At 37.6% G+C, this 144,179-nt stretch overlaps 1 protein-coding gene across 3 annotated transcripts; it reads right to left on the reverse strand.

Moving 5' to 3' along the window:
* Positions 1-371: 371 nt before the first annotated feature.
* Positions 372-96,675, reverse strand: MED13 (mediator complex subunit 13). 3 transcript variants are annotated; one of them, XM_059047664.2, is made up of 30 exons: positions 96,461-96,675; positions 94,411-94,645; positions 85,952-86,120; positions 70,258-70,403; positions 69,208-69,405; positions 67,561-67,755; positions 66,821-66,983; positions 66,516-66,626; positions 56,627-57,310; positions 45,723-45,936; positions 44,640-44,721; positions 42,160-42,281; positions 39,900-39,990; positions 39,553-39,767; positions 39,083-39,279; positions 37,448-38,364; positions 30,617-30,778; positions 26,519-26,742; positions 24,744-24,933; positions 23,378-23,840; positions 21,822-22,041; positions 20,974-21,165; positions 20,195-20,418; positions 18,020-18,162; positions 11,524-11,682; positions 11,221-11,406; positions 9,392-9,540; positions 7,491-7,664; positions 4,752-4,852; positions 372-4,398 (listed from the first exon to the last, which is right to left on the reverse strand). In XM_059047664.2, exons 1-30 carry the CDS (start codon positions 96,524-96,526, stop codon positions 4,266-4,268), a joined length of 6,525 nt encoding a protein of 2,174 aa, XP_058903647.1. In that variant the 5' UTR covers positions 96,527-96,675; the 3' UTR covers positions 372-4,265. The 3 variants fall into 3 exon arrangements, with proteins under 3 accessions (XP_058903647.1, XP_066876649.1, XP_066876650.1); XM_067020548.1 differs by having other exon boundaries at positions 66,821-67,004; XM_067020549.1 differs by lacking the exons at positions 69,208-69,405; positions 70,258-70,403; positions 85,952-86,120; positions 94,411-94,645; positions 96,461-96,675 and adding an exon at positions 67,969-68,023 and having other exon boundaries at positions 66,821-67,004.
* Positions 96,676-144,179: the final 47,504 nt, after the last annotated feature.

Raw genomic sequence — 144,179 nt, forward strand, 5'->3', positions numbered from 1 at the left:
CCCCCAAGACGTGCGGCACAGCCAAAAAAAACCCCCCACTTTTCTTATGTTTCAAAAACATCTGTGTGATTTTAAAAAATAGGACAGAACTAAGCTTTAAATATGTGAAGGTAACTTGTTTAGACTAGAAAACTGGTATCAAACCGACCAGCCTAAAAGGAATTAATACGTAGGTACATATACAATTTTCCTGTATATTATACACCGAGGTATGATTAAAATCTTTAAAAAAATAAAATACTTCAGATGAAGAAGTTGAAACTCCATTAGTCAGTTTTTAGGTTGTCCCTTTTCATTTATAAGTGACATAAAAATACTACTTTTTACACAAATTTAAGACAAATATTTTCAACAGAATGAGACACCACAATGAAGGCTTCATGAATAATTTATTCCATTTGAAGTTTTTTTTTGTTTTTGTTTTTTTTAAAAAGTATAAACCTTTTCATTTCCTCAATCACAATTTGTACAACTCAGTGTTATGGCATTCGGCAGCAATAGTGTTTGTTCCTTCTTTTTTTTGTTGCGTTAAAGAAAAAAAAAAGCAATTGGACCATATTAAATCTCACTGCTAAACAATAACTTTAAAACGCCCCTTCATAAAGTGACCAAGCTATTTTGAGAGAGTTGATGCGGACATGTCCAGTAATGACATTACAATTTGTAGTTTAAACTCAGTAACTTTAAGGTCCACAAATCCAGTTTACTTTGAAAACTAAAGCTATTTTAAAACTTCATGAATACATCAACCTGAGGAGTATTTTAGGTCCCAAATCCAGTTTTTAAATTAATACTCCACAAAAAAGAAAACATATATATAAAAATTTAAACACAGTTCTGGGCCCATTAAAACACCAAGAAAAATCGAAAGGTTAAGATTTCTAGCAGATTTTTTTTGAGGGGTGGGGGGAAACAAAAATAAAATGTATGTCAAAAACATTTTTCCTTAATTTAGACAAACTAAACTCTGAAGAGGAAACCCAGACCAAAACATCACTCATGCAACATTAAATGTATTAATAGACTGATATGCGATGCCATAGTGGATGAATAGCAAATTATATGATGCAACAGCATTTAAAAACTTCCTTTTAATGTATTCAATTTGAACATTTTAAATAATGCAACATAGTACTTTGATATTACAGTATTAACATAGTGCTTGATTAAAGATCTGCAAATCTTTGTAGTAACACATTAAGTTAAAAAATTACCTCAGAAGGTAAATATGAAGACGAAAGGAGAATATTTTAATACAGTAATCTGTGCCATACTGACAATTGAGTACGAATACAGCTGAGGATAGTTGACTAAGTAGTAAGAGCTTAATTTTAGTGGTTTAAGAAAAGTTAGAAAGATTTAAAAATTACAGCTACTTTAAAATTTAAGGATTACATATAAGTACACTTGGTGGCCTTCTGGCCAAACAATAAGGTGTACAGAAATTTATTCATACAGTGTTAATTCACAGTCCTGATAACTGAATGGCTTGCATAAGAAAGGTATGGCTAGATGTTTCTCACTGGCTGGAAGCAGACATTATATAACTAATCTTTTAAAATGCCAAAATATTCAACTCCCACCCTGCTTTGTAATAACTGCACAAAAAACAGACATTAGCACTGTAACAAAGAAGTCAAGGTGTTGGTGATCAACTGATATAAAGTATATTACTTTGCTTACCTATTTAAACAAAACTACCCATACTTGTCTGTGACAGTACATTAGTAGTCAGATCCATCATCCTGCATGAAAGGCTTAATTTATTTTTTTTTCCTGAAACAAATCTCCTGACCTTTTCTAATGGCTATTTAATAACTTTCTATTTGAGTGTGAATTTATATATGAAGGGCAGAAAAAAAAATCTTATCAGTAAATCCTGTATATTTGGGAACTATTCCCTGATTCCCAGATAAAAAGGAATTGTATAACGGGTTCCTTCCTTATGGCTCCATATAAAAGAAACTATCAGGGAATAATTTTTTAAAAATCAGTTTTCAAACTGAGGTGTGGTTACTATAGGTTAGTGATTTAAACAATTGAGAATACAGCTTTTATTTGTAAGAGTCACTATTGAGTTAATAAAATATATAAAAAAGGATACTGTTTTAATAGAAATTCCAAATAAGCATCTTTCCCCTCAAATCTCAGACAAGTGTTTTTTAAAGTACAGAACAAAACATGCCGACATAATCTGTAGTGTGTTAGCATAATTTAAGAACAAATGCAGAGATGTGATCTTTATATTTTAACTTCAAAATATGCTGACCATTGGGATTGCATTATAATTTTGAAGAAATGATCAAAAACCTGTCACCAATTGTTTTTTTCTATAGGAAAAACAAGACTTGCTAATGTTTCAATATACACAATTTGAAGAAATTATATTGTTCATAAGAAAGTGATATTTAAGCTAAGCATATAGTATTTACAAAACAAGTTTCAGTTAAAAAAACAAACAAACAAAAGCCAACCAAAAAACAACAAAACATACCAAATTACAGTTTTGTAAATACAATCAATTTTGTCCTTGTAGAGAATTAGTGAACATACAAATTCAAAATTTAGCTAGACTGCTTCCAAGAAAGACAGGTAGACTTGGCGACTGTGAATTCAAGTCAGCGACACAGGTAGGAGGCTAACTTGGACTCTCTTGTGAGCAGCACTGCAGAAAGGATTTTTTAAGGGGATAAAGCCTGCATAGAAGCAGTTATCTTGGCATGTGCAAACAAGAAGAGGGAAAGCTGTATTGAAGGAAGGGGTGAATTAAAGTCCCTAAAATTCAAGTCCCTTCTTTAGGGAGGTGAGAACCTCCTTGGCATATGCCCTGCCTTAATCTGAGCTGTGTTACAGAAAAGTACAGACTCTGGTGTTTGGGACTGCCATCTCCTAACCAAGAAAATTAAATAAATAAAAAGGCAAAAGGAAACAGGTTTAAGTTTAGAAAATGGTTCTTTAACTAGTGGAATAGTCTGAATACCAGAATTCACTGAGGATCTATTTACACCACAGTTTGATTGCACTCACACATCCATACATATGCATACTCTCACACACATTCCCAATCTTTAATTAAAAAAAAAAAAAAGTCAATCAAGAGTGACTGCTCTTAAAATAATTTGTAAAATGCCTAGAGCTGGGCTAAATTTCAACTTTATAGCAGATCCTGAAGATAATTTTCATAAGTAATAATATTCCCATGCCTAGATGTGCCACTGTTAAAACAACAACAAAAAATGTAAGCATGTAACATTAAACACCAAAATTAGTTTAAGCATTCAGTAGCAAATGTTTTTCTTGTAAAACTAAGTTTCTTTCACTGGAAATGGCCTGAAATATTAGTCATAGCCCTAAACCATAGTACAAAATATAACTGAAGAATTCTCATTTTATTCTAAGTTAAACCACCTAACAATATCACTTGTATATTGCCATCATGTTATTCTTGTAAAGGTGTGACTGATATATAAAATGTTATAAGACCCGGTACCTTTTCAATTTATAAACACAGTGAACTTCATTACTGTACATGTACTCTGCAACTACAGCTTAGCTGTAAATCCTCCACACACAATGGTATGGACATTATTCCCCCTCTATCCCCATTAAACTGTACATCAAGACAATACAAATTTACTGTCCCACCCACCCCCTTACAAAAAAATAATACTCTAAAAGCAACCCTACTGCAACTTTTTAATTAAGACGATTACATATATTTTAGACCAATTGCTTTAAAGCAAGAAGGCAGTATAAACCTTCTAGGAAAATTTTTATAAAAGAGGTTAAGAAATATAAGACAATTTATACATTTAAAAACTTACAATAAATAAGAGATGCAGGCAATTTGAATACTAGATACTATAATCCAATACAAGAACATCTTGATGTTCTGAAGCCATATGTTGAAATTCATTGCTCCTCATGTTTCCTTCTCCATGCTTTTAATATTCATTTAACATGACTGGGTACTATGGCTCATTACTTTTCACAAATACTGTGACTGGAAAAAAAAGGTTAATTTTGCTACGAAAATGTTATAATACGCTTTGCATGATCAGTCATCATCCTAAAGAGTTCAGTATAGTCAATGAAAAATAACAGGGTTATCGCCCATACCCCCAAGTCAAAACAATATTTGTTTAAGTAATAAGAATTAGACCCCATCACAAATGACTTTCACTGAGAAGATAATTGTAACTTAATCTTGCAGCGAAATATCTTTTTCCCTTGTTCTTTTCTTGCACAGTTCCATCAAATGAAGATCACAGCATATTCATGATAAAGTTATATAACTGATTCAGCACCACAAAATGAATTGGGAGACATGAGCGTCTGTCCTGGATTGCAGGGTCACAGGTTAGCCAGGAGAGTGCATTGTACTGTTCCAAAACAAACCTGAAAAGCAAGTAAACTATATAAGTCACGTATTTACTTGAGCTTTAAATTCTGGAAGCAATTTCCAATGATGGCACCTAAGATTCAGTCAATTTAAAGAAAAAAAGTGGAAGGTATGAAATAGAGAGTCTTGGGGAGACTAAGAAAAACTGATTTTCATTAAAATTGTTCTCAAAAGTAGATTACATGTGTTAGAAAGAAAAGCACTCACTCTGAATGATATATAATTCATCTAGCAATCCAAGGGTGCACAACTATAAACTACCACCAAAAATGAGAAAAATACATAGGGATCAACATTGTATTCTTGCAAAGTTGTTATGGAGAACTCTTAATGGTAAAAAGAGCTGTACCTGAGGACATCTGAAGTCTGATTTGAGTCAAGTGGGTGGGAGTGTTTACTGTGAAGCAGCTCGTCAGATTGCACTGAAGGCACGTGGAGGTGCAAAGAGGCCTAAAAAATAACAGGTGATCAGTCAGCCAAATGGAAAAAATCTGTCGGTTTTACCTTATTCTCGCAAGGTCTCTTCCTGATGAAATACATTTTAGATCTATGTAATGAATGGGAGCCACTATAAACACGTTTGATCTTCTTCTTTAATTCATTATGTAAGTAATTTTTAAGTGCATACTTAAAACTTTTTCAGCTTTATTATTTTTGAGACCACGTAATAATCCTGAAAAAAGGATCTCTAATTATTTGCTAAGTGTAACCTGCCTAGATGTGTAAAGTAAATGTTTAAGAAAGCACAAAATTGATAAACCTGAGTACAGTCTCTAGGTTACATAGACTATGCAAATTAACCTAGGTCTAGCACTGAAAAAAGTAATAGAAGTAAGCATTTGCAAATATTTTACTTATAAAGTGATAAATCTTAAGCAGAGCTACCTCTGGTGGAATTGTGAACACCGATGCATTCTTTTGCCCACTCAATTTCATAATGGAGGCTTAATAACAACTGGCACACCCATTTAGGTATGGCAATGAAGAGTGAAAGAAAGGAATGTGGTACTCTTTTCACATTTCAGTTCCTCGACCAGGGATCAAACCCGAGCCCCCTGCAGTGGAAGTGCACAGTCCTAACCACTGGACCACCAGGGAAGTCCCTGTAGAAACTCTTGACAGGTCTCATTCTGTATACTACTGTAAAAGGTGCTATTTTATATTTAGGTGTTCTCTCCTCTACAACTGTAATATATGTATAAAATCTTGTTGTATATTCAGAAATATAACCAAAAATATGTTTCAACTGCCCATAAACTCAATTTGAGTTATAAGCAAAAGTCTCTCATGTGGCAGATCACTACAAATAAATGAATGTAATTAGTACCAGTGCTCTAATTTCAATGATAAAAAGATTTTTTAATCACCTAAGTAAGTAACAACATATTTTTTTCCCAAGCCAAGAGAAACATACCAGATGGTTTTATTTGCCTATGGTATAGAAATAAAATGGGATGTATGAAAACAAAAGGTGAACAAAATTATGGTAAGTTATGCCTTACCTGATAATTCAGACCAGAAGTCCTAATCTTGTTACACTGTATCTGAGGGTGAATGCCCACTTTACACTATCCTCTCTGCAAATATTGAGTAGAAAAGAATCTGGATAGTCCCTTGGACTTTTTGTGAAGTGGTGTTTCTTAAAAATATGTTCTGTGAAACACTATTAATAGGTGTTACACAACCCGTTTCCTGTGTATTAAAGTAAGTTTGGGAAATGGTAGGTAAACAATATTATTTGCTGCTGTTTTTCAGAGCTTTTAATGTGTATTCTAACAACAAAAGGGGGGTGGGGGCAAAAAGCACATGTAGCACTTCCAAAAGGACCAAAGAACACTTTGTTTTGTAGAAACTCCATGGATTACTATGATGCACAAATCCTCCCTTGGGAATATGTTCTTGTAATGAGATCTGTATAGACCATTGCACAACGAATAGACCGGAAGGGGAAGAAAAGTCATATGCTAAAACTATTACCTTGGCCAACACTCTCTAATTATATTACCTCACTAATACTCAATTCAGATCAATAGCTCTTGTATTCTTCATGAATGTGCCACAGCAATTCATTGCTTAATCACACGTCACTGACTCAATGGTATGTGAGCCAAGGGAATCAAGATTTAATAGCAACAGGCTTAAAAGACAGCAACAAGCCTATTGGTTTAAGTACCCACTAAAATATAACCTTAAAAAAGTAAAGCATACTATTCAATTTTTACCCTACAAATAAAAATCAGTTGGCAAGTAGTTAAGTTAGCATGATTTATGGACTAAATCAGTCAACTTCCGGTGGGCTTATATAAGTGAAATCAGATCTAAATTTGTTATTTTGGAATAGTAGTAGTAGCAGCAGGAACAAACTCTAGATAGGGCTTTCACGTCTCGTTTTACCATTTTATGATTTATCTCTACCTTGTTATATAACTTGCTAATGAATTTGTTTCGATAAAATAAGTCACAGTGGGTCTGAGAATATCATTACTTGAAAACCACTCAATAGTTTTAACAGCAATTTACACAAAAAAGCTAGAAAGCTTTTTTTAAGGAGGTAGTAAATGGATCTAAATATCAAATATTTTTACAAAGATTATGAAACGTTTAATTCCCAAAATAATGAGGCATAATAGGAGTGCAGAGTGACATAATTCAAAGAATAACACTATATAATCATGAAAAGATCCAGGTTTTCATGTTGAGTCTACTACCAATTTATGACTTTGGACAACTGAGTTTTCCTGAACCTTTAATATGCTCACCGAGAAAATGAAGAAGTTAGATTAAGGGTAATATAAGGTTTCTCCCAGCTCTAAACGTCTATACGTGCAGCTGAAAATAACTAAGAGTAAGGGTTCCAGAAATTTGATTTAAAGTTATTTAAAGGTTTAAACTTAATATGAATTTAAGAATTAGTTGCTTCATAATTAGATTCATAATTCTCTCTTGTCTAGAAAGTCGTATATGGCAATGCATTTAAGACCTCAGACAAAAGCTATAAAAGTTCAAAAAGCCACTTCTATGCTTCTTAGGACTTAAGCCGTCAATTAGCATTGCTTAGGAATTGTCCCAAAAAAAAAAAAAGCAATACCTTAAGAAAAAGGGGACACTGATATTGTGCTTGAGGACATGCTGACCAGAACCAGTCAGGTAACGGACCCGCTTTGGCAGTTGATACAAAGTAACCAAGGGCCAATGGTTGCTGAAGAATATTAGTTACTTCATCATGAGATTCTGTTGAAAGTAGCCGATCAGTACCCTGACCCTTAAAAAGACAAAATTAAAACTGTGTTAGTTCATTTGATACAGCTAGCACTAGCTATAAATACAGAATGGCCTATGGCAATCAGTCTCATTATTTTATTACTTCAATTTAAAAAATACTGAAGGATATTTTAGAAAGTCAATTGCTATGTATCATAATTCGCATTAAATAATGAGTTTTAAGAGTTGCATGAGGAAATGAATATACCAACTATTTAACAAGTTTGTAATATTATGTCAAGCCCGTGTTCAGTGTGTGTGTATATAAACCTTTGCATTTGACTGAAAAATACAAAATATTCAATGAACTTTCTAACTTATTTCCTAATACGCCCTCAACTAATTCCTGACCATCACACCCCAATCCAAAAAGTGGATTAAATTTCGCTTTGTTTATCTAGCACTATCTATAAAATGCAGTTAACAGAGTTTTGGAAAGAAATATGGCAACATGAAGAGACAACTATTAAGTGATGTTCATATCCTTTAGATTAGTCAATGCATTGTTTGGTATATATTTTAAGGAAACATAAAAAGAAGAAAAATGATATACACGGAAATTCTCATTGCAATTATTACCTAAAACAGAAAAAAATAAAAGACTTAAATGTCCAACGTTTGGGGAATGATATAACAAATTATGGTAAAGCAACAATGTAACATTAAAAAGCTGCTAAGGGAACTCCCTGGTGGTCCAGTGGTTAGGACTCCATGCTTCCACTGCAGGTGTACACGCGTTCGATCCCTGGTCGGGGAACTAAGATCCTGCAAGCCGAGCGGCCAAAAATAAAAAATATAAAAAGCTGCTTATACGTTTTGAAAGCTGCAACATGTGAAAGGAAGGTGATTTTCTAAAAGCAAAAATGGTTTCTGGGAATTCCCTGGAGTTGCAGTGATTAGGACCCCGCACTTTCACTGACGAGGGCACGGGTTCAATCCTGGTCTGGGAACTAAGATCTTGCAAGCTGCACAGAGCAGCCAAAAAAAAGGTAAAATTGATTTTAGTAAAGAGGTATGATTATTGGTGCTTTTCCATATATATATATATATATTTTTTTTTTTTTTTTTTTCCCATAATCTCATTTCTTTCCAGTTAAAAAAGAAAAAGGAGGAAAGGATGCAAGGTAAGGTTGGACACAAAGATGCTTTTTTATTTTAAACTTATGTACATTACAATAATCAAATAACCACTATATATAATTTCATTCAAATATGATGTTATTCAAATGAAGTCCAATTAGTTTTGAGTTCAAATAGAAGGACAAGACAGCCTGCTTCCATAGCTGCTAAAAATAGGGGTGGGGGGCACGCGAGGGTCAGTGTTTTTTCTGTTATTAGAAAATAATTTTCTTATAAAGAAAATTATTTCCTTTATGTTCCTTGTCACAGCCTGATACGAATGGCAGCTCTTAGAGTAATATACTGATTCTCAGGTAATATAATCCTATATCCTGCTATGGTGAAGTAGCAGGAAAACTATTAATATAAAAGAAGGATTAATGCCAAGTAGTCTAGAAAATACAAAGTCCGAGAAAGCAGAACCTTAGAGACTCTCTTAATAACGTACAACTCAACATACTGATGTCTCCAAGATACAAGTACATGAATGTACTGCTGTAATGTTCTTGCTAATTTTCAAGGAAAAAAAGTGTTCTATTTCACTGATATAATCCGTTACTAAGTTAATGAATGACATTTAGATAAACCGAACTTTTATAACAAGGTTACCTTGCCAGCATCACCTCCATGGGGGTAATGAGATCCTGGAGAATGAACAGGAGATCCCGTTGGAGATGCAGGAAGGATATTAATGATATCAGGGTCAAGATCATCTCCTGTGTCTAACAAATCAAAGATACCCATTCCATCTGCTCCATCTATACAGGAGGAAGAAAAAAATTAAACACTCCATTTTTCATATCCTATGGTCATTTACAGGAGAGAGTTAATGGATTTTAACCAAAATGAGTTAATTTAATCAACATCTACCAAATGTCTACTATGTGCCAACTATTGTACTGGGAGCCAAATAATCAACTATGCATAAATAAGCATGTGGTAGTCTGAATAATGGCCCCCCCAAAGATGTCCAAATCCTAATCCCAGGAATCTCTGAATATGTTACCATAAAGAACTTTGCAGATGTGATCAAGCTAAAATCTTGAGATGGGGAGATTATTCTGGATTACCCAGGTGGGTCCAATGTAATCACAGGGGTCCTAATAAGAGAGAGGCAGTACCATTAAGAGTCAGTGAAGATGTGACTACACTAAACTGCTGGCATTGAAGATGGAAAAAGGGGCCATGAGAAAGAGATGTAGGTGGTCTCTAGAAGCTCGCAAAGGCAAGCAAACAGATTCTCCCTTACAGCCTCTAGAAAGAACCAACCCTGTAGACACCTTGATTTTATAGCCCAGTAAGACTGAGCTTGGACTTCTGACTTCCAGAACTGTACGATAGTAAACGTGTGTTGTTTTAAGCCACTAACCATGTGGTAATTTGTTACAAATAGCAATAGAAAACAAATACAAATGCCGGGAATGAAAACATATTTAAAGTGAGACTATTCACAACTAATTCCTTAATTCTTTACTATTAAAATATTTAAGTTTCTGTATAACACACTAAAAGAGAAGAATAATAAATACCCATACTTGTGATTTTAGAGATATGCCATTTTCTAAGGTAACCACTCAGAGCAACAATGGAATATCACTTATTTCCTCTTCTACTAAAATGCAATCAATAGGTTCATCCAGAAAACTTACAAATTACTATATTATTCTGGCAAATCAAAATACAAAAGAATATAAAATGACCTGCAAAGTTCATGTACAGGTAACTCAACAGCACATACATAAACCTGTACAAATACTTTATGATCCATGTTGGCTTTTAAAATAAGTAAACATTTATGGGATAATTCATAGCACTAGTTCTGCTATCAATAAGGTAGAAGAACGGTTGTATTAGTTTCCTGCTGCACTTCAACAAATTACCACAAACTCATCGACGTGAAACAACATACATTATTCTCTTACAGTTCTGGGGGCGACAAGTCCAAAATCAGTTTTATTGGGTTGAAATCAAAGTGTTAGTCATTAGGCCAAAATGAAGGTACTGGCAGGGCTATGTTCTCCCTTGAGGCTTCAGGGGAAAATCCGTTTCCTTGTCTTTTCCAGCATCTGGATCCGTCTTCAAGGTAAGCAGCATAGTCATTTCTCTCTGACTTTGCTTTCCTCTGTTTCCACCACATGTCCTTCTCCTCTTTTGTGTACAGTCAAATTTCTATCTCCCTCTTATAAGGATCTATAAGATTGCATTTTGGGCCCACCTGCATAAACCAGGATAATCTCTCCATCTTAGGATCCATAATTTAATCAAATCTGCAAGTCTTTTTTCTGGGTAGGGGAGAGGGCATATAAGGTTAACATTCACAGGTTTCAGGAACATTCACAGGACACAGATGTTTTGGGAGGTATTATCCAGCCTATAATCAGCCACAATCATCCAGATTTACTTTATATTTGCAAACCTGTACAGAACAATCCACCTACCATTGTTGGGATTGAAAGCTAAGTCCAAATTTTCAGTGGTATAAGTAGCTGAAGCTACTTGCACAGAAGCAGAAGTAGGAAACACAAGTATATGAGTACATGATGTATCCTGTGGGGTATTAAGCTGAGACGTCTGCATGTTTAGAGTGGTGCTTCTTCCAAATACAGAACCAGTTGACACAGAATCTGGAAAGAAAATGACAGGTAGTTTTTCTTTTAATAAATGAAAAATCGATTTTACAAAATACTTAGAAACTTAAGTGCATAAAGAATTAAATCTGATATAAACTAAAAATAGCTAACCTGGCATAATAACAAAAGAGCCTTGGGGTTCCATTGCTACCAAGCAAGCACTGAGAATGCTGGGAGAGTCTGCAGCAGATATACCACACATTCTACACATGTCTTTCAGCCTTTTACTTAGAGACTGCAAGTTTCGACGACTCAGCAAACAGCTCCAATCTGTGGGCATCAACAGTAAAAAAAATAATAATATCCAAAGTAACAGCATTGTTAACACTGTATAGAACAAAAAGTTAAAACATAATGGTTTTAAAATTAATGTATTTCTCAAGAGTCATCATTAAGTCAAGAAACTCTTATTGCTGACTTTACTCAACATCCTTTATGTCAACTGTAATGTACATCAATATCAATTAGGGGGCTTCCCTGGTGGCGCAGTGGTTGAGAGTCTTCCTGCCGATGCAGGGGACGCGGGTTCGTGCCCCGGTCCGGGAAGATCCCACATGCCGCTGAGTGGCTAGGCCCATGAGCCATGGCGCTGAGCCTGCGCGTCCAGAGCCTGGGCTCCGCAACGGGAGAGGCCACAACAATGACAGGCCTGCGTACCGCAAAAAAATTTAAAAAAATATATCAATTAGGACCTACTGAACACAGGATGAGTTGCACACTAAGCAGAAAGGGGAAAAAAATGGAAGATGACAAGAACAGTAGTAATAACACTGATATAAAGTTCCAATATGTCTTTTTAAAATCTGAGTTAATCTATCTGTGGACTGGAAATATGTGGTTCCTCTTTAAATAAACAAAACAAAAAACGAGATTTTTATAACCTTTGCATTTTATTCAGTACCTATTCCTAGATATGGTCAGAATAGCATATGAATTAACATAAAACAGAAATTTACCATTCTCCTGCAAAGTATTGCTTACAAACAGCAGAAGCAAGAAGAACTACAATCCTGCAGCCTGTGGATCAAAAACCACATTCACAGAAAGACAGACAACATGAAAAGGCAGAGGGCTATGTACCAGATGAAGGACAAGATAAAACCCCAGAAAAACAACTAAATGAAGTGGAGATAGGCAACCTTCCAGAAAAAGAATTCAGAATAATGATAGTGAAGATGATCTAGGACCTCGGAAAAAGAACGGAGGCAAAGATTGAGAAGATGCAAGAAATCTTTAACAAAGACCTAGAAGACTTAAAGAACAAACAAACAGAGAAGAACAATAAAAAAATTGAAATGAAAACTGCACTAGAAGGAATCAATAGCAGAGTAACAGAGGCAGAAGAATGGATAAGTGACCTGGAAGACAGAATGGTGGAATTCACTGCTGTGGAACAGAATAAAGAAAAAAAGAATGAAAAAAATGAACACAGCCTAAGAGACCTCTGGGACAGCATTAAACACACCAACATTCGCATTATAAGGGTCCCAGAAGGAGAAGAGAGAAAGGACCCGAAAAAATATCTAAGACATTATAGTCGAAAACTTCCCTAACATGGGAAAGGAAATAGCCACCCAAGTCCAGGAAGCACAGCAAGCCCCATACAGGATAAACCCAAGGAGAAACAAGCCAAGACACATAGTAATCAAACTGGCAAAAATTAAAGGCAAAGAAAAATTACTGAAAGCAGCAAGGGAAAAATGACAAATAACATACCAGGAAACTCCCATAAGGTTAACAGCTGATTTCTCAGCAGAAACTCTACAAGCCAGAAGGGAGTGGCATGATATACTGAAAGTGATGAAAGGGAAGAACCTATAACCAAGATTACTCTACCTGGCAAGGATCTTATTCAGATTCGATGGAGCAATCAAAAACTTTACAGGCAAGCGAAAGCTAAGATAATTTAGCACCACCAAACCAGCTCTACAAGAAATGCTAAAGGAACTTAAGTTGGAAACACAAGAGAAGAAAAGGACCTACAAAAACAAACCCAGAACAATTAAGAAAATGGTCATAGGAACATACATATCGATAATCACCTTAAATGTGAATGGATTAAATGCTCCAACCAAAAGACACAGGTTTTATGAATGGATACAAAAACAAGACCCATATATATGCTGTCTACAAGAGACCCACTTCAAACCTAGGGACACATACAGACTAAAAGTGAGGGGATGGAAAAAGATATTCCATGCAAATGGAAATCAAAAGAAAGCTGCAGTAGCAATACTCATATCTGATAAACAGACTTGAAAATAAAGAATGTTACAAGAGACAAGGAAGGACACTACATAATGATCAAGGGATCAATCCAAGAAGAAGATATAACAATTATAAATATATATGAACCCAACATAGGAACACCTTGATACACAAGGCAACTGCTAACAGCTATAAAAGAGAAAATCAACAGTAACACAATAACAGTGGGGGACTTTAACACCTCACTTACACCAACGGACAGATCATCCAAAATGAAAATAAATAAGGAAACAGAAGCTTTTAATGACACAATAGACCAGATAGACTTGATATTTATAGGACATTCCATGCAAAAACAGCAGATTACACTTTCTCCTCAAGGGCGCATGGAACTTTCTCCAGGATAGACCACATCTTGGGTCACAAATCAAGCCTCAGTAAATTTAAGAAAATTGAAATCATACCAAGCATCTTTTCTGACCACAACGCTATGAGATTAGAAATCAATTACAGGGGAAAAAAAGCATAAAAACCATAAAGACATGGAGGCTAAACAATACGTTACTAAACAACCAAGAGATCACTGAAGAAATCAAAAAGGAACTCAAACAATACCTAGAGAAAAATGACAATGAAAACATGACAATCCAAAACCTATGGGATGCAGCAAAAGCAGTTCTAAGAGGGAAGTTTATAGCTATACAATCCTACCTCAAGAAACAAGAAAAATCTCAAATAAACAATCTAACCCTACACCTAAAGGAACTAGAGAAAGAAGAACAAACAAAACCCAAAGTTAGGGACTTCTCTTGTAGCACAGTGGTTAAGAATCTGCCTGCCAATTCAGGGGACATAGGTTCAAGCCCTGGTCCGGGAAGATCCCACATGCCATGGAGCAACTAAGCCCGTGTGCCACAACTACTGAGCCCGTGAGCCACAACTACTGAAGCCTGTGTGTCTAGAGACCATGCTACATAACATGAGAAACCACTGCAATGAGAAGCCCTCGCACCACCACAAAGAGTAGCCCCTGCTCACTGCCAACTAGAGAAAGCCCGTGCACAGCAATGAAGACCCAATGTAGCCATAAATAAATAAATTTATTTTTTTAAAAAAAAGTTAGCAGAAGGAAAGAAATCATAAAGATCAGAGCAGAAATAAATGAAATAGAAACAAAGAAAACAATAGCAAAGATCAATAAAACTAAAAGCTGGTTCTTTGAAAAGATAAACAAAATTGATAAACCATCAGCCAGACTCATTAAGAAAAAGAGGGAAAGGACTCAAATCAATAAAATTAGAAATGAAAAAGAAGTTACAACAGACACCACAGAAATACAAAGCATCCTAAGAGACTACTACAAGCAACTCTATGCCAATAAAATGGAAAACCTGGAAGAAATGGACAAATTCTTAGAAAGGTATAACCTTCCAAGACTGAACCAGGAAGAAATAGAAAATATGAACACAACAATCACAAGTAATGAAATTGAAACTGTGATTAAAAATCATCCAACAAACAGGGCTTCCCTGGTGGCACAGTGGTTGAGAGTCCGCCTGCCAATGCAGGGGATACGGGTTCGTGCCTCGGTCTGGGAAGACACCACATGCTGCGGAGCGGCTGGGCCCGTGAGCCATGGCCGCTGGGCCTGCGCGTCTGGAGCCTGTGCTCCACAACGGGAGAGGCCACAACAGTGAGAGGCCCGTGTACCATAAAAAAAAAAAAAAAAAAAAAGTTAAAAATCTTCCAACAAAGTCCAGGACCAGATGGCTTCACAGGTGAATTCTATCAAACATTTAGAGAAGTGAGAACACCCATCCTTCTCAAACTCTTCCAAAAAACTGCAGAGGAAGGAACACCCCCAAACTCATTCTATGAGGCGACCATCACCCTGATACCAAAAGCAGACAAATACTATAAAAAAAAAAAATTACAGACCAATATTACTGATGAATATAGATGCAAAAATCCTCAACAAAATACTAGCAAACAGAATCCAACAACACATGAAAAGGATCATACACCATGATCAAGTGGGATTTATCTCAGGGATGCAAGGATTCTTCAATATACGCAAATCAATCAATGTGACACACCATATTAACAAACTGAAGAATAAAAACCATATGATCATCTCAATAGATGCAGAAGAAGCTTATGACAAAATTCAACACCCATTTATGATAAAAACTCTCCAGAAAGTGGGCATAGAGGGAACCCACCTCAACATAATAAAGGTCATATACGACAAACCCACAGCAAACATCATTCTCAATGGTGAAAAACTGAAAGCACTTCCTATAAGATCAGGAACAAGACAAGGACTGTCCACTCTCACCACTATTATTCAACAGTTTTGGAAGTCCTAGCCACAGCAATCAGAGAAGAAAAAGAAATAAAAGGAATACAAATTGGAAAAGAAGAAGTACAACTGTCATTGTTGGCAGATGACATATTATACATAGGGAATCCTAAAACTGCCAGCAGAAAACTACTAGAGCTAATCAATGAATTTGGTAAACTTGCAGGATACAAAATTAATGCACAGAAATCTCTTGCATTCCTATACACTAATGATTAAAAATCTGAAAGAGAAATTAAGAAAACACTCCCATTTACCATTGCAACAAAAAGAATAAAATACCTAGGAATAAACCTACCTAGGGAGACAAAAGACCTATATGCAGAAAACTATAAGACACTGATGAAAGAAATTAAAGATGATACCAAGAGATGGAGAGATATACCATGTTCTTGGATTAGAAGAATCAATATTGTGAAAATGACTATACTACCCAAAGCAATCTACAGATTCAATGCAATCCCTATCAAATTACCAATGGCATTTTTTACAGAACTAGAACAAAAAATCTTAAAATTTGTACGGAGACACAAAAGACCCCGAATAGCCAAAGCAGTCTTGAGGGAAAAAAATGGAGCAGGAGGAATCAAACTCCCTGACTTCAGACTATACTACAAAGCTACAGTAATCAAGACAATATGGTACTGATACAAAAACAGAAACACAGATCAATGGAACAAGACAGAAAGCCCAGAGATAGTCACGCACCTTTGGTCAACTAATCTATGACAAAGGAGGCAAAGATATACCATGGAGAAAAGACAGTCTCTTCAATAAGTGGTGCTGGGAAAACTCGACAGCTACATGTAAAAGAATGAAATTAGAACACTCCCTAACACCATACACAAAAATGGATTCGAGACCTAAATGTAAGACTGGACACTATAAAACTCTTAGAGGAAAACATAGGAAGAACACTCTTTGACATAAATCACAGCAACATCTTTTTTGATCCACCTCCTCGAGTAATGGAAATAAAACAAAAATAAACAAATGGGACCTAATGAAACTTCAAAGCTTTTGCATAGCAAAGGAAACCATAAACAAGACGAAAAGACAACCCTCAGAATGGGAGAAAATATTTGCGAACATATCAATGGACAAAGGATTAACCTCCAAAATATATAAACAGCTCATGCAGCTCAATATTAAAAAAACAAACAACCCAATCCAAAAATGGGCAGAAGACCTAAACAGACATTTCTCCAAAGAAGACATACAGATGGCCAAGAAGCACATGAAAAGCTGCTCAACATCACTATTAGAGAAATACAAATCAAAACTACAATGAGGTATCACCTCACACCAGTTAGAATGGGCATCATCAGAAAATCTACAAACAACAAATGAGAGGAGAGGGTGTGGAGAAAAGGGAACCCTCTTGCACTGTTGGTGGGAATGTAAACTGATACAGCCACTATGGAGAACACTGTGGAGGTTCCTTAAAAACCTAAAAATAGAATTACCATATGATCCAGCAATCCCACTACTGGGCATATACCCAGAGAAAATCATAATTCAAAAAGACACATACACGCCAATGTTCACTGCAGCACTATTTACAATAGCCAGGTCATGGAAGCAACCTAAATGCCCATTGACAGATGAATGGATAAAGAAGATGTGGTACACATATACAATGGAATATTACTCAGCCATAAAAAGGAACGAAATTGGGTCATTTGTTGAGACATGGATGGATCTAGACTGTCATACAGAGTGAAGTAAGTCAGAAAGAGAAAAACAAATGTCATATATTAACGCATGTATGTGGAACCTAGAAAAATGGTACAGATGAACCAGTCTGCAGGGCAGAAGTTGAGACACAGATGTAGAGAACAAATGTATGGACACCAAGGGGAGTAAGCCACGGGGGTGGGGTGGGGTGGTGGTAGTGTGATGAATTGGGCAATTGGAATTAACATGTATACATTGATGTGTATAAAATTGATGACTAATAAGAACCTGCTGTATAAAAAAATAAAATTCAAAAAAACACAGAAATTTAAGTATTAAATAATAAAAACACAGTTTTACCTTTTAATTCTCCATGACCAATCCTTCCTAGACGGCCAATTACAACTCTCCATGGCAATGAACTCATTTGTACAAGTCCTAAGCACCACTCCCAAAGTTTCTGTAGACCAAATCTTCTAGCAGATCCTTTTTTCCGACGTGCCCTATTGTATGGAATAGAATCATAAATATTTCTTAAATTCCTATGATGACATTTCAAAAGAGCTCAAATTTGTGAAAAACTGGTCCCTTCATTTTAATGCTTGATATTTTTTACACAAGTCCTAAGCAAGAATATATATAAAATCACCGGTTTGGCATGATAGTTTGTATTTTGTTTAATACATGTTAAAATACATACTCAAAATTAAAAATTGTCCAAGAACCACCAAAATTCACCAGAAACACTGCTCTATATCAGAGATTGGCACACTTTTTCTTTAAAGGGACAACATTTTAACCTTTGCAGGCCATCAAGATTCTTCTGTAAGAATTCAACCTGCTGCAGCACTAAAGCAGCCATGGACAATAATTAAACAAATGAGTGTGGCCAGATTTGGCCTATGGCCTGGAGTTTGCCAACCCTTGCTTCATACTTTATTTGTTTTTAAATAAATAAATTTATTTATTTATTTATTTATTTTTATTTTTGGCTGTGTTGGGTCTTCGTTGCTGCGCATGAGCTTTCTTTAGTTGCGGCGAGCAGGGGCTACTCTTCATTGCAGCACGCGGGCTTCTCACTGTGGTGGCTTCTCTTGTTACGGAGCACAGGCTCTAGGCACACGGGCCCAGTAGTTGTGGTTCGCAGGCTCAGTAGCTGTGGCGCACGGGCTTAGTTGCTCCGCCGCATGTGGAATCTTCCCAGACCAGGGCTCGAACCCATGTCCCCTGCATTGGCAGGTGGATTCTTAACCATTGCACCACCAGGGAAGTCCCCTGCTTCATACTTTAAATTGAAGAATATCGAACAAAACCCCCCCACACTTCCCAGAACAAACAATGCTGTGTTTTCTGCATGCACGTCCTTTATTAGGCAAGTACATAACATTAAGTGCTCTGTGGCTGAGCAACAGTAGCTACCATTTATTGAGTACTTACTATGTACCAAGCAGTATGTCCAATCAATTTACATGTAATACCTCATTTCATCCTAACAACCCTATAAGGCAGATAAAATTATCCTCCTAATTTTACAGAGAAGCTACAGCTCAGTTGGATAAGGTAATTTTGTCAAGATCACACAGCCAATAAGTGGCAGGACTGGCATTTGAACCCAGATCTCTATGACTCTAGAGTTGGACCTCTTAACTATCATCTCACTTCTACTTTCAGTAAAATGGCAATACACTATTTTTTTATTGGGAAGGTGGTATTATTCTTTCTCTATTCTCTTTCTCATCCTTCACAGATCAATGTTTCTATATTGTTTCTTCAGCGCCACTATAACCAAATAATCACTAAGTTTTTTTGCACATAACCAATTTCTAAACTTAAAAGAACAGGACATTTAGATAATAAAGAAGAAAAAAAACAGAACGAAATCTGAAAATTAGTTACTTCATGGATTTTTCAGGTTCTCTTAGGCAGTGTTCACTAGCCTTGAAATGTTATCAGAAGGATCTATTAAGTGATAATTCAATATGAGGCTCATCTTCTGTGACCTATTAGTTACAGTCTTCATGAATAACTGGTCATGATACCTAACTACTATCAAGAAGAATTCTAAAAAGAAGGCCACCATTTTCAGAAGACACTCCAACATTTAAATAGGAAAAGTTTTAGTAAAGAAAGTTAACTCAGTTTATTAGGAACTATATCTTAGATGGTATATGAGAAAAGTCAATGTTCTAGGATGCCTTACTGGATTTTAATTGGCAGATGGCTTTCTAGTTCCATGTTTCAAAATTTGTTAGGCTAAAATCATTACCTCAAGGTTTATTACACAGAATATAGGGGCTTTAACCTCTTTTGTCTATGTAACCGAGATAATCAAAATTATTTTTGAGTCCGTTAAATTATACAATATAAGTATTCACTACAAAAGAAATGAAAAGCACCCACAATCCCAAGACTTAATATTTTAATACATATACCTTCGAAACCATTTTCTATTCATTAAAAATGAAACATAATTGTGTGTGTATGAATTTTTTTTCAAGGGATGATACAATGATACATTTAAGGAAATAAAAGTACCTATTTGGGACATCGATGTTAATGATACAAGTTTCTAAAAGTTCTCCATATAGATCTGTGCAAGATGCAAGAATCCATCTTTGATCATGTGATAAACAGTAGCCCACGAAAAGAACATTGTATTTCTGTCCAGCTTCTCCAAATGTTTCTCCTAGCTCTGTCTGTTTATCCTTCACTGGAGCCAGAATAAAAGGAGGTGTATAAAGTCGAATACACTCTGGTCTCTGTAAAGTAAAAAATTAAGTTACTACGGTACTATACAATCACAGAAAAATCTTTTATTGAAAATAAAGATAGGGACTTCTCTGGTGGCGCAGTGATTAAGAATCCGCCTGCCAATGCAGGGGACATGGGTTTGAGCCCTGGTCCAGGAAGATTCCCACATGCCACAGAGCAACTAAGCCCGTGAGCCACAACTACTGAGCCTGTGCTCTAGAGCCCGTGAGCCACAACTACTGAGCCTGCATGCCACAACTACTGAAGCCCATGGGCCTAGAGCCTGTGCCCTGCAACAAGAGGAGCCACCGCAATGAGAAGCCCACACATTGCAACGAAGAGTAGCCCCCACTCGCCGCAACTAGGGAAAGCCCATGAGCAGCAACGAAGACCCAACGCAGCCAAAAATAAATAAATTTAAAAAAGAAAAAAGAATGATATAGTATATCTACCCATTATCAGATAACTGGAAAATGAGAGCTAATCAGAGACCTGCACTTAGTTTTGCATAAAATCATAAAATGTAGTCATTCAATAACTTTGGTAATGGAAAACATACTTACATCAGGACTTTTAAGAGCTGTTTCCATGGCTAAACCTGGACCAAAACCAGTCAATGTTTTCACATTGGTTGATGTTGGAAGTGGTCTCCGACACTGGGTAAAGGCCGAAAAAGCCAGGGATTTTAAATGCTGGGTATAGATTTGTCTATCTTCATGCTTCACAGGTTGCAACAGGTACTGACAGGGAACAATCTAAGAATTACAGGCAAATATTACAAATGTTAAAACTCTCCACAAGAGAATAAAAAGAACAGTGAGTCTAAAACTCTAAACATTTTATTAGAAAATTTAAACAAAACCTAATTAAAATGATAATCTAAAGAATGATATTTTCTTATTATATAGATTTTTAAAGAATACTCAATTTTATTAATGAGCTTTGTAAAAATCTTTGAACATTTCTCATAGCAGTTATACTGATCAATACTGCCATTGACTGCCATAGTCCTGTTGTAGTCTATAAAGAATAATTCAAATTCTCTGCATACAACTTAATACGGTTAATTTCTCTCTACTAGTTTGTAACCTCTTATTTAGAACTCTAGTTTATATAAGTTCATTCTTTTCCTATTTAAGCTTATGAATTTAAAAATTAGTTTATACAAGTAACACGGGGAGATATTTAACATACTTAATGTGGTCTTTTTATTCTCTATTCTTACTGTTGTATGATTGCAAGTTTATCTTTTATAAACTAAGATTTCTATTATAATATCATTTATAGTAAAGTCAATATAATAGAACCTGGCTTTTAGAAAATCAATGTGGATACAGAATAGTAACTTTGAAACTTCTATCAACATCAACCGTTTTAAATAAATTTAACTTGTAACATTTATCATTCTCACCTGTACAGAAACAGTGCTCTTAACATGAGGAGGAAGAGTCTGGACCATTTCCAGAAAACATCGAAGTAACCCCAAAGTCCATACATTAGAAGAATTAGTGCTCTCATCTTTGTTTTCATATGTAAAAGGATCAATTATATAAACAACAATTGCCGGTGGATAAGTGATTGCATGTGAATCACCATCTGTGGGGATGCCCACTTTGTCCCGATCCATTGTGCTAAAATTTGAAGTAGAAATAAGACAGTTAGGGAAAAAGTTCTACTGTACCTTCTCGGAATAGCATCAAAGCAGGTTCTTAATACCCTTTCCCCCTTTTTTGGGGGGGTGTGTGTGTGGTGTTGAGAGCCTCTCTAAAAATGAGGGACATCTTTCTCTCCAAAGAGAACCATAAAAAGTTCACAATTTGATGGTGTACAAAGACCCTTGGCATTAAGAGGTCTTGCATTAAAAAGAAGAAACAGAATTCTTAAAACCACAGAGCATCAGAAACGTCAGAGAGCTTAGTGCTTAAGTGATAAACCTGAGACAAAGGGACTTCCCTGGCGGTCCAGTGGTTAAGACTCCCCTCTTCCAATGCAAGGGGTGTGGGTTCCATCCCTGGTTGGGGAACTAAGATCCCACATGCCATGCATGCAGCATGGCCAAAAATAAAAAATAAAAAATAAACTGAGACAAAGATAAGTTAAATGAGCTGCCCAAGATCACAAGGCTGGCTAGAAGCAGAGCTAGACCAAAAAGAAACCAATTCTCCAGACTTAGTCAATGTTCTGTTACATTTTTAGAATATACATATTCATTTCATACTTCATAACTTCAATGGTGATTAAGCTTCATTCTTTGATGGTGATATGATTTTTTAAAACTACAAATCTATTTAGATGTTCAACATGGAAGATCTAGCTGGGTAATTGAGAGTTTGCTTTTAATCACATATAAGTATAACTTTGGGCAAAACTGCATCCGGGTAGCTGAAAGATATAACCAAGCTTAGGCCAACTTAACCTATAAATTGAAAGGGAATACCTTCTTCATAAAAGTAATAAAGACAGCTGTCACCATCACTGTTGTCATTATATATAACTTAAGTGGAAGCATTTTGTAAAGAGCATAATATACATTATACCCTATTGCTCCCACTCTACAGATAAGAAAACATGCTCAAAAACGTTAGGTAACTTCCCTAAAGTGACATAGCCAGTAAACGACAGATTCAAATCCTGATACAACTCTTATGCCTCTGAACAGGGTCATTCAATAGTGACTCCTAAATCACTGGAGTGATTTGCATAGGCAAATCTACTTGACAGTTACGTCACAGAACAGACTCAAACATCACAGGACAGTTAGACTAAATAGTTTTTAAGGTCTTCATTCCCACCCTGAGATTCTATGATAAAGACTTTATGAAGAGTCTTCATTATAATTTTATAGGTAAAATATTCGACATTATAAAAACTAAAATTTCAAGGATAAGACCAAAGGCTCTTTATGTTATTTGGACGAGAATAAGCACATATTTATATTTCTGCAAAGGTTAGTGTATTTAAATATACCTTTCGGACACATCAGGATGTGGCTGAGTGGGAATCGAAGACGACTCTCCAGAAATCCCAGCTGTTTGTAGAGCTGATGGCGGTTGCCCTCCTAGCTGGCCATTCTGAACTGTACTCGCTTGCGTAGACATGGATCCCGCAACACTACTGTTCATATTGCCAAAGGGTGGAAATGAAGGTAGTTTATTTGATGACATTCCACTATTCAAGTTGGAGGAGGATGAAGATGAAGCTGAGGTTGTGGTCAAAGTTGAGTTAGCTGTGGCAACTGAAGAAGACATGGCAACACCTGAAGTCATTGTCACAGTGCTGCTCGCTGTAGATACTAGGGTGGCAGATGGAGTATTAGCATTTCCAGTACTTGTCATCTGAGGTGGAGTAATCAAAGGCTGACTTGTAGGGGCAACTAAATTTGGCTGGGAAAGTAGAGAGCTGTCCAATGGCTGGGAAGCAAGGTAAGGACCTAAAGACAATAAAAACAGGATATTTAATTCTTTATTTCACTGATTGGTTCTTTGTTTAATCTACTTTGTGAATAATAATTTCTAGTTTATACTCTTTTGGTGATTACCCTCCCCTTAATTTGCCGGCTAACAGTGTAGCAAACACTAGCTTTCTATTTCCACTACAAAGTGAAAAAAAATTTTAAATGGAATTGAAAAATAAACCAGTTTATACAAAATAAAGAAATGGTTTCCATGAAATATAATAAAATTCTATCTTGTAGGCATAATTAATTAAATAAAAATAACAGTATCTAGCAAATTTTCATTAAACCATTCAACAAGTTCCTAGGTCACAAGTTGAATAGTGACTATACTGGGAGCTAATTAATATAAAATGGAGGAATGTTATGGGGTTCAAATTATAGGAATGTCTAATGAGATTCAATGTTTTGGTTCTGTGTCTCTTTGGATTAAGTCTAAAGTAAGTCCATTGATATTTAATTCAAGGGTGTTAAAAGCAAGTCTTCAGTAGCTGTCATTTTCTTAATTCCAAAAAAGAAGTGTCTCTCTGTGTTGCAGAAGGAACTACATGTTGTTTCACCTCTAAACCATTAACAAATCAAAAATCTTAATTTTAATAAACAAATAAAAACACAAATCTTCCTACTTGATGGGATCCCTATTATAGTGATCAACAAACTTTTTCTGTAAAGGATCAGATAGTAAATATTTTTGCCTTTCCAAGTTACACAGTCTCTGTCACAATGACTCAGCTCTGATCTTGTAGCATAAAAGAAGCCATAGACATCTGTAAATAAATGAGCATGGCTGTGCTGCATTAAAATATTATTTACAAAAAGCTGGTGGACTGGGTCATACTTTGCTAAAATGACCTTATACAATAAATACAAATTCAATACCTAGGTCATATCTGCAGACTTGTGCATAAAGCTTGAGTTTAGAAAATGCTTCATTGTTACCATCAGCTGCCTGAGAAAACCATTCTGCTACCAACTTTTCTGATAGTTTCTTTGATGCAGTAGATCCAACTCTCATGATCCCATCGGTCAATAGTCGAGAAATGGGTCTATGTTGACCCAATCGACAAGACTACAAATACAGATACAGAAATCAGAATTATTGAGTTTGCTATAGCTTTTTAGTTCATATCATAAAATAAAGGATTTAAGCTATTTAAAAATAAGCTTTATCATTTATAATTAACATTTGCAATAATAACATCAAGGTGAAATGGTGCCACAGGTCTTTTTACTTTTCTACATTAGAAATCCATTGAAATTCTATCAAAATTAAAATATCTCCAATGAAATAAAACACCTAGATAATAATAGCACTAGAACCACGCAGTTTGAATAATGAAAACTTGCAGAATACACAAATAACTGAGCATGAATATGCAGTCATTTTAAGTTGTACATCCATCCCAATTCATGTATATAAATGCATTATCCAGCTCTCCCTCCAATGCTGCAGGCCACTAATGTTTGTTACAGGAAGCCCAATCTCAAACAGGTTTGCACCACTGGATTAAGGAAGTTTAGACAAAGGATTTCTTTACTGTAAGACTTTCAAAGGCTTTAATAATCTAACATGTATAGTGAATCTCTAAAAGGTAAATAGATACACAATGTCTCCCCAAACCTATCTAACTATGGAACTCTTTTCTGGGAAGATTTTGCAGGACTAGTGTTCTAAATAACACTCTTTGGAAATATTTAATTTTACAAAACACACTACAGATACCTTGCAATTAAAGTTAAGTAGAACATTAATGAGGAGCTAAACCAGCACAAACTAACGATTCGGATTGTAAAAGAAACTAAAGTTTAAAGACTAGATTTCCAAGCATTCGTGGGAAAAGGGAGATACCACTGGCTCTTCGTATCCTTGGGTTCTGCATCCATAGATTCAACCAACCATGGATCAAAAATATTCAAAAAAAAAAAAAAAAAAAACAACCCAGAAAGTTCCAAAAAGCAAAACTTGAATTTGCCATGTCTGCAACAATTTACATAGCATTAGGTATGTAATACTATGTAAATATCATCTATAAGTAATCTAGAGATGATTTAAAGTATAAGGGAGGATGTGTATATATTATATACAAACACTATGCCATTTTATGTAAGATTGAGCATCCATAAGTTTTGGTGTCTGCATTCAGGAACGACTATAAAATGAAGTTAAGACTTTATGTTCCAGGGTACTTAAAATTTATAATCATTGTACTCAGTGATGGATACAACATGAGAATTATAACTTAAAAAGACCAGCCAAGAATTTCAGAAATAAAATGGAACTTAGAGAGGCCTATCATAGCTTTATTTTACAAATGAGGAAAGTAAGGCCTAGTGTCTAAACCTGAGGTCCTAGAGAATCAAGACTAGAATTTTTATAAATGTAATTTTTTTCCTGGCCATTTACAATGCTACCCTTTGTTTCAGAAGAAGATTATCTTAAATGGGACATACATGCTCTCAACGGTTTTCCCCCAGTATGGCAATTTTCACGGTGACCCATGGCGCACACATCTAGCAAAGGGTCTGTCTGTCTCAAAGCTGTAAAGAATGTAACTGGCTTGTATGAGAACTAAGCATCTAGACTGACATTGTTATTATTCTTTACCAATCAACTGAAATATCCAGTATAACGGCACCTCTTCTTAAGCACCTACCTCATATATTGCAGTAAGATCTCTAAAAAAGCTTTTGGCTCCATTTAACAAGGCTTCATTTTCTGGACATAGTACAACATAGGCTATATCTCTTTGAGATCCATAGGGTTCCAGCATAAGTCTCTCCCAATAAGGGAGAGCAAATGGAGAAAGCACCAGAAAATCAAAATCATAACCCAACAAAAACGTGGGGATTGGCAGTGGTTCTGGGGATTCATCAGTTCCTAAATAAGAAAAGACATATTTTAATTAAAGATGTAAAAGAAAAACATTTATTTTTATATATTATTTTTAGAATATTTTAAAATTTTATTTTTGGCTGTGTCAGGTCTTAGTTGCGACACGCAGGTTCTTTCGTTGCAGCACGCGGGCTCAGTAGTTGTGGTGCGCAGGCTTAGCTGCCCCTCCACATGTGGGATCTTAGTTCCCGAACCAGGGATCAAACCCGTGTCCTCTGCATTGGAAGGCAGATTCTTTACCACTGGACCACCAGGGAAGTCCCAAGAGGAACATTTAAATGTCAAGAGTTAAAAAAAAAAAAAAAAAAAAAAAAGTAAAAAAGGGGCTTCCCTGGTGGCGCAGTGGTTGAGAGTCCGCCTGCCGATGCAGGGGACACACGGGTTCGTGCCCCGGTCCGGGAAGATCCCACATGCCGCGAGCGGCTGGGCCCGTGAGCCATGGCCGCTGAGCCTGCGCGTCCGGAGCCTGTGCTCTGCGACAGGAGAGGCCACAACAGTGAGAGGCCCGCGTACCGCAAAAAAAAAATAAATAAATAATAAATAAATAAATAAATAAATGTCAAGAGTTAGTGTAGTCATTATTATTAGTAAAAATATTTAATTAAAGACAAAAATACCTAAAAGCCAGTGACTGAGACTTTCACAGTTAAGAATTTGCTAAATGACCTTTTATAAAATATGTGACTTACACCTTCACTTAAATGTAAAAAAATTAATTAGAACAAAAAATTTATTAGTACAAAAGAAGATATGGGAGGGTTTTTAAAAAAATTATATTAGTTTCAGGTGTACAACATAGTGACTTGATATTTTTATACATTATGAAATAATGACCGCAATAAGACCAGTTTCCATCCGTCACCGTAAAAAGTTGTTATAACATTACTGACTACATTCCCCATGTGTACATTACATCCCCATGATTTATTTATTTTATAGTTGGAAGTCTGTACCTCTTAATCACCTTCACCTATATCGTCATTTTATTTTGATTAAACTCAGACTGGGGAAAGCCTTTTTAAGCATAATGTAAAACCTGTCCATTTAAAAACTGATTAATCTGACAACATAAATTTTAAATTTTGGCATGAAAAAACACTATAAACAAAGCCAAACAATTAACAATAAATTGGAAAAAAGATTTGCAATGTGTATAACAAAAGGTTAATTTCCTTACCATAGAAAGGGGACCTATAAATCCATAAGGAATTGATCAACATCCTAACAGAAAAACAGGTAAAGGATATGAACAAAGTCCACAGAAACAGAAATACCTCTTATACATAAAAAGATGCTCAATCTCATTAAGAGCAAGGAATTTAAAATAATTAATAGCAAACAATTATAACATTTACTATGTGCTAGGTAATGTTCAAAGATCTTTACATGTATTCACTCATTTAATCCCCACAAAAACCATGAAGCAGATACTAATATCAACCTTACTTTAGAGATGAGAAAGTATGAATAGAGACGTTAAACATGTCCAGTATCACATAAGAAGTGGCAGAGGTGGGATTTAGAATCTAGGAAATCTACCCTCAATGTCTGTACTAGTCTACCTCTCAAACTATAATGAAACAAACCAGTTTCTCCCATCTACTCAGCACCCTACTGGCAAGGCTTTGGGGAAATAAGCATTTTATTAGTGGGAGTTTAAACCACTATCAGAGAGAGTAATTATATATATATATTTAAATATACACATGATTTAAGCCAGGGATTGTGTGCATTCTAGAATAGTTGTAATGATAATGATGCAAACATTGTATAAGTCCATAAACAGTAGACTGGTAAAATAACATATGTAAAGAACAATGGAATATATGCAGCCATTTAAAAAAAAAGCTCAAATGTACTGAACAGTAAGGTGTAGAACTCTGTGTGTGTCTACTATTTTGGCTTCAAAAGGAACATAAAAATACAATAAATACTGGAGAGGGTGTGGAGAAGAGAGAACCCTCCTACACGATTGGTGAGAATGTAAATTGGTACAACCACTATGGAGAACAAGATGGAGGTTCCTTAAACAGAACTACCATATGATCCAGCAATCCCACTCCTGGGAATATATCTGGAGAAAACCATAATCTGGAAGGATACATGCACCCCAATGTTCATTGCAGCACTATTTACAATAGTCAAGACATGGAAGCAACCTAAATGTCCATCGACAAAGGAATGGATAAAAAAGATGCAGCATGTATTGTACAATGGAATATTACTCAGCCATTAAAAAAAGAATGAAATAATGCCATTTGAAGCAACATGGATGGACCTAGAGATTATCACACTAAGTCAGAGAAAGACAAATATATGATATCGCTCATATGTGGAATCCAATTTAAAAAAAAACATGCAAATGAACTTATTCACAAAACAGAAACAGACTTACAGATATAGAAAACAAACTTACGGTTACCAAAGGGGAAATGTGGCGGGGAGGGATAAATCAGGAGCTTGGGATGAACATACACATACACTACTAATATATAAGATAGACAGCCAACAAGGACCTACTGTATAGCACAGGAAACCTACTCAATATTCTGTAATGATCTATATGAGAAAAGAAACTAAAAAGGAATGAATATATGTATAACTGAATCACTTTGCTGTAAACCTGAAACTAACACAACATTGTAAATCAACTATATACTCCAATACTGAAATATTTTTTTAAAGTAGAAAAAAAATATATAAAAATACTATAATTAAACTGCATTTTTCACTTGAATATCATTTTTAAAATGAAATTTAAATTATTTAGCCATTAATAAAAGGAGGAAAAGGAAAATATGAGCAAATCATCTACTACTTCTGTACACAATGCATTCTAAAACCATGCAAAGAAAGTCAAGGACTTCAGTATAAAAACTATTATTCCAAGTATATTTTAAAAGTTCCAATTACATCCCACCTTTCAGAGACACTCTTTTTTGTTTTTTTCGGTTTTTTAAAATTTTATTTATTTTTGGCTGTGTTGGGTCTTCGTTGCTGAGCGTGGGCTTTCTCTAGTTGTGGCGAGTGGGGGCTACTTCTCGTTGCAGTGCGCGGGCTTCTCATTGCAGTGGCTTCTCTTGTTGCGTAGCACAGGCTCTACTAGGTGCGTGGGCTTCAGCAGTTGTGGCTCGTGGACTTTAGAGCAAAAGCTCAGTAGTTGTGGCGCATGGGCTTAGTTGCTCTGCAGCATGTGGGATCTTCCCAGACCAGGGATCAAACCCGTGGCCCCTGCATTGGCAGGTGGATTCTTAACCACTGCACCACCAGGGAAGTCCCCAATCTTTTTTGTCTTTTTTCCCCAGAGATAATCTTCAACAGATAGTTTAAGCATTTTGAATGTTCCTTCCATTACAGTTGACCATAAATCTACTGTTTACCAGTAGATTCTACTACTCTCAGTAGTACTGAGAGTACTCATTTGATACTCTTGTCACAACTGGCAAATTTCTGTCTTTGTTCTCTCTTTTTTTTTTTAAATGAAGACTTGAGGACTTTTATCACTAGTATTACCCTCTCTTTTTTACCCCATTTTTCATTCAATTTTGTAAAATAGTTAACTTACAAGAAAAGTAGTGTTTCAGTCTTTATTTGGCAGTATGATTCTTTCTTCACATAAAATCTTACTGGTCAGTAAAATACGTAAAAACAAGCTGTTTTTTCTGAAGTGGGATTGGAGAACCCAGTTAAGTGAATGTTGAAAACGTTCAAAGTAAGGAAGGCTAAGAGTGACCACACTGGCGTTAAGTCAAGCACATGCCACCAAAATATTTAAAGATAAATGTGCTTATTAAAGTTGGGCAAAGAAACTGAGAAATGATATAAAATAAGTCAATACACATTATTATAAATTACTTACCATAAGAGCCTCGGCCAGCCATTTTATGAAATTGTTGCCAAGTGAGAGGACCTTGAACCCCCCAAGGCCTTACTGTTCTTTTTTTCTGAATAGCATCCTGAAGAACTGGCTGAAGAGATAGAAGCATTCGAAGTATATCTTGTGAGCACTGCATACTCACATCTACAACCATTTAAAAAAAAGAAGAATAAGAATTGCTATTGTCAACACAAAAATTTTTATGATAACAAGAAATACATCTAGGGAAGTTTAGCTCTTCATCACCGAGATTAAGCATCTGCTTGTGTAGAGACCATAGGAAATTCTATCTAAAATGATCTGTAGAAATGGTTTTTCTAGGTATTTAAAACCAATAAGAGACAATAAAAAAGTTACTGTAACTCATCTTCATAAAAAGTCATTCATTAGCTCATTGATCAATTTATAAATTAATCAAATAAATTTCTTCCTTTTTGCATTTATTTTGATTTTTATCTATTTATTTATTTAGACTGTGCAGCTCAGCACACAGGATCTTAGTTCCCCTACCAGGGATCAAACCCGTGCCCCCTGCAGTGGAAGCGCAGAGTCTTAACCACTGGACTGCCAGGGAAGTTCCTATCTTGGTTGTTTTTGGTGCTTATAGGTATCTTACTAGAAAGAACTTTGCCTCACACAGAAATGAGTTATAAATTATGGACCTTAATTACCACCACTTTGGTAAAATGACCAGATGGACAAGACTGGTTACAATGATTAAAGCTTAACTTGTGAAAAATAGTAGACTGTAACAACTCTGAAATATACAACTTGTACAGTAACAGATAAACTTATTCACACTGCTAAAAAGTGTTGTAATATCCGAAGGTATTTTATAAACCTAGACGTAACAGATTTACAGATTATCAAATTATTATGACCTACATTTCTGACCAACTATCAGGATGGATATGGAGGGTGTTGCTTTTAAATGTCAAATGGCTTTTTAAAAAATCATTACTGATTTAAGTAATCTGTCCTTCCATTATGGTTCAGCTGTATCATTAAACCTGTTTGAGCACTCTGTTATGTTAAATCATTCAACTTTAATTCATTATTATTAATGCCTTATTTATTTCTTGTTTTAATTCCCTGTATCTAAATAGTGTACAGAATCAGAAGTAATTTAATTTCAGATATACTGCTTAATAACTATTATGTTTAAATAAACTATTATATACATAATAGAATACTAGTCATTAAAAGTGATAACAGAGCTATTTCAAATGGACTAATGACTAATACACTAATAAATAGAAAAACAGGTTTTAAAACTATCTATGGAAGATAATTTTATACAAACAGAACTATGTGTATTCATATGTGACTACATAAAATCTAGAAAAAGGTGTCATTGGCTAAGGTTCTTATCATAATCAAACGGGGAACTTTTAAAAAACATATACACAGAGCTTACCCTGAGAAATTCTGATCTGAGTGAAGCTCAGGAAACTACAGTTCGATTTTAATTCAGAGAGATTCCCATAGATACTCCCTCATTCTTAAAAAATATATATTTAATGAAGACCTACTATGGGTCAGGAATTATGCTAGCTGCTGGGAATACTGTGTAAATAAATTCTTATTCATGTCTTCAGGGATCTTACAATCTTGTGGAGGAGAATGCATGAAAAATAATATAATTGTATATTATGACAAGTGCCAGGTCTCTATGCTGAGATCTGGTGGAAAGCAATGGTTTTTAGAATATATAATGATTTTTAAGAGTGATCATGAAGGACAGATATATAGATCAGTAGAAGTAAACATCCAGAAATAAAACTTCACATTTATGGTCAACTGATTTTTGACAAAGGTGCCAAGACAATTTAATGGGAAAAGATAACCTTTTCAACAAATGGTTCTTGGACAATTGGATAGCCACATGCAAAGGAATGAATTTGGAACCCCTTCCTTATGTTATATACAAAAGTTAATTCAGAATGGATTATAGAGCTAAATATAAGTGCTAAAACTATAAAACTCTTAGAAAAAAACATAGAAGTAAATCTTCATGACTTAGGATTAGGTAAAGTCTTTTTAGATATGAAACCAAAAGTACAAACAACAAAATAGAATAATACACTGAACTTCATCAAAATTAAAAACTTTTCTGCTTCAAATGATACCATCAAGAAAGTGAAATGACAACCCAGAGAACAGGAGAAAATATGTGCAAATCATAATCTGATAAGGAACTTGTATCCAGAAGATATAAAGAACACTTACAACTCAATAATGAAAAAATAAAAAAACCTAATTTTAAAATGGGCAAAGTAACTGAAAAGATATTTCTCCAAAGAAGAAAGAGAAATGGGCAATAAGCACATGAAAAGATGCTCAACTTCATTAGTCATTAGGGAAATGCAAATCAAAACCACAATGAGATAATACTTCACAACCCAATAATAAGATGTTTATAATAATAATAAAACACACAAGGACAAGTGTTAATTAGGATATGGAAAAAGTGGAACCCTCACACACTGCTGATGGGAATGTAAAATGGTGCAGCTGCTTTAGAAAATAGTCTTGCAGTTCCTCAAAAGGTAAAACAGAGTTACCAAGTCCACCCAAGAGTAATAAAAACGTATGTTTACACAAAAACTGGTACACATATGTTCACAATACCATTATTCATATCAGCCAAAGAGTGGAAACAATCCAAATGTCCATGAACAGATGAATGGGTAAATAAAATGTGGGATGCTCATAAATGGAATATTATTTGGCAATAAAAATGAGCAAAGTACTAACACACGCTACAACATGGATAAATCTTGAAAACATTATTCTAAGAAAAAGAAGTCAGTCACAAAAGACCATATCGGATATGACTTTATTTACCTGAAATGTATGAAAGAGGCAAATCTATAGAGACAGAAAGTAGACTGGTGGTTGCCTAGTGCTGGGAGGGAGTGGTTGGAGGAAACTGGGGAGTGATTGCTAATAAACATGGGATTCCTTTTGTGGTTGATGAAAATGTTCTAAAATTGATTGTGGTGATGGCTACACAACTCTGTGAATACTAAAAACCATTCAGCTGTACACTTTAAATGAATTGTATGGTACGTCAATAAAGTTGCTTAAAAATGAGTGATCATGGAGTGGTGTAATGATGGGGATAGGCAAAAATTGCGGGCAATTTTTACTTCTACTTTTCTGTATTGTTTAGATTCTTAACTTTCTTTTCAGCAAGTATGTATTTTTTATAATTGGAACAAAGCTTTTTCTATCTTGAGAAAAATAAACATTACCACTAAATTATACAAACTACAGTTTGTAGACTTTTGATTCCTTCAAACAAATATTTCAACACCTTGGACATCTATATGCCAGGAACTGTTCTAGGTACTTGGACATATCAACAAACAAACAAAATAGACAAAAACCCTTTCTCTTAAACAGAACTTGCATAGGCTGAACTTAATGGAGTGAGAGATAATTAATCAATAAATTATACAGTATATTAGAAGGTAATAAGCAAACATTACGGGGGGAAAAAAAAAAGGAGCAGGATGGAGATGACTTCTGACAAAATTTAAAAAGACAAGAGAGTTACCCATGTAAATACTTGGAAGAACAGTGTCCCAGGCAGAGGAAACAATCAGGGCAAAGGCCCTAATACAGGAGCTTGCTACTACTTTATAAAGCTGTTATAATTTAATGAGAAAGTATTCCAATACTGCCCATTTAGGTTTTGCAGCATTATTTGTTTTAATGTTGAAATTTTAAATTGAAATATAAAGATATTTCTTTTTTGTTTGTTTTGAATTATTTTCTCAATATAAATTCTTAGGATGAAATTCATCTTTATGGTGGCATAGTAATCTGTTTACATCAATTTTTACTGTTATAGAAAAAATGTACACAAGGTTAACAACTCAATATTTTCTATTACTTGGCAAATAAGTTGGATTTTTTTTTTTGAGGTATAATTGAAATAACATTATATTAGTTTCAGGTGTACGAAGTGATGATTTGTTATTTGCATATACTGTAAAATGATCACCACAGTAAGTCCAGTTAACATCCATCATCATACACAGTTACAAAATTTTTTTTTTTTGTGACAACTTTCAAGATGAGCTGGATCTTAAAAACAAATAATAATAATAAAAATAAACAGAATATCACTAATGCTACTGCTGCTGCTATTACTACTACTGTTATTACTGGTAATATTTGAGTACTTTGTGCCAGGCACTGGTCTGTTTCATATGTGTTAGCTCATTTGATCCTCTAACACTGAGGTAAATACTATTATTGACACTATCTCAAGAAATTGAGACAGCGGTTAAATAACTTGCCCAAGGTCATAGTATATAGTGATGGAGCCATGTTTCAAACCCAAGTAGTCAGTTCCACAGCCTACGTTCTTAACTACTATCTATGGCTGAAAACAATCCTGCCCTTTTTTTGAAAATCTATGACATTTATTTATACCTTTTTCTTTAAAAATTTGATCCTTGAGTATAGTGAGTTTGATGAATCAGCAAACTATTATCATGAACAAAATGTAACCACTGGTCCATGCATAGCCTTATCTTATTCACAAATTTTCTTAATAATATTATGAACACCTACTATCTCACTGCCCAAGAAGTAGAATATTACCCAGTCTTATTAAGTGCTTCTCCCTATCCCATCCCTCAGTTTTTAAGAATTAACCACCATCCTGAATTTTATGTGCATCTAGAAAATACATTTAGTTTTGTCTGTTTTAGAACTTTATGAAAAAATATCTCACTATGTACAATCTTCTGGGACTTGTTCCCTCTCCCTCCCCTCAAAACTTTTACCAAGATTCATCTGTTACAGGAGTTTTACTCATTTTCAGAGCTTATGTTAACATTCTATCTGTACTATCATAATTATTATCCATTCTCCTGTCAACGGGCATTTAGAGTATTTTTACTTCAACCCTGCATTACAGTTTTAGTTCTCCAAGTAGTCTATCAGCAATTTAAATATAGGATATCTTCATATCTCCCAGAATACCAAGCACATTGTTTTGCACATGTATCCAAAAATGGCTGGATTAGCAAATGACATAAGGAACCAAATCAAAGTTATTAAATGGCACATATCACCTAAGAACAAAAATCCTTAACAAAAACCACATTTTGAAGAAAGGTTACCTCTCTGCATAATTACCAAAAGTTAGAAAAAAGTTATTGAGTGGTATACTGAGACATCTTTTTAGAAATACGTTTCCCAGTGGCTATGCCTGAAAAAAAAAACTAAATGATGACTTTAATAATGGCAGCTTATATAAATTCAGTACTTACTACGTGCCAAGGATTGTGTTAAGCAGCTCATATGTATTAACTCATTAGATCTTTATAACTACACACAAGTATTTGACATTGATGACATTTCTCTCCTTCTTCAAACATTTCCTATACTTAGCTACCAGCACAACACACTCTCTTGGTTTTCTTCCTACCTCCTTTGTTTCCTATCCTGGATCCTCCTCTTCTCCCCCATCTCTAAATGTCAGTTCCATCCTTGGACTTCTCTATCTACAGTCACTCTCTAAGTTTTTTCATCCATCTCCATAGCTTAAAATACTGATAACTCACACACAACATTTTTTAATCTCTAGCCCCAACTACTCCTCCGAATTTAAAACTCGTGTCTCCAAATAAGTACCTGATCTTCTCCCCCAGTTGTTCCCCTCCTCTATAATTAGCACCATCATTCATCCATTCGCTCAAGGTATCCTTGATGCCTCATCTTTCCTTATATCAGCGAATCCTGTAGGTTCTACTTCCCAAATATGCCTAGAACCTACTACTCACATCTCTATTGCTTCCAATCTTGTCTAAGGTACTGTCATCTTTCACCTGAACTACTGTAACCGCCTCCTAACTGATCTATCTGCTTCTACTCTCACCTTCACCACCCACAACAGCTAGAGTGATCTTTAAAAAAAAAAAAAAAAAAACAGTAAAAGGATCATGTTACTTCTCTGCTCAAAACTGTCCTACAGCTTCCCGTAACTCTTAGAATAAACTATAAAGGCCTTACTTACATGGTACGTAAGACCCTACATGATTTTGGTGCTCGGCCATCTCTTAGCCTTCCAACTCCTACCAGTCTCCCCATCACTCAATTCATTCCAGCAACAGTGCCTCCTTACTGTTTCTCAAACATATTAGGCACACTACTCCCTCACAGTTTGCACTACCTGAAAACACTCTTCTCTCAGTTAGCCACACAGCTCACATTCCCCCACTCTAGGTCTTTGCTCAAATGCTGTCCCTCAGTAATTTCTCTAAACATACATCTAAAGTAGCATATTCTTGTCTTTTTCCACTCCTTTACCCTGCTTTTCCTTCAAAGCACTTGTTGCTATCTGATATCATAAAATTACTTATTTTTTTATTTTGTTATTTTGAGAATTACAGGCTCATAAAGGGCAGGGAATATGTTTGTTTTAATACTGTACTTTGTAGAAGAACAGTGCCTGGCACATACTAGTTGCTCAATAAACAATGAGTGATAGAATGTTGAATAAAGCAGACAACTAGTAATTTTCTGCTAATTAACATGTGCAAAGTACCTTTTATAGTCCTACACAAGTACATAATTACAGACCTCTAATAACCATACTTTTGTTGGTGAAAATAGACTAAACTGCTAGGAAATTCTCCCTTTAAAAATATCATTCTGAAAGGAGTTTTAAGTCCAAATTTAAGTGTCTCTATCAGCTACATAGGAAACTGCCTTTAATACCTTTTCCTAAGAAAGAAAAGTCATACAACTAAAGGAAAATAAAGTGAAAAATTATTCCATTAGCATTCTTACCATTTCTTTTGGACCAGGGGTGTAAGCATGAACTTTTCACAAGTGCTTCATCAACTTTTCCTCCTGACATGTTATCCATGAACTGACGCCCATGCTCTAATGCAAGGTAGCAGTCATTGCAACAGTCCCGCTCTTCAACACGTACCCAGTTGTTAGTTACACCAATTTTGGGAAAAGGATCTTGGTCTGCAGCTCCAAAAGGTGAAAATAAATTAGTGCACTGATCTTGTAGCAATAATATCAACTCATCAGGCAATTTTTCAGATTCCTTTAGTCCTCCATTAACATGTTCAGCAGAAGTAGCCCTGAGAGCTTCAAAACGTTTTTCTGCTTCTTTGCCACATTCTGTGTTGCGTCCTATGATATCTAGTTCATCTTCAAGAAATAATCCTGAATTGTTTCCAAATTTTCTGTTCATGACAGCACTGAAGCCACAGGTACATCTATACTGTGCTTCCTGCGTTGGATCTGGAATGTAAACTCCAACATCGGCACCCTTGATATTCATGTTGCAGACACAGATACAGCAACTATCAAAGTTACAGTCTTTAAACAAATTCATAACTGATTCTGAAAGAATGAGGTTTACATAAAGACTGTGTGCTTCAGGGATGGAAGGAACAGTTGCAGGTTCAACAGAATTAAGGGGTCTGCACGTGGATGGGGTGGAAGCTGGTGAATATAAGTCTGAATTTTCATATTTGACTGAACCTTGAGCACTAGCTGGTCCACCAGCTCCACGAGGAGTCCTTGGAGTCCTTGGAGTCCTTGGAGTTGGAAACCTAGGGGTAGATGGAGAAGGAAGAATTCCTGCTCCACTGTTACTAGGAGGTGCACTGCTAGGAGGCATCCCAAAAGAAGCATGAGTTTGAGGTGTATAAGCAGGGCCATATTCTTGATCCATAGTACTTCCATCACTAGTGTCACCAGGGCAAAAGAAAATCGAAAACACGCATAAAAGAACATATTAGTAATGTGAAATACAACTAAAAATGTCCCAAATGTTTTTCAATAACACCAAAAATTATGAAAATACGATCAGTGCAAAAATTATAAGTACAATTAAAATGTATTTTTGGTTACTACATCCACTCTAGGTGACTGCTGTGGGGTGAGACCCAACTAGTTCCATTATAAATAAAATTTGTATACACTCTTCCACACCTAGACATCCACAGTAACTATCTATATATTTCTTTTACTACAAATACCCATATTTCATTGATTCTAAGATGCCACTGTTTAAAAAAAAAAAAACCAATTTTTGAAATATTTATGTGTAAAAAAAGAACAATAGCAATTCTAAGATATTACGAATTATACGACAGCCCAATTTCAGAGATACTTAAATATAAAAAGTGTGTGAAATATGGCAAATGTACAAATGAGTGATGAGAATTTCAGACCAAAATAAAAGGTGCTTCCAAAGACAAAGTTTATTGGTCTTAAGTGTTCCAATACTTTAACCATACTGAACAGACACCATTATAAGCTATTAGTCAGAAAATGATTTTTAGAATTTTCAAAAACCAGTATCTTTTTTCCAGGTACCAACATACTAGGAGCTTCTATGAAAAAAATTAAAGCTATATAAGCATTCACATACTATACCAATACTATATATTTAAATCATACCCCTCTTTGATGAATGGCATTGTAGGCCCTGAAGGAAGCAATTCCAATTTTCCAACAGTCCAACTCTGACGGTAAATACATTCTTCTGGCAATTTGATAGTAGGCAGACACTGGCTTGGTAGAGTTTTTAGAGGTGCAAACATGGAACATCCCACTAGAACTTGACAATTTTCAGGCTTATAGACATAAGAAAAATCCTACAATATAAAGACCATGACTTTTAGCATCTTATTTTCCAAGGGAAAAAAACACAACAAACTGACTTTAGCCCTTCTCCTGTCTTTAAATAATACAATGTAAATGTAATTCTACTCTTTTCTTAAATGCATTCTTAATAGTGTCACCATAATTCAAATTTGTTAATAACAAAATCAGAATCACTAAGAAAGGAATTTTGAATCTAGCAATAAACTAATTCTATACAAAAATATAGGAAGTGAATTATTTTTCTAGAAAAATAAAATACTTACTTTAATTTCAGAAGGTTTTGGGCTACAGAATCCTTCATCAACCTCAATTTTGAACTGTGCTCCTATACTAGAACTATTTCCTTCTAGAACAGTTCCTCCAGGTGTTGTATCCATACTACCATATTCTTTATTATTCATATTCATTGGGGAAAATCCCATAATATGTTGTTCCAATGATGGTGGTGTAGGATACATTTTATGAAGATCTGCAGTGCCTATATTTAATAAAACACACATTTTAACATAAGACTAAAAAGAAGTTACTCTGTGCTTAAAACAAAGCGGTGGGGAACTTTGTTGAGATTAAGTTTGCAGATTTATCTGGAACACAGATTTGGGAAGCTTACTTATGCAAGATAATGGGTCCAGATTTCCTGTCTTTGATTCCTTGCAGCTGGATTTATCATCTGATCCATTCGCCGATTTTTTAGATCCAGGCTATTAAAAAACACACACACACACACATATTTCTCTGAAATTTAAATCCAATGTGATCAAGATAGTAATCATTCAGATGTAACTTGAAAGTAGAGCCCATTTGTGCTAGAGCCAAATATATACAAGATACAATTTAAAGATACAAAATAATTTAAAGACATAAAACACATTTTAGGTAATCAATAACCCAGATTAGTTTTTCTACAGACTTGATAATGCTCCAAATAACAGAGGAAAAAGTTCCTTCAAGAAAATGAACAATACTTTCAAAATACACAGAACAACCTATTACTTAAAACCTATTAAAAAAAAAACGGTAAGAAAACCTATTATAAGGTTTTGTAATTAACATCAGAATTGCCTCTTAGTAAAAGATACTCATAAAGCATTTGCCCCTTTAAATAAAAGACATTAAAGGTTCCTATATAATCAATCACCCCTCCAAATTCTTGTTTACACTTTTACCTTGTTTAATAATCTTCTTACCCTGCAAAAATGCTACAACAGGTAAAACTAAGCAAAACTTCATAAAGATCTCATACGACAAAGCAATAGGATCCCTAACTAAAGGTTAAGTTTTAATACATTGAACAAAACAAGTTTCAGAATCTCTAATCTGTCACCGCTGTTGTTAGAGCTGACAACTTGGTTCCTTGTCTCCTGGTTAGCCACCTTGTCTTTTATATGTAGACTGAGCTCTGATTACAACCTTTGACCTCAGAAGAGCCACTGCTGATACGTGAATGGTAGAGAAAGTACAAAAGTATCAAAGTATTCAGGTATATATTCACCTGAAATATACTATATTACGGGATGTGGAGTAAAAGTTTATGTATAGTGATATCTGCTTTATGTCACTTAATTGAAGAGACCAAATGTACTATAGAAGTTTCCAAGCTACCTTTATGCAGATGAAAAAGGAATTCCCTTTTATAATGCAGCACCCAATTCATTAATTTGCCAGAGACTTGACATTCTAGGGAATCTCATTTTAAGCTTTAATTTCTTTTATCTTCACCTTTCTCTGCAAATGGGTGTTAAAGATTAAGTATTACTTTTTCTTCCTCTTTCATTATTATAGTATGTAGGTGTCTTATAATAATGGCTGTGAAGCCAAGCAAATTCAAAAGAAGTGGTATTCCTTAACAAATTGACAAGGCATATAACTTTAATGTTAATTACTTATTATTCTCTAATTGAGTCAATTTTTCGGTCATTCTAAAAGTGGAGGATCAAAGATTAGGTTAATAATTCTGCTTCCTCGAAACTGAGTCATTTGTTGAGATGTGGACACATCTAGAGACTGTCATACAGAGTGAAGTAAGTCAGAAAAAGAAAAACAAATATCGTATATTAACGCAAGTATGTGGAACTTAGAAAAATGGTACAGATGAACCGGTCTGCAGGGCAGAAGCTGAGACACAGATGTAGAGAACAAACATGGACACCAAGGGGGGAAAGCAGCGGGGTGGTGGTGGTGGTGGTGTGATGAATTGGGAGATTGGGATTGACATGTATACACTGATGTGTATAAAATTAATGACTAATAAGAACCTGCAGTACAAAAAAACAAACAAACAAAAAACAACTAATACTAAACTTTCTTTGGGTTATTTGTATGGAAGTATGTTAATATAAATGTTTCAGACATTACATGAAATTTCTAAAAATCTTATATGTGCTGGTATAATGTTATAAGTCATAATTCTAGTTATTAAAAAATAATAATTATTATTCTGCTTCCTAAGGACTGGAGAAAAAGAACATATGGCAGAGCTCAAATTAAGCTTAATTATACATGTCCTTCAAAGACAAAAAATAAAGAAAAAAACCCCTCAAAGTTTACAGGTGACATTATATCAAGAATGCTCAGGGAATTCCCTGGCAGTCCTGTGTTTATTAGGACTCTGTGCTTTCACTGCCGAGGGCCCGGGTTCAATCCCTGGTCGGGATCCTGCAAGCCAGGCAGTGCAGCCAAAAAACAAACAAACAAACAAAAAAACAAAACAAAACAAAAAAGGACACCAATTAAAGAAATTTTATTCCAAAATATTTCCTATTGTTCAGGGCTAAAACATAGTATTCAAGTCACATATCACTTCTGAAAAATACACTTACGTAAAATCAAGGAAAACAAATTATAATTGTAATCATTAATAGGATACTCACTGTCAGTTCATCTTCATCAGAATTAAAAAGATTATCAAGGTCAGTGTAAGAGACAGCCAGGTCTGAGTCATAAATCAAACTGGTTGATGGAGGACGGGCATGACTAGTAGGGCGTGGAGCATCTACATATGTCAACCAGAAAAACAAAATCAAAAATTCTACTACTGACCAAATGAGTATTATTCTATTTATTTAAGCTAGACATATAACTTTATAAGGGTGTTATGCAATAAGAAATGGTGACTTGTTTAAAATTTAGACATTTTTTTTCATAGAAATAAAGTTTTAAATATATGGTCATACCTTCCCCAGGAAGGTCACCAAAGGCTATGTAATCCATAACATAGCTAAGTAATCTACATTAATAATATGTCAAATAAAAATATAAACACTATCAGGACAACAGAATTAAACACACACACATTTAATTTTTATATCTTCCTGAAATATAAAGGAAGCACAGAATAATTAAGTTCTCTGGTTCTTGAGTCAGACAGACTATTAATTCGAATCCCAACTCCGACACTAACAATATGACAAGAATTAAATGTGATAGAATGTAGATAAAGCACTTTTGCCCTGTGCCAGGCACTTAAGTACTCACTTAAGTACCTCTTAGTTAAGTTTCATTTCAGTTCTAAAATTTTATTTTCCTTTTTTTTTTCCAGTTTTAGGGGAAAAAATGACTACTTTAGAAAAAATAAAAATACAAATGAAAGTTAAATTCCTCTTACATTCCCACACAAGAAAGAAAAAAAAGCAATTTGGGGTATAAACTTTCCAAAGCATCCTCAGAATGGTTAAACAACTTTAAATAGCTCTCCCTTTCAGAAAGGTGAAAATCACTTTCCAAGTGCCTCTGCATATTGTCCTAAAGATTCACTAAAGCAGTAGTTCTGAAATTTCTAGAGTGTGTAAAAATCATCTAGTATATTTATTAAAAACCAAGATTTCCCAGTTTCACCTCAAAACATGCTCTAGAATGTGGCAGATGGTCCACATTTTGAGAAAGCCACACCACAGGGACAATTACACATTTCCTATACCCTAGGGTAGGTAAACAGGCTAAAAAACCCAAATTGTTAACTCACTGTAAGCTACTTAGAACCACTGACTACTAAATTTATTTCATGAAAGACCATCTCTTCCTTATTCAGATGGACTTTTTTTCTTATTCCTGTTTTTGGTTGCACAGAGCCTGACTGACCCTCTCTATTTATTCCAAATACTAAAACAAAACTTTGCCCCTAAAAGACACATACCGAAGGACAACTTCTTCTGTCTCCATCAAAAATTAAATAGGGACTTCCTGGTGGCACAGTGGTTAAGAATCTGCCAGCCAATGCAGCAGACATGGGTTCGAGCCCTGGTCCTCTGGCAAGATCCCACATGCCGCGGAGCAACTAAGCCCGTGTGCCACAACTACTGACCCTGTGCTCTAGAGCCTGCGAGCCACAACTACTGAGCCCACATGCCACAACTACTGAAGCCCGCATGCCTAGAGCCCGTGCTCCACAACAAGAGAAGCCACCACAATGAGAAGCCTGCGCACCGCAGCGCAGAGTAGTCCCCGCTCGCCACAACTAGAGAAAACCTACCCATAGCAATGAAGACCTAGCACAGCCAAAGAAAAAAAATTAAATAGATCTTGTAAAAGAACTAATACATCATGTCTCTCTATTCTATTCACAAGTAGCACAAGTCAGACACTTTCAAAGTGGAGTCTTCACCACTGTATCTCCAGTGCTGAGAACAGTGCCTACACATAACATGTGCTCAATAAATATTTGTTAAATTAATGACCTCAGCAACAGTTCTTCTAACTTGGGGAGAGCGGGAGAAAAGGACAACCAAATTACCATAAAGTCTAATTCATAAATTGAGTTTTTAGATCTGAGAGAGATATCAGGCGATGATCTTATCCTATCACCTCATTTTACAGCTGAAAATTATTTTTATTTGTTAAAAAAGGAGGGACTTCCCTAGTGGCACAGTGGTTAAGAATCTGCCTGCCAATGCAAGGGACATGGGTTCGATCCCTGGTCCGGGAAGATCCCACATGCTGCAGAGCAACTAAGCCCGTGTGCCACAACTACTGAAGCCTGAGCACCTAGAGCCCGTGCTTGACAACAGAGAAGCCACCACAGTGAGAGGCCTGTGCGCCGCAACGAGGAGCAGCCCCCGCTCACTGCAACTAGAAAAAGCCCACGCACAGCAATGAAGACCCAAGGAAGCCAAAAATAAAAATAAATTTTTTTAAAAAAGGAAAGAAGTTCCAACAATTCAAAACAGAATTTCTATCACCTTAACTTGCTTCTCCCAGTACAAGATAAACAATAAATCCATCATCTTAAGATAGGTCCCTTTCTATGAAACATATGAATTATGCAAAAAGGAACAATAAAAGACCAACAATGTCAGATTACTTTGGAGTAACAATCCTGGAATGCAGTATTTTAATTAGAAAATTAAAGTTTTACCTTGCTTGATAGAGGGACTAAATAATGACATAGCATCTTCTTCATGTGATAACACTGTTACACTAGATGGCACATCTTCTACCTGCATACAATATTACATATTAGACTGAAATACATATTTTACCAATAATAAAATATACCAACTATTGAGTAGCTATGTATCAAGGATTCTGCTGGGTATAGTACAGACATCAGTAACTCTCACAACTAACCTATATGATAAGGAAGTAGTACACTCATTTTACAGACAAAAAATAGTTCTAAAGATAACCCAGGAAATACAGCTGATAAGTAGTGGAGCTGGGATTTCAACCTAAATCTGCCAAATTCCAAAGTCCATGTTCTTTCTACAATACCTACACTGCCTTCCCAGATACTATCGTTTTCACATTTACAGAAGAACAAAATGTCAAGTACCTGGCAAACAGTAAGGCTAAATAAAACTCTGTGAAATGAAGTCTTTGTATTAAACAAATTATTGGGTCCTTTCTGCAATTTTACAGCTTTCAATTTCCAATTCTGTATTTATGGCAATATTCTTATCTAGCAGAGTTATCTTAATAGATTACTCTGTCCTTGATAGATCCTCTAATATTTGATTTTTAAAATTTTAATCATGTAAGTATTTGTACATCTCACACTTTATTCTCATAACATTTTACTTTCAGGGGCACTATAGGTTCTTGATACACATATTCAAAATATCATGTATTTTATAAACTCAGTGATGTGCATTTTACTCCATTTCTGAAAACTGGTAATTCTCTTACAGCATAGTTTTACTCAGAATCAAAACGGTTCGTCTATCTAAATGTCTTGATTTCAATATAACAGAAATTAATGCACTCTTTCTCCAATCTCAAAACTTTTACAATAAAGATCTTTTCATTATCAGAGACCAGCTATAATTTCAAGCCCATACAAGCTCTTAAATTGTGTACAATGTGCCTGATTTACCTATTTTTAAAAAATGTTTTTCTAAATTAAAATGATGAATTTTCTTTTTTTCTAAATACAAGTGTGGTACTATATGCAGAGCTACACATCATCAGTGACACTTTGGTGTACTTTGATTTCTCTTACCTTGTGTTTTTTTCCAGCTTCTCTCTCATTATTTTGTCTATCTTTCTTATCAGGAAAAAGGAATTCCTCATCTCCTTCAACAAATGCATATGGATCAATTTTAGGTTCTTGTTCTGAATCAGATGCTATTGCTGAAAGATACTGATTTTTAATTTGATATTGCTGCACTAATTCATCAGAAACTTTTAAAGGTTTCTTACATTGTACCATTAACCTGCATAAAAAAATAAAAACAGAAAATTAATCATATTCTCCATAAATGTATAACAAATTTCCAAAATGACTTAAGTATCATAAACTTGTTAGAATTATTTTTTAAAAAAGAATTATTTAAAGATGATCTAATTTGCAATCCTTCATTTTACAAATGAAGAAACTGAGGCATAGAAAGGTTGTGATTTACTGAAGTATCAAATTTAGCAATAGAGAAATGGAGCTAAAATCCTGGTCTCATAGTCTTTCCACCAAAATGTGCTGTCTTTTGGTTATCCACTCTGTTCCCAAGTCGTCAATCACATTAACTTGTCCAAATCCATTCACTTGAAAGGGATTCAAATCTAAACTGTTCCAGCACAGAAACTCTCAAAATGTGGGCTATACAGTGAGACACTACTTTTATACAATTTATACCTTTATACAATGAAAGTGATTATCCTTTTCCTACTGCCATGAGTGGATATATTTTAAGTTTAAAAAACTTAAGAGCATGACTTGTGTTTCATAAAAATAACATTATTACCATAAATCCAGCAAAACGTTTTACAGTGTCAAACAGAGTTTCGGCGCAAGTATCTCAGAGGTTTTTACTAATCACGTTGGAAAATCAATTATTAGTCTTTTGGTTCCACATGGTGAATGATAAATAGATGTTTATACTCTCCTAAAATATCCAATAAAATGACAAGGACAACAGAACAGGTGAGAAGACAACAGAACAGGTGAGAAGACAACACTGAAGTTAGAAAGATGAACTACTGGAAAGAGACCAGAGAAAGGTGAAATCTAAGGCTTCGAGGGAAGCCAAAAGAAGCTGATCTGCACCACAGAACCCTGGAAATCATCAGGACTTTTACATCTCTGAAGACCAAGGTGCTTGGTGAGTGGGAATAGCGAAATGATTCATTTTTGGTTTGTGTATGACACTTTTGGATTCCCAAATTTATGTTCTCTATGGTTTGCAAAGCTGAGATTCCCATGCTGCCATAATGGCAGCCAGGCTTCTAGTCAGATAATGCTCAAAATCCTGCAATGACTATTTTACCCTGAGTAAAAAACAAAGTCCTTATAATATCCTACCAAAGCTTTCCATGATCTGTCTCCTCTTTTCCCCTCCAACTTCATCTTCTATTATTCTACTCCTCCCTCTCTTACTCTTCTTCTAAGGTCTTCCTTGATATTCCTCAAACAGGTCAGACACACTTCTGGCTGGTTCTCTTTGTCTGGAACATTCTTCCTCCAAATATTTGCAAGGCCAACTCCCTCACTTCCTTCAAGTCTTTGTTTAAATGTCACCTTATCTACAAAATCTTATTTAAAATTGCAGTATGCCCACTGCCTCAACACTGATCTCCCTTACCGGGCTCTGTTTTTCCCTCCATAGCATTTATCTCTGAATATACTATATAATTTGCTTACATTCATGGTTGTCTGTCACTCCCACTAGACTATAAGCCTCTAAATGTCAGGGATCTTATCTCTGTTTACTGAACTACCCCAAATGCCTAGAAGAGAGCCTGGCACATAATAGGTGCTCAATAAATACCTGCTAAATTAATACATGAAATCTAAAAGCCACACAGGAGATACTGTGTTTGCATTAATAATTCTAAAATACAGTATGTTGTACTTTGAAATAAATCATCTTTATTCATTAGGAAGTGATACTGCTGCTGCTACTTGTCTGTCCTGAGTATCAGGACAAAACAATCATAAGTAAGATTTGGAATCAATAAAGGTATTTGCTAGTTTATAAATTCTTTGAATGACAGAGATATCATATCTTGTTAATCTATTCACCAATGTCCAGCACTAGAAGCACTCTATACCCTGTAAACTAAGGTTGAAACAGAGGTCATCAAAAGAATAACTGACATTTTCTAAACATGCTATCAAATATGATATATGTCACTGTTATTTCAATGTGCCTCAGATTTATCCCCAAACTAAAATCCCAAGTCTACAAAAACTTTCTTCCATAGGAACATAGTGCTAACATAACTGTCAATGGGCTATATTCTACAATTACCTGTTAGAATAGTTCTGGTCTATAAATAAATGAATAAGCACTTATTTCTTAGAAGAAGCTTTGTACCTCACCATATTAGACCCTAAATGTTTCCTGAAGTGTCTATCAGATATCAATGTGAATCTTTTCAAAATAGCATTCCCATCTACTTTGACATGTATATTCTTATTTAATACTTAAAATGACATCATGAAAATAGGAACCAGAGGGTGTGCCGACTTTGATATGAAAATTATGTTGAAAGAAATGGTCACATGGTGGCAGAGTTAGGGCTGGAAAGATTTAAGTATGCCAATTCACATAACTATTCATAGGCGAAAAGTATAAGAACCTACCCCACTCACCCCCAGTCACTAACCTGAAAGACCACTCTGTGTTGAGGTGAATAAAACTGTTTTTCATATTAAGTTGTCCTCTAGCAGAAGCATAACAACTGCCACACTCTTTATGCAAGTAGTTGTTAAGCTAGTAGGCAGTAACATTAAAAGGAAAAATCCTACTGCACAGGGCTCTACTAGGAATAAATATGAGTAAACCAAATGCAATACCTAAAGACAACTTTTTGTTATTTTATTGAATGGTTCTCACAGACAGTGGGATATGCAAAGAATTTAAGTGTAGTCAATAATATCAAGGTTATCGTCACAATAAATTAAAAATATAAATTATTTACATTACACATCCTTCTATATTTAAAACGGATAAAAATAGAAATTAAAATTGCTATTTTTTTAAGAGATGCCAGATTAAAAACTCAAGTTAGCATTTCTTCACTCTCCAATTATATAGTATACATAACACTTTTTGTGAATAGGAACAACACACCTCTCCTTTCCTAAAAGGAACTTTCACATATAGCCAAACAGTTAACTACAGAGATAGTTTCAATCAAATATAAAGCTAAATACAGACAAACTGGAAAAGAATGATTAGGTACAGCCATGAAGAGGAAGCTTTGCAATGCCCATAGCAAACTGAAATTACTTTTATATTATTAACTATATCTCCTTCCTCTCACTGTGACAAAGTTACATACTATCCTAAAATGTACTTGTAGAGAATTTAACATGGCCTATGCGTTTATGCCTTTATTCAATAAAAATTCTTCTAGACAAGGTGTGACAATATTTTAGAATTGGCAATTACAGAAGGAGATAAGCTACAATTCAGGAAACGTTAATGAAGAAATGAATCTCAAAAAAATTTTAATAGTAACTTTTCCAGTACCATCTCCAATATTCATAACCAATATTTAAACTGAGTCAAGCTAGCTGTCAAAAGTATAGCTTTATTGCATTAAAGTAAGATACCAAATAAGGAAGACTTAAAGAAAAAAAAATCTTTAAAAAAAAATCTTTTAAAAGGTTTAGAATACAATAAATCAAAACAAGTTTATTTCATCATAGACTTCTTTCTATGAAAAAAATTAGAAACTATCTTTTAGAGATCAAATAATGCATTATATAACTAGATACATACAATAAAAATCTGGTATATACATATTATATACAACGTAAGACCTAATTCTATTGAGGGATATTATGGTTAAGATATCACGATGTATTTTTTATACTGAACAAGACATAATAAGAGTTATGCTCAAGTACAGTTCTTTGTTCAGGGTTTAGAAAGGTTCCTTCTGAATCAAGAGTTACAGACTGTTTTAGGCTGGCACAAATTCTACTAAAACTAAGTGCTAGACCCTTGAAAAAATATATTTAAAAACAACTAATATTTCTTGGCAGAAATTTTGCTTTCTTTAAAACTTACAAGGTCTTAAGCCACTATTCTAAAACAGATGTTATCATTAACTAATAAAGAAACTAAAAATAATTAGAAACAAAAAGAAAATAAAGATATTTGCCACAGATGTGTATATCTTGTGTGGGAGATATGCTATGCTCCACCCCCAACCTCTCTCTCCCCTCCAAATAAATTGTAACAAATTAGAAAAGGAATTTTGCCTTAAAGTAGCTGCTAAAAAATTTGGCATCGACTGCTGCACATGAAGTCTAAGAATAAAGGGAATGCTTAGAAATGAGCAGCCACCACCATCTACAACTGAAAAAGAGTACCTCTTTTCGTTTATCTACCTATTATGAAAGGCTAGTGCCCACCTCTTAATACCAATCAATGGAAAACCTCATTTATTTATGCCAAATGGAAACTGAGTTGTCACTTTACATAAATAAAACAAAGGTTTAAATTTCTCCTCCATAATTTTCTAAAAAGGCACACATCTGTAGAAGTCAACTACTATAAAGAAACCATTTTTTAATTTCTACTGATGCATTCTTGCCCCTCTGCATTATATATCTAATTGGCCATAAAGTTCTTTAGTCTATTCCACAACATCTATAAAATCCCTCCATCCCTACCATGTCTTTCTAACTTCCTAATGAGGCCCCTGTATCACCTTATAAATAATATTTTGCCACTCCATGATATAGCCCTACCCCACTGTTTAGGTCTCATTTCTCACCATGACACACCAAACCACTAAGCAGCACCCTATAATCTATCCATACAAAACTAGATAAAGCTTCTGATCTCGATAAATGGAATTATTCTCCCCTCTGGCTCTGCATCCCTACTATATCTTATATATATAACTGTATCAGAGAATTTAATGCTATTTTCCATTAAACTACAATTTCATTTAGGGCCAAGACCCAAATTTACTTTATACCCCAACAGTGCCTTACAGTATCTTGTATATTACAGAAATTTCAGTTTTATTCAAACTGAAAAAGTGCATCTTTGAGGAGTATGAATTAAAAAAGAAAGATAATCTTCCTAAGAAAGGAGAAGGAATATAGGAGTTGCAACAGCCTCTAATTAACCTCATTAAAATTAACTGCTATATATTTAAAAACATTTTCAAACCTCAAAGCATGGAAAACGATAATAGAAATTTACAATGACTGGGTAACACAAATTCACAAATTTTTTTATATAAAACAAACCAGGGGCTTCCCTGGTGGCACAGTGGTTGAGAGTCCACCTGCCAATGCAGGGGACACGGGTTCATGCCCCGGTCCGGGAAGATCCCACATGCCGCAGAGGGGCTGGGCCCGTGAGCCATGGCCGCTGAGCCTGCGGGTCCCGAGCCTGTGCTCCTCAACGGGAGAGGCCACAACAGTGAGAGGCCCGCATACCGCAAACAAAACAAAACAACAAAACAAAAAAACACCAAACAACAAACCAGGTTTTTGAATGGATTACTCTTATTACCAGAAATATGTCTGATCATATTACATCTTTAAAAATACAGAATGCTTCTACAAAGAATTTAAGATTGTTTAAATGACATTAAGAAAGCGTAGGGCTTCCCTGGTGGCGCAGTGGTTGAGAATCCGCCTGCGGATGCAGGGGACACGGGTTCGTGCCCCTGTCCGGGAAGATCCCACATGCTGCGGAGCGGCTGGGCCCGTCCGTCTGGAGCCTGTGCTCCGCAACGGGAGAGGCCACAACAGTGAGAGGCCCGCATACCACCAAAACAAAACAAAACAAAACAAAACAAAACAAAAAAAAACAAACAAACAAACAAAAAAAAAGAAAGCGTAATAGTAATTCTTAGAATTTATTTTTAATGACAAGGGACATCATCTGACTTTGTCAACTGGCTTTGCCAACCTGCTATAAGGAGATGACTGATCCTCATGATATCCCATCTCAAGTAATATTAAGAGCAGGTACTTGAATTAATAAGTTATTCCAAAAAGATCTTTTTAACTATGAGAAAAAATAACTTTTGTTTTAGCATAACACAAACACTGAAGACCATGCCAGGTATTTTACTCTGGTTTGGGGAGACTAAAACAGTATGGGAGAGAGCTCCCTAGTGAAATTTAATCATTAAACATGTTTGGCATATCTAATTTAATAATTTTTAACAGAAACTTGAACTCTGGAGTAAGTTAACTATAACATTAAAGCACCTCAACATTACTAACATTTTGGGCTGGAAAATTCCTTGTTGTGGGGGACAGTCCTATACACTGTAAGATATTTAGCAGCATCCCTGGCTTCTACCTACCAGATGTCAGTAGCACACGCCCAGTTGTGACAACCAAAATGTCTCTAGTCATTGCCAAATGTCACCGGGGGTGTGGGGGGGTGGGAGGCGGACAGAAACTGCTCCAATTGAGAACTACTGCCAGTAACTTCAGGAAGATAAAATAAAATGATCTAGATGATTAAAACGTAAGACCAAAACTTCTAACCTACCAAGTATAAAACAGGTGTATTCCACAGATATTTCTCAGTTCATATAGCAGCGAGGACTCTGATGGTTGACCTTCTGTGATATCTACCCTATTCTAATCTAGTGTTACAATATGAAAACAAGGATTCTATCTACAAGTAATTTGTGACACAACACACATTTTAGTAACTAGCATAACCAAAACTGTATTCATATTCAACTTTAAAAACAAAAAAACCTCTATTCAATCTTTTATGTCTTCTTTTTATGAGGTAGAAAAAGATGGTGACCAGGAACAGGTAGAGGCATGTATTTTCCTTAATTTACATAATCATGACCCAGAACCATTCTACTCTGCACGTTACCTTTCTACATTATGCTTCTTTCTCATTCTTATTTAATGAGAAAAATGCCAAAGTAATTTTAGAACCAACTCTTAAGGTTAAGCTGTATTAACTTCTAAGAGACCTTCATTTCACTTACAGATGCTCATGCACACAAGCAGCCAATATACTAAATAAAGTTATGGCTAGAATTTGTAAACCTAAATAATATGTCCATAAAAACTCACTCTTAAAGTTCTTAAAACTGAAAATATTTACATCACTACATTTTTACATACATTAAATAAGAAAATATAACACCTAGAAAGAAATGTTTTAAAATCATAAAGTAATCTAGGACCACATTGTCATTTCATTCATCCAACATTTGCCGAATATCTATGTGCCTAGGATTGTTCTGGGAAGGCGCATGCGTGCACGCATGTAAGTTGGAAGAACACAGTAGTACACAAGACCAAGTCCTTGCCCTCATAGAGCTTACATTCTAATAGGGAAGAGACCATTAACAAATATATAATTTCAGATAATTTTATATATATGGAGAAAATGAAAGTAGTACACAGAATAGGTTGTGACTTTTGGATTAAAGAGAAGTCACAGTTTAGGTACTATGGTCAAGGAAATACCTCCTGAGAAGGTAACTTTTGCGTTCAACTGAACAGTAAGGGGTGAGTTATTCCCCCCACCCTGTAATGCAATTCTAAAGGCCATGAAGAATGACCTTAACTTTTTTGAAGGAATAGCAAGAAAGCTGGTGTGGTTAAATCAGGAAGCAAACAGGAGAGCAGTAAATACAAGTAAAGAACTAGGTATGCGGGAGATTGTGTAGAACCTTACAGATGAGGGAAAGAGTATGGATTTTACTCTAAATATAAAGGGAAACTACTGAAGAGTTTTAAGCAAATCAGTAACATTATATTTAACTTACAATGATCACTCTGACTGCTGTATAGAGACTATATAAAGAGAAGTATAGAATCAAGGAGACCAACAGTTTCAGGCAAGAGTTGAAGTTAGCTTAGATTTTTATATTACATCCAGCTCAGGTAAGATTAAGATCTTTTAAGCCTTGTTTCCAAGATGTCATTTGCTTACAAGAAATCTACTAATTTATTAACTAAGTTAGTCGTCTTCCATGATCATAAGGGTATTCTGAAGTCCCTCAATTTCAAGTCCAGATTAATTTTCATTTAAAAAAAAGTCATACTAGAATGCTTTTAAGATTCAAAGTGCTAGATGAAGCACACGGGTTTGTCTACTAAAATAATAACCAAGGAATTTTAAAAGAAAATACATCTCTAACAGTAGGGAAAATGAGAAAGAAGCTATAAATAGGTCAGGAATTTTACTTAGTCTCGGGGAAGCTCAAAATCAGTGAAACACAGCAGAGAAAGTTTGTGGCTTACAAAATGCAAGAGAGGGCTAAGGACAAACTATATAAACAACAGGAGAGCCACACTGCCTAAAAACCAGAGAAAATCCGGACTTACATCTCTAGACAGAAATGAAAAAAAGCTGAAAAAGGAGAAACAAAGTGTTCCTATTTTTTTATAACCATTTAAAAAAGTGAATTATAGTTTATTTACAATGTTGTTTCAGGTGTACAGCAAAGTGACTCTGTTTTGTGTGTGTGTATATATATATATTCTTTTTCAGATTCTTTTCCATTATAGGTTATTACAAGATATTGTAATATAGTTCCCTGTGCTATACAGCAGGTCCTTGTTGTTTATCTATTTTATACATAGTAGTGTGTACACATTAATCCCAAACGCCTAATTTATCCCCCTGCCCCTGCCCCCCAGTCCTGAAAGGGTTCCTTTTCTAAGAAAAATGAATAAACTACCTGGTGAAGGCACAAGATCCTTTTCATCCTGGAAGTTTAAGTACAAGGCCTCCCCTCCTAAACATCCCCTACCCCATTACCATAAAGCAAAGTTTCTGGAACTGATACGCAGTTCATTCTAAAATATTTGTTTGGTGAGTTAAGTCCTACCAATCAACAAGGCTCTGCCTTTATACACAAAATTTCCAACCAGCTCATCTATTCATTCCCTCATTCTAAAATGTATAAGATGAAACAATAAGAAATATGATGAGAATCAGTATAGTAAAGAAAAAGACCAAAATAAAGTAATTCTAAAGGGAAAAAAGTAAAAGGACATTAAACAAGGGGTTGCTATTTAAAAAAAAAAAAAGTTTAGAAATTAAAAAAACATGAGAAACAAATATTAAGACTTTTAAGAAAAGGGCTAGAAGTTGAGGAATCCCCTCAGGAAAAAAAGAGAAAATACAAAGTTCAACATCTGAATTCTAGAGGTTCTGCAGAGAATGGGGGAAAAAAATAGAGATATTTTCCAAGAAAAGAGAAACTTCCCAGTGACGGGACAAAAAAGATTTCAAATTAAACCAGCCCTCCTCAAAAGTTCAGTACAAGGACTGAATAAAAGACTACTATGTATACACATATTCTTGCAAAATTTCAACATTCTAAGCTAAAGACCCTAAAAGTTTTAGAGACTGATAGAGAAGGAAATGTAATCTTTGCAAACTACTTGGCCTTGCATTGATAAATAGGTAGACAGTTTTAATGAATATAACGGTAAGATGAATGTAATGGGGCTTCCCTGGTGGCGCAGTGGTTGAGAGTCCGCCTGCCGATGCAGGGGACACGGGTTTGTGCCCCTGTCTGGGAGGATCCCACATGCGGCAGAGCGGCTGGGCCCATGAGCCATGGCCGCTGAACCTGCGTGTCCGGAGCCTGTGCTCCGCAACAGGAGAGGCCACAACCGTGAGAGGCCCGCATACCGGAAAAAAAAAAAAAGAGAGAGAAGAATATAACGGTTGGTTGACTTTCACCTTTAAAAAAAAACACTGTAACTGATTCACTTTGCTTTACACCTGAAGTTAACACAACATTGTAAACTATACTCCAATAAAAATTTTTTAAAACCCCACTATAGATAAAAATGCAAAAAGCTTGTGGGGCAGATAATAAATATAAACAGAACAATACAGAAAGTAAAGGGAGACCTGGAAAAAACCCTATTTCTGCCCCAAAGTATGTCATACATATTGTGGACAAAGAAGGCAAATCACAGAACAGAGGAAGATATCTGTAGCACATATAACTAATACAAGATAGATAGCCAGAATATACAAAGAATAATTAGGAGGAAAAGAAAAGAAAAAAAAAAAAGGACTAAAAATGATATCTGAGGTACATGTAATTAATATAAGATTAATAACCAGAATATGAAAAGAATAAATCAGGAAAAAAAAGAAACAAAAATAGACTAAAACATATGATATACAGGCCTGTAAACACTTTGATGCTTAACCTCACTAGGAATCTGTAAAACATAGTAAGACAACAATAGGCCATTCTGCATGCAGCAGATTAGCCAAATTAAAAGTCTCATAATACCAAGTACTGAGGAAAATGTAGAACAGCTACTCCCATACTCTGCTGGTTGATGAGGGTGTAAACTAGTATAGTTTGGAGAGTAACTTGGTAACAACCCTTCATGTTGAATATCGACATACCCCATGGCCCAGCAATTCCACTTTTTGCTGTATTCCCTAGAAGAATTCTTATATATATAAATGTACAAGGAAATGTGTACAAAAAAGTTCACTGCTACACCCTTTGTGAAAAATTGAAAATAACCAACAAGTCCCTCTCAAGGGAGTAGATAAACTATGGCATATTCATAACAAAGAAATACTGGAGAGCAAGTAAAATGAATTAACTAGAGCTACATGTATAAAAACATGTATAGAAATGATAAATACCAAATTCAGGACAGTGGAAGGAAAAATGGAGGAAGAAAATAGTACACAGGGGTTCTAACTGCATGTGAAATTCTTAAGTTTGCTGATGGATAAATATTATTTTCTCCACTTTTTTGTGACTAAAATATTTCACAATAAAGAGGTCCCCTGAGGAAAAAACACAGTAAAGAAATTATGCAAAATTAATACTCAAATACTCAAAGGATTTATTATTGTTAATCTTACCCTGAAACCATTCTGGAGTCCTACTATTAAGAACCTACATCATTTCCACCCTTAAATTATAATAGTGACTATTAAAAACAATACATACTCTGTAACTGATGTTACACTTTCCTGTCCAAAAGGTCCAACTGGATCATCCTTGAATTTATCACTTGGAAGTTGAGGTGGTAAAAACTCTAAATCTTTTTTCTTTGGGACCTTGTAATACTTCCAAGCTATATTAGCTTCATCTTCTTCCAAGTTTACTGCTGTACCAACATATATTGTAGGTTCTACAGCTTCCTGGAATTGAGCTGGGAAAGACTGGGATAAACTGTCTATCCTATCTTCAATTGGTTTAGAAGGAACCAAGGGATCCGGTGTTGGCATTTGATAAAAATGTTGACTTTGAGGAGTTGAAGGTGTTTTAGTCACTCCTTCATCAACCACATCACATGGGTGAGGACTAAGTGGGGGTGGTTGAGGTGAATTTGCCATTTCAGTGCCATGCATCTGAGGAGTCTTTGCTACATCATTAGTTCGGATGTTTGAAAATCTCACTTGACTGTCTGGAGCAGAGATCACAAGTCTTTGGCTGGATGAATCTGTATCCATGCCAACATCATCGCTAACAGATACACGATGGTGAAAAGGAGTCAAGGGGCGTTTTTGTGGTTTTTCACTCTTTTCTTGCTTTTCATTGGTCTTGTGCTTCGGAAGTACTTGTTGTTGCTGACTTAAAGTTGGTGCCTGTCCTTGTTGTCCAGGATTTCTTGGTTTGAGATTTTTGTGCCTGAAAAGTTAAAAGAAAGATTTATAGTATAACTATTATATAAAAGTATACAAGTTAACAGCATTAGAAATTTTGGATGTCATCTGTTTTTCACACATAATCCTAAAAGTAAAATTATTTGAATTTACATAGAAAAAAAATACTTTGTTCAGTGGCCTAAAACTAAGAGCATGCAGAAAGCTTCATAAAAGCCAATCTCTCATCCTCATTTAACATGTGATCAGATAGCCAAAGATGATCTGCCTTACATAATCTAAACATCTTAGTATCTGAATACAGAGATAAGATTCTAGTTATCTTAATATAAAAAGGTATAAAATGTCCTCAAATTTATTCATTTATGAAGGTACTTGATATTTTACCATTAGTAATTGTTATAAATCAATGTCAACAGCTTGGCTGAGCTCAGTCATCATCTACGGTCCTACAGCAACCAGCAAGGAAACTTACGCTACTGGACTGAAATTAGATCAGTCAAGATTGTAGTTATATCCATCTGGATAGTTCTGGAATTGACTGGTTGATGCCCCATACCATACCTACCTTCCTTCTCCCAAGGTTTACCAATACAGAAAGAATAAGCTGACTGGAAAGGAAAAAGAAAAGGAAGTACCTAAAACAATTTATTCCTCATGATGTGAAGCAATTCTAAATCGAAGAATTTAAAACTATATACCTTAAAATCTAATAACTGTATTCAAAGTTTAAGATTTCTTTCAGTGCAGTAAAAACACTGTGCACTTTGAGATTTCCAAACTCAACTGTATTAATGTATATAAAATATTATGTATTTTATATACATAATATTTATATAAGTGTATATACAATATTTTTAAGTAAAAAACTAGAAAAAAATTTGCAGGGATTTGGAGTTAAAGCATTAAGTATTCACTAGGTTTTTTGGCTTGTTTTCTTTTTACAATATACTTCATTAATGGTTTTATTATATCAGAGGTAACTTGAAAGACTATTAAAAAGCAGTGGCAGGCACTTTTTCAAAGAACCCTCTCTACTGAGGGAACATGCTGAGACACCCTTTTATACAGAGCCTGGGACCTCTTATTGTACATGAGGGGAAAAAAAGCATGAAAGTTATCAAAGAAAACTCCAGTTATGTCCAAAGGACACAGGAGAAATTCATTATTACTCTGACACCAAAATCAAAGACATCATACGAAAAGGAAATCACAGAACAATATTCCTTAAGAACACAAATGTAAATCATTAACAAAACGAGCAAATGAGTAATACATAAACTGAGAATACATCATAATCAAATGGAATTTGTCCCATGAATGTAAGGTGTAACATTCACAAGAAAAAAACCAATATTATTCATCACATAACAGAATAAAACAGAAAACCATATGATTATCTCAATAAATACAGAAAAACATGACAAAATTCAACACCTATTCATATAAAAAGACTCAGCAAGCAAGTATTATAACTTAGTCCAATGAAGGCTGTCTATGAAAAACTACAACTAACATCATACTTGATGATGGAAGACTAAATATTTTCTCCGTAAGACTGGAACAAAGCAAGAATATTAACTCTCAACATTTCTTTTCAACAATTTTATGGAAAGTTTTAGCCAATGCAGTAAGTCAAGAAAAAAAAAGAGATCAGAGATTTCAAAAGAAGAAGAAAAACTGTCTTTATTCATAGTAAACATGATTAGAACTTTACAATGAAGGCATCAGGCTGATCACCACCTTCTTAGTTTTAACATTATTAGAAGTGGGATAGGGCTTCCCTGGTGGCGCAGTGGTTGAGAATCTGCCTGCCAATGCAGGGGACACGGGTTCGAGCCCTGGTCTGGGAAGATCCCACATGCTGCAGAGCAACTGGGCCCATGAGCCACAACTACTGAGCCTGCGCGCTTGGAGCCTGTGCTCTGCAACAAGAGAGGCCACGATAGTGAGAGGCCCGCGCACCACGAGGAAGAGTGGCCCCCACTCTCCACAACTAGAGAAAGCCCTCACACAGAAACGAAGACCCAACACAGTCAAAAATAAATAAATAAACAAATGTGGGGTTAAAAAAAAAAAAAAAAGTGGGATAACCAGGCATATGTCTCTTCTGATGTGACACCATACAAAGCAACACAGCACTGCCTATGTAGTATTCGCACCAAAAATATTAAAACTGAACCTAATTAAGCCTCTAGATCAGCAGTGTCCAAAATAACTTTCTGTGATGATAGAAATGTTCTATATGTGGCTACTGAGAACTAGAAATGTGACTTGTGCAATGGAGGGGCTAAATTTTTAATTTTATTTAAATCCAGTTACTTTAAATTTAAATAGCCACAGGGACTTTCCTGGTAGTCCAGTGGTTAAGACTCCGTGCTTCCACTGCAGGGGGCATGAGTTCTATCCCTGGTCCAGGAACTAGGATCCTGCATGCCGAGTGGTGTGGCCAAGTAAATAAATAAATTTAAATAGTCACTAGTGGTTACAAACATAGCTAGTATTTAGAGGACATGGCTCTAGTGCTACCTTCCATTTACAGACATGCAAGGGAGAAAAGAAGTTAAATGACACCAGAAGAACAAGTTAAAATACATGACAAATTGAGAAATTCCATAATGTGGGACATTCTATAGAAAAACTGACCTAGTTTCTCCAACCAAATCAATGTCATAAAAGGAGGAAGAGGATTAAATGAGAGACCTGGAAAACTTAACAATCAAATGTCTACTCCTTGTTTGAACCCTAGTCAAACCAACCAACTACAAAAAGATATTTCTGAGACATATCTGTAGAAGGTATCAGATGATACCAATAAAATACTGTTCCTTTTATCAGGTGTGATAATGGAATTATAGCTACGTAAGAAAATATTAACATTTTTTAGAGTTGCATACTGAAGTAGGAGTGAAATGACAGTATTTAAGATTTGCTTTAAAAATCTTCAGCAAGAGTGCAGCATGGGTGACTGGACAAATAAAGCATTATACCTCGACAGTATCATGGAGTACTAAGAACTTAAAAGAAAAAAGAGTGGAACTATATGTGCTAACAAGGAAAGATACCCAGGATAACTGTTTTTCAAAAAAAAGCACGTTGGGGCTTCCCTGGTGACGCAGTGGTTGAGAGTCCGCCTGCCGACACAGGGGACACGGGTTCATGCCCCGGTTCTGGAGGATCCCACATGCAGCGGAGTAGCTGGGCTCGTGAGCCATGGCTGCTGAGCCTGCGTGTCCGGAGCCTGCGCTCCGCGACAAGAGGCCACAGCAGTGAGAGGCCCGCATACTGGGGAGGGGGGAAGCATGTTGAAGAACAGTATACATAGCATGATTCCATTTGTGGAAAAGAAAACAGGCAGGCAGATCTACATACATGCATAATAGGGAGAACTTGTCATTTTAAGTTTTATATTTGTATGCATTATTTAAATTTTTTAAATAGCATTTTAAAAAAATTAATAAAGTTATTGGTCAGTAAGGAAACAAACAATAGGTTCTATCCAATGTAAGAATAACCCCTTCTCTAACCAACCCCTCTTCGAACATTTTCAATGACAAGGACCACATTACCTTATGAAGAAATGTAGCTCCTTCAGTTGTTAGAAAATAATATATTGACTAGAAACTTGTCTTTTCTATATCAGACATTTATATATATGTGAATGTAAATTTTTTTTCCTATATCCAGACATGAGTCCTATTTTGAACTCTATTTCTAAAGCTGTGCTGCCCAACAATGGTACCCAAAGTCCAATGTGGCTAACTAGGCACTCAAAACGTGGAGAGTACAAATTGAGATGTGCTGTAAGTGTAAAATATCCACCAATTTTCAAAGGCATTTATGAAAGAAAGAATGTCAACTATCTCTTCTAATCTGTTTTTTTAAGGTTATTTTTATGACATATAGTTTTTTGTTTTTTTAATTTATTTTTGGCTGCGTTGGGTCTTTGTTGCTGTGTGTGGGCTTTCTCTAGTCGCGGCAACTGGAGGCTACTCTTCATTGTGGTGCACAGGCTCTAGGCACGTGGGCTTCAGTAGTTGTGGCATGTGGGCTCAGTAGTTGTGGCTCACGGGCTCTAGAGCATAGGATCGGTAGTTGTGGCTCATGGACTTAGGTGCTCTCCGGCATGTGGGATCTTCCTGGACCAGGGCTCAAATCCGTGTCCCCTGCCTTTTTGGCAGGCAGATTCTTAACCACTGTGCCACCAGGGAAGTCCTCTAATCTGTTTTTTGCTTTGGAAAATATAGTTGATTTCTATAAAAGTATTTTATTCATGTTAATTTGTACTGGGCTTATGTTATTTTTTAAATAAATTAAGCACTGCTTTAAAATTTCCCTAAAATGATATAAACAGATGTGACCCACATAAATAAAAGCATGTTCGGATACCCTATAATTTTTAAGAGTGTGAATGAGTTTTGAAACCAAAAGTTTAAGAATTCATCAAGTTATGCAAGGCACTAAGGAGAAAAAACGATCTCCAATCATCTGGGGTGAGCTACCTGGTTACATTCCAAGTAACATTCCAAGTATACAAGGGGTGTGAAAAGTAAACAGCCATACATTCCTTTGTCCTTCCATAAGGCAAAGAAAACTATTAATTTGGCCTATATACAAATAGCAATGGCTCTCCAAAACTTTGGTAACATTAAATCATAGTTCCTTTCTTCTATGTAGACCTTTTTCTAAAAGCTAGTCTTCTTTAGAGACAACTGAATTTCATATTAGAAGTCAACCAAATTGGAGAATCTTTCTAAAAAAGAAGTTGTCCTGAAAGTATCACAGAGTGATTCCTTTAATTATTTTTCCTATTAATTGAAGTTCCTAATAATTTAGTGTTAATATCTAAAATTTATTGTAATGCTTTCTACTTATACAGCTTGCTAAGTGCTAATTTTTTATGAACATTCCACCAGACTAAAGCCTAATATCCATAAATGTGCAGTTTTTAATCTCACTAACAACTGAAAAATGCCAATTAGAACAATTTTATCTTTTCACTTACTATAATGCGAAAAAAATAATTTTAAGGACAGTTCTCAGATCAGTGAAAGCATAAGAAAAACCAGCACTCTTATATGCAAGAAGTGAGAGTGAGGGCTTCCCTAGTGGCGCAGTGGTTGAGAGTCCGCCTGCCAATGCAGGGTACACGGGTTCATGCCCTGGTCCGGGAAGATCCCACATGCTGCGGAGGGGCTGGGCCCGTGAGCCATGGCCGCTGAGCCTGTGCTCCACAACGGGAGAGACCACAACGGTGAGAGGCCCGCGTACCGCAAAAAAAAAGAGAAGTGGGAGTAAAACTGGTAGAAGCTTTCTGAAGTCATAAGCAAAGTATTTAAATAGGCCCCTTGCCCACAGCTCTCTATCACATCACCCACCTAATTTTATTTCCTTCTTAGCACTCACCACTCTTAAATTTTAAAAGGATTAAGAATTTTTTTTGAAAACTAAATTATCTGCCCCACTCCCCTTAGCATGCAGGCTTCACAACAGCAGGAGCCTTGTTCACTAATGTATCCTGAGCCTTGGACATCGTCTATCACAGAGTGTCAAAAAAAAAAATCTAATAAATAACTGATAGTCACAAAAGTATTATTTTTTAAAAGGTAAACACAAACAAAAAAACCTGTGGAAACAACCTATTTGTCTATCAAACCCAGAATGATTAAATACACTATGGTACTTCCATTCAGTGGAATGCCAAGAAGTTTTTTTAAAACAATAAAGTAGATCCACAAGTAACTAGAATGGAGAGATCTAAGGCACATGAAGTGAAAAAATAAACTGCCAAATACATCTGTATTATGTTTATGTGTTGGGAGGAAAAACACATATACACACAGTATTTTTTTTTTTTTTTTTTTTTTTTTTTCAGTACGCGGGCCTCTCACTGCTGGGGCCTCTCCCGTTGTGGAGCACAGGCTCCGGACGCGCAGACTCAGTGGCCATGGCTCACGGGTCCAGCCGCTCCTCGGTATGTGGGATCCTCCCGAACCGGGGCACGAACCTGCGTCCCCTGCATCGGCAGGCAGGCTCTCAACCACTGCGCCACCAGGGAAGCCCATACACACAGTATTATAGAGAAAAGCATGGAAGGATAATACCTAATTGGCAAGTAGTTACTTCTAGGGAGAGAGAGTAGGATTTGGAAAGAGAGTGGTCAAGCAGTACTTCAGCTTTATTTGTATAATTTAAATTTCTTAAAATCACATATCATGCAAACTGCTTATATTTATGCAATTTTTTTTCCAAATCAATTCTAAGAGAAGGGTCCAGTCCCATCTTTCACACAGAGTAAATGTAGTACAATCATTTATCAAAAAACAAAACAGAGGAAAATGAGGTAATGGAGAAAGCAGTAACAGCAGGGAGCTTCAATCACTTCTATGGCTGAAAAGGACAATAAGACGAAGTAGTCTCATCAGATCACAGAAGCTTGGGATGGTGCTACAACCACAGCAGGAACTGCCCAATGGTAACTGGGACCACAGAAGAAGGGGCTATTAACAGGACACAGAGCTGCTGCTGGAGTTGGCTCAAAAAGGGGCGGGGGGGAATACCCTGGCTTCTTCCCTCCTATCAACCAATCTTCTCTTAGTGCCTCCAACTAGCCAACTCCAAAAAGCAAGTGAGCCTAATCAAATCATCATGCTGACATCTTAAAATCATACAATATCATTTGTCAGTTATATCACAATAAAACTGGGGAGAGAAACCAAGAAACACATGTTAAAGGCAAGGGAGCCTAGGAATTGTAACTCCCTGCAAAACAGAACAGAGCAGGGAAAATGTAGGGATACATTTGAGAACAGACTGGCTGACTAGTACAGTCAGTTATCGATGTATGCGCTACCTCCTATATTCTATACCAGGAGAGGATACACGTAATAGGGTGGCTCCAAGTCTGTTTCAAGCCTTACTTATGAACTAAAGAAGAGAACCAGATGTGGGGGGAGAGGCAGGGGTAGAGGAGGAATCTACAATATGCAGTAGTAAAAAAAAGTGAATAAAAAAAAAGTAAATGATTAGAAACACTGTATTTACTAGAAGGGTAAATTTACCAAAGCTAGTCAAACATATACATTATATGAAATTTCATCATATCAAACCTTGACATACCTAGGAGGGATTTCTGGAATTAGGAAAGAAAGTATGTTTTTAAAAATAAAAGTTCGGCTTAGAGCAAGAATTAAAACTTATGTTTACCAACATGCATTTTGAGTGTCTTCCTCTACAACTATTCTAGACAAATAGACTTAAAACCCAAATCTTTCAAAAAGAATAAAGTAATGTCTAGGTTAGAAACTAAAAAAGAAGAGCTGCTTGATAAAAATGCCAATACAGTGAAAGAGAAGTCTAATTTCATTTAAGCATTCTATTGGTCTTAGACCAGGGATTGGCAAACTTTTTCGGTAAAGGACCAGATGGTAAACACTTTAGACTCTGGGGGGCCATACAGTCTGTCTTGTAACCACTCAACTCTGTAAAATCAGCGGAAGTTAATATGTGTATGAACAGATGTGGCTCTGTCCCAATAAATTCTTATTTATGGACACTAAAATTTGAATTTCACATAACTTTCGCAAAATATTTTCCTTTCATTTCTTTCAAATATTTACAACTGTAAAAATCATTTCAGCTCACACGCCATACGAAATAGGTGAGCCAAATGTGGTCAACAGATCGTAGTTTGCCAACAACCCTTGGTCTTAGACAAATAATGCATTGAAGCCCTGAATTTCAAGACTAAGTTTGGGACTTCCCTGGTGGTGCAGTGGTTACGAATCCGCCTGCCAATGCAGGGGACACGGGTTCCAGCCCTGGTCCGGGAAGATCCCACATTCCGCGGAGCAACTAATCCCATGCGCAACAACTACTGAGCCTGCACTCTAGAGCCCACGAGCCACAACTACTGAGCCCACATGCCCAGAGCCCATGCTCTGCAACGAGAGAAGCCCACACACTGCAGCGAAGAGTAGCCCCTGCTCGCCACCAACTAGAGAAAAACCCATGCACAGCAACAAAGACCCAATGCGGCAAAAAAAAAAAAAAAGACTAAGTTTGGGTTTTTTCCCCAAGATGAGTGTGTTTTTTCCTAATTTTTTTTTTTTGGTTTTAACTATTTTAAACTGTTAAACAGGAGCTAATCTATCCATATTTTTATTCCAATCTCTCTGTCAACAAGAGGCAAGTTTTTAACAAAGCTGTCAGACTTTAAAAAATTGTACAGTCTTTAATCCAAAGAATCTATATAAAACAAAACTTAATCTATGCAAAAACACATCAGAACACTTGAGAGTCTGTCATTGTACTCAATCAAACAGAGCTAATGTAAGAAAAACCTTAGCCCTAACCTGCAAGCACTCCATCCCTCTGGCTCACAGCCAAGACAAGAAGGGGTGGCCAACTGTGCATTTGTAAGTCATGGTTACGGATATCAATGCCATTATTTATTTACTTGACTGCAAAAACATATGATCTATCTTTAATCTGTAGAATAAAATAATAAACTCTAGGCAACATAATCTTTAGGCCTGTGATAAACAAATCTCATCAAAATCCCCAATATATAAAATAAATACCACTGCCTAAAAAATTCCAAGTACATCCATTCTTCTACCGACCTTTCAACCAACACAGTCTATTAGAAAGCCTGTATTTTTACAGTACAGCTTTGGTCCCTTGCAGAATCTTATTTTCTGAATCTTAGTTCATCACTTCACCTACAGCTTGACCAAAGGGATGTTATAGAAACTGCTGCACAAAACCCAATATTGTATTTACTATAAAAAAGACTGAGAAAAATTTTATCTCAGTATATCATACATCATCTTTTTTATGAGAACGCTTGGGAGAAATGTCTCAAGCACAGTGCCATTTATCAACACTTTTCTCAAGAGACTTGTGTTCCTCTTACCTTATAGATGCTATATATTCCATAATTCAGTATAAAATTCTTTTATTTAGCTATGAATCCAAGCTTTCACAGTCCAGCTCTGGTACCTGTATAAGAACCTATGACATACATTTGTATGTCCTTCTACAATCAGCTCCGTATTACTGAATTTTTATTTTCCTCATATTTTTTTCTTTTGGAAAAAATCCTAACAGTGTGTTTACGTAAGGTATCTCAAACAAAGTGGGGCCTAAGTATGCAACAGCATAAGAAACTACCACACATACGTGTATATTCCAACATCAATTAAATGGAAAAGAAAAAAAAAGTCTACCTCAAACAGCTGCAATTTGTTCTTTGTGTAGCTTCAACAAAATCCCAGGATGCTACTTTATCGGCTGTCTCTTCTTCACATAGACCACCTGATGAAGCCGAATACTTCCTCCTAAGATTTGAAATTATAAAACTCTTTAGAATTCATAAAATTTTTTGTAACCCTGAATTAAGCATTGAAGTTGAATTTTTAAAAATCAATTTTTCAATTAAAATCATATGAATAACAGTTTATACTTTAAATATCTCTTATCTACAAGTAACTACCAACATACGATTTTTAAACTTGAAGATGAAAATACATACTTGTTCTGTGCTCTGTTCAAATTACATTCTTGCCAAACTCTATCCACCACATGATTTGCTAATTTTCTGGGTATTTTCCCACCATGATGGCTAGTACTATCAGAGCTGAAGCCATCAGATACTGAAGAAAATGTAATCCATTTCTGGGCAGACTGAGGATCAACTGAAAACAAAAAAGAACAGGCTATAGGAGAATAAAGGTAGGTTTAAAATAACATTATTTTGTTTTTGTTTTTTTTAAATTTCTGACACAACTTGCCCTGGTAAGATAGATAGCTTACCAGTAGCTACCTGGTAAGCCTACTTATATTTTGAGGCCAAAAAGCATGCCACTTTACTTAAAATACAGAAAGCAAAAAAAAAATCTGGACAGGGAATGGGAACTGGATGATAGCGTTATATCAATGTTAATTTCCTGACTTGGAAGATTAAATGGTAGTCATATAGGAAAGTACTTAATTTTGGGAAACAGACTGAGTACTTAGGGGTGATGGGGCATCATGTCTGCAGCTTTTTCTCAAATGGTTCAGAAAAAGACCAGTGACAAGGAATGTATGCATAGACAGAGGGTGATGGAGCAAATGTTAACAGTTTGGGAATCTGAATGAGAAGAGTTCCTTGCACTGTACTTACAAACACTTCAGTAAGTTTGAAATTATTCCAAAATAATTATTTTTTAAGTGTTTACTATATTCAAGATAACAGATTTATCACTAGAGCTAATGAAACTAGTACAATACCTGTTTGAACTTCCTCAGGAGATGTAGGTGGTGTAAGAGTAACTGAAGACATAGCAGGATCTCTTGTGGAAGCAGGCACTTGGTGGACACCCAAGCAAGAAGCTGAACAGTGAGAGGATCCCACAGAGCTAGGAGTAGGAATGTCTGACTGAGGAACTAGAACAAAGCATGCTGGGTAGATCATTCGGACACCAGCTAAAAGAAAAAAAAAAAAAAGCATAAGAAAATCAATTACTATTGTGACTGTAGTGGGATTAGTTTCACTCAAAAGTGCAATAACGGAAAAGTAGATATAATATGATCACACTTGTTAAAATAAAAATACATTTAATGTACTTTTATAAATGTACTCTTTCTGGCATAAGGTTTTTCTTGAAGAAGCCACAAGAGCCTGGTAGTAGTGGTTACCTTTAGTGACAGAGACTTAGAAGAAAGCAGCTTTCTCTTTTTGCTTTTGGATTTTATAACCACGAATGTGTATTTCTTTAAAAAAAAAAAAAAATCTTTATTTACAAATTTGACCAAATTTATTTTAAAACTTTAACAAAGGTAACTGGCACTAGAAATGCAGACCATTTTCTGTTTTCTTCTTTATATGCCTCTATTTAAAAAGCCAAATATATGTTTGTGTTTTGTTTTTGTTTTTGACACAACTACTCTGGTAATATATTTATTGAAATTGAATACTGGTATTTCTTTTATTTAAAAAAAAGTAATCTCATATATAACATTTACCATATGAATCCATTAAATTCAGTGTTGCAAATTCTAATCCGCTCAACCAATTATCTGTTCACCCATACATTCCCCACACCTCCCATGTCTCTCTAAAGTGGAGTATACATCTTCACCTCATTGTTAAGCTGGGCTGTGCAACTTGCTCTGGAATGTAAGTGCATGTGATAGATGCCACATCCCAATAGGAACTTCAGATGTATTTGCAGGATCAATGCAGCCTCTCCTACTTGTCCTCTGCCTTGTCTCTGCATGTCTCAAATATAGTTTACCTTGTTAACCTAGGTCCCTAAGTAAGAAGATAAATATAATAAAGCCAACCTAAATAGTTCTGAGCTGGACAAAGCAAATCAAAGCCACAAGTCCTTTTGGTATACATTTTCTGCCTTTTATCAGAGGCAACAGCTTTACCAAATGTTAAAATACTGCATCACACACGCTGTCAACTTTCCAACCTCCAAATATTATTCAATCACAATTATTTTCTTCCCACCTTCAGCATTTTTCCCTCTAGGTGGAATATATTTCCCTGCCCCAATGACTTTGGCTTGGCCATATGACTAGTTTTACCTAATGGAGTGTGAACAGATGCAACATACATCATATCCCTAGAAGAAGCTTTAAATACACTTATATGGTTAGGCTCAGTCCCTATTATTCCTCTGTTCTTGTAAGAATAGTATGTCCCAGATACTGGGGTACTCCTTGAACCTAGGTTGCAGGATGAGAAGACACAAGGAGCCAAACCACAACCAAACTGCAGCCCTTATGTACTGTAAGCAGGAAATAAGGAAGAAATAAATGTTTGCTGTTAAAAGCCACTAAGATATCAGAGTTATTATTCAGCAAAATCTAACTAATACATATAGTCACATATTTCCCCCCTTAGGATTAAATACTCAGAATCCCTACCAACAAGAACTTCTACTGCAGCTAAAGAATCATCTTCCCAATCCATATCTTCCTGTTTTTCTTCAGACATCTCCTTCAAACAAGATGAGACAGGATAGAACTGTTTCCATTCACCAATCAATTTTTTTGTAGCTGAATCGGACATCTTGAATGCCTGTCCTGTGAGAGTGCCATTTAGTCCAAATGGGCTTAAGATAACTAGAAACCCAAAACAGATATCAAGTAAGTAACTAAAGATGATTATACCAAATAAGATGACATTGAACAGTATGGCAAGTAATTAAGCAATTCAAAAAAAGGAAGAAAAGGAAATCCATAATGATCAATTCCAGAGAAAATCAATTTATTGTACTTCATTATTTTGAAAATAAAGTACAACACTGAGTTTATTATAAAAACTTAAAATTTTGTCTACCCCAAAATCTCAGATGGACAGAATTCCTACATAAACTGGGAATACTTGTATATCCTTCAACTTCTCTTGACTTTCCCTTAAGGAAAAGCAATTTGAGGAAAAATAATGTGTGTGTGTGTGTGTGTGTGTGTGTGTGTGTGTAAATAAATCTAAGTACTTATTATATGCTGCCATGTAAATTTTTGAAGAGCAAAACTAGGCTTAGAATTAAAACAAGAACATACTGCCAGTTCTTAAAAACAAATCATCCATCTTATAAAATATTTCCTCTAGAGTTCAACCACTTTCACAGTAAGAATTATATCAAAAGTTCTGTGTACCTACGTTAAAAATGGCTTATGTGATCTGATACACAAGATAACTTTGAAAATATGAACATGTACACCATCTAGAGGCTATTTAAAGAAACACTTTAAATTATGCAAACATTCATGTACAAGAAATTTTTAAAATATTTGTATTAAAAAACTTATTTCATTGACTTAATACTCAAATGGGGAAGAAGTAAACTACATCAGAATCATCATTAGGCTAAAGATCGGGGAAAATCTCATTGATCGCTACCAATTTCAGTAAGAATTTTTTCTTGAAACAACAATAAAAGATCAAATAACTAAGCCAATAAAATAATCTACCTTGAAATGGGCTATTAGACTGTTGAGCAAGGGTGATATGTTCTTCACTAAGAAGGTATACAGGTTGATGTTGGTTAATTTCCACACTGGTACAAACATTGCTGTCTCCATGCAAGAAGAAGGTGAAAGAGCAGGACAAGTGTTCACTAATAAAGAAGAAAAAGTTATACTTTAGTAATGATTTATAGCCAAAAAAAAAAGTCAAGTTGCTTTTCTTTTTTACGAAGTTATACCACAAAAATGTACATTTTCTTTAACCCAGAAATTCCACCTCATCATCTAAAGGGGAAAAAAAAAAAAAAAACCCACAGATATGAGCAAAGATTTAGCTATAAGAAATGTTCTTCACAGTACTGCTTATAATAGAAAAAGCTGCTAAGAAAGGAACCAGTTAAACAAGTTAGGTACACCCACATATACAATTATGATATAGCCACCAAAATAAATAAAGGTGGGGTAGTGGGTTTAATGGAAAAGGCAGGCTTATAGTCTCAATTTTTTTTAAAGGAAAAAAAAAAGGTTACTTTGGTGAAAAACAATCTATGTGTACAATAGAATTAAAGATGACCTAATTTTCTTGTTTGTTTTCCCCCTCTATATAAAAAAATTAAATACAAATATATTTTCTCATTTTACTATTTCTGAAATTGGGCTGAATTCAATTAACCAAGCATTTAATGTACTGCCCCCCACCATCTCCAATGAATAGTTATTTTAAAGCAATGATGGGTCTTACAACTGAAGGCATCCTAGAATCAAAGTTATATGCAAAACAGAACATCTTATGAAATTTAGATATGACTGGGTATACAGGTTGGAAAATAAAAGTTCCCAAGAGGAAAGTAGATGTATCGTTAAGATAAAATTTAGAAATGTCGAGTGGCCCAGAAGGGAATGAGATTATACACTAAGAAGAATCTACTTTCCTTATTCCTTCTCCACTCATTTATCTTAAAAATCATCTTAAAGAACCAGTTCTTTAAAATATAACCACTAATAAGCTCAAAATCTGTTGCATATATCTATAAGCCCCTTGAATTATTTCTGGACAAGGCAAGGGCATAATGAATTAAAATTAAGTTATAGTAAAAGTAATACTACAGTTAACAGAAGTGGGGAAACAGAAGGTAGGAGAGAGGTCAAGAGTAATGCAGAGCTGAGAATTTCTTCATCATTATATATATGTCAACAAATAATGTCTAAAACCTGAAAATAATATAACTAATAAAACAAATCTTTCATGGTAAAGAGTCAGTAGACACTGTCTAAAGTTGATCAATCAAAGCCTAGAGGTATAAGCATCTCTAGAATTATGGCAGTAACCACCAGAAGAAGTAAACAAAAAATTAAAAAATAAAAAACAAAACCTGGATACTTCCAAGGAACGGGACTAGAGTAAGCAAGGATCTTTGCTTTTTCTAAATTTATGAAATCATTCTGTATTACCTGAATCATTTTACTCTTAAATTTTTTAAATTTATGAATTCTACACATTTAGTGATTACTGTATTCTTCCCCATCCCAGTAGCTTTTGTTGTTTTTAAAAAAACAAACTTATTTTCAGAATAATTTTGAATTTATAGAAAAGTTACAAAGATAGTATAGAAAGTTCCCATATACCCTTCACCCAGTTTCCCCTAACATCTTACATAATCATGCTACATTTGTCAAACAAGTAATTAACACTGGCACATTACTGCTATTAACTAACGCCAGTCTTTTATTTCTTCACCAGATTTTTCCACTTATGCCCTTTTCATGTTCCAGAATCCAATCCAAGATACCATACTGCATTTAGCCAATTTTTTTGTTCCTGCCTTATTGAGATATAATTGATGATTATAGGAAATAAAATTATTGACATTATTTAATAAATAAATTAAGCTTGTTTCTTCTGATTAAAAAACTAAGTCTACTGGAATAACTATGGTTGAGTAATTACGGAGACTACAGACATTTGCTTTGATATAAGAGTACAGTTGACCCTTGAACAACACAGGGGGGTTAGGGGTGCCAACCCTCTCCATGCAATGGAATATCCTCATATAACCTAGTCCATCCTCCACATGCAAGGTTCTGAATCCACAGATTTGACCAACCATGGATCATGCAGTACTACGAAGTATTTACTACTGAAAAAAATCTGCATATAAGTGAACCCGTGCTGTTCAAGGGTTGACATATAAATCTAAAATAATCACCAAATCAAGATAAGAGACTTGTTAACTAATACACTTAGAAAACCATCCATCCAAAGACAGACCATTGCTAATGCTCATTTAAAATAAACTCAATTTTATTATTGCTTTCCATCAATGGCAAGGAACCTATACTACAAAATAGACAAAAGAAAAAAAAAAGTAACCAAATGCAAACCTAACTCTAAATGCTTAAAACAAAACATACATGTCACTCTCCCTACCCACACACACTCAAAACAACTCTGCATTAAACTTAGTATTATATTCAGATCTAAATGCACTATATACTAAACCACCAAGTGAAGGCAACTGTTATTCCTTTATTCAAAAGTATAAAATGCTTTATTCAAAAAATATTTTATAGCAAAGCACACGACACTATGCTAAGCACAATTATTCAATTACAGTTATGGTAGGTGCTGTAACAAAAATCAGGTCCAGGGTACTAAAATACAGACTTAACAAGGCCTAGAAATGAAAATAAACTTTTAATTCCTAAGGGAAAAAGAATCACACTTGGGTAATGTCATGAAAGTTATTCTTATTTCTTATGGTGACTTATATCAGCCTACCCCCCAATACCTATTACTTCGCCAATCTCATTTCTTACTAGTCTTCCTCTAATACTTCCCCTTCTCCCTCAACTGACCTCTCTCCTGTTCTTTAAACACATCAGGCCTTTTTACCTACTGTTACTCCATCCGGAACACTCTTAATAGCTATATTCACCTTCATCAGGTTTTTGTTTAAAGACTTTCTAGGTGAGGTCTTCACTGATCACCCTACTTTAAACTGTCCCTCAATTCCTCTTCTGGGATTTGTTTTGGCTCAAAAAAATAATCACAATCTAACATATTATACAGTTTGTTTATTTCTTATAGTCACCAAGATTGTAAGTGCTATTGAAGGAGGAATCTGTTTCCTTTGTTCAATGCTGTATCCCCAGCATCTAGAATAGGTCCTTGGCACACAGTACTAAATACTGTAAAGTCCACATTCTGAACCCCCTATTTTTTCTATACAAACATATTCCTTTTCTTATCTAGTTTATATCTGTATATAGTTGTACAAGCCAGCAATATAAATCACCCCCAATTTTTCACTTTCCTGAAACTCCCTACATTCAGCTAATCTATCACCAATTGCTAGTGATTCTAGTTCTTAAACAATTTATTATTTTTTGTTTTTTGTCTTTTTAAGGTCTGAGTAGCTGTTAAAATCTCTAATTTATCTTTCTTTACACCACTGTCAGGTATCTAAAAGTTAATTCTAATCATGTAACTGGGAGGCTCAAAATCAGTAGCTCCCCAATGCCTTCAGGACTAAGTCAAAAAACCCCTAAAACCTTAGCACAGCACTTTAGACCCTTCACAGTCTGATCCTTGCCAAACTCTCTAGACAGATACTTAATCCACCAAGAATTACCCCTTTGTTTACCACAAATTTCTCTCCATTTCTTAATCATTCCTTAAGACTCCTTTAAGCATGATTTCTGTGCTCCCATAATATTCTATGCTTATGATAATATTTATAATAGAATTACTATTATTTACTAGTTTAACTCCCTGCCTGGTTGTAAATTCCTTGATAAAAGGAATCATAACTTTAGTATCTGTGGAAGATAGAGTTATTGGTCCCAATTCTTCACCCCTCTCTCATTTTTTTAATCACTGTAAAAAAAAAACACAACATAAAATGTACCACCTTAACCAATTTTAAGTGTACCAGTCACTAGTGTTAAGTATATGCATACCGTTGTAAAACAGATCTTCAAAACTTTATCATCTTGCAAATCTGAAACTACACTCATTAAACAACAATTCCCCTTTCTACTTCCCCCCCACCAGCCCCTTAAAAGCACCATTCTACTTTCTGCTTCTATGAACTTGACTACTTTAGATACCTCACATAAGTAGAATCACACAGTATGTCTTTTTGTGACTGGCTTATTTCACTTGGCATAAGGTCCTCAAGGTTCATCCATGGTGTAGCACATAACAGGATTTCTTTCCTTTTAAGGATGAATAATAATTCATTTTATGCATGTAAGACATTTTGCTTAGCCATCATCCACCAATGGATATTTGGGTTAGTTCTATCTCTTGGCTATTAGGAATAATGTTGCTATGAACATGGGTGTGCAAATATCTCTTCAAAATCCTGCTTTAGATTCTTTTGGACACACATTCAGAAGTAGGATTGATTCTTTTGGATACACACTCAGAAGTAGTAGTAGGATCATATGGTAGTTTCGTTTTCAATTTTTGTTGGAACCTCCATATCATTTTCCATAGTGACTGCACAATTTTACAATCCCACTAACATGGGTTCCAATTTCTCTGCCCTCACTAACATTTGTTCTTGTTTATTTTCTCAATAGTAGCCGTCCTAACATGTGAGGTGGTATCTCACTGTGGTTTGCATTTATATTTCTCTGATTAGTGATATTGAACATCTTTCACATGCTTATTGGCCATTTGTATATGTCATGATCTTTGAAGAAATGTCTACTGAAGTCTTTTGCCCATTTTTAAACTGGGTTATTTGATATTTTGTGGATTGTAGGAGTTCTTTATAATGCTGGATATTAACACCTTATCAGATACATGATTTGCAAATATTCTCTCCCATTCCATAAACTGCCTTTTCCCTGTTGATGATTATGTCCTTTGACGCACAAAGGTATTTAGGCTTGATATAGTCCCACTTGTCTATTTTTGCTTCTGCTGCCTATGTTTTCGGTGTCATAAACACAAAATCATTGCCAAATCCAGTGACATGAAGCTTTTCCACTATGTTTTTTCCTAGCAGTTTTATAGTTATAGGTTTTACGTTTTTAATCCATTTTAAGTTACTTTTTGTATATAAGGGTCCAACTTCTTCCTTTTACATGTGAATTTTCTGTTTTCCCAATACCATTTGTTGAAGAGAATATCCTTTCCCCATTGAGTGGTCCTGGCACCCTTATCAAAGGTTATTTGAACATGTACACACAAATTTATTTCTGAACTTTCTATTCTCTTCCATTGGTTTACATGTCTGTCTTTATGACAGTACCACACTGTTTTGATTACTGTAACTTCATCATGTTTTGTTCATCCCTCCCTTTATCCAGACTTTGTAGTCCCCTCTTATTAGAAGTGAAATATACTTCCCCAACCTTTGACTTAGGCTTGCTTTGTGACTTGCTTTGGCCAAGCAGAAGCTTGAAATATGCTTATGCAATTTAACTTGCCCTCTGGTGCTCCTTTAATTGCCGTAAGAACATGCCTTGACTGGCTCACTGGTCTAAAGAGAATGAGAATCATACAGAATACACTTCTACCCACACTATGGTTTACAGTGTGACTAGACTGGCTAACCCGTGGCTGACCTGTAGGTACATTAGTGAGAATACATAACTGCTGTTTTAAACCCCTGTTTTGGGGTAGTTTGTTACACAGCAATAGCTGATACAGAAACTTGCACCAAAGGTGAGGGACTACCATGACAAAAACCTAAATATGTGGCATTAGTCTTGCAATCAGAGGATTGGTAGCAAGGAATATAAAACACTGAAAAACAGTGAGGAAAATGGTAACCCATGTTAGATAATGGATAAATACTTCATAAAACTGTTGCCTGAAATAATCTGGAATGCAGAAAACATGCCTAAATGAACTTACAGAACTGGGGGAACACATCAAGTGAAAATGTAGTTTGACTGTTACTAGTTATACTTGATAAAGTACTAAAAGAAAGAGAACTCAGAAAACAACTTGCTGGTTTGCAACCATAATTTAAAGGAAATATAAACAGCTCAAAAACTGTAGGGCTGGAAAAAAATAGTTTCTCAACAAAGCGATGGTGTGGCCTATGTTATAACACAGCTCAAGAAAAACACTAAATCGGGCTTCCCTGGTGGCGCAGTGGTTGAGAGTCCACCTGCCGATGCAAGGGACACGGGTTCGTGCCCCGGTCCGGGAAGATCCCACATGCAGCGGGGCAGCTAGGCCCGTGAGCCATGGCCGCTGGGCCTGCGTGTCCGGAGCCTGTGCTCCACAACGGGAGAGACCACAACAGTGAGAGGTCTGCATACCACAAAAAAACAAACAAACAAACAAACCCACTAAATCAAGAGTGTGACTCTCATACCTCTTGTTAATACCAAACATTACTCTTGATACCAGTTGAAACATTAGAATTTTAAAAAATTACTCATAAGTCTCATACATTTATTTTCCTCAAAGAATGCACCTAAAGTAAACAAACATATATGCAACTAATCTCATTACTAAATGTGGGGATGCCTATGAAGCCATATTTGTGCTTTTCTTTCGAGTGTCTTCTTTTCTGATAGAATTCTTCTGTAACTAACTGTTAAAGTTGAGTTACAGAATGTATAAATACATAACAATTTCTAAACAGTATTTTTATCTAAGCAAACACTAGTGTTTAATTTTTGAGAGGGAAATGCCCATTAAATGTATTGACATAAAACAGGCAGAAATCAATTTTCAAAGCATCTCTCTCTAAACAGCAAAAAAGGATATGAGAATTTAAAAGACAACACGCTAAAAAAGTTAAGAAAATTTCACATTAAACTGGTTAGAACAAATAAATATTTTTTAACATTACAAGCTTTTTACATGTTTTTCAGGTAACATTAAAAGATAAATTTCTTGGTAGGGGCAAAATTTAAGAGTATAAAGGGAAATTACTAAAAATACTTTATGTCAAGGAAAACATTTATTAAGGAAGTGACTCAAGCAATAATAATCTAAACACAGAGAAACTGGAATTTGATTAGTTTTAGGGATCAAGTAAGTATGCTCTCTATACAAATGATTACGAATGCTGTGTGCTTACTCAGTAACTCAACAGCAAATTCCAAAATCTAAATTGCAAATACTTCCAAGAACATCTGTAAGTTTATGCAACAACCTAAAACAGTCTCTTGTTCTTTATGCTTAAAGACAAAGAGGCTAGGAGACCTGAACTTTATATCCTCATACTTAATTAGTGAACTAGAGTTCTTAAAAATACAGCTTTCGGGACTTCCCTGGTGGTCCAGTGGTTAAGACTTCACCTTCCAATGCAGGGGGTGTGGGTTCAATCCCTGGTCAGGGAGCTAAGACCCCACATGCCTCATGGCCAAAAAACCAAAACATAAAAAAATTTATATTATAACAAATTTAATAAAGACTTTAAAAATGGTCCACATCTGACTTCCCCCGTTGCGCAGTGGTTAAGAATTCACCTGCCAATGGAGGGGACATGGGTTCGAGCCCTGGCCCAGGAAGATCCCACATGCCGTGGAGCAACTAAGCCCGTGTGCCACACAACTACCGAGCCTGCACTCTAGAGCCCGCGTGCCACAACTACTGCAGCCCGCATGCCTAGAGACTGTGCTCTGCAACAAAGAGAAGCCACCGCAATAAGAAGCCCGCACACCATGACAAAAAGTAGCCCCCGCTTGCTGCAACTAGAGAAAGCCCGTGCACAGCAACGAAGACCCAACGCAGCCAAACAAATAAATTTATTTTTTTTAAAAAAAGGTCCACATCAAAAAAAAAGAATCTTTAAAAAAAATAAAGCTTTCAACTGTTTCATTTCATATATAAAATACTAAAGGAGAATAATCTCTCTGCTCCCACTATTTATCTGCACTGCCCTACTTAACAGCAAGCTCTCACTTTCAGTTACCTATTTTAAGAAAAACATCACCTCCTATACTGCTAGCATGTTTCCAATACAGTCTGATCTAGTAATAAAATGGTTTAAAATAAGCCAAGTTTGTGCATGATATAGGAGGAAAAAACTAAACATTCTAAATATGGGATAAAATTTCTGAAATTCTTACAGAGGTATACCTTGCTTTATTGTACTTTGCAGATAACTGAGTGCTTTACAAACTGAAGGTGTATGATAACCCTGCATCGAGCAAGTCTGTCGGCACCACTTTTTCAAGCATACGTTCACTTCATGTTTCTGTGTCACATTTTGCTAATTCTCACATTTCCAACTTTTTCATTATTATACTTGTTATGGTGATCTGTGATAAGTGATCTCTGATGTTACTATTGCAAAAAAATTACGACTTGCTGAAAGTTCAGATGATGGTTAGTATTTTTTAAATAAAGTATTTTAATAAGTTATAATCACTGTTTTTTTAGACATAATGCTACTGCACACTTAACAGACTACAGTTAGTGTAAACATAACTTTTAAATGCACTGGAAACCAAATAATTCTTGCGACTCGATTTATTGTATGTGCTGTACTGTGGTGGTCTGGAAAATAACCTGCAATATCTCCAAAGTATGTCTATATTAAAGGTAATCTAGTCAGAAAATATTATAGGCCAAAGCGAATGTTAGGTAATACTGCCATACTAAATTCACAATGGCTTGTCTTTCAAAGAGAGAGATCATTTTATAACATCACCTAATTTTTGGTACTTAGCACTTAGAAAAGTGGAGTTAAAACAAATATGTGCAACTACAATGAGACTCCAAGGTACTGTTAGGCTACTATAAAGTATTGTAGACAGTAAAATTGCTCTCCAGGAGGTTTTACTGTAATAACCAAAACAAAAAGGCATGAGTGAGGCAGAATTTTACAGACGAAACCTCAACAGATTATCTTCTATTGTAGAAAAATGTTCCTTAAGTACTGAAATTAAACAAAAGATTCTTTATTCTAAGACAGAAAACAAAAATATGCTAATAAAGTTAGCTGTTCTAATAATATAACAGTTATCTATACTGCTTTAGAAGGTACTATATCTAATCTATTTTTAGCACTTCCGTTAGGTAGTTACAGAAAGATGACATCCCATTTTGCTGGTAGGGAATTCAAGCCACAAAGAAGTTAAGTGACTTGTCTTAAGATCATAAACCTAGTTAAAGGGAATGTTGACTTAAAATTCTAGTCATCCTAACAACCAATTAAAAATGGGTAAAGGACTTGCAGAGACATTTCTCCAAAGATATATAAATAGCCACCAAACATGTGAAAAGATGTTCAACGATGTTCAACATCATTAATCATTTAGAAAATGCAAATCAAAACGACAATGAGATAACCACTTCACACCCCTAAGGATGGCTACTACTTTTTTAAAAAAAAAGAAGTGTTGGTGAGGATGTGGAGAAATTGGAATCCTCCTGCACTGCTTGTAGGAATATAAAACAGTACAGCCAATGTGGAAAAGACTTCAGCGATTCCTCAAAAAATAAATAAAAATAGAACTACTGTATGATCTAGCAATTCCACTTCTATGTATATTCCCAAAAGAGCTGAAAGCAGATATTTGTACACTAATATCTACAGCAGCGTTATTCACAATAGACACAAAGTGGAAACAACCCAAATGTCAGATGCCAGGTGAATGGATAAACAAGATGTGGTATAAAAATACAACGGAAAATTATTCAGCCTTAAAAAGAAATGAAAATGCATGCTGCAACCTAGATGAGGACCTTGAGGACATCATGCTAAGTGAAATAAGCCAGACACAAGAAGACAAATACTATATGATTCCACTTATGTAAGGTACTTAGAACAGTCAAATTCATAGAGACAGAAAGTAGAATGGTGGTTACCAGGGGCTGGGAGGGGGAGAGAACAGGGAGTTATCATTTAATGGGCAGATTTTCAGTTTAGGATGATGAAAAAGTTCTGGAGATAGATAATGTGATGGCTGCACAACAATGTGAATGTACTTAATGCCACGGAACCGTACATTGGAAAATGGCTAAAATGTTAAATTTTGTTGTGTATATTTTACCACAATGAAAAAAAAAAAGAATCCTATTTTATCACTGGATTGATAAAATTTATGTAATTGGTCCTATATTTCTATTTATGTTATCTAATAGCAGCATGCTATGGTGATACTTTTAAAATTATGCACAACTGTTCAAAATCATCCATTTTAACATTATTTGAAATAATTAACATCCCCCCCAAAAAAATCCTAGACATCCTAATTCCTAGATTTTTATTCCATCAATTCAATAGTTTTCAAACCTGTCTTTCATTAGAATCACACAGAGATCTTTTAAAAATTCCAAAGCCCAGACCACACTCCCAGGTTAATACACAGGTTATTTTTTTAATCTCTCAAGGTGATTCCACATCCAGACAAGTTTGGGAACCACTACTTTAAGTCTGTATTTCTGTAGCCCTCAGAGTAATTTTTTTTTAAAGCTATTTTTAAAATATATATATATATTTATTTTATTTATTTTTGGCTGCATTGGGTCTTCGTTGCTGCACGCAGGGCTTTCTCTAGTTGCAGTGAGTGAGGGCTACTCTTTGTTGTAGTGCGCGGGCTTCTCACTGTGGTGGCTTCTCTTGCTGTGGAGCACAGGCTCTAGGTACCCGGGCTTCAGTAGTTGCAGCACGCAGGCTCAGTAGTTGTGGCTCGCGGGCTCTAGAGCACAGGCTCAGTAGTTGTGGCGCACGGGCTTAGTGGCTCTGCAGCATGTGGGATTTTCCTGGACCAGGGAACAAACCCATGTCCGCTGCATTGGCAGGCAGATTCTCAATCACTGTGCCATGACGGAAGCCCCCTCAGTAATTTTTTAAATTTCTTAAATTTATAAGTGTAATTTCAATATCAGGTATCCTTGCCATATCTCAAAGAAAAAAAGATCTATATTAATATCCAGAATAAAACACCTTATCTGTGATTTTGTACATACTTCTGCTCACTCAGTGAACACATTACTTACATTATACAGTAAAGAGTACTTAGAAAGCAATGACAGGGCTTCCCTGGTGGCGCACTGGTTGAGAATCCGCCTGCCGATGCAGGGGACACGGGTTCGTGCCCTGGTCCGGGAAGATCCCACATGCCGCGGAGCAACTAAGCCCGTGAGCCATGGCTGCTAGGCCTGCGCGTCCGGAGCCTGTGCTCCGCAACGGGAGAGGCCACAGCAGTGAGAGGCCCGCATACCGCAAAAAAAAAAAAAAAAAAAAAAAGAAAGCAATGACATATTATTCTGGTTTACAACTTCAAATGCTCAGGAAATATAGTATCTCCCTAATATTTTTAATTTTTAAGTCTTCTGTTTTACTATTTCCAATAACTTTAAAAAGATGTAGGTACAGGAGATATAGTGGTCTACAGGGTCCACAATCTGTCTCAAATTTTTCGTGACCTATAATCCAACTCCAATACCTGCAAGAAATAAGACCTTGGACAAGTTCCTTAACCTCCCTGTGCTTCAGATTTATCAGCTGTGAAACTGGAGTAATAGGTCTGTTTTGAGAATTGATTTAATACATATTAAGCCCTGATTTCAAACACTGCTTGGCCAGTTATGCTCATTCCCTTCTCCCCTTCAGGAAAAAAAAATTTCTCTATTATGGTTCGTATCTAAAACCAATAGTTGAAAAAGACAGATTTGTATGAATCTCTAAGAATCATAGTAAGAAATGATAGTAAGAAAAGCTTAATGGGGAGGAAAAAAAAGAGAAAAAAGTCTTTCTTAGCACTTCATTTTTTTTCTCATTAATGTTTCTGGAAAGCATGAGAATGTGGAAAACGGACCATGCAAATCCTAATGACTCAAGCATCACAGAGAAATTTCATGGGTCATAAGTACTATTATATTATCACGTAAGACTTCAGAAATAGGATGCATAATAATCTTGATGACAGACATTAATAATAGACTAGCACAGACAGGCTAAAAGGAGGAAAAACAAGACAGTAACTATGCCCAACTTGGCAAACAGTGGATACCTTGACATAAGATGGAAGTTTCCCCTACTTTTGAGATTGTAGAGTACACTCACAATTTAGCATACAATTCCAAGAGGGTTCATAAGCCAGAGAGAAGAGATCTTTTACCAGTAAGCACTACCAAGCCCAGCTGGGCTTCAAGCCCTAGAACTGAGCTGTTAATTCAAACCAATATACAAATGACTATTCAGCACTTGTAAATGTGACCAGACAACGCTGAGGTGCACTCTAAGTACAGAATGCATATTAGATTTCAAAGAGTTAAAAAAAAAAAAAGAAGAAAAAAAATACCTCGTTCGTATCATCTTTATATGTAACTACATGCTGAAATATCTTAGATATATTAGGTTAAATATATTAATTTCACTTTTTAAAAAACTTTAATGTGCCTACTACCAGATTTATAAACACATATGCGACTCACATTAGATTTCTATTAGACAGTGCTACCTTAAAAGACAAGAAGAAAGGAACTGAGTCCTTAGAAAATGTAACAGCGATAGCTCTTAGCTTCCCTAGAAGTTCAGGTTTTCAAAGGTATTGAGGAACCCAACCAAAGGACATCCTAAAGCTATATAAAATGGCTACTAATATACCACCTTAAATCTTGTGGTGCTTATATTTAATTAAAATGGAGACAGACTGTGTAAAAGCCACAGGTGTGGCAGAAGATAAACATAGCTTTATGGTGAAATTTAAAGTATAGTCTTTCATTTACTGCCAAAAAAACAAAACAAAAAAACCTTGATTGACTTCTTTAGTGATGCTCCTAAGGTATTATTTTAATTGTAAGTGTAAAGGCTCTGGTGTAAGCAATACCATCCAAAAGAACTTTCTGCAATGATAGAAATATTCTCTACCTATACTACCCAATACAATAGCCAGCAGTCATGAGAGCATTTGAAATGTGGTCTTCACAACTGAGGAACTGAATTTTTATTTTTTCAGTTAATTGAAATTTAAATAGCTACAACTGGCTGGTGGCTACTATAATAACAGCACAGTTCTAAATAAAAATGGCCAGGTTCCTGACCAATCACCATACTAAAGCCTGCAACTTCTGAGCTATTCACATACATAGGACTTTCAGTCAGCATTTTAGTGCCCAAAAGTCTTAAGAGTAGAAAAGAAGGTAATTCAGACATTCAGGATCTCAAAAATATTACTTCTTATGTACTTCAGGAAACTACAGGTAGGTGGGCACTACCAAAATAGTAAGACAAAGAAAGAAAACATGAGATCCAGAAAATAAGGGATCCAACACAGACAAAAAGGTGAAGAGAATTCCCAAGATGACCGCTGTGAAACAGGCCTTATGGAACAAGAAGTCCAAACTGGAACAGAACAATGAAGCGCTCAAATAGTGATATTGAGGGGGGGGGGAGGGGAAGAGAAAGAGAGAGAGAGAGAGAAAGAGAAAGAGAGAGACAGAGAGACAGAGAGAGAGAAGAAACTAAAAGATTACACACCCTCCTCAAAGGTTGGGAAGGGAGATTTATTCTTTATACTTCTGGTAGATAGCCTAGGGGCAAATTACTAATAGGTACATAGATCAGGGCTCAGCAAACTTTATCTGTAAAGAGCCAGAGAAATATTTTAGGTTAAATATTTTAGGCTTTGTGGAGTCATCTGTCTCTTGTCACAACTATTCAATTCTACTGTAGTGTGAAAGCAGGCATAAAATAATCCAAATGAAGGAACAGGGCTGTGTTACAATAAAAATTTTATTTACAGAAACAGGTGGCAGGCTATATTTGCCCTGTGGGGTGGTAGTTTACCAGCCCCTGACATAGATAATTAAGTGAAAAAAGAGATAATTATTAACACTGGGGAAAACAAATTTATAGAGAGAAAATGGAATGTAATCCTAATATACCAAATGGTTCACTGAAAATAACATTTATACAATTATAGTAATTGAAACAACAGGTATTGTTTTTACCAAATCTTGTAACTATATTGGCAAGAGAAGGGAGGAGAGAGAAGGGAAGAGGGAAGACAGCATACAGGTATGCAACCATGTCTAAGCATCTGGGGTAGTAAGACAGCTAAGCCATTAATAGAAAGTCAACAGATTGAATCCTTAATAACTGAAATTACAGAAAACTCAGGAATCAGCATGGTATATGATTGTAAGTTTTTAAATACATAAATTAAAAGACAGTTAAAAGAATTAAAAGGGACTGCCTCTGAGGAGCACATCTAGTAGCTGGGCTCAGGATTACAGCATTTCATTTTAAATCTTGGTAATCAGCTTGACTTCTTAAAACTATATAAATATATACAGTGAACATTGCTAATTGCCTACCTGACACTTATTCCCCTTCCTCTAATTAACTGCCTACCTAGTATCTATTCTCCATTACTTCTTACTAACCAGAGCCTTATTTTGCTCAGAGTGGCAATGTTCCCATATAAAAAAATATTTCTCTCCGTAGTATAGCTAATTAAATGTCAGCTAAAGTTTCCAGAAAAGAATCTACGTTCTGATCCAAGGGTCACCCCTTCTCACTTCCTCCCTCCCTTCCTCTTCCTGCCTGGAATCCACTGTGAGTGAGGTTTGGAGATGCAACACTTACTGGGGCCATGAGGATACAACCCAAAGGCTAAAGATAAAAGAGCAGAAAACTCGAGGGAACCTGAGTTTTGATGACGTTATTGAACAGATTATCTACCTCCAGACTCCTTGCTATTGAGAAAAATCAATTCCTACATAAGCCAGGTAGTTAGGTTTTCTGTCATTTGCAACTGAATGCACTCCTAACTTGTACGATTTATTCTGTTGACAATAAAGGTTTATTTTAATTTTCAGAGAGAAAAAAATGAAAGACTCTTGATTTCTCCGGGCTTACCTAGTCATCCATTCCATGGAAACTAATAAGGGAAGTCTGAAAAATTTTCGGGTGCACATGAAAAAAGATGTGCACATGACATAAAAAAATGACATCTCAACAATAATTACAATCACAAACAATACTTCAAATCCTCACATCTTTTAGGGAAAACTAATAAATTTCCTTCATCTTCTCTTTTTCCCACATCCCATCTTACTCACCATTGTTTCGTCTCTCTTGAAGTGTCACTAATTCAACAACTGCTTGGGACGAAATCGTCTAACAGATTGTGCCTTATATTATTTAAATCAGAGAATGTAGTAACCTAAAGCTTTTAACACTATAGGTCTTAAAGTGTTCTGTGCATCTGCAATTATCCTACAAATTAAGTGTCCTATATTTGCCTAATTCAAAGTTGAAGAAAATTGAAAAACACCCCTAAAGTACACGTCTTATATAGAAAATTACAAATTTAAATTACTTTAATTAGAGCAAAAACAGAGGTCTGAGAATGAGAAGGATTACCTCAACCCAAAAGATGACTACAGATCACCATCTAAAAACAAATATTAATACTGCTTAATTTTAAGAGTACCATGACTGTATTTCCACTAGTACTAAAAAAGTATACTTCAATGCATAAGTCTCTGCTTTCATCCCACATTTTTGCTATCATCCCAAATCAAAACTTAGGCCACTGCATTGACACACAGCCTATCCCCATTGCAAGAAAATTATTCAAATATGTAAAAGAGAGAATGAAGGGGTCAAAGAAAACTAAATACTTATAGTACTTTGCCAAACTTAACCTCCTGAATATGTCTGCAAGATATTAGTTTGTTTTATCAGACATATTCTATAAAGTCATTAAAATTACCAAGCCTAAAGAAATATCAAGTAAGAGTTTAAATAAGATAGCTTACCTTTTATTTATAGGTTTTTCATCTTTTTCATAAGGCTTTACAAACCACTTGCCAATACGTACAAAGTTCCGGTTCATTAAACACCGTTCCAACAGATTGTGAACTGCTTTGAAAAGTAAAGTACGGCATTCATAGGAAAGTCCATTCTCCCACACTCCATCTTCCTCTTCTACAAAAGAAATGAAAGAAACAAAAGGTAACACTGTGGCACTATATCTACTTAGAGCTAAGTAAAAAGTGTGATAGTTTAATCCCTAAATTCATAAACCCTACTTCACCTCAGAATAGTGAGCTACAATCACTTTGGTATCTCTCTAGACATTAAAATATCAGGTTTCAAAGCTACTCCATAGAGAATAAAAGGCCAAAGTGCCATGTATTCTATTAAATTACCTGAAAATTATTTTTCCACCATATAAAAAGGCAACGATATATTGCAAACAGACTGATTTGGTTTCTGTATAAATGAAAAGGACATTTGTATAACCAAGGGAAATATTACATAGTCTACACCTAAGATGCCAATTTCTAAGCTGGCTCACTTGTTAGTTACTTTACAAAACTGACCTTGCCAAAAAAACTAGACAGTTAATAATTAAACTCAAAATATTTTATGTCCATCAGCATTCTAATCCATGACTCAACTATAAAAATAAGTGATGGATAAAAAGGAAGCTTTTGGCAAAGGGCCCAACAAGCAGTGCATTATCAGCCACCTTAGGTCTCATTACAACGAAATGATTCCCATGCTGACTATTCAGTACAGGATTCTCTACTTGGAGGGAGAAAAATTTAAAGACAAATTTTAAATGGCACTTCTGATATAAAGTTATAGCAATCTTCACTAACTATACAGCCTCAATTTTTCCAGCAAATCTATTAACCACCCAAGTGAAGTTACCAAAACAAAACAAAAAAACAATAACAAAAACGCAGTCACTTTGATATAAGTATGGATGTAGCTCAGAAAAAAACCCTTTTTACTCTCTATCCATCTCATACCTGTAACAAAGCATCCAAGGAATCCTACTATAAATAGCTACTACCGTCAGCATTTTAACTTTTGTAATATTTTAAACTGCTATTTCAAATATAATTTAGTATCCTTCTATAACTTCTGTAACTTTATAAACATTTTATAAATATGGGTCTTCTTTCAATTTAAGTAAAAATAATCTTTCTTAATTAAACACTAAAAATGTATATAACATTCCAATAGAAAAATAATAAACTAAGATGTTTTTGAATAAAAGCAGAGACATATTAAGAGTGACACATGGTTTATATTCATAACTTACAAAACAAATGGGCAGAATAAACATTAACTCAAAAGCATGACAGTGGACTTTAACTGCACTAGAAATTTGTGCCACTACAAAGGTTAATGTTGATTTTATGTTGTTCTTTAAAGTGTTCCCTAAATTATAGTTGAAGTCTTTCAAATAAACTAATTGTGTTTTTTCAAAAAAGGTAAGCTCTTAAAAAATGAGGTAAGCTTTAGAAAATGACAATACTTGAGAGTTGAAATAATTTTTAAATCATTAATAATAAACAGAGAAAGTTTTTCACATCCTACTATATATTAGACATCCTTATCTACTTCCATTTAAAGCCAAAATTTTACAAGTTTCACTTTATTAAAGAAAACAGGCTAGAAGAAAAGGGAAGTGGCACACAGTGACTTCACTTTAATTATTTAAAAGGTCTAGATCACAAGCGTATTTGTGAGTTGCTGAGAGAAAAAAAAAAAAAGAATCTTTTGCAATCTGCTTTCAGCCTAATCAGGTTCTATCATTTCAAAATTAAATACCTACAACATTAAGAGTTTTACCTAAAGTTATGTGATTTATGATTACTAAAAGTACACATATTCTTAATTCCAAGAGAATTATGCCGGAATTCTTCACTTCTTCATAACCTATTTAGTGTACTTTTATTTTTATTGCCTTTTACCTCAAAAATCCTTACCTTCTAGGAAGCACAATGCAGTAACATTTGTCATACGTAAGTAGCCCCTACCAAAATCTTTTTTCTGACTACTTCCAAGTTTTAAACCAACAAAGAACCAAGACACATAGTTAACATTACGTTTCAAGGTCGTACAGTCACTATAAACTTCAAATATCAGAAAATTATTCACTTAAAACTTGAGACTGGGGCTTCCCTGGTGGCACAGTGGTTGGGAGTCTGCCTGCCGATGCAGGGGACACGGGTTTGTGTCCCGGTCCGGGAAGATCCCACATGCCGCGGAGCGGCTGGGCCCGTGAGCCATGGCCGCTGGGCCTGCGCGTCCGGAGCCTGTGCTCTGTGGCGGGAGAGGCCACAGCAGTGAGGGGCCCGCGTAACCGCAAAAAACAAAACAAAACAAAAAAAACTTGAGACTGAATTTGCCTTCTTCCCCAAAAGAGTAATTAAAAATCTTTAGAATAGTAACTAATACAACTGTATTACATAAATACAATTTATGTAAATTTTCACATAAAATTCTGAATATTTTATAGTTTTATTTTTTTAAAATCTATTTCAGTTAAACCTGTACTTAAATAGTTTAAGAATACTAAATATAGTTTAGAAAATTAACCAGTATTAATATTCAAGCATTTCTCTCACATTGGTCTAAATTTTTTGTCTAGAGAAACTCAGGTGAACTTACTACTCATTTTACATTATACCCTCAAATGCCCACAATGCTCATTAACACTAAATGGGAGTTATGCATAAAACAAACAGACCACTTGTTAGGATTTTCTAAGGCCAACAAATATCGAGTATATCTTCACCTATATGGCGAAGCCCACAAGCCTAGAGCCTGTGCTCCACAACAAGAGAAGCCACCGCAGTGAGAAGCCCTCGCACCGCAACAAAGAGTAGCCCCTGCTCGCTGCAACTAGAGAAAGCCTGTGGGCAGCAACAAAGACCCAACACAGCCAAAAATAAAATAAATAAAATTTAAAAATAAATAAAAGATTCCCTCATGCCACAACTCAAGATCCCACATGCCACAACTCAAGATCCCGCATGCCGCAACTAAGGCCCAGTGCAGCCAAATAAATAAATAAATATATATTTCTTAAAGTGAAATGGTACGACTAAGCCATCCAAGACACAGTCTCTTACATTAATTAAAATAAGTCCTTGAATCTCAACACCAGTATTATAACAGAAAAGGGAGGACGAACACATGGAAAATCTTTACCTAGCTCTTTTGAACTTAATCAACCATAGCCTAATGGAAAATGTCTGCTTAATGTATTTAAATAAATGTTTTCCTCCTCTTGTATCTGTATCCCCAGAGAAAACAGCTTCAATTCTGTTTTTAGTACTGTTCCATTACCCTTAGCATTAGAACTCTTAATCGGCATCATTACTTAAAAAAAATTTTACAAAGTATTTGAAGAAAACAATGCGTAAGTTCAAATGCTAAATTTGATTTCCATAAAAATTTTTTTCTGAGGATACATATTATAGTGATGCAAAAGTATGTGATAGGTCATCAAAATAATTCTCCATGAGTGGGGGAAAAAAAACAAAAAACGTTGATATACCTAGCACTTGTACTCAGTTTTCTCAAAACTGATATCTTTAAATATCTCCACAGTGGTAAGCCAGTAAAACAGGAATCTTTTCCTAAGTCTGCCAAACTATTAAAGTGCCACATGCACTAATGAATAATAAATGGGCCAAAAATGATCACTGTAGAAAATACTGTGTATTTCTTGAAAGAATGAAGAGAAATGTTTAAATGTGTAGCTCAGTGTCTGTCTTGAACAATTGCCCATTCATAAGCTATTCATTCAACAAATATTACTGACAGCCTTAAACTGGCAGCATTATTGATCAGTAAAACCTGAAAAATTTTGGTTTAAAAGAAGCCTAATATGCTTACCTTTGATTTGAAGGTTTAAAAGACACACTTTCTTGCTCAAAATGGATAGTACACAAAAAAGCACGGCAAACAAAGTTGTCCCTAGAGACTAGCAAACATAATAAGTTGGGTCACAAGTAAATTATGGAACAGAAGACAGAAATGAATTAACTCTCTTTGGCTACCTGGGGAACAAAACAAGTTTTTAGTTTGGCTGACACTAAACTCGTATACTTGGCTGCTATTTATCTATTTGTCAACCTTGTTAAAGCTGCCACTTAAGGTTAAATTCCACTGTAATTAATATCCTTCAGGGCTTCCCTGGTGGCGCAGTGGTTAAGAATCCGCCTGCCAATGCAGGGGACACGGGTTCGAGCCCTGGTCTGGGAAGATCCCACATGCCGCAGAGCAACTAAGCCCATGAGCCACAACTACTGAGCCTGTGCTCTAGAGCAACAAGAGAAGCCACCGCAATGAGAAGCCTACGCAAGGTAACGAAGAGTAGCCCCCTCTCCACAACTAGAGAAAGCCCATGCACAGCAGCAAAGACCCAATGCAGCCAAAAATAAATTTAAAAAAAAAATCCTTCAGTAAAAGCATCCAAAATTAAAGTCTGAGACTAAACAATGGCCTGTTTAGTTTGACACTATTTACAATGAAATTCTGTTATAATGAAAAGTATTTGGACATGTTGCTGGAATCCCATATATACACCACAGGAGCCAGGAAAAATAAGTATTTTTAGCCCGGACTGATTCTGTTTTTTCAGTTCTCAAGGTATCAGTTTTCTCAAAGAGTCTTATCACATTCTAGCTACTATGATTTTCTTTTTAAGATGCAAACCTCAGAGAGGGAGCAGTTGTTTTTATTTTTGTTTCAAAGGAAAAACTAAAAGCCAATGATGACAGCAATAAAATTCAAAAAAGGGTAAGGCATAGAATAAAAATACCCACAAAACTCTTCTCCTTCCAGAACACACTAATGATAATGAAACAACCTTGCTCTGAAGCAAACTAACAGTACACTTAAAAGAACCAATATAAAGACTTTTGACCAGAGGAATTAAGCTAAAATTTACCCACCACCACATTTACATCTCTATCACACAACCACTGAATGAGGACTGCTACAAAGTTTAAATTTAAAAAAATTAAAATTTAGAAGGTTGTAATCAAAGAGGAGTTCTGTTCTCCAATTCTTTTTCTATCAAAACATATGGATACTGATACAACTATCCATTTTCTTAGAGGGAACAGAGCAAAAAGTAAAAGAAAAAAAAAAGTGTTTGGCTTTGGGATTCAAGGGATATTATGAACAAATTATCTCTCTGGAATGTTAACAGTTAGGCCAGTACTAGTTAGCACAAATCCTGACCCAAAAATCATCAAGTCTTTGCAAATTACTACACAGTATCGACTACTGCTACAAAACAAGTAACTGAGAGTTAAAGTATGTATCAAATCACATCTGGTTTGCTGTAACAGACTTTTACCAATTAGCAATAAAACCAGTTTACATTCTATTTCTACATATCAGCAAATCTTGAAAGGAAGGTGACCCAAACATGTGCTACATGTAAGAGGCAGGCAGAAATTTAAAAGGCACTATGGAACCTGACCAAACTCTTCAGAACTATCAAGATCATCAAATATAAAGCAAGTCTGAGAAACTGTCACTGTCTAGAACAGTAAAGGCAACATGACAACTAAATGTAATATGGTATCTTTGATAAGATCATAGGATAGAAAAAAGGCATTAGGTAAAAATAAAGAAAACCAAAGAAAGTATCAATTTTAGGTAATACCAATGTATCAATATTGGTTCAATAGCTGTGAAAAATGTACATTTTGACGGAAGATGTTAACAATAAAAGAAATTGGGTGAGGGTTGTTATTCAGGAACTCTCTATACTATCTCTAACTTTCATGTAAATCTAAAACTTTTAAAACAAAAAGTTACTTTTAAAAAATGCACTATGGATGACACAAAGGCAATTAAGGGGGTTAAGCAAAGGCAACTCTGTACTTTTATTACTGAGTTAATAAGAAAAAGTGAGAATTCTAATCTGCAAAAAGGAATGCCTCCCTCCTTCCCTCACCAACAAGAGGGGCACCATTATCACCATAATCACAAATATTTCAGTCACAAGATGTGGTAGGTGCTGAAGCAAACAGAAGGACTCTGCCTGTGAAGAGCAGGCTGAAACTAAATTAACCAGCTTTTTGTTACCACCTGGGTCCTTCCAGTTCCCCTTTCCTCACTACTACACCTCCACTTGGAACTCAGGATTGCCTCCTGCAGCTGATGCCACCCCTACTGTCCAGCTGCTCTCTTCTCAGGGGAGCTTAAAAGAAGGGGATAGAGTGCCACAGATGGGAAGAAATGAAAAAGGGGTTAGCTAGAGAGACAGAGGCAGACTAATTACCCCAAAAGGGAGGCAGACGGTGTCCCTGGAGCAAACAAAAGGGCGAGACAAATATACTCTATCTGCAAAGACCTTATTATTCTCTAAGATATGTCTGATTTAGGTAAAAACATTCTAAAGTAAATGACAAGTTAAAAAAGCTAAAACATTATAAAAATACCATTGGCTACACCACCTGTTTAAAACAGTACAGGACAGACTTGGAACAGTAAATATGATTACATACAACTACTAATATATTTTTCTTTACTACTTCAATTGCATTCAGCAAAATCTGACAAAGCCTAATCTTCCAAAATTACTTTCATTATGTTCAAATCAATATTTTAAGGTGTTGGTATTACCATTTTAAAGAAAACATGCTAAAAAACAGTTAAACTAGAGAAGAAATTTTTTTTTATATAACTGAAGTTTCAGGAGAAAACATATTTAAACACATAACATGAAACACTGAAAAAATACCCACATAATATTTTAATATACATCAAAACAGCTTACATTTAACTTTAATAGGCTTTTAATTTTCAAAATGTTAGGCCTATTAAGGTAAGACATACTACGTATCTGTTAAAATTATCTCTGATTCCACGAAATGTGTTTCATAGACTCTGGGCCGGGGGTGGGGGATGGTCTGTTCAGATGCTCTGCCAACTTTACTGAGAAGACTGAAACCCCAAGTCAGCCAGTATAGTGTATTTATAGTTATCAACAACAGTAAAACAGCCTTCAAATATTTCAGTAAGGTGGTTTTTATGACCACTTAAAGATTAAAGTAACTCAAGCATACCCAAGTCAATGAAAGAAAAAAGGAAGCTGGCAGGCTTAGCTTTTGGCATGACTATTACAAAGCATCATCTTGCTGATGCTGTAAAGGAATATTACATCATATACACGTATATATACGTATATACAAACACATCATTTAACATATTTTGAACCACACTACATATTTAAAACTAAGGGCCAGACTCTCCAGCAAGATATTAGGAAAGCTGGAAAAGCTGGAAAGCATTTATCATAAAAGAACTGCAAGCACTCTCAAAAATAAGTATTAACACTTAAGAGTTTGTTCATTAGAAAGTAAAAAGCAACTATCAAAACAAACGTGACACACATATTCCTGCAAAAACGTTGGTCTTACTAAGTGCTTGTCTGAGATAGTCACCTGGATTATATTACATTCAAAAATAATATAGGTTCTATAGGTCAAATAGACAATAATAGAAACGTCAGAGTACTCAACCTCCAGTAAGAAAACTTTTTTTAGTTATCTAAAAATCTTAAATTTTCCAGTCAAGAATCATTATGTTACATCTTGCTGAAGTCTCTGGTACCCAGCAGCAAACAACTAATCATTTACATTCCTATTATCAAAGATTCAATTAACATGGACTCTAAAGTAAACACAAGCTTCAGTAATTACATGAAGTCATAGTTTCTCCTTCTAAACACTTGGTCCTAAATATTAAGAAAACAAGACAAGTAATTTTACTGATTTGCTCATAAAATTATTTCTCTAACTTTTCAGATTATGATCCCATGTCCCACTGTAAAAGCTAACAAGTTGGCACTGTTTCATATCAAAGACAGTCTTTGATGGAACAGTATCTAAAATAAAAGTATCACTTTCCAATAAGAAAATTAACATATGCCTTCATATGTTAATAATGTAACAACCACAAATAAAAATCATAAAGTAACTATATGCCTGGGGGAAAAACATGAGAAAGTTACAATACATCATTTCTAGATCCTTCTACAACTGTTTACACATTCATACAGAAGAGAGCAGTGGCAGAACTGACTCAAAGATGAGTTACACTTGGCTTCCAAAGTATTTTTATGACTTTGTTAGGAAATGGCCCCCCAATTCCATTTTTCTTAAGTTAATTAATGTAACATGTCTTCCTTGGGCCCTGTCTGCCAGAAATTCATGAGAAAGCTGGGTGGTAACAGAATAAAGTTATTCAAAGCTTAAAAAAACTGCCATAATATGCATAATTTTAAGTAAAATAAAATAACCCCAGTGAAATAAAACATGAAGCTGAATTTTTTCTGGTTTCATACTCAACAATGTTCCACCAAAGAAATCTTAATTTTTCATAAAAATGTTTTTAAGAAAAGTATACAACATTGCTATATCATCAGTTAGAAATAAGTTGCTTTCACCTGACAAGTCATGGTGAATAAGGTCAGCAAAATTGGGGTCTTCGCCCCACCAAAATATCCACAATTCTCTTCTTCCAGGTCTTTGATCTCGCCGCCAAACACCAAGTACGTCTGCCTTAAGGCAGCGACTAAAACTGCTCAAAATGGGGTCTTCCTCTGTCACCGGAAACAGAATGGGGGCAGAAGTTGGGCCTTGCCATACATATCTTTTCCATTTAATACCGGTCAAGTCAGCCTGAAGAAAAGAAAGCATGATTTTTATTACTGCGTATTCACTCCAAATCAAAAGTACTCACTATTAAAGTCCCTTATTTCATTAAGACATTACAATTTTCAACATATGCTTACGATATTAAAGCAGACTGACCCAAAAAAAAATGCTTATTGTGATAATTCAGCAACCAAAAATTAAAGGAAAAGAACAAAGACAGTTAAAAAATTAATACTGACATGTCACTGAATAGCAAGTCAATAAATATGTGTCCCAAGGAGAAATAAAAGAAACTTAACAATGTTAAATATAAACATGTACTTTAATGCTGCACACTGAGTAAACATTTACTCTCTGTCCTAAGTTCTGTTCTAACTGGTTACATTTGTTTCTTGGTGTCAAACTTATAACAAAATTAACTTCTAAAGATTCATCATTCCATGTTTATAAAAGTCATGGCTCTAACGAAATCTGAACTACATTTTTAAAAAATCTTGTTAAATCTTTACACATCCCTTTTAGGAAAAGTCAAATAGTTGCTCACAAAGAACCGTCAGATTTGTGCTAGTCTTATCTTCAAAGAACCTGATCCTAAAAGTACCAAAAATAGACTGAGTTGGAGAAGACAGAAACGTAAAACCTGTTTGTCTTATTACATCTGAAGAGATGCTGATAAATGGATATTGTACAAGAAAACATTTTATAAGGGGGAAAGGCATTAAAGAGCTCAATTTAGCATCGTGAAGGAAATTCATCAGAGCGAATTCAGTAACTCTTTAACTTAAAGGTGCAAAGCCTAAGGTGCCAAAAATGGAACTGCTGATACACGACTGGCAGTTTACACTTGCCAACTAGTTGTGCTCCGCCCACTCAATTCACTTACCTATTACACACTCTCTTAATATTTCTCATAGAGCAGGGAAAACGAAAAAAGAAAGTTACTGAAACTTTAAATCATTTATGCAGCTAAGCTACTATCTAACTGAAGACTGACTGAATTTTGCAACAGTTGGTACTTTTGAAAGTCTTCATTGGATGTTCCCAGACCTGGGCCAACCTACACAATTGTCTTCCCTACATCCAGCTTCCCCTGACTTTCCAATAAAAGGAAGAGCAGCCTCCTCAAAGCATTCTAAAAACGCAGGCAAAACAGACAAATATAAAAACATTTAGTACAGAACCACAGCACCTCCTCCATCAGCCCGCTCCACTCTCACACAAACATAATGTTCTAATAAAAGCAAGACGGCCAGAAATTGTCAAAATGGCAAACTCTTTGCAGAGTTTAAAAGAAAAAACATATGAAATGGCATTTACTGTTTTTTACAGAGTATGAAGTCACCCAAGGAAGAAACTAACCCCCTACAGTTTGATTCATATGAAAAAACGCAAAACGACAAGAGTGCCTAAGTTCCGGGGTCCTGTTTACTGGGAGAAACCAAATGAGCAGAGTGAGGCAGTGGGAGAACGGGCGATAGTGGAAAGTGGGAGGAGGGGGTACATGGTCAATAAGGAGAAAAGCAACAGTTAAGCAAGAAACACAGAGGGAAATGCTAGCGTCCTGCCAGATAAGGAGCCCAAGTTGAAGACTACGGTGAGGACAAGGGAGTCGGAAACAAGGAAAAAAGGCCGACACTCCTAAAACAGAGCCCAGGACGGCGGGGGTGGAACGCGTCTCCGGGCTGGTACGGAGCTTGCCGCGGCGCCGGCTCCGGCTGGGCCTCGCCCGGGCACTCGGGCATCTGGATCCGACCCGGACCCCCTCCCCCACGGCCCAAGGGCGCACCTCGCGGCCCCTCCCCCACCGCCCGCTCGCCGCGGCCCCCGCCCGGCACTCACCAGGCAGAAGAGGTTGCAGTGACAATCTTCCAGGCTGGCCCCGTTCGGCACGAAGGAGGAACTCATCGTCCCTCACAGCAGCCGCCGCCGGCGCCACAACCCACCATCCGCCATTACCGCCGCCTCCGACCAGAGAGAGAAACACAGACACCGGGGAGGGCGGGGGGGTGGTGGGTGGGGGGGCGGTGGAAGAGGAGGCCGCCGGGCCGCCAGCCCTCCCCACCCACCCCCCCCGCCGCCGCGAGCAGCCCCCGCCGCCCGGCCGGCACCCAGCCGCCCGGGGCTGAGGGCCGGAGGCGGGAGGGCCGCGCCGCGCTCGCCCCGCCGGCCGGACTGAGGCCGCCGCGGAGCCCGCGGACGCTCGTCCGTCTCTGGGGGACAGAGGGGATGTGTGCCCCTGCCACAAGAAAAAATAATAAATTACACAATAAATAATTAAAATCTAGTCCGAGAGGGCAGAGCCCAAGCCCTGGAGGATTCTCCCGGGCAGAGAGGCGCCCGCAGAGGGGCGGGAAGGGCGAGAACCGGGAGAGAAGCAGAGGCCCCCGGCCCGGCAGCGGCGATGTCCTTAAGCCCAGAGTCTCCTCTGTGGCGGAGGTGGTGGCGGCGTCTGCGGTCTCAGACCATTCTCTGGCTCTGTCTTCGTGTCGTCCCTGAGCCAAGCCGGACCAGCGTCCGCTCTCCTGCGGCCTCACCGCCGGGACGCCGTAGTCTCCCCCATTTTGTGGGCCCAGCGGGCGGTGTTTTTCCCCCTTTAATCCGAATTCACGGGTTTTCCCTTCGCTTTAATGGCGGCCACAGGGACCAGCTCGCCCTCTCTGCTCGCCCATTGGCCGCCGGAAGGTCACGTGGGCCCGGGCTCCGTGGGGAGGAGGAGAGAGGAGGGAGCGAGGGAGGGCCGGGAAGCTTTCAGCAGACGCGGTGAGCCCAGGGGGACGGGGTAGCCAGCTGGTGGCCACTAAAATAGCGCCATCTGCTGGGTGCCCCGGCCAGTGTGAGATGACCCGGGCCCTGGCGCTATCTTTCTCCTTGCCGGAGAATTTACAGAACAAGAGGGTTCACATCACAAATCTGAGAATTACGTTGAAATCAGTTTCAATTCTTTGGAAGAGAAAGTGTTGCAAAAATTCCAAGCCATTCTCATTTATTCCACAAGGCCGTGGGGTGCAGAGCAAACCCCCGGGCTTGGGAGTCAGATGATCTGAGAGAGGATTCGGTCACTTTAAAGTTGTGATGTTAAGAAACATAAACGAAACAATATAGCCTGTGGTTAACAGCCTGGGAGTTAGAGCCACCCTGCCTGGGTTCGAACTTCGAGCGAATCACTTACCTCTCTGTGTCTCAGTTTACTCATCTGTGAAATGAGGAAAACATATCCCCTACCTCACAGGTTGTTGTGGTGATTGAGTTAACACAAAAAAATCACTGTAGCCCAGTGCCTGGCACAGATAAACACTGTTTGGAGTTATCTATTATTGTTGTCTTCATTAGGTGTGGCTATTGTGAGGAATAAGTGAACCAGTGTATGTAAAGTGCCCACTGAAGTGTCATATCCATGAGAACCGGGACTTACTTTGGTTTAGCGCTGCATCTCTAGTGTCTAAAAAAAGGTTCCTAGCACACAGTAGGTGCTTGATAGATGTAAATTTGCAAATGAATGAATGGTAAAAAAGTAGGAGTCAAAACATTAGTTCCCTTTCCCACAAAACATTTAGTTCTTGACTGGATTACACTTCAACGTAGGAGTTCAAACATTTTTTGCCTGAGAGTTTTAGCTGGGAGAGAAGGAGAGAGAGAGACAGAAAGAAAGGGGGAAAGGAAGGAGGGAGGAAGAAGTAAAGGTGATTCAAAAAATTGGAGATATCAGTGAGTGAGTTAGGACTTTACCAATTTTTTATCTTAATTGCCTCTGTAACATAATGATGGATTCTTATATGTCACTTCTTCAGCCACAGATTAAAAAGCTTTCCTCCTCTACCTATATAGATTCACGCATGGTGGTGAAGAATCCAGATCTTGAAGCCAAAGGCCTATAGAAAAAGTTCTGCCACTTGCCGATCTTGGATCAAATTTGACTTTAGAGCAAATTAATTTCTCTTACTCTCAGTTTTCTCATTGTAAAATAGGGAAAATAAAAGTACTTTTCAGGACTTCTCTGGTGGTCCAGTGGTAAAGAATCCACTTTCCAATGCAGGAGACGCAGGTTTAATACCTGGTGGGGGAACTAAGATCCTACATGCCACGGGGCAACTAAGCCCACGTGCCTCAACTAGAGAGCCTGCCTGCCGCAAACTACAGAACCCTCGCGCTCTGGAGCCCACGTGCCTCACCTAGAAGCCCTCGAGCCTCAAGGGAAGAGCCCACATGCCGCAACTAAGACCCACTATGGACAAAAATTTAAAAATAAATAAATAAATATTTTTATAAAATAATGAAAGTACTTTTCTCCTAAAGTGTCTGGTGGATGAAACAGTGCAGGCATGGGGCTTGCCACAGTATTTACTAAATGTTAGCCATTAATATATTTTAAAAAATCATTATTGAGCACCTGATGCTCAACCGAGTGTGCTCCTGGTCTGTGCTAGGCCTGGGATACAAATATGAATAAGATACATGCATATCCCTAAAGATTCCTGAAGCAAGGCAATAAAGGAACCATTTCCCACAGAATAAGATAAAATACAATGTAGGTAATTGCTTTAATATGTATGTATCAACTATGGCACAATAGGAGTGCTGGAGGAGGAGCACCAAAGTCAGAGCAGGCATCTCAAAGTAGGTAGCATTTGAAATCAGATTTGAAGGATAAAATGAATTCTTATAAAGCCCTTTGAAACAGTTAAATCTTATTAAACCCAATTCAGATCCCACATATCAAAGTCAATTATACAACCAGGACTAATTCAATCCAGGAGCTCAAATCAACAAGGTTCACATCCTTTCTAACTGAGTTCCCACGCTGGGAGACAGCAAAATCTCCAGGCCCAGTAAGGTGAGAGACCCTCTGCTCATCTCTGTTTCCCGGAGAGAATCCTCAGACCCTTGTTCCCACTGCTTTTGTCACTCTGAAAAGTCCTCCCCCACCTTCCATTTTATCTAAAACCATCCTTTTTAGAAGTCTTGCCCTCCACTGCCCACCCCCCACCCCCAAGCTGAGCACCTTCCTCAGGACTCCAGAGGCAGAATCTGCCTGAAACCCACCAGGTGGGAAGTAACATTTGACCGACTTTTCATTTGAATGTCAATCTTCTCAAAAAGAAGGGAGAGAAGGGGCTGGGGAGGCGGGAGGGAGAGGTGAAAAAGTAGAAGAGAGAGATTGAGAGGGAAAGAATTGAGAAGCAAAGTGGAGGAAAGGGACACCAACTGTGAGAGGACTGGAAACATCATGGGGAGGAGAGAAAAGAGCAATGTCCGCATACACAGAACATGTCAGTAGCCACATACATTCTCTTAAAATGACATTTTGTGTGACTTAAAGAATAAGGGAAATAACAGTATATGTACATTGTCAAAAGTTTGGAAGATATAGAAAAGTGTAAAGATGAAAAAATTTTTAATGTATATTACCCCCCATATGCCCATGACTTTCCATATATATATCATATATATATATATATATATATATATATATATATATATGGTTGAAGTCATACTATATATACATTTTACTACCCATATTTGTCATCTAGAATGTGTCAGTCAGGTCATGTAAGGACAAGGTACAGGATACACAAGGGGCTCATAATCTTGCCATATATGGCACTAGGACAGTTGGACAAACTAGGATCAAAACTCCACACCAGGGCTTCCCTGGTGGCACAGTGGTTGGGAGTCTGCCTGCCAATGCAGGGGACACGGGTTCGAGCCCTGGTCTGGGAAGATCCCACATGCCGCGGAGCAACTAAGTCCGTGAGCCACAACTACTGAGCCTGCGCGTCTGGAGCCTGTGCTCCACAAAGGGAGAGGCTGTGACAGTGAGAGGCCCGCGCACTGCGATGAAGAGTGGTCCCCGCTCGCCGCAACTGGAGAAAGCCCTGGCACAGAAACGAAGACCCAACACAGCCAAAAGTAAATAAATAAATAAATTTTTTAAAAAAAAGGTTTAAAAAAAAACTCCACACCATGCCTGCTAGCTCCCTGACTTCCATTTACTAATTTATAAAATGCATGTAATAATAGCACATATATATGTTAGAGTTGTTGTGACAATTAAAAGAGATAATCCAAGTAAAATAGGAGAGCCAACCAGGAATCTTAAGATGAACTGAGAGGTTGCCTTGAGTCAATAATCACCTATTGTCTTCCACTCTTTGAAACACGGATTCACTCAGTGATCTACATTTAAAACTGTTCTTTACATAGAGAATGGACTTGAGGACACGGGGAAGGGGAAGGGGAAGCTGGGATGTAGAATAGATAGCTAGTGGGAAAGCAGCCTCATAGCACAGGGAAATAAGCTCGGTGCTTTGTGACCACCTAGAGGGGTGGGAGGGAGACGCAAGAGGGAGGGGATATGGGGATATATGTATACATATAGCTGATTCACTTTGTTGTACAGCAGAAACTAACACACCACTGTAAAGCAATTATACTCCAATAAAGATGTTAAAAAATAAAACAATAAAATTGTTCTTTCACTTCATCCTTTTAAGGGCTCCATTCTGAATGGGAAAATGGAGGTGCCAGGTCTCCAGGAAGGGTGACAAACTTACATCACCTGAGACTGAGAAAGTCCAGGAAAGGGCAATGCTTGGCCTTAGGACTTATGCTCCCCTCCTGATCCTGAAAAATCCCAGGGTTTAGAGCAGCTCTGTCCAGTAGAAATATAAGAGCTAAATAAATAATTAAAATTTTTTCAGTAGCCGCATTAAAAGAGAAAAAAAGAAATAGGTGAAATTAATTTTAGTTATGTATTATATTTATCCCAATGTAACATAAATACTATTATTTCACATGTAGTCAACATAAAAATTTATTATTGGGATGGTTTGCTTTTTTAACCAAAACTTTAAAATCTGCATGTACTTTCACTTATAGCACATTTCAGTTTGGACTAGTCACATTTCAACTGCCTAACAGCCACATGTGGCTAGTGGCTACTGTGTTGGATAATACAAGTCTACAGTCAAAAGCTGAAAGCTAAGGACCAATTAAGCTGTGGAGTAAGTGGTCTTGAGCCCGGGGGCAATATTGATTTCCTTAAGGTCATGTTAATGGTTTAATGTTGTACTTAATTCAATAGAAAACAAAAGGCTGAGGCATTACAAACCGTTTTATTTAGTGAATGCCCAGACACTCTTAGTTGAAAATAGAAATAAACAGATAAAGTAAATTAGCAAGTTGAGACAATAAGAACACTTTTCAGTTCTAAGCCTCAAATATCCTGAATTATCTTGACAGTTGCCCTGACTTGCCATTTTTCTTAGTAGTACAGCATCTACTCTCAACCTCATTTATTTCTCAATGAATGTTTTATTTTAATATTAAATTTGAAGCCAGTTCCCCCTAATTTCCTCACTTTGAAATCTGGCTTGTAAACCTGCATAACCAAATGAGATATTCCCCTCCCCCTATCTTTATTCTACTTGAGATAGTCATTTGACTCCTCAGGATCTCTGTTTCCTCAAACATAATAAAGAGATTGGATTAAATAATTGGTATGATTTATCACCTAATATGTAATACTTAATATATGTCAGGCCCTGTGCTAAGTATTTTGCATTAATTATCTATAATCCTTGCCACAAGCTTCTGAGGTAAGTACATACAATAGTACCCCAATTTTCTAGATTGGGATACTGAGATTTAGAGAGCAACTTGCCCAAGGCCAAAGAGGTCTGTAAAGTATGCTAATCTACTGTGAGGGTCTCAAGAGAAACTTCCTGGATGGGCAGTTGAAACTAAATCTTTTCTTTTCTTTTTTTTTTTTTTTTTTGCGGTACGCGGGTCTCTCACTGCTGTGGCCTCTCCTGTTGCGGAGCCTGTGCTCCGGACGCGCAGGCTCAGCAGCCATGGCTCACAGGCCCAGCCGCTCCGCGGCATGTGGGATCTTCCCGGACCGGGGCACGAACCCGCGTCCCCTGCATCGGCAGGCAGACTCTCAATCACTGCGCCACCAGGGAAGCCCCGAAACTAAATCTTGAAGGATGAGTCAGGTTGAGCTAGAAGATGCAGATGAGAGGGGAAGGAGAGGGACAGAAGGAAAAGGGGGAGAACTGGAAAGCCTGGTGCTGGTAAGAAAAGATTTGGCTGAAGAAGTAACCCTCAAGGCCAAATCATGAAGAGTTTGGATTTCGTCCAGAAGAGAATGAATAACCACTGAAAACTTTAAACATGAGAGTGCTGAGCTAAGATTTGTTTTTAGAAACAAGATGCCAAGAGACTTGTTGGGGGCATTGTCGTAATCCAGGCAGGAAGTGAAGAGGCCTGAACTAATTAAGAGGAGCTTTTCTGAAAACATCCTTTCTTTCTGTTTCACATTTATTCCCTCCATCAAGGTATCAGCAAGGAAGGTAGGGAAGTAGAGGAAATCACTTTTGCAAAATGCTGAGCATTCCTTTCTTATTGAGCAGATGATTTTTCTCAGAAGAGCCAAAGTTGAGAGAGGAGACAAGTGCAGTTTGCTGAACCTCCTCCTCCTGCTAAAAGGTTCCAGGCAGGACTTTGGTCACCAGGATAATTACTCCTGCCAAGATACAAACCGGTTTGCAATTTTATTGTTCTCTTCCTCCAAGAAAAGGTTCAAAGGAGTTCAAAAGATGTGACCAGCCAAGAAAATAGGAAGATGATTCTAGAATCTCTTGGTTCTACCAAGAGTGTATAAGGGATTTAATAGTAATATAGATGAAGGTAACAGAGTTTTATACCATTTCTATCACTGGCTTTGACATTCACTCATTCTCTTAATACCTACTGAAATTTACTATGAACAAGGCTCTGTACTAGGTGTTATGATGACGGGGCAATATGCAAGAGTGGATCAGACATCCCTCTGTGGTCTCAGCTTCTGCTGTGAAGTCCTGGCTCTTGGGCTGGTGTATTTGTTATCTATTGCTGCATAATAAATTACCTTGAAACTTCGCATCTTAAAACAACAAACATTTCATTATCTCACACAGTTCCTGAGGTTTAGTAATCGGAGAGCGACTTAGCCAGGTGGTTCTGGCTCAGGGTCTCTCATGAGGTTGCAGTCAAGATATTGGCTGGGGCTGCAGTCATCTCAAGGCTAGAGTAAGGCTGAAGACTTGATTTCCAAGTTCACTCACATGGTTGTTGGCAGGACATAGTTCCTAGCTGGCCATTGGCCAGGGGCTTCAGTATTCTTCCAGGTGGCCTTCTCCTTAGAGCTGCATACAACATGGCAGCTTGTTTCTCCAATAGGGAGTTATCCAAGAGATAGAGATAGAGAAAGACAGAGATACCAGAATGGAAGGTGCAATTTTTTAAATAACCTATTCTCAGAAGTAACTTACCATCATTTCTGCTACATGATTTTGGTCACACAGACCAACTGTGATAGAGTGGGACAGGCCTACACAAGGGTGTGAATACAAGGAGGGAAGGATAATTAAGGGCTATCTTGGAGGCTGGCTACCACAGTCCATCCTCTGGTCTCCAATGACTCATGTCCCTTCCACATGCAAAATACACTCATTTCCTCCCAAAGTCACCAAAAGTCTCATCTCATTATAGCATTAGCTTGAAGTCCAACATCTCATCCTCTAAATCAGGTCCAGTTACATCTGAGGCTCCTTGGGTGTAGTTCCTTAAGTTCCTTAAGCCCCTTGAGTACAGCTCCTCTCCCCCTGTGAAACTAAAACTGCAACTTATGTGCCCCTCCATACACCCAACACACCATGGTGAGACAGGTGTAACAGGGTAACTGTTCAAAAAGAGGGAAAATGGCGAGCACAAAGGAGTCACTGGTCTATTATAATTCTGAAAAACAGCTGAACAAATGTTGAATATTCCTTGATTAAGTCTCAAATCCTGGGAATAATTCTCCCTGGCTCTCAGCTCCATGTTCTGGAGTTTTGGATCTGACCCCTTTCTTCCCCCCGCTTTTTTTTTAATGAAAGATAGCCCATGTTTACCACTGAGAACTTTTCTCAGCCTACTTCTTGCCAGTGGAACTTTGAGGGTCCAAAGACCTCTTTTCATTTTGTACTATCTCTATCCCATTTGGTCCAAGATGGCAACGTTTCTTCACACATATTTATTTTTTAAATGTTATGAGCCTTCCATGAATGTTATTGGGGTCCACTCCATTAGATGAAAGCCACACCTACAAATATCTTTCAGATAAGCTCTTCTCTACCTTGGGCTTCTGGTGAGATAACTGATGGACAATGCCCTTAAGCTTCCTAGATGCTTTATCATTTTATTGAGAGACTGTGTGACACATACCTTTAATCTCTTTAGAGGACTTTTTGTCTGGCCAAATAGTATTCTGATGCACAACCTTAAATCTTTCTGAGACTGTAACAAAAGATTTTACAATCACTCCCTTGGCTTCATCTTAGGACCATGTTTTACTAGCAGTGCCCTGGATTTGTAGCTCAGAAGCTACATCTTAATTTTAGCATTGTTTGCCATTCAGAGAAAGTGAGAATTTTCAAAACCATAAAATTCTGTCTCCTTTTTGTTTAAACTGTTAACAGTTCTTCCTTTAGCTTACCTCTCTCCTCTCACATTTTACTATAAGCAACAAGACGAAACCTTTGCTTGGAAATCTCCCTAGCTAGATCACCCAGTTCATTATACACATTTTCTACCTTTTGGTTACTGCACGGAACAGTGTTACTGAACTTTCTGCCACTATATAATAAGGATTACCTTTCCTCCAGTTTCCAATTACATTACCTCATTTTTTTGCAAGCCTTCACCTGCAGCCATATAAAAGAGTGGGATACTTCTATTAACAGTTTCTTCAAGGTACTTTAGGCTTTCACTAACACTCTCCCCAAAGTCTGTTGTCCAGTTCCAAAGTTACTTATGCATCTTAGGATTTTGTTATGGCTGCATCTCACTTCCAGGTAGCAACATCTATATTAGTTATCTATTTCTGGTAACATATTATTCTGAAACTTAGCAGTTTAAAACAACAAATATTTATTATCTCTCATAGTTTCTTTTTTTTAAACGTCTTTAATGGAGTATGATTGCTTTACAATGGTGTGTTAGTTTCTGCTTTACAACAAAGTGAATCAGTTATACGTATACATATGTTCCCATATCTCTTCCCTCTTGCGTCTCCCTCCCTCCCACCCTCCCTATTCTCACAGTTTCTGAGGCTACCAGATCTGCTCCTAAGGTGGCTCACTCACATGGATGGTAAGTTGGTGCTGGCTGTCGGCAGGAGACCTCAGAATCTTTTCACATAGGTCTGTCTTCAGGGGTCCTTGCATCCACGGTAGGTGGCTTTTCCTAGAGCAAGGGATCTAAGGCGCCAAGGCAGAAGTTACAATGTCTTTTATTATCTAGTCTCAGAAATCCTACACTGTCACTTCTACAGTAATCTATTTGTCACACAAATCAGCTCTGATTCAATGTACGAGGGGAATACCAATACATGAGGATCGTTCTAGGTTATCTTGAAGGCTGGCTACCATAGCATGTTTTCCACCTTTCTAGGTTCCTTTGTTAATACTCTTTCCCTCAACAAAGCTACTTTCAAAAGAGATATATCTTGGGCAGCCAAATCATGTATTCCGTATTGAAAAACATCATATTACCTGGTCAAATTTTAAAGAATTTCAGCACAAATTAAGCCAGTCTTCTGAATTTCTATCTTTTTTAAAAAAAAATGTCCCCATTGCACAAGTTAAGCATGTCAGGAACCTCTTAAGAATGAAGATTGATCCAAAGGCTGAAGAGTCATCATTGATGAGGAAATGTATTATCGTGATACCAGTTTCATTTCTCTGCTCACCATAAACAAATTCATTTGTCTTTTTCTGGGACAGGTATGTGTAATATGTGACATGCTTGATTTTAGAAGGCTTCTTTTTAAAAAACATGAAGACTATGTAAATAATCAGTAATTTCTTTTTCTTTAATAAGCCCACTGCATTCATTCAAAACCTTTATCTTTCAATGTGGGATAAGTTACTAAATTATATGTCCAGAATAGATGCTACATTTCAATTAATAAAAGGACTTATATTCTTCTAATAGGAACCACCTCACCCTTTATGTAGTTCTCCCCTATGAGACCCTTCCAAAGGTAAACTACTGCCCTTTCCCTCAGTGATTTGCCAAACAGAGGCAGTGTGGTGTATGACAAGCATAAGCTTTGGTATTAAAGCTCTGTATTCTGATTCTGCTAGCTGTGTGACCTTGGGCAAGTTACCTAACTTCTCCAAACCTCTGTTTACCAATATGTAAAATGGGGGTAATAACACCAAACTGTCATAAGAATTAGATGATATAATGTAGTAATAATGCTTAGCACGATGCCAATTAGAGTAAGGGCTCAATGAATGATAGTTATTATTAACAATTTGGGCAAGAAATGCTACCCATGAGAAGTTTCTTCTACTCTTCAGTTCTTACCTACTCCTAGTTCTACACAGCATCCATGGTTAGTGATTTTCAAATGTTGAAATGAAGGAACTACAAAAATAACAATGATTAAAAAGCTCAATTTATGAGTGTGTTGCTCTTTAAAGTTTCCTCTGGATGCAAAGCAGTCCATTCAACACCCAATTCAAATATGAACTAGAAAATTTTTTTAAAATCTGCTTTTTCTTATAGTAATGAATTTCAAGAAAAATAAGATACTACAACACCACAAAATGATCATTAGATTACCACTCTGGGCTTAATTTTCCCAAAGACATAAATCTTGAGACATTTTGAGAAGTATTGAATGAACTTTGGAGGTATTCACCTTTGTTTAAGACTCTTTCCCTCTGTTTTCCAGATGGAAGGCGGAAAAGAATAATACTTTCCAAAGCCCTTTTTATATATTCAAATGCAGAATAGCCATGATCAAAGAGATGAATTACAAAGAATGATCAGGAACATAAATATGTAGATATTTTGAATCAGTAGTAAGTGGGTTTGGCAGTCTTCAATGCAAAATAATTTCATACTTCATATTATTTATACCTTGACCTATTTGCATACTTTAAAAAACTTAAATACAAATGGCACTTAGAAAACACACAAAATGAGCAGGCCTGGTTTTAGAAAAGAAAATATGAGTAAACCAGATTAAGAATATATGGTTTTTTCAAACTTAATTTACGAATCAGCAGCAGATATTATTTTATTATTGAAAACAGTTAACACAAAATATTAGTGTAGGCTAGCATTCTTTCTTATGCAACTCAAAATGATGGTTTATAAAGGACCATAGCCTATATGGATATGATGGAATGCCATATAGCTACCAAAAATGATAAGAACTAGCTTAATGTCCATACATGGAAATGTGTACATAGAGTAATGTAAATAGAAGAGACACAAAATAGCATATATAATGATTAAACCATGTAGAAATATATGTATAATGTAAATATGTAAATATACGTATAATGTAGTGTAGTGGAAAGAAAGAGAGAATAGAAGAGCTGAGTTCTAGTTGTGACAGGGCCTTCACTTGGCTGGGTATCCATATCTGAGCAATTTATCTGCTTGTTCTCAGTTTCCTCACCTATGAAATGAAGGAGTTTATCTCGACTGATTTCAAGGCCATTCTCAGTGCTAACGTTTAGTGATTTCATAGTTCAAAGGTTTGGAGTGACATAAATATAGTTTACTGTTTACTACCTTCTTTCCTGTAAAGTTGTTCAGGTTAATATAATATATAAATAATATTAAAATTAAATTAAATTAAATTAAAATAATATTAAAAGGATACCACATGTCTTTAGTAAGACTTCGGAGAGAAATAATATTCATCTATAAATAAGATTCAGTGATAGATAAATGTACTATTTTCTTTAAACTTTGTTTAGAAAAACAAAAAGGCAATAGGAAGTCACTGAAAGCTTTGGAGTAGAAAAGTGGCATGATAAAAGATGCATTTTAGGGTGCTCACCATGCACCAGCACCAGGTGCTATCACTTACACCCAAACCAGGGCTCTGACTGTCACGGCCAAGAGAGCGCAGGCTGCTGGGGAGCTGGTTTTTGCAGAATGTTGAGTAGACTTCCCTTTGCTGTACATCTCTAGGAATAAACCTACAAAGGAGGCAAAAGGCCTGTACTCAGAAAACTATAAGATACTGATGAAAGAAATCAAAGACAACACAAACAGATGGAGAGATATACCATGTTCTTGGATTGAAAAAATCAATATTGTGAAAATGACTAAACCACCCAAAGCAATCTACAGATTCAAAGCAATCCTTATCAAATTACCAATGTCATTTTTCACAGAATTAGAACAAAAAAATTTACAACTTGTATAGAAACACAAAAGACCCCAAATACCCAAAGCAATCTTGAGAAAGAAAAATGGAGTTGGAGGAATCAGGCTCCCTAACTTCAGACTATCCTACAAAGCTACAATAATCAAGACAGTATGGTACTGGCACAAAAACAGAAATATATATCAATGGAACAGGATAGAAAGCCCAGAGATAAAGCCACACACCTATGGTCACCTAATCTATAACAAAGGGGGCAAGAATATACAATATACAATGGAGAAAAGACAGCCTCTGCAATAAGTGGTGCTGGGAAAACTGGACAGCTACATGTAAAAGAATGAAATTAGAACACTCCCTAACACCATACACAAAAATAAACTCAAAATGGATTAAAGACCCAAATGTTAGGTTGGACACTATAAAACTCTTAGAGGAAAACATAGGCAGAACACTCTTTGACATAAATCACAGGAAGATCTTTTTTGATTCACCTCCTAGAGTAATGAAAATAAAAACAAAAAAATAAACAAATGGGACCTAATGAAACTTTAAGGCTTTTGCACAGCAAAAGAAATGATAAACAAGACAAAAAGACAACTCTCAGAATGGTAGAAAATATTTGCAAATGAAGCAATGGACAAATGATTAATCTCCAAAATATGCAAACAGCTCATGCAGCTCAATATCAAAAAAACAAACAACTCAATCAAAAAATGGGTGGAAGACCTAAATAGACTTTTCTCCAAAGAAGATATACAGATGGCCAGCAGGCACATGACAAGACTCAACATCACTAATTATTAGAGAAATGCAAATCAAAACTGTAATGAGGTACCACCTCACACTGGTCAGAATGGCCATCACCAAAAAATCTACAAACAATTAATGCTGGAGAAGGTATGGAGAAAAGTGAACCCTCTTACACAGTTGATGGGAATGCAAATTGATACAGCCACTATGGAGAACAGTATGGAGTTTCCTTAAAAAACTAAAAATAGAGCTACCATATGACCCAGCAATCCCACGCCTGCACATATACCCAGAGAAGACCATGATTCCAAAAGATACATGCACCCCAATGTTTATTGCAGCACTATTTACGATAGCCAGGACATGGAAGCAACCTAAATGTCCATCAAGAGAGGAATGGATAAAGAAGATATGGTGCATATATACAATGGAATATTACTCAGCCATAAAAAGGAATGAAATTGTGCCATTTGCAGAGACGTGGATGGACCTATAGACTGTCTCCATTTTTTAACATAACAAGGAGACCACACACTGAGCCTCCTGCCTAGAATGTGGGGCATGGGAAAGGGTGTGCCAGGGACACCTCACAGCTTCTTCTTCTTTTTTTTTTTTTTTTTTTGCGGTATGCGGGCCTCTCACTGTTGTGGCCTCTCCCGTTGCAGAGCACAGGCTCCAGATGCACAGGCCCAGTGGCCACGGCTCATGGGCCTAGCTGCTCCGCGGCATGTGGGATCTTCCTGGACCGGGGCACAAACCCATGTCCCCTGCATCAGCAGGCGGACTCTCAACCACTGTGCCACTAGGGAAGCCCGCCCCACAGCTTCTATCTGCCCACTCACATTTCCCAGGCTCTCTTGATGTTAGTGAGATCATGTAACTTAGTTGCCATGGAGTCTGAGGCATTTACTAGAGGGTGGAGCCTCCACCAGTGCAGGTGAAACAAGGCCCACGCTGGCCCACAGTGGACATATCAAATAAGTGGTAAATACATGTTCATGTGTATTAAACCATTGACATCTGGGATTGTTTGTTCCTGCAGCATAACTTAACCTAACCTCACCAATATAACTTTGTTGTCATTCCCTTCCCTCAGATGAGAAACCTGGGACTCAGGGCTTCCCTGGTGGCACAGTGGTTGAGAATCCGCCTGCCAATGCAGGGGACACGAGTTTTATCCCTGGTCTGGGAAGATCCCACATGCGGTGTGTGCCACAACTACTGAGCTTGTGCTCTAGGGCCCGTGAGCCACAACTACTGAGCCCACATGCTGCAACTACTGAAGCCCGCACGCCTAGAGCCTGTGCTCCACAACTAGAGAAGCCACCGCAATAAGCCTGTGCACTGCAACGAAGAGTAGCCCCTGCTTGCCGCAACTAGAGAAAGCTCGTGCACAGCAAGGAAGACTCAACGCAGCCAAAAATAAATAAACAAACAAACAAATAAATAAAATCTGTTTTTAAAAAGTTGCATTTTAAATCAGGCAATGGTGTGCATCACGCCTGAAAACAAAGGGAGAATGTACGCAGAATGGCCCATATTGGCAATTGACAATATGCTAGGCATGAGGTAGTGAGGGCTTGAACTTGGGAGGAAGCAGTCATTTATTCATTTATTTGGTTGGCACTTATGGACCCTTACCGTGCTAAGTTCAGAGGGAACAAATATACTATGAGTACACAATTATTCTCCATCCCCTTTCCCAATTTAATTATCTTCATAGAATTTATCATTACCTGAAATTCCACTTACATATTTGTTTGTTTATGTATTATTTTATTTTCTGTCTCACCCTCCAGAAAAGAAGTTCCATGAGGGCAGACAGACCATATGTATAAATACTCAATAAATACTTGCTGAATTAAAGAATAAGTGAAAATTATACTGAACCTTATAGACAAAGTCAAACATCTTTTCTGATACAGTTCTACAGCTTTGTAGCTTCAGGCTAATTTAGTACCAAAAGCCCCTAGGAGACCCTCCTGCTGTGTTTATGATAAAATTAAATTATTGCTATGACTGCCCTCCTTTCAGCCTACTACTAAAGTATTTCCCCATAAATTTTGCTCCCTTTCTGTTCAGAAATTCTTCTTTCTCTAGTAGAAATGAAGCTACGAGAGAGATGATTATCTATGCTTTACTCTCAGCACTTCTTTCTGAATTACTTGTATCTAGATATTTGTATATTAATTTAATAGAGTGGTTAAATATTCATTAGCTTTTTCCTTGCAACTTCAGTTCACAAACTTAGTTGAATGTAAATAATACCAAACACTTTCTCTCTCAAAGCTGTTGGGAAAAGGGACAGAGGTGAGGGTCAGAGGTGAGGAGTAGGGGGTGGTGGGGTTGGAGGAGGGCTCAGAAGGTCAACAATTAGCAATGGTTTTACTACCATCTCTCTGTGGTTTTTTTTTTTTTTGTGTGTGTGTGTGTGGTACACGGGCCTCTCACAGCTGTGGCCTCTCCCGTTGCGGAGCACAGGCTCCGGATGCCCAGGCTCAGCGGCCGTGGCTCATGGGCCCAGCCACTCCGCGGCATGTGGGATCTCCCCGGACCGGGGCACGAACCCGTGTCCCCTGCATCGGCAGGCGGATTCTCAACCACTGCGCCACCAGGGAAGCCCCTCTCTGTGGTTTTTACAACTCCCCTCTCTCTTCAGCTTTAGCTGCTCACCTCAGTCATGGGGCTCTAACACCCCCCTCTCTGAGCAACACTTGAATCTGCTTCCCTTAAAAATAATAGCACTTCACATTTGTAGAGTACTTGTAAGTCTACAAAATGCTTTTTACCTCTATGATCTTACTTACATCTTATTTAATCTCTCTGTTCTCTAACAGATTATTAGTTTTTGGTTTTGTTTTGTTTTTCTCAGAGAACTAAGAGGAAAACTTGAGTAACAGATGTGGGAAAAGGAAGTTTCTAGATAGTGAGTTATAAACTGACTAAATGCTAACCCTGTAATCATGATGAGACCAAAGCTATTTTGATTGGCTCAGGTCCCTCACTCTGGACAGAGTTGATTTATTACCTTCCAAGGGCTGTTTTTTCCTTTGTCCTCCGCTGTCTAGATCATCCATAATTGGTTGTGTTGGAAGGTTGATACTGCTCCAAAGGGAAGGTAGGTCCCACTTGTCTCTCAGTCTAGTCAGTACCTGGCTCTGCCTTCCTTGCAAGCTGGAAACTGGCAGCTCCTCATCTCATTCCCCTCCCAGGTAATCTCTCTATTAGCTTACCCTTATCACCTGTTAGGGGCCTATTGCTGACTAAGAAATAAATGGTTCTTCCTTTTGTTCTGATATCTATCCTCTAAGTTCTTTTCTCCAATTCACCTGACCTCAGACTATTTCTATTTTTTCTTCTTCTTGTTGTTGTTTTTCTGATACTTCCTGCCACTGCACTTGTTGATTCTCGTTTCATCTTGCATGTGGGCAGCTGATAACCTGTTCTGTCCCCATTATCTCAGGTTAACAATTCCACCCGCTTTCTTGGGTATTAATCACTCACGTGCCCTGGGAAACTGGGACGTCCCAAAGTCATCTCATTACATTTTTACCAAGGCCAGCCCAATACCTTAGGGACCCTGGTAATAATAAAATAATAATTACCATTATTGAGTTCTTACTGACACAGAGTGCCAGGCAATTTACATAGGTGATTTTACTTAATCCTCTACACAGCCCTTCGAGGTCAAATTTGAGAGGGTGGGTCAACAGAGGCTTTATTTGAATGATATAAATTAAACCACATACAAAAGATAGTGACTGGATATGTGGGGTTATATGACCAGTCCTATACACTGAGACCCCCAACTCTCAGGAAACTCTTTATGGAGATTGTACCATATGCCGAAAAAAACTTATCCTGAGTCAGAAGAGAGGTAAATCCTGGTGTACATTTACTAAATCCAGAGTCTGCAAATGAAACAGATACTAATACTTCTTATGGAAGTCAATTACATCAGGGACCCCCAGTTAACCACACTTGATGGCATTCATATCCTTATGTAGCCCCTCCCCTTGAATCAGGGCTGGACGTGTGACTTATTTTAAGGAATAGAAATGGCAGAAGTGACACTGTGTCTGTTCCAAGCCTATGCTTTAAGAATGTCTGGTAGCTTCTACTTTTCTGCTTGCAGGAGCCCTAAGCACCATTTGATAAGTCCATGTGGAGAGGGAGAAGCCCTGGTTCTTCATGGTGAGAAAGTGAGTTCTTGCCTTGCCAACATCCATCCCAGTTGGGTCTGGCCTTCTGGACATCCCTGACAAGGTGTCAGATCTGGAAGTGAAGCCATCCTGGAGATTCCAGCCCCAGCTGCCATCTGACTACAGCCATGTTAGAGACCCAGATGAGACCCGCAGAGCACCAACCAGTCAACCCACACAATCATGAGAAATTAATAACAAAAACAACAAAAGACTGTTGTTGTTTGTTTGTTTGTTTGTTTTGGCCGCGCCACACAGCTTGCGTGATCTTGATTTCCAACACGACTGTTGTTGGGAATCCCCTGGTGGTCCAATGGTTAGGACTCTGTGTGCTCTTACTACTGAGGGACTGGGTTCGATCCCTGGTCGGCGAGCTAAGATCCCACAAGCCGTGTGGGCAAAAACAAACAAAAACGCAAGACTGTTGTTTTTAAGCCACTACATTTTTGAGTGGTTTATTAAGCAGTAATAGATAACCAAAACAGTACTGATATATATTTTTTAATTATTTATTTATTTTTAGCTGTGTTGGGTCTTCGTTTCTGTGCGAGGGCTTTCTCCAGTTGCGGCGAGCAGGGGCCACTCTTCATCGCGGTGCGCGGGCCTCTCACTGTCATGGCCTCTCCCATTGCGGAGCACAGGCTCCAGACGCGCAGGCTCAGTAGTTGTGGCGCACAGGCTTAGTTGCTCCGCGGCATGTGGGATCTTCCCAGACCAGGGCTTGAACCCCTGTCCCCTGCATTGGCAGGCAGATTCTTAACCACTGCGCCACCAGGGTAGCCCAGTACTAATATTAATAATGTTAAAGGTTATGGTTGGTTTGGAGTCCCATTAATTAATATTAGATCAAGAGGCTTAAGAATACCAGAATCTGAAAAGAATCTTAAAAAAGAGTGGATATATGTTTTAATATAACAGATTCACTTTGCTGTACACCGGAAACTAACACAACATTGTAAATCAATTATACCCTAGTAAAAATTAAAGAAAAAAAAAGAATACCAGAATCCCACTTTAGACCACAACCATCCCCCACCTTCCAGGTCTGGAGGGAGAACTATACACAGAAGACAGTGGCAGAAGAAAAATAACACCTGAATTTTAGCTAGGCTTACACTTTCTGATAAGGTGGTCTGAGGTCACATACCTAGAACTGGAGGCTTACAGGGCTCTTTTTCAGGGGCTAAATTAAAAATATCTAACCACTAGGGCAGCTAGGACGCTGCCTAATCAAAATGGACACTGGCTGAACCAGGCCACACCTTCATAGTGTAACTACAACCTAGCTGTTCCCTCTCTCTAAGCCTGAGCGCATGCCTGGGTTGGACTGTCACTTGGTCCCATGGGGACAAAGGGAGAAAAACCCGGAGCGATCCTTCTCTTGCATATGATCCAACACATCATGCATGACCCTATCTGCTGGGGGAAATGGCCTGGTCAGTGTCTTGGAATCTAACCAACCAGACTAGTCACTCCTCTCCTGGAGGTAGGGGAACACCAAGGGTGACCCCTTACATATCATCTCATTTAATCCTCACAGTAACTCTGAAAGGTAGGTATTTTTCTTGCCATATTACCCATGAGAAAGTGAATTAGAGAGGTTGAGTAACTTGTTTGAGGTCACACAGTTAGTATTAGGAATTACATGGGTGGGCCGGGGGAGGTCAGTAAGAAGAGATGATTTTTGAGTATGGCGCATTGTGAAATCACTCACATTGTCATCTCGGTTCCCTGTTCAAGAGAAAGACAAAGTCAAATGAACGTCCTGTACCGTTAAAGACACCCAAGGAAACAGGGCCCAAAGTCACCCTTTTTTGTGGCTTAATTATGGAACAGGTGGGAGGAAGGCATCTCTCTCTACTTCAGCAGAGAAGTGGCTGCACACCGGCTGTGGTTAGTGATATGAGTCAGTGAATAGCTACTCAGAAATGCATGTGAGACTTTCTCTCCCCCCTATATCCTTGAGAGATAGAGAAGGGACCTGTGGTTCCAATGACCTTCTTGTGGAGGCTGCTTCTGTCCATATTATCCAATTGTAGTGTCAAACTAGAGTGGTCTGGAGAGATGTGTGTTACACAAACATTACATCTCTGACAGAAAACTCTATATTTGTTCCACCCCCACATTCTCCATTCAAGTTCCCAGAAGTTTGCAATTATCCTTAAAAGACGTTTCCAAACAAGGCTTACTCAGTTTTGGTTTTTGGTAGGATGAGATTCTTTTGTTTTGATTTTTTTCTTTTTCTTCCATTTCTTTTAACTTGGTTGACCATTCTAGGCTGGTGTATCAAAGTTGGTCATGAACCATACACCAATTCCCATTCACCTTTCACCTGCTTGTTCTTTCTCTCCTCATCCTGGATTCTTGGCCCTACATGCCAGTTGGATGTCGGCATCTCCTTCTTTCTTTGTGTCAATCCCACTTCTTTCTTCACAGGGCTCCACTTTCTCCTCTAGGCCACATGGACTTTGACCTCTTGCCCAGTTTTCAGTTGTTCTAACTCCTCTGGCTTGGTATCCTATATTGACTTAGCTGAGATTCTTTCATACTAAGCCCCGGTATTGTGGAATTCCACAAGCCAACTGCAGCTGGGTGGCATCTATTTTCCAAGCCCTTCGCCTTGGAAAGAAAACTACCTGACAAAAACGATGGCAGAGGAGAGGGAAGAGTTGCTTTGAACTTGCACTTGCTGGCACTGCCAGCCAAATTTCTGCTTGCTGCTGCACCCCTTTCCTTCTGGATCCAAGAGATTTAGGAAGGATAAAAAAATATCCTTGGATACAACAACTTTGGAAAACTGTTTAGCAGTATCTGCTAAAATCGAACACGTGTGTCTACTTTTACCAAACAATTCTACTCCTAGATATATACCCAACAGAAATGCATACATATGTTCACCAAAAGATATATACAAGGGCTTCCCTGGTGGCGCAGTGATTGAGAGTCCGCCTGCCGATGCAGGGGACACGGGTTCATGCCCCGGTCCGGGAAGATCCCACATGCCGTGGAGCGGCTGGGCCCGTGAGCCGTGGCCGCTGAGCCTGCGCGTCCAGAGCTTGTGCTCCGCAACGGGAGAGGCCACAACAGTGAGAGGCCCGCGTACCGCAAAAAAAAAAAAAAAAAAAAAAGATATATACAAGAATGTTCATAGCAGGATTATTCATAATAGCGAAAAACTGGAAACAATCCAAATGTCCAATAGCAGTACAATGATTAAAGAGTTCATTCAATATATATTCATATAATATGCTATATAACAATGAAAAAGAACAGACTACTGATATGCACAACAATGTGGATGGCTCTTACAGATACAATGTTGACCCAAAAAAGCCACAAACAAAAGAATACATAATATATATTCCATTTATGTGAAATTCTAAAACAGAAGAAACTGATCAATGTTGTTAGAAGTCAGAAGAGTGGTTACCCTATGGGGAGTGGTAATCAGGTGGGGATATGAGAGGATTGGATGCTGATAATGTATTGTTTCTTAATCTGGGTACTGATTAAACTAGTGTGTCCATTTTGCAAAAATTCATCCAGCTGTACACTTAAGATTCATGTATTTTCCTATATATGGTATATGTGAATAAAGTGAATGACAGAAAGAAAAATTTCCTTGCCTTGTCTTGAAAATGTCATTATAAAGGACACACAAGGTTAGTGGCTCAGTAAATGGGTTTTCTGGTATTCTTATTTTTCATTCTGGAAAACCTAGCAATTCCTATTAACCTAAAAAGCCTATAGATTCCTCTGCTGTAATGGAAACATTCCCCCCAACCTCCAAGTGAACATCATAATATTTAGCAGGACATGGTCAGTGGTATGACACACAGCCAACACTCTACAGGTTCCCAGGTGGAATGGAAGGAACAACACTAGCTCTAAGAAGGATTCAGGGGGGTGTTCTGGGATGAGTTAACCACGTTGGCTGGATAGGACAGCCTGCAGGCTGCAGAGCATGGGGCCATAGCAAATCTGGACACCGTCAAGGGTTGAAGCTGGAATAGAGGACCAAGAAGATTAGCTTAGATTATCTTATCTTAGTGAATTATCTTACCTAGCCAAAGAAACAGGCAGAGCAGCAGAGGGTAGGTACAGGAAGATGGGAGAGAAATGGAGACGATCAGGACAGAGAAAGTGGATTTTGTAGAAAATGACAAGTGGGAGTGAGCAGCCACAGGCTGGCCATAGAGCCTTTACAGTCTTAGTGGATTGGGATAGAACTGTGAAAAGGCTGAGCTGTTTTAGACAAAAATGCTATACTCTTTCCACTGTTCTACCCAGCCTCCCTTTCTGGGCTCTTTGTTTGAGTGACATTCCTCACTCACATCCTATCTCCAAACTCTCCTTCCAGCTTCTAGGATTTTGGTTCCTTGAACATTTCTCAGCTCTGCTGTCTTCTATGATTTGGGCATCTCTCACTGCCTTGGGTGAGATAGTCCACACATTAGCCAACAACCTCCTGACCCCTCCCAGGTCAACCATACTCCTCTCCTTCTTCAGTCACCATCACACTAATAGGGGGTGCAGGACATCCTTGATAGAAAGAACCAAACAAGCCTATTGCCTCAGAACTCAAGATCATTTCTTTGCTGCTGGAGCCACCATATACTGTCTCTTATTCTGTCCCTGTTCTAGTTTGGTTCCTTTCAGACTGTGTTATTGTACTTGGCAAATCCATGCAAGTTGACATGGGAGTCTTAGAACAAAGTCCACTAATGTCTGTTTCCATGCTGGGAATTCCTCCAGGCTACAGTCCTTTCTGTCCCCTTTGCTTCTACTTATTCATTTCCTCCCCTTGTTCTCCTATCCATATTGGCTCCATACCTTGGCACCACTCTAGGACAGTGAGGGGACCAGGCACCGTATCCTGGTCCCTCTAGGGATACTACCCTACTTGGCCACCTTTGTTCCATTTTATCCTATCAGGAGAGGGTAATCAAAATTCCCTTTGTTTCTATGGTATTTTTTGCTGCTTACCTGGCTATTTGATATTCTCTTTCCTAAAATGTTGCAAACTAGGATCTGAACCAACAGGAGCAATAATGGGTAGTGGAAAACTGCATTTTGGAAACTGGTAAAATGGGGTTGAATTCCTGAATCTGTCTATCACCTGCTAGTGAGGAGACTTTGGACATGTTACCTGACCTTTTTAAGCCTCAGTTTCTTCATCTGTAAAATAGTGATCTAGTACTGAAGATTAAGTAATATTATGTGAGACTTATGTGAACTACTTACTAAATGCTTGCTGTTATTATTGGAAGATTTGTTATGAGAACAGTTATTATCCACCTTCCCAGTTACTGAATAGTGTTAAGGAGTTCAGCTGATCTGAAAAATAAAATGCATTTGCTGCGAAGTACACAAATGAATCCCTCTCTATGAGCGTCCACCAAGAGAAGCATACACAACAAGCTCTGCAAAGAAGCACATTCTGAGGTGCAGAAGGATGCAATTCAAGGATAAAAATTAAACACCAAAATCATATTATGCATTAAAAAACACAAATAGTAAGAAAATGATAGAATCAAGAAAAAGTCACAGTCCTAAGACATTGCTGATCTCAATAAATGGCTGTTGACTATGGAAGGGCCTAAGGGAAGTTGGCTCCAAGGTACTCTATGCTCAGTCTACCTATATAGAATTCTAGAGAGAAATAGTGTTCCTGTTGAATGTGGCAGCAGGCTGAGGGTATGAGAGAACAAGGCAGCAACAAGAAATGCAAGGGTTTGAGCAGCAATAAGACAAAGGCCAATTAATAGACAGAAATCAACAGTGAGACAGAAATCAAGAGTGAGTAAATAAATATCAGAGGGCAGAGCAAGATAGGATGACCAAAGTACATGTAAACAATCTGCAGGGAGGAGAGCTGTTGATCAGTCAAACAGCTGGCGTCAGAGAGGGTCACAGGAAATGTGGAAGAGGCAGAGTTGAAGGGAGAACATACAGTACCCAGATCCAGCAGAGAAGGACCCTCAATACAGAAGCAACACGTTCTCTTAGCCTCAGCAGCCATTATAGTCCTCTCACCCTGGTGAGAATGCATCTGTAGTGAGCCTGGTCTGTACTCTTGCTGGTGATAATCACTGTATGATTAGGAGTGGGGGTGAGACTTGACAAAGTTCTCTGGAAAAGTATTTCAGTGCTGTCTTCACTGACTTCTTGGAGGCAGGTTTATGTGAGTGTCATTGATGGAAAGAGAAGACTTGATTGGATCATGAATCTGATCAGTAAATCCCCATGGGCAGTCCTCAGGTCCACAGCCTTCCTGGTTAATAAAATGGCAGGATTATCCACGGTGTCTTTCTGAGGAAAATATTTAATGTGTCTAGTAGTTTTTCTGGTTTTACACCTCAGTGGAGAAATAGAGAGTATTGCCCTAGAAATATGTTTTCCTTTCAGATGTGCAATGCCAAGTACATCTTTAAAGAGTTCAAAAATGTCAGTCTTAAAGCCCCTGAAGGAATCTTTTGTCTGGTGCTGTATCAATTTTTATATAGATGAGCTAAGTTCCACAGAAAATTTGGGAGGCCAACTGACATAGTGAAAGTGCGTGGGTTTTAGTGTCTGACAAATCTAGTTTGAATTTCAGCTTTACCACTTAACAGCTATGTGACTTTGCACAAATTATTTAACCACTCTGAGTCTCAGTTTCCCCAACTATAAAATGCAGATAATAAAACATAAAAGAATTTGTTAACTATAGTGTGTAACTGCAGAATAATTGCTCCTCAAAAATGTCCATGTCCTAATCCCTGTAACCTGCAAGTATGTTGAATACGTTACCTTACTTGGCAAATGGATTTTGCAGATGTGATTAAGGTTAACACCTTGAGATGGGAAGATTATTCTGGACTATCTACGTGGGCACAAGATAATCACATGAGTCCTTAAAAGCAGCGAACCTTTTCCAGGTGAGGTCTGTCAGAGGGAGATGTGACTCTGGAGGGTCAGAGAGATATAAGGGAAAGAGGACTTGACTCACCATTACTGGCTTTGCAAATGGAAGAAGGGTACCATGAGCCAAGGAATGCAGGCATCCTGTAGAAGCTGGAAAAGCCTAGGAAACAGATTTTTCCCTAGAGCCTCCAAAAAGGAATGAAGCCCTGATTATATCTTGATTTTAGTCCATTGGGTCCCATGTTGAACTTCAAAACTTCAGAGCTGTAAGATGATAAATTTCTGTCGTTTAAGCCACTAAAGGTGTGGTAATTTGTTCTAGCAGCAGTAGAAACCAATATATACAGGCACCAAAAATGGCTCAGGACCATGGGGGTAATTGATGGCATGGCTATCTCATTAACCAATTGATGACTCAAAATAATCAAGCAGTAATTTTTGATGATATGATGAAAATGATATTCATAACTCATAAATATTCCAAAATAATACTTATTTTTTTTCCCGCTAATCTTCCATTTTAAAATGCAGATGTGGCCAAGCAAATCTGGCTACCCTGGCTCAAGAATGATAAGAGAGTTTTCTTAAAATGTGGAGTAAAAAAATAAGATATGGATGGCAGGAGTTGTAGACTGAGCCTCAGCTCCACTCTGACGTCAAGCATGTCAGGACACTTCCATATGGGCTGGCCACAGAAAGGGATAAAGTGTTTCAAATAATAACTGGATTCCTTGGAGCTCATGCACTATCCTCAGGCTGCCCAAAGCTGAGACCCCCGCCCCCAACAAATGGCAATTCACTCAAGTTACCTTGACTAATAAATGGTTTATTATAAAGATATATATTTATAGAAACCCAGCGAAGGATGAGCAATCAGGGTAAGGAAGAACAGGAATAGGAGAGTGGCTATGGATTCCAGGCAGTTCCAAGACCTCAGCCACAGATTTTGTGACTCTTTACTTTTAAGTGACTCAGCTACTCCCTGTGTGTCGCCACACTCTCCACTCACTACCTCCTGGCTTTCTTACCATCTACTCTGAGTCTTTTCTGCATAATAGGCTCTGCTTACTCATAACTTAGGTTACTCATAACTTGACTTAGTCAAAGCTTTGACTCATTCAAGTTTCCTCCTGACTTCCCCAACTTCTCTTAATCTTACCGCCTTTCAGCTTTATTTATGCATTTATTCATTAATTTGAAAAATACCTATTGACCACCTACTACGTGCCCCCATGCAGCTTATTGTTTAGTCAGAAAGAGACATTCATCACATCATCACAAAAGTGCTTCAGGTGTATTCTAATTGCCTCAGTTTCTTTGTTCAAAGCAGTCCTTGGGATCAGTTGCTGGAAACTCTGTGGACCAACTGGCTGCCTTCACGAGCAGCGGCAATAGGTTGTCATGTTTATTACTACGACACTCCCCTTTCCCCAGACAGAGCTGATCAGACTAGGGGCTGGCATTTGACCAAGGACAATTAATACAGTGACTGGCCAGGAAACTGCAGTTTGACTCAAACTATTAATAATAAGCTTCACATAGGAGGAAGAGGGCTTCCCTGGTGGGGCAGTGGTTGAGAGTCCGCCTGCCGATGCAGGGGACACGGGTTCGTGACCCGGTCCGGGAAGATCCCACATGCCGCGGATCTGCTAGGCCCGTGAGCCATGGCCGCTGAGCCTGCGCGTCCGGAGCCTGTGCTCCGCAACGGGAGGGGCCACAACAGTGAGAGGCCCACGGACCGCAAAAAAAAAAAAAAAAAAAAAAAAAAAGGGTAAACCATAGAAGGAAGAAATTATAGTGTAGCAGACATTATATAGAATTAACATATTTACCACTGGGGGATAAGCTTACACTCCAGAGCAGTAATCTAAATGTGGAAGGATGTCATCCATAGGGAGCCTTCTCATTCACTAGATAGAAAGTTAGAAGGCACTTATTATTATTATTATTATTATTTTTTTTTTTTTTTTGCGGTACGCGGGCCTCTCACAGTTGCGGCCTCTCCCGTTGCGGAGCACAGGCTCCGGACGCGCAGGCTCAGCGGCCACGGCTTACGGGCCCAGCCGCTCTGCGGCATGTGGGATCTCCCCGGACCGGCGCACGAACCCGTGTCCCCTGCATTGGCAGGCGGACTCTCAACCACTGCGCCACCAGGGAAGCCCCAGAAGGCGCTTATTTGATTCAGGGGCTCTGAGAAGGAAGCAGAGCAGAGAGCAGGAGTGGTCTTGAACATAACATAAGGCAGAGTTCATCACTCAAATCATGGCCAGAGCGAGGCGTAGGGAAACTCTGCCATGTTCCCAAAACTGACTTAGAATTATTTGATGTTGGTCCATAGTTACTTGAGGCTATGGTGGTTCATGCAGAGACCCTAGTCATGGTCCTGGAACACGGAAGCAGGAATCCAGGGACTGTAGCTCTGCCAGGAGCAGAGCAGTGACCAACCAATAGGCTATATTAGAGCATTCACTGTGAAGGCCCAGGGGTTGAGGAGATACAGTCATGAAGAGTACTCAGTGTCTGGAAGACCTCTGGCTACCAGAAACCCCTGGCATCCCCCGTTCCAACTCTGTACTACCCGTCAGAGGCCACCTGGTTCACCTTTCTTGTGTTACTTGTGTAAATACGGAGGCCCAGAAAAGCCAAATAACCTTGTCTACTTCAGTTAATGGTTGAAACAAGAACAGAACTCATGCGATGACCCCCCACCCCTTTTAAACAAGGTCTGGTGGGGAATCATCACAGTCAGAGCTGAAAAGCAGGCAATGAAATGTCTTTCGTATGAGTATCATATTTACATGCATGCTGAGAATCTGTGTTCAATGTTTTCTTAGCAAGTAGTAACAGTGTTGATAAAGTTGTCCTAGACCCTCATTTAATCATCAAGGGACATCATTCAATCATCAAGTAGGGCAAGCCAGAAATCTCAGTGGTCCTTGGTCCCCAACCCATATCCAATCCAATACCAAGTCTTGTCAATACCATCTTCTATCCATTTCTCTTTTTGCTTTTTCTTTTTCTAAAAATTTATTAATTAATTTATTTTTTGGCTGCAGTGGGTCTTCGTTGCTGTACGCAGGCTTCTCATTGCAGTGGCTTCTCTTGTTGCAGATCACGGGCTCTAGGTGCGTGGGCTTCAGTAGTTGTGGCATGCGGGCTCAGTAGTTGTGGCTTGCAGGCTCTAGAACTCAGGCTCAGTAGTTGTGGTGCGCGGGCTTAGTTGCTCCGTGGCACGTGGGATCTTCCCGGACCAGGGATCAAACCCATGTCCCTTGCATTGGCAGGCAGATTCTTAACCACTGAGCCACCAGGGAAGTCCCTCTCCTTTTTCTCTATAACCACTCTAGTCCGAGCTACCATCTTCTCTTGTCTGGACTTCTGAGACAGCTTTCTAATGGTATGCCCACATTTCCTCCGCCTCCAATCTACTTTCCTCACAGCAGCCAGTGGTCTTCTCCCTTCCCCTTATTTATTTTTTATTAATTAGTAGACTTTATTTCTTAGAGCAGTTTTAGGTTTACAAAAATCGAGCACATAGAGCAGAGAGTTCCCTTATACCCCCTCTCTACTCTACTCCCAGTTTCCTCTATTATTAATATCTTGTATTCATGTGGTACATTTGTTACAGTTGATGAACCAATGTTAATATACTATTATTATTAACTAAAGCCCATCTTCATATTGGGGTTCACACTTTGTATTATACAGTTCAATGGATTTTGACAAATGCATATTGTCATGTATTCACCATTACAGTATCATTCAGAACAGTTTCACTGCCCTAAAAAAGGCCCTGGGCTCCATCCCTTGACAATGGTCTTTTCAAAGTGCAGATCTTACCCTGTCACTCCCCTCACTCATCTTCCCCTGGCTCCACTCTCTTTCTAGTTTTCTGTCTCCAATCATATCGGTCTTTTTGTTTCATTTCCTCAAACCACACTCCATGCTGCCTCAGAGTTTTGCTCATGCTGTTTCTTCCTGAAATTCTCCTTTCTACCTCCTGGCTCTACCCCCAGGTCTTACCATGGTTTGTAATTATGTTCTGTGATTATTGGATTGGCCTCCTTCTTGACTCTGAGTTCCTCATGGGCAAAGCTGTGCCATTGTAGCCACAGTACCTGGCACATAGTAGGTATGTAATAAATATTTGTTGAATAGTATTAATGAGTAAATTAATAAATAAACAGAGTTTCACCTGCTTGTGTAGAGCTTGGGACGGATGGTGAAGGTTTGCAATGATTGCCAGGGATGAAAGGGCAAGTAAAATGAGAAACAAGGAAAAAGCTTTATCCAGTAAGCTGAAAACATAGCTGAAAATTTGTAGAGGCCTCAATCCATCAGATTGTGTCAGAGAGAGCTGGATGGGTAGGCATAGTGATAGAGAGTTCACATTTTCCATGGTGAAACTGTACCGATGGTGACAAAGTACAGGGTGTGGTCACAGGAGTACACTGAAGTAGACTGGGAAGTGAAGACATTGAAAGGTCAAGGAACTAAGAAGCTGGGACACTGAGTGGGTGTTCCACAAAGTCAGCAAAATCCCTCTCCTACAGGATGAAGAAATGAGCCAGGCGTTTAACAAAATGTGAGGGTGTAACCAGGTTGGTAGATGACAGGAGAGAAGGTGGCTAGTTGAATGACACGGATCTCAGTGGGGCAGATTTTTCATACTAGAATAGAGGAGAAACTGCTCAATTTCTAGCTTCAGGAGCTAGAAGAATGTTGCTAGTGCCTCTCTCTACGTGGGGCAGGGAGGAATAAATAGCTTCTACTTGAAAGGACTGCAGGGGAAGTGGTAACCTCAGGGGAAAGCCAGGTTTCAGTTCAGGCTAGAAGGTGGTGGGAGATTACCTAGGTCTCTAGTTGCATGTAACAGAAATCAACTGGTTGGGGGAGGAACCGTTATGGGTGAGGGGAGGTGCTATGAGGTCTTTGTGAGCTGTGGAGGTACTCCAGATTTTGTCTACTAGAGTTAATTCTGTGAAGAAGTTGAAGAAGTAGGAGAAATTGTTCACCAACGGACAGGAGTCCTAAGGACACAAATAAATGTCTGGTGGGGTAAAGAGAAGCAGAAATAGAGAAGTATGGGGATTAGAGCGGTTTATGGAGTCCAAATGGTGGTGTCAGGAAGGTGGTATCTAGAATGGTAGCTAAAGGAGGACCTGTAAGCACAAGGTGGCAGTTGTTCCACCTGTCCAGTGCCTGAACTCCAGTTTCATTCCAGATCTCTGTCTGCTCCTGATTCATCCTTACCCGCTGAATCTGAATTTCTGACCTCCGGCATCTCATCTCCTTCCTTTGGCCCAGAACATCTCTTATATCCTCACTGTGCCACCAAACCCTCTACTCCCTCCCTAAGAAGCTTCATTCTGGATTATTTCTTAAACTAACACCTGGTGTACGGGTTTGATGCTGACCCAGCCTGCCTCTTGAGCCCTGTCAAGCCCACTTTTATCTTTTAACTTACCATATTATATTGTAACTATTTTTATATGTCCTCTCCTCTTCTAATCAAGGTTTCTTCAGAACAGGGCCATTTTTGTTGTTGTTCTTGTTCTTGTTTATGTTTCTCCCCTCTAATGCTTGTGACCTAGACAGGGATTAATTTGTTGGATGAATGACTGAATGAATGACTGAGTGAGTGAATGCACTTTTATCTATTATTGCCCTGTTTCTGTAGCCTAGAAATGTTGAACTCAGAGAGGTGGCATCTCTGATGAGACTTCTTCCATTTTTGCCCACCCTTTCCTATGATTACTGATTTCCTGGCCTTGATTCCATGCTTGTCAGACATACACCATCTGCTGGGCTAGACAAATCCGGCTCCTGAGACACCCTGTCCTGATTCTTCCTGGACTGCCTTCCCTGCCTCCTTCTAGAATATGGGCCTGACACATACTGACTGTTTTCTCCATTTCCTAAAATTGATACCTCTACAACATGGGCTGAGTCCCCATCCCCAAACACTTGGATTAGGGCCAGGATGGGATGAGACCAGGGACAGGCCATAAGGGCTTCAACTATACAGTTCATACTTTGTTTCTGAAGATGGAGACATAAGCATTCATTATTCTTTATGCCTTTTTGTAATTCTGAGAAGTTTCCATTTAAAAAGTTAGGATTAAAGGTACAGTTAGCCTTCAATATTTGTCAGGGAACTGGTTTCAGGACCCTTTGCAGATATCAAAATCCATGGATGCTCAAATCCCATAGTCGGTCCTCGGCATCCTTGGATGCAGAACTCATCAATATGGAGGGCCGACTGTACTAAGCTTTTAACTTAGTGGAATGCCTGCAGGTGGATCTGAGGATAGAGCCTCTGATGGACTCTTGAGGCGACGAGGAATTCAATCAAAACATTCAGCAGAGAGAGGACAAAGGGGCAGAGGAGGGCTTCTGGGCTCAGAGCCAGTATCTTAGACTACAGGCTGTAAGTTCATTTTGACTATGAAAGCCTTATGAATCTATTGTGTTTACCAGTGAAAAGCCTCAAAATAGGCAATTCCCAGCTTATTAGTTTACTTGTTGGGTTGTTGTCTGGAACTGGGAACCAGTTTTCCTATAGAAACGATATTACAAATTGTGTCTCTGCCCCAAGGCAAGCCCACAAAAGCTTACAGAACCCTAATGTACCTAAATATTGTACTAATAATACTAAAGACCCTGACCACTATTTATAATGGTATTTCTGTGGGAAAGTGCATTTAGAGTTTTAGTACCAGTAACACATATTCCTCAGCCCTGGGAGTCCTCTGGACTCTTGACCTTATTCCCACAGTGCTGATTCTTATCAGAATGGCCCCATATGTGGTGGAGGGCAGATTAGTTGCTTTCTGTTGCTACAGGATTCAAGCTGGAGTTCCAAGTAATTTATCTCCACTGAAACGATCCTAACCCCCACCATGTATCCTGGCCCATGATAAGTTTAGCCTCCCCAGCACAATATGGAGCCTCTTATTTGTACATGCCTTGCATACCCTACCACAAGCCGACACTTAAACTCTGTCACATTAAGGACCTCACTGGCACATCTCTGGGACATCAGCGGACACAACCAGGAGTCCTCATTTCATGAGAGAAGTGGCATAGGAGACTTTGGGACTAATACCACCCCTGAAACATTGGAAGGGAGGATAAGCCTAAGAATACCTTTGAAGAGGGGACAGCATGATCAAGAAAAGAATTCGCTCTGATGTTGGTTAGAATAAGATGAAACATGCTTCAGGGTAGGATACTGATGACTTTGGCAGGGAGAAGTACTCCTGAGTGTGATACAGAGGAGCGCACTCAAATATTCCCACTTGGGGAGCTCACTTGGAGAACTGAAAACTTTAGGATCCATATGGTATTTGGGGGGCCTAAAAACAGAACTATCATTTCTCTGTAGGCAAGATGTCTTGCCTGTTGGCTATAAAAGTTGTAATTGTAGGAAACCTTTTCATTACGTCCAAAGTCCCAGCCACAGCGGTGGAGGACAATGACATGTGGTGGTCCTGGTGAACAGGAGAAGTGGTGAGGATTCAAATTCGACCCTAGGAGAGCTGCAGAAGCCACTGAAGGAGAGCAAGTCCTGGGGCACTCAGGATTAGAGCAACTGTGGACAGTTGGGGCTTGGAGCCCTTGTACCACACAGGCTTATTTTGGAACAGCACTCTGACTGGGAAACTACCTTGCCCCCAGTGAGTATAGTCTTGGTGGGACTAAATCAAACTGCCTTGTTATCCCATAAGCAAGGAGCTAGGCCAACAGACTCTCCTGAGATGTGCATCTTTTCTTTTTTAATATTTTAACATTTTTGGCTGTGTTGGTTCTTCGTAGCTGTGCGCAGGCTTTCTCTAGTTGCGACAAGTGGGGGCTACTCTTCATTGTGGTGCCCGGGCTTCTCATTGCGGTGGCTTCTCTCGTTGCGGAGCATGGGCTCTAGGCACGTGGGCTTCAGTAGTTGCGGCGCGTGGGCTCAGTAGTTGTGGCACGTGGACATAATTGCTCCTCGGCACGTGGGATCCTCCCAGACAAGGGCTCAAACCCGTGTCCCCTGTGTTGGCAGGCAAATTCTTAACCAGTGCACCACCAGGGAAGCCCCTGAGATATGAATCTTGAATGATGTGACCTAGACACTGAAAATCTGGTTGGCACCCATTGTCCCGCAGCTGTGCCCTTAGACTGTCAAGCACTTCCTGCCGTCCAAACCTCTAGAGATATCCTGGTTCCTGTCCTTCTCTAGGAAGATTCCCCAGCTCTCCCATTATCCTTCTAAAACATTCATTTTCCACTCAAATTTTCCAGAGTCTGTTTCTGTTGTGTACAATTGAGGAACTCTAACTAATATAGACCCTAACTGCAGAACGTTGATCAATCAGGGCAAATCTGCTACTACAACTTGTAAAGCAACTCAAAGCATAAATCTACTGAGGATATAGTTATACCATGTCATCCCCACATACAAAAAAAATAATTCATGGGACTTCCCTGGTGGTCCAGTGGCTAGGACTCCGAGCTCCCAATGCGGGGTCCCGGGTTCCATCCTTGGTCAGGGAACTAGATCCCACGTGCTGCAACTCAGCATTCGTATGCCGCAATGAAGATCCCGCATGCCTCAACTAAGACCCGGCACAGCCAAATAAATAAGTAAATATTTAAAAAACAAAACAAAACAAAAAAACTAAAATAAAAAAAGATAATTCATGTCATTGAGAAGTGATGGGCTCCACTTTTACCTCAGAAGGCCAAGGTGGGTGGATAGAGGGAAGGTTAACATAAACATTTCCCTGGGAGCAGGCTATCAATTACCAGCCCTGCACTATGCTCTATATCATGATGACATAATAATTACAAGGGTTGTATTCAATAGTAACCATGGTTTTATCTCATTTATTTACAGAAATAAATATATTTATTTACAGTAACAGAAAGATGTTCAGGAAAACAGGCAAATTGCAATGCCATTCCCTTGTCATCATTTTAAAGGACTGAATTAAGATTCAGTGTTTCATTGAAAATAACAACTGAGACAAAGTGTATCTGGAAGTGTGTCTGTTAATTAAACCAAACAATTGGCCAAATAAAGTGAGGTATGTTTCAACTCAACTAGTTGACATTTTCTGTTCATTCCACAGCTAGCAGGCTTGGGTGGCTGGGCTTGTCTGAAAAAGAGCAGGCTGCTTTATCTATTGATGCCTGGTTCAAAGAGGTCCCATTTATCCCACCAGATAGTCTGCTGGACCTCAGCCCATGGGGTAGCCTGGTTCTTAGGCTCATGAAGGGATGTTTCACATGCCAGTGGAACATAGGTTTGTGGGTTCCAGTCTTTAGATTGAAACAATGATGGACTCAAGTGGCTCAGACAGCTTTCTCTGGTCTGGCTGGTCTCTCTCCCACCTGATATAAGGCCACTGCAGCATGGATAGAAACTGGGGACACTCAATGTATGTGTTTTCCGGCTCTGACTAGAGGCCCATGACCCCACCATATCCTGGAAAACCCACTCCCTCTCCTCACTGTCATATTTCTGCCATCATTATAGTCTGTGTCTCCCGTCACCCCAGCTCCCATCCAAGCCAGATCTCACCCATGATCTCGGTTTCCAGAATTCTGGATGAGCACGAGACCTTCAGGAAAGTGGTTTTAGAGAGAAGTATAGGAGCCTCCTTACTACATAAGTGAGACCATTCAACAGATCCAGTGTCCCTCATGTATATTCCCTTCAGAGTTAGAGACCTTCAGCAGTGTAACTGGCCACCTCCCTTTTGTGACAGTTTTATCAGTCTCTTCACCTCCTTTATCCCAGTCCCAGTGTCCTTTGTAATAAATACGGAATTCTGCCTCTGTAGAATGACAACTTCTACAAGCCCTCTATCTGAGACCGCTATCTGCTCCTACTGATCTCTGACATCCAGCATAGGTCTTTGCAAAATAAAAATTTTAAGGAACCTGCAACTTCTCCCTGATCTGGAAGGAAAATGAAAGAAAGGCTGCCTACAATTAAGTCTAAATACGTGGCAGTGCTGTGTTGCCTATGCATTGTCTTAATCATTTATGAACAGCAACTTGTACGGCTTCCTGGAGGTCATGCTCTATCTGCACAATTTCAGGAGATACTTCCCCAATCTGACATGAGCCCACAAAACAGGTTCTTTGACCACTGGCAGTAGAAGGCTGACTGACTCCAGGCCAACTGCAAAAAAACTGTGTTAGAGATCCTCGTGGATGTCTACGTGGTGGCCTTGTACTTTCTAATCAGCCAGGTTCACCAAAGGCATTGAGTTATTCCTGGAATTCTCACTGGCCTTTGCCTTTCCTGGACCAAAACTAACCTTCTTAAAAGGAAGAAAAAGTTTCCCTCAGATCCAGAGTTAGATAAAGCATTCTAGCAGTTGATGACTTGCTTGTCTCCTTCCCAACTTTGACTTCCCTTGATCCAAACAGCTCTACACCATTGAAACCAATGCCCTTAACAGTGCAGTGAGGGCCACGTTGCCCAAATATTACACAAGAGAGCCGTGGATCTGGCAACAATCAATACATGTGGAAGAAGCTGGCCTGGTTGATATCAACTACCTGATTTAAGAATGGGAATCATTTATTATCACTGCTGCCTTAGAGGTTTGAAAGCATCAAACTGGATACAAGGTATCCAGTATCCTGTGACAATGTGCTTGGACCACTAGAGCCTGGAACAGCTGAGACAGACCCAAGTGAACTCCTTTCTTTGAGTGTTCTGATTTTTCTATCTCTTATAAACTAGGGAGTGAAATGGCCAGGTGGGTTCCCTATTTCAAAGTACCAGGGAGTAGGGAAAACCTTGGAAATCCTCCTGTGGCTACAACTAACAGAAGCAATCCAGTGTGTGATGTTCATGGTGCCTAGCTTAGGCAACCAGCATAGAACTAGAATTACCCGGGAGTAAGCCAGGGAGACCCTGAGTGCTATGAAGCTCCTTCACCAGGTCCGGTGGCTGTATGTCACAAGCACTTTGCCTAACTATAAGGGTACATTGATTCTCACCTTATATCATAGCTCAAAAGGAAATCCTGCTAATTTCAAGCATTAAATATAAGATAAAATCTTAAACTACTAAAAGAAAATGCAATAAGATAAAAAGATAAGAATATTCATCTTATCTCTCAGATAAGGAAAAACTTTATAATCATTAAATCAATAGATGAAATGCCTAATAATAAATAAATTCAATTAAATAAAAGAAATATCTTCTCTAACCAAGGTATCATAATAAAAATAAACTCCAGGGCTTCCCTGGTGGTGCAGTGGTTGGGAAACTGCCTGCCAATACAGGGGACACGGGTTCGAGCCCTGGTCTGGGAAGATCCCACATGCCACAGAGCATCTAAGCCCGTGAGCCACAACTACTGAGCCTGTGCGTCTGGAGCCTGTGCTCCGCAACGGGAGAGGCCACGACAGTGAGAAGCCCGCGCACCGCGATGAAGTTGCTCACCGCAACTGGAGAAAGCCCTCGCACAGAAACGAAGACCCAACACAGCCAAAAATAAATAAATTTATAAAAAATAAACTCCAGGACTTCCCTGGTGGTGCAGTGGATAAGACTGTGCACTCTCAATGCAGGGGGCCTGGGTTCGATCCCTGGTCGGGGAACTAGATCCCACATGCATGCCACAACTAAGGAGCCCACGTGCTGCAACTAAGGAGCTGGCAAGCCTCAACTAAGGAGCCCTGGAGCCACAACTAAGGAGCCTGCCTACTGCAACTAAGACCCGGTGCAACCAAATAAATAAATGTTTTAAAAAATGTCAAGTGTTAATATGACAAAAGGTTAATATACTTTAAAATCTTTATTATGTTTTATTTAAATAAATGCATAAGAAGAACACTGTGGTCCAAATTTAGAAGAATAGGTAAAAGACATAAACAGATAATTCATAACAGATGAAATACAAATAAATAAAAAAGTATTTTAAAATCTACAGTTCTATCAGTATTGTTTATCAAAAACCATATTACTTAAGCAGAAAACATTCAATGCTGGTGAGAATGCAGAGAAAAATGTAGATTTGGCCAAAACTTCTGTAAAACAATTTGACCTTATATACCAAGAGTCTGAAAACACTCAGGCTCTTTGAACCAATAACTCTGTTTTCCAGAATAGCTTCTTTTTTGTTGTTTTAAATATTTATTTTTTACTTACTTTTTTTTTTTTTTTTTGGTGGTACGCGGGCCTCTCACTGCTGTGGCCTCTCCTTTTGCGGAGCACAGGCTCCGGACGCGCAAGTTCAGCGGCCATGGCTCATGGCCCCAGCCGCTCCACGGCATGTGGGATCTTCCCGGACCGGGGCACGAACCCGTGTCCCCTGCATCCGCAAACGGATTCTCAACCACTGCGCCACAAGGGAAGCCTTACTTACTTATTTAAAAATTTTTTTTTTGGCTGTGTCGGGTCTTAGTTGCAGCACACTGGATCTTCGTTAAGGGATGCGGGATCTTTCATTGCAGCGTGCGGGCTCTTCATTGTGGTGCACGGGCTTCTCTCTAGTTGTGGCATGGGGGGTTTGCTCTCTCTAGTTGTGGCGCATGGGCTCCAGGGCACGTGGGCTCTATAGTTTGCGGCACGTGGGCTCTCGTTGAGGTGTACAAGCTCAGTAGTTGTGGCAAGCAGGCTTAGCTGCCCCTCGGCACGTGGGATCTTAGCTCCCTGACCAGGGATCGAACCCACGTCCCCTACACTATAAGGCAGATTCTTTACCACTGGACCACCAAGGAAGTCCTCAGAATAGCTTCTAAGGAAATAATCAGAAATGTGAACACAGTTTTATGCACAAAAGATATTTATCATAGTATAATTTATAATTGAAAACAAAATATTCAGTAAGAGTGAAAGCGTGTTCAAGTAATTTATGGTACAGCCACATGAAATTCATGGCTCCCATATGCAGTCATTAAAAATAATTATGTTACATAGAGAGATACTTGTAAAGTGATTAGGTGTAAAAGACAGAATAACAGGGCTTCCCTGGGGGCGCAGTGGTTAAGAATCTGCCTGCCAATGCAGGAGACACAGGTTCAAGCCCTGGTCCAGGAAGATCCCACATGCTGTGGATCAACTAAGCCCGTGCGCCACAACTACTGAGCCTGTGCTCTAGAGCCCGCAAGCCACAACTACTGAGCCCGTGACACAACTACTGAAGCCCGTGCACCTAGAGCCTATGCTCTGCAACAAGAGAAGCCACCACAACAAGAAGCCCACGCACTGCGATGAAGAGTAGCCCCCGCTTGCCACAGCTAGATAAAAAACCCGCACACAGCAACGAAGACCCAATGCAGCCAAAAATAAATAAATAAATTTATAAAAAATAAATAAATAAAATAAGACTAAAAGACCAACTAAAATTGTGGGAGTACGAATCACTTTTTTTTTTTTATACTTTTCTATATTTTCCATATTTTTGAAGCCCAATAAATGTCCTTTAAATTGCCTCTGGACTTCTGAGTAGTAGCGCTTTCGTTTTTTTCTACAACTTTATCCTATGATGAATTTTCTGATGGAGCACAAAGAACTGCAGCTTAGACAATAACTGGCAAATCCATTTTATATATTAGATAATTACATATTAGATAACTGTGTTTTAATATCTATTACCTTGGAGCATGATTGAATTAATTAGCAGAGTTTACTTTAAGACTGAAATAATCATTCTAACAGCTTAGTCTGAACTGGATTGATAGTTTCAGCAGACCCCACCCAGATAGCAGCCTAGATGCTCTTGCCCTCTGCTGACTTTGCCTTAGGTCATATCTCTAGGCTCCATCTTTGTCTTCTTCTTGGCCTTGGCTTGCCTTCTGTGTAGGCTCCTCAACTCAAATTTGATTCTTTATCTCTCACAACCCTCTTGTCTTGATGTTTTACCAGTTCCCTGGTTTTCCGGCCTGCTCTCTTTGAGACTTGGTTGTTTGAGACTTCAACCCAGACCACGCATGTACAGAGATTTCCTGAGGCTCTGGATTTTCTTGTTCCCAGGTTTCCAGGGTCCCTGGCTGGCATGATACCTCCAATAAGCCAGTTAGGCACATACTTCTTTATTGGTCCTCTTTCCTTCTCTCAGCTTGTTCTCCACGAAGTCTCCTAGGCCAGTGAAGTGCCAACTCCCCATCCTGACAATCTGGCACCCTCCGGTGGTCATGGATGACTATGCCTTGGCTAGCAGTGAGTTTCAGAGTTAAATCCTACTGGAGAATCCCCAGGCCTGTTAGGGCCCTCCAGTGACAGTTAAAAGGAGCTGCTAACAGAACCTACTATCAGATCTTGGCAAACCTTATTTCTGACTGGTCCCTTGCAATTCAACCTCCTGCAACTTGCTGATGGAGAAATTTACCAAAGGTCTTGCCTTCCTTTTTCCTGTAAATGTATTTGTATCAGATGCTAAGATCTACATTCTCAAAGGAAAAGCTTTTTCTGGTTTTGCTAAGTACTAACTTAATTGAGTGTCAGATGCTGAGCTAGATGCTTTACATACATTATCACACATAATCTTCACAACAATGCTGGGAGATAGGCACCTACTTTTTTTTTATTGGGGTATAGTTGTTTTACAATGTTGTGTTAGTTTCTACTGTACAGTGAAGTGGAGTTCCCTGTGCTATACAGCAGGTTCTCATTAGTTATCTGTTTTATACATATTAGTGTATAGATGTTAATCCCAATCTCCCAGTTCATCCCACCACCGCTTTCCCCCTTGGTGTCCATACGTTTGTTCTCTACATCTGTGTCTCTATTTCTGGATAGGCACCTAGTTTTAATCTCCATTTTACACAGGAGGAAACAGAGGCTTAGAGAAGTTTTGCAAAAGTCAAGGTTAAGCTTAAAGGTCAAGCTCTCCCTACCAGTTGATGGCTAAGTTTGCATTCAAAACCACCCCACCTGACTTGGGTCCCATGTTCCCTAATCACTAAACCATACAGCTCTGTAGAAAACTGGGATGCTCAGAGGCCATGTTTTCTATCACGTAGAAGACGTCAGTCTGCAGCAAGAGGAAACAATTAAAAAAGGAGGGAGAGAAGCAGAGACAAGAGGTAGAGCTAGATTCCAACAGGGCTTGAGTCCTTGGTTCTAGTTCCTAAGGCTCAGGAGCATCTTTGTCCTTCTCCAGACTTGATAGTTTCATCAGATATTTCAGTTCTTCCCATAAACTACCCCTTTTAGGTCAGTTTGGTGTGGCTTTCTGCCACTTGCAATGCAGGAGTCCTACTAAAACAGGAAACAAGTAGGGTACTTTTGAGGATAGTCTAGGTATTAACACCCAGAGCAGCATTTGACAGAATAGTGATCTGTCTGATAGTCTGATCCCTACTGGGTTCTTTTCTTTGCAAGAAACAGAGATTGAGTCAAGTTACTAGAGATAAGTTACTCATCACTAAGACATAAGCCAAAAGGAGGGTTTATGGAAAAAACATATATGTGTACTAAAACTTAAGTAAACGGAACCAGAAGGCCTAAGGAAGAGGTGGAACTGTAGTGACAGTATGCAGCAGCCACTCCGTCATCCCTCTCAGGGCTTTTTGACCTCTCAGTGAATCAGCACCACTCTCTCTCTGGACCAGCCTTCTTCACTGACTCATCTTGTACCTGTCTACAAAAGGGGCCACTCTAGCCTCTATACCTTTATGGCCTTCCAGTTCCAGGATATACCAAAATTGTAGCTTCCCTTTGTGTCTCTTATTGTAAGTTTCCAAGAGAGAAGATTTGACTTCTTTTTTTCCTTTTAAACAAAAATACATGAGGCATATGTCACTGGATATAGTTTATGGCCAGGCCCTTGGACCAGGTGTCCAATTAGCCATGGTCATGGTCATGTGGCCCACAGACCACTCAGTAAGGTCAGTGGGTAGGGATTTTATTAGAAAGGGATGTGAGAAGGCCAGTAATAATTGGCATCTCTAATCAAGCCCACTTAAATATAATTTGAACTCTTACCAATAAGAAAAATTGAACATGTTGCAAACATGGGCAACCCATTTCCCAAAGACCCTCTTCAGTTATCTCAAGTTGGCAAGAGAGTTCACCTTCTGGTGCTTTTAGGCTTGTGTGCCATCCTCTACCTCAGAGTGCACCTTCTTCAAGCTCCCAGTCTGCCTGCACCTACCCTAAACACTCCGCAGTGAGCTAGACTACTCCACTCACTTGGGAGTCTATTAATTCTTTTCCCCCTTAACCACACAAAAGACTTTGCTTAGTAAAGCATTTTGAAGATTTAGAAAGTGACTGCTCAGTCTGCTTAGGATTTATATCCCAAACAGATGTGCCAAGAAGTCATAGGAATCAAACTGCTGTTCTGTGAGTAGAATAATATATTAACTTGCCTTTTAGTAGTTTCGATTACACAGCTGTACAAATTGCAATGGAGTCTTCATAGCTTAAGTTGCTTTTATCTAAAACACATCACTTCTTACGGGTGGAAGTTTTAACATCGCAGGCATCTCTGTGGGCATGCATCCTTGCAAAATACTTCTCATTATTTGAGAGAAAATCATCCAGAAAATTGAGATATGACAGTACTTAACTACTTTGAGGAATCATCTGCCCTTTAATATAACAACTGAACTGGATGTGATGCAAATAAGGAGCTCCTAAATAACAGTACCATCATCTTATACTTTTAGTCTTCCTGAGTCTCAATTTCCTCAATTGTTAAGTCAGGATATTAGTACCCATCTTATTGGGTTGCTGTAATCAGCCAATGACAGCTTTATAAAGAGCTTATTAGCAAACTGCCAAACATAGTAAGTGCTCAGTAAATGTTAGTTACTATAAATTATCATTGTATTTTGTTTCTTGCCTCACTATTTTTCAAGGTTTTTTTCTGTGTTTTGGGGTTTTTTTGTTTTTTGTTTTTAGCACAGTTTCTCATTTTATCCTTACAACTTGTGGGTAGGTATGGTGGTAAGTATATCCCCATTTTATAGTACAACAAATGGAAACAGAGAGGTTAAATAATTTATCCAGGATAAGTGATTTTTCCCAAGGTAACATAGACAATAATTCACAAGTATACTTTCAACTGAGTGTTCATTTTGCACAGAACTTAAGTTCTGTGACAGGGACTTTAGTGAAAGGAGAAGCTTAATATTATACTAATGGAAGAATCCTTCACAGTTTTCATCCAAGAATTGTTACTCAGCTAGAAATGTTGTACAGACATGTATTTCTGGCAACTGGAAAGTTAGATAACCTGAAGGGCTATTAGTTATGAGACAGTTAAACTCTGACTTGAATCAAAACTAAAAGGCATTTAAAAGTTTTTCTGGGGTTTCATGAAAGAGCTCAAAAAGAAAAAAAGTGAGCTCAAATAAGAACAGGAAGCAATAGCAAACATAAAAGTCAGAGTTGCCATGGGCAAATGCCAGTACCAGTCCAGGACAAGGAGACAAAGCATGAGGGCACACTGCGAGGTATGAGAATTACACCTGAGATTCCTGCTTTGAGCCTGGTTCTGTAAGAGGAGCTTCAAAGATCTCTGATCAACTGCATCCCAGACCACTCCTCAGAATCAAATGTAAGTACTTTCTGGAGGAAAGCCACTCCCAGTTTGGGTCCTTGGAGTTCCATAAATTAAGTTCAATAAAATATGAGCTCACAATTTTAAAAAAACGACCAACACATAAGCCACCATGAGTTAGGATCAACAGAAACAATAAAAAATAAATTTATAAGAACTGAAGAACTGGACTTGGAACTGTCATTTACAGATTATTAAATAACCATTTATGAACTATTTAAAGAAATAAAATATGGAATTAAATAGATAAAGAAACAAAAGACTATTAAAATGACCAGAAAAAAATGACCAGAAAGATCAGTAAAAGAACCAAATAGAACTTTTTGGCCAATAGGTATAGGTATAGATTTTGAAATTAACAATTCAGAGAATGTCTTAAAAACAGAACAAAAACAGCTAAAGACAGGATTAGTAACCTGGAAACTATATCTGAGGAAATTACTTAGAATGCAGCACAGAGAGTACAGGAGATGGAAAATATGAAAGAGGGATTGAAAGACATAGAGGATAGAACAAGTTTTAATATATGTCTAATGAGAGTTCTAGAAGAAAAGAATAGAAAAAAAATAGGAGAAAAATATTGAAAAAGACAACGGCCAAGAATTTTCCTGAAGTCATTAAAGATAAATGCATAGATAAAGCACAGCATAGATCAAGTATGATAAATAAAGAGAAATCCACACCTAGACATACTGGGATAATGAAATGGTGTGACACCAAAAGTGAAGACCTTAAAAATCTCAGAGAAAAAAGCCAGGGCATCTACAAGGAACAAACAATAAACTACCAGAAGCCTTTTTTAAAAGGAAGTATAACAATAATTTATTGTTCTCACAACAACCCTATGAGGTAGTTACTATTATTGTTTATATTTTAAGGTAATAAAACTCTGGCTCAGAAGGAAAGCTCAAGGTCACTCAGATATGCAGCAACAAGGATGTAGCTTAGAAACACAAGAATGAGTGTAAAAAGTAGGTCATAAAACTGCTTCAGCTATATACAACAGCAGATGAATCTTAGAACATAATCTTAGGATGAATCTTAGAAACATAACACTGGGTTTAAAAAACCAGGTTGCAGAAAACTACATACAGAATATCATTTTTATAATGTACACAAACAAAACTAAGTAATACATTGCTTAGAAATACATATACATGATTAAATTATTTTAAAAGCAAGAGAGTAATTGCTATAGTCTGAATGTTTATGCTCCCCCTCAAACTCCTATGCTGAAACCCAATGTGACGATATTAGGAGGTGGGGTCTTTGGGAGGTGACTAGGTCATGTCAACAGACCTCTCGTGAATGGGATTAGTGCCCTTTAGAAGAAGCCTGAGAGAACTCCCTAACCCCTTTCACCATGGTGAGGTTACTGTGAAGAGATGGCTGTTTATGATCTGGGAATCAGGCTTTCACCAGACATGGACACTAACCATGTGAGCACTCTGATTTTGGAATTCTAGCCTCCATTACTGTGAGAAACAAATTTCTGTGGCTTATAAGTCATCCTGTCTGTGGTATTTTGTTATAGCAGCCTGAACAGACCAAGACAGGAAAATACACAATATTTAGCGCAGTAGTTGCCTCTTGGAAGGTACAGCAGAAGAATATGATGGGGAGAAGCACATGCTGCAAAGGCAAAGGTAATGTTCTAGTTCTTACATTGGGGGTTAGATAGCAGGCACTCATTATCATTATATTTAGACATGTCACTTCTACTCTTTGGTATGCATCAAATGTTACATAATTAAAATAAAATAAAATAAAATAAAATAAATCGCCAAAGGACTAATTTTTAACTGGATTTTTACAATGTATATTTAAAAGCCACTGGTTAATCCTTCTGACTGATAAGTGAGGAATATAATTAGCCTCTAGAGTTTAACTGCCAAATTTTTGTAGTGAATCTCAAAAAGGCTGCCTACATAATTACTGGAAGACAATAATGGAAGTCATTCCTGGCACGGGATTTTAAATTCCTGGTCTTGTATGTTCTCTCCAAATGGAGCAGTCTATTCACACAGCTCTAATAAGAGGTGGTTTATTCACATCATTTGTGTGCGTACCTTTAACCTTATATTCCAGATAGTAAGGAAAAATTTCTACATAGGAAAAATGTGTTTATAGGATAACTATATTAGAAAAAGCTAGTTTCATTTTGTGTTTGAGGTCATGTAATTAAGTTGATAATAAATTTTTTAATTTATTTTTTTGGTAGTAGGATTATAAAGCAAATTCACTTTCTCAGATCAAAAATTTTATGAACCAATTTGCTCAATTTAAAAGTAAATAAATACACCTGGGTTTCTATTGCAGCAAGAGAGATTTACTAGATAAACTCGATATAGATGTATTTCCACTGGACTACATTTACATATTAATCAAGTTCTAAATTTTTTTTAGCCAATTATATGCAAATATATTTACTGCTATTTAAACATTTTTCAGAATGTTTGGAAAGTTCTCAAGCCAGAAACACTAATTAACAATTAGAAAGCAAAATAGTTTGATATTTTCATACTACATCTTAAGAGAGAGAACTCTTTGAAATGATATTGATGATACTGTCTTATTTTTCAATCCTTATGCTATAAATTCAAAATCACTAGACCAATTTAAAAATTATTTCTCCTATTCTCTATATTTCCTGCATACCTTAATAATTTCTGATTACCACTAAAGTAGCTTTGAGTTGGATGACTTACCTGCCACCAACATTCAGTTTACTTGTTTTGTATAGGTGTGTATGTTTAATGCAATAATAGAGGTCTATACTATCTTTCCCTAATCGAAGTCCATAAACTTGATCTTCCTTCAAGAATTTCACCAAGGGCTTCCCTGGTGGCGCAGTGGTTGAGAATCCGCCTGCCGATGCAGGGGACACGGGTTTGTGCCCCGGTCCGGGAAGATCCCACATGCCGCAGAGCGGCTGGGCCCGTGAGCCATGGCCGCTGAGCCTGCGCGTCCGGAGCCTGTGCTCCACAACGTGAGAGGCCCGCGTATCGCAAAAAAAAAAAAAAAAAAAAAAGAATTTCACCAAAAAAATCTCAACATCTCATACTCTCTTAGTACAGGTGAGGGTTTAGTAGACATAATACATGCAATTTTCCCTTCATGAGAAATGAAGATTAATTTGTTTTAATAAGAGTAAACCAGCTTAGTGGTTTAATGCGTTATGAATTGCAAGGCATGATTTAAAAGATTTCTGTACAATTTTTCATTCCTTTGATTAGTAATACAATCTGAAATTAATACTATAATTTCCTGGAAAATAAAAAGGATTTTCCCATAGGTAATTAAGCTCTCAAAATGCAACCCTACTGAATCTGTATTTACTAGTATGCCAGGTCTCAAACACTCCTTTTACAGTTTTTTTAGTTTTTAAAAGTGATATTCATTAGTTTAAATATGTTTATGAACATAAACTTTGACATTTGCAAGCCATTTGTCCAGAGGCCTTTATGGTTCCCCAAATTTAAAACAATCAAAACAACAACAACAACAAAAGTAAAACTCTGTAGCACAAAACTTGGTCTATGGAGAGAAAAATCAAGCTGTGCACAGAGAAGCAGACTACAAGAGAGCCAGAATCTTAACAATTCCCCTGTACCCAATGACACTTGTTTCCTGAAACCTGGCTGTCTTCCAGCCTGAGATAACCTTTAACTGATACAATAAATTCCCTCTTCAGCTTCAAGCTACTTTAAGTTGGTTTCTGTTACCTAAGTTGGTTTCTGTTACCTTCACCAAGAGTCTTAATACACATATTTATGCTGAACTATATGTATATATACATAATCCTTTTGATAGCTTACTGATGTCATAAAGTTAAGAATCCTTTTGTTAAAGAATGGTACCTGAACCAGTTGGATTCAATCTGACTTTTGCAAACAAGATTTTGGGGCTCAGTGAACATACCAAGTAAGGAGCATCCATTACTGAAGGTGGCCCCTTCTTATTTGGGTGGTCCACAGGTTATACTGTGCAACTAGATTTAGGAGGTAAATTAAAAGAGTAAAAGGATTTCAATATACCAGTTCTCTGCAATATAGGTACTATCTCTTTCTTTGAAACCTAATACTGAAACCAGATGCTTAGCTTTATGACTTCCTTCTCTTAATCAACAAGATAAGAAAAAAAACATACATAAGTCAGTTAGTGTTATCAGGAAGTGATTTTTAGTTTTGCTGAAAACATAACGCCTTTGGGGCTTTGAGTGAAAGTTCTAATTTAAACCACTCCTGGAATGAATAAATATTAAAAAAGAGTAGTATATAAACTTTGCTTGCCTCAGGCTAACATAAGTATTTATGAGTCTATCATGTGTTCTTTAGAATTTTCTTCTTTCATATGAAAAGTGATTCTTTCACCTGGATACCCTTTGGGAATCAAATTTAGATACAAAGCAGTGCTAGCTTGGATCTTGCCCTATGTATAATAAATCAATTGATGCAACTCCTTTCCATTAGCCAAGCAAGCATGCTTTAAATTAACCTGATATACAAGAGTTCAGTCAAGTCATAAATCTATGGATTATAGTCTCACCATATCCAATTCTATGTTTTGCAAGAGCTCCTTAAAGAGGACATTTTGCAATTAACATTTTAGTAACATCAGAATTGAAATCACATATAGTGTCTCAAAGTACTCTGTAAGCTCCTCGGAGCAGGGATTATGTCTTTCTTATTTTCCTTACTCCCAGCACCTGCATGCTGGGGTGATTGGAGAGTTGTTTAGTTGTGTGTAGAGTTGGATTAATAACACTAATGGGTGAGTTGGGCCAGGACAGAAAAGATGAAACAATATGGAAAGAACGTGGTACCAGACTTAGCAAATGGGTAAAGACCAAAGGTAAAGGAAACATGGAGGACTTCGGCACAGTGGTTAAGAATCCGCCTGCCAATGCAGGAGACGAGTTCTATCCCTGGTCCAGGAAGATCTCACATGCCATGGAGCAACTAAGCCCACTAGCCACAACTACTGAGCCTGCGCTCTAGAGCCCATGAGCCACAACTACTGAGCCCATGTGCTGCAACCATGGAAGCCCGCGTGCCTAGAGTCTGTGCTCTGCAACGAGAAGCTACCACAATGAGAAGCCCATGCCCCACAACGAAGAGTGGCCCTTGCTCTTCGCAACTACAGAAAAGTCCGCAAGCAGCTATGAAGACCCAAAGCAGCCAATAAATAAATAAATAAAATTGATTCTTAAAAAAAAAAAAAAGGGCTTCCCTGGTGGCCCGGTGGTTGAGAGTCCGCCTGCCGATGCAGGGGACACGGGTTCGTGCCCCGGTCTGGGAGGATCCCGCATGCCACGGAGCGGCTGGGCCCGTGAGCCATGGCCGCTGAGCCTGCTCGTCCGGAGCCTGTGCTCCGCAATGGGAGAGGCCACAACAGTGAGAGGCCCGCCTAGCACAAAAAAAAAAAAAAAAAAAAACATGGAAAGGAAACGAGGGCAAGTATGAAACAAAATTTTGTTCATCCTGAAATAAAGTTATACCTAGGATTCAGAAACTGGCACACTTCCTAAACCCCACTCTTTTGGATTTCAAGATTACATTGGACCTAGTCCGTGAATCAGAGGGGAGGGGAGATAGAGGAGGAGGTGTTGCTATTAATTAAAGATCCATGATTCAACTGCTTGTGGTGAAGTGAGTATGTGTGTATCTCAACCACAAATTCAGGTGTGCGAATAATGTAAGTTTATTTTCTTATAATACTTAGTTTCTTCTGAAAGTTTCCATTCCATCAGGTGTATCAATCAGAAAGTACTAAGAAGAGAGAAACCACTGTAGGTGTTTCAGGCAGGAGGGGATTTAATATGGCAAATAATATGTTTATAACTCTTTGGAAAGTGTTGGGGGAGCGAAGGTCATGGAAAACCACCAAAAATCCGAGGAAATAAGGAAATCTTAAAAGCTCTCTCAGCTACCTGCATGGCCAAGGAAGAGGGAATTCAG

Source organism: Kogia breviceps, chromosome 19 (genome assembly GCF_026419965.1).
Source record: "Kogia breviceps isolate mKogBre1 chromosome 19, mKogBre1 haplotype 1, whole genome shotgun sequence".
NCBI classification, from domain to species: Eukaryota; Metazoa; Chordata; class Mammalia; order Artiodactyla; family Physeteridae; genus Kogia; species Kogia breviceps.

Bases quoted from the DNA above. Each gene is read 5' to 3' on its own strand.
- MED13 (XM_067020548.1), bottom strand. From the start codon at position 96,526: ATGAGTTCCTCCTTCGTGCCGAACGGGGCCAGCCTGGAAGATTGTCAC. The intron at 94,646-96,460 runs GTGAGTGCCGGG...TCTTTTCTTCAG, and splicing joins ACTGCAACCTCTTCTGCCTG to GCTGACTTGACCGGTATTAA. The intron at 70,404-85,951 runs GTAAGCTATCTT...CTTCTTTATTAG, and splicing joins GAAAAACCTATAAATAAAAG to TGAACACTTGTCCTGCTCTT.